General features: G+C 35.6%; 5 protein-coding genes and 3 pseudogenes across 5 annotated transcripts; 7 read left to right on the forward strand and 1 right to left on the reverse strand.

Moving 5' to 3' along the window:
* Positions 1-2,000: 2,000 nt before the first annotated feature.
* On the forward strand, positions 2,001-4,705 carry LOC114755467 (LEAF RUST 10 DISEASE-RESISTANCE LOCUS RECEPTOR-LIKE PROTEIN KINASE-like 2.3). Its single transcript, XM_028944349.1, has 3 exons — positions 2,001-2,784; positions 3,140-3,175; positions 3,549-4,705. The coding sequence occupies exons 1-3, from the start codon at positions 2,001-2,003 to the stop codon at positions 4,703-4,705; spliced, it is 1,977 nt and encodes a 658-aa protein (XP_028800182.1).
* Positions 4,706-8,930: 4,225 nt separating this feature from the next.
* Positions 8,931-21,846, forward strand: LOC114755468 (LEAF RUST 10 DISEASE-RESISTANCE LOCUS RECEPTOR-LIKE PROTEIN KINASE-like 2.1; annotated as a pseudogene).
* Positions 21,847-23,740: 1,894 nt separating this feature from the next.
* On the reverse strand, positions 23,741-25,416 carry LOC114755469 (purine permease 1-like). Its single transcript, XM_028944350.1, has 3 exons — positions 25,377-25,416; positions 24,184-24,887; positions 23,741-24,103 (listed from the first exon to the last, which is right to left on the reverse strand). Exons 1-3 carry the CDS (start codon positions 25,414-25,416, stop codon positions 23,741-23,743), a joined length of 1,107 nt encoding a protein of 368 aa, XP_028800183.1.
* A 2,703-nt stretch (positions 25,417-28,119) lies between these two features.
* On the forward strand, positions 28,120-30,805 carry LOC114755470 (LEAF RUST 10 DISEASE-RESISTANCE LOCUS RECEPTOR-LIKE PROTEIN KINASE-like 2.5). Its single transcript, XM_028944351.1, has 4 exons — positions 28,120-28,586; positions 28,873-28,899; positions 29,024-29,059; positions 29,643-30,805. Exons 1-4 carry the CDS (start codon positions 28,364-28,366, stop codon positions 30,803-30,805), a joined length of 1,449 nt encoding a protein of 482 aa, XP_028800184.1. The 5' UTR covers positions 28,120-28,363.
* A 1,058-nt stretch (positions 30,806-31,863) lies between these two features.
* Positions 31,864-34,921, forward strand: LOC114755471 (LEAF RUST 10 DISEASE-RESISTANCE LOCUS RECEPTOR-LIKE PROTEIN KINASE-like 2.1; annotated as a pseudogene).
* A 5,749-nt stretch (positions 34,922-40,670) lies between these two features.
* On the forward strand, positions 40,671-49,377 carry LOC114755472 (LEAF RUST 10 DISEASE-RESISTANCE LOCUS RECEPTOR-LIKE PROTEIN KINASE-like 2.4; annotated as a pseudogene).
* Positions 49,378-53,790: 4,413 nt separating this feature from the next.
* Positions 53,791-54,846, forward strand: LOC114755473 (uncharacterized). The gene has a single exon (XM_028944352.1). It carries the CDS (start codon positions 53,791-53,793, stop codon positions 54,844-54,846), a length of 1,056 nt encoding a protein of 351 aa, XP_028800185.1.
* Positions 54,847-67,927: 13,081 nt separating this feature from the next.
* Positions 67,928-69,010, forward strand: LOC114755474 (PR5-like receptor kinase). Its single transcript, XM_028944353.1, has one exon. The coding sequence runs from the start codon at positions 67,928-67,930 to the stop codon at positions 69,008-69,010; it is 1,083 nt and encodes a 360-aa protein (XP_028800186.1).
* Positions 69,011-117,079: the final 48,069 nt, after the last annotated feature.

Below are 117,079 nucleotides of genomic sequence, written 5' to 3' on the forward strand. Positions count from 1 at the left end.
CTAGTCACCGAAAAAGGTTCTCCGATTTGCAAGGGGATTTGTATGTAAGGGGATTTGCAAACTATTTTCAAGAAATATAAAGTTGCCTGATTTTCAAGTATTGTTAAATTATTTGCCCAGAATGTTACTACATGTATAACGAGATTTATAACTCACGAAGTGAATTTGACCACTTCTTTAAGGGGTTTGACAACCTGTTTTGAGGGGCAGGGCAACTTTTCTCTACAAAAATATAATTCCATGCTGAAATTTGACAAAACACATAGTAGGATTTACAACTTTCACAGTGAGTGTTACTACATTTTCAATGGGATTTGTAACCTTTAGTGAGGGGCTGGCCAATGTTTCTGTAAAAAATAAAACAATTCCACGCTGAATTTTACAAAACACATAATGGGAATAACAACTTTCACAATGAGATTTACTACTTTTTCAATGGGTTTTGCAACCTTTTGTGAGGGGGTGGGCAACTTTTCTGTAAAAAACAAAACAATTCCACGCTGAATTTTACAAAACACATAGTGAGAATAACAACTTTCACAGTGAGATTTACTACTTTTTCAATGGGTTTTGCAACCTTTTGTGAGGGGCTAGGCAACGTTTCTGTCAAAAACAAAACAATTCCACACTGAATTTTACAAAATACATATTGGGAATAACAACTTTCACAATGATATTTACTACTTCTTCAATGGGCTTAGCAACTTTTTGTGAGGGGCAGGGTAAATTCTCTATAAAAAACGATACAATTTCACGCTGAATTTTACAAAACACATAGTGGTATTTACAACTTTCATAGTGAGAGTTACTACTTTGTGTAATGTAATGCATCATTCACGAAACAATATTTGCCAAAAACCAGCAGCCATATAACAACAGATACATTACATATATTCAAATGACTGCACCTGAAGTACATTAAAGTAAACATTGAATCATTAATTTTCATACTAACTACATGTGTAATGGAATGTACCATTCACGTAACAGTATTTACCAAAAACCAGTAGCCATATGACAGCAGATACATTACATATATTCAAATGACTGCATTATACTCTTGCAACAGTTACCAATTTCACCAACAGCACTTTACTCCTGCAACGGCCGCAATGTGATTTCGGAGAACCTTTTTCGGTGACTGGAGGAACTTGGATTTAGTTTCGCCGAGTGGGAGGATTGGCTTCTCCAAGTAGGGGGATTCGATTTCACTAGCTGAGTGGAGGGATTGGTTTCGCCGAGTGGGGGATTTGGTTTCGCCAAGTGGGGGGATTGCTTTCGCTGGAAGGAGGTGATTTCTCCCTTTCTCCATCTCCTCAGTTTTCAAACATAATAAAGGCAATTCGGTCATTAGGCCAAAAATCAAAATTTCAAATTGGTACCTAATGTCTTATTTGTCATTTTGCTTATTCAGATGCTTTATTTGTCTTTTTGAAATATATATGGTATTTTACTGTCATTTTCCCCTTACAAATATGCCCATAATATTTGAGAATATCTATGACCACTAACAAACTACGCATTCTTGATGAGCCCCGGTTTTCACGTCAATGTTGTTTGGGTTCGCATAAATCCAAATAAGCAAATACATAAAGCATTTAAAAAAAAAAAAATCAGATGCACAATGCTGCTGACAAAGCGAGTGAACGAAAAAGCATATACGTCACTTTGTTGCAATGGTTACTTGCACAAGCACTTCGACTTCCACTCGATTGAAAAATCTGAATTCAGAGTATCTTCCTATCATCTATTACACGGCAGTGTATTTGTGCTCAACCTAAGATCAGTATATCGTCACCTGTTCAGCAATTTCTGTATCGTGTGAACATCAAGACTGGAAATAAACGAAGAAATTTCAAGGCTTTTTCCTCCTTTTCGAGATTATAAAGTCCATTGTCCCTCCACCAAGAAACTCAATTTTCTTTATATCGCACAAAATATCATAACCGTTTCACAAGACTCGAATTCGCCATCTTTTTGCCAAACTCAGAATCATCCTCATGTCATTCCAACAACAAGAGGAACACTTCCTGATGCTGAAACTCATCCGATGCTTTTTTCTTCCTCTGTTTTCCTTCTTCATCCATAATGCCTCTGCTAGTAATTCCACTTCGTCTTCCACAGTCTGTCGCCCCTACAGCTGTGCCGACGGTTTGCAAATCAGATACCCTTTCTGGCTATCACATGGTTCCCCTCCTGACCAGTACTGTGGTTATCAGGAATTTGGGCTCATCTGCTCCGATGGTGGCTACCCCATCTTCTCTCTGCCGCCTGGGTTATATTATCGTGTCGCGGGCATAGACTATGATAATCATATCATTCACCTTATTGACCTTGACACTTACAACCGAACATGTCCAAGGGCACTTCACAACGTTCCCCTGGGAAATTTGCCCCTTTCGCATTCCCCTTTGAATTTGAACCTTGGCTTTCACTACAATTGCAGTTCTTACCCATATAATGCTTCGCCCATAAGATGTTTGACGTCTGGTGCGAAGCAGTCCTTTGTGTTTGTGATGGGGAACGAGAGTACTAGGGATTTTGATTGGTCCAAGACTTGTGAACAGAGTGTTGTGGTGACGGTGATGAAGGATCATGTTACAAGTGAAGGGTTGATGAATGAGTATAAAGAGGCCATGAATGAAGGGTTTTTTCTTAATTGGCAAACTGCCAAGAGTTGTGAAGAGTGTGAAGCTTCTGATGGGATTTGCGGCTACAGTAATACCAGAAAGCAGTCCCTGTGCTTCTGCAAGGATGGCAGCGTACAAAGCAATAGCTGCTCAGGTATACTAGCACGCTGGATCATTTATTGATAGAATAGGTGCCGTTGCAATTTATTGCAACAGAACCTGTTGCTCTTTCTTTCTTGATTCCAATTTGAAATATGCTAGCACCTAGTTGGTGGCATACATACATCGCAAGAAACCTATATAGCAAATTGCAATTATGAATAATTTGACTATATATATTGTATTAGATGTATAGATAGATATTAATAAAAACATGCTTTGGTACTCTTTACAATATGCCTATATTAGTCAATAAGTACATGTTGACTTTAGATCTCTAACCCTTCTGAATGATAAGATTTCGTTGATTCGTGTTTCGTTAATAAAATAGATGCTTTGTTTGGTGACAGGAAGACGCAAAGGCCATTTGTCAAAGCTAACTATTGGTAAGATGTCTCTTGACACACACACACAAACACGTCCTTTCCTGCCATGCTCTTTTTTCGCATGATGGTAAAAGAATGGTCTTGTAATGATATATATGAATGTACGTATTTACAAAGACATACTAAAGATCAGGAAATGCTTGTATATGAGGCTTGTTAAGTAGAAAGTTAAATATTGCTCCTGAACATCTTTTTGTCTATAAAGATTAATGGAAGTTAAACAATATAAACTATCATTGTACAATGTGATCGGAAGCACAAGCTTTATATACCCATTTACAGCGGGTGAGGCCCTGATTCTCTAGTCTCTTGCATAAGGGGTTTCAAAATGAGTTCTCCATCACCTGAATTCTCTTCTATTTTCTGCTGATAGGTTTAATAGCTGCAGGAGCGGGGGCTCTGCTGATATGCATCATTATCTTCTTCTTGCGACGAAAAATATCATTAATTATCTCAGTAAATTCTTGGAAGGTGAAAAAGAACGATGAAGCCATTGAGGCCTTCATCAGAAATAATGGGCCTCTAACTATAACAAGATACACATTTTCAGAAGTCAAGAAAATGACCAACTCTTTTGAAGTCAAATTGGGAGAAGGAGGTTATGGCACTGTATTCAAAGGAAGCGCACTAGACAGCTGTCCTGTGGCTGTGAAGGTGTTGAATGCATCCAAAGGGAACGGTGAAGAATTTATCAATGAGGTCGTGAGCATTAGTAGGACTTCACATGTAAATATCGTCACCCTCCTTGGTTTTTGTGTTGAAGGCAGCAAAAAAGCACTTGTATACGAACTTATGCCCAATGGTTCACTTGAGAAGTTCATATGCAAGAGGGATTTAGAGCCAAATGATCCACCCTTGAGCTGGGAAAAATTACTCCAAATTGCAGAAGGGATAGCCAAAGGACTCGAGTATTTGCATAGAGGTTGCAGCACTCGAATCTTGCATTTTGACATAAAGCCTAACAATATCCTTTTGGATAAAAACTTGTGTCCAAAGATCTCAGATTTTGGACTGGCTAAACTCTGCTCTAAAACACGTAGTATTGTCTCAATGCTTGATGCAAGAGGAACTGTTGGGTACATTGCACCAGAAGTATGGAATAGAAACTTTGGAGGAGTCTCTCATAAGTCAGACGTGTATAGTTATGGAATGTTGATTTTGGAAATGGTTGGAGGAAGACAAAATATCAACAGAGACATGAATGATTCAAGTGATATATATTTTCCTCATTTGTTATACAATCAAATTGAGATAGACAAGAATATAACAGAACATGATGGTATGACCAGAGAGGAAAGTGAAATTGCGAAGAAGATGATCATGGTGGGATTATGGTGCGTACAGACAATGCCATCAGATAGGCCCCCTATGAATAGGGTGATTGAGATGTTGGAAGGGAGCTTGGATCAGCTTCCGGTACCACCAAAGCCTTTCATGTTTCCACCTATTATTCCAACAACCAGCCGAGAGGAAAGTTGTGCTACAAATGGTGTTCTTTCCTTTTCGGTTGATTATCAATGTGGTAGATAGAATTCCTCTTTAGCAAAAGTTACATCCTTCTATACTTATAAATAATGCATCATGGATACGAATTTTGTTTTTTTTTGTTGACATTTTATGAATTTTGTAGTTTGGATTTCAAGAATTATGTGCAGTCATCAAGTGAAAAGCATAGCATATGCCATTACTAAGATATTACATGCTAGCTTCTTTCATGGATAATTTGTCAAATTTATTCAAAATACGAAAGGTTGAAAATATTATAGACAAGGAACAAAATGATTACCAAAAGAAATTCAATCTAGTAGAAGGAATTAATTTATCATAATATGATAAATTAATATTTCAATCCTTACTGAAATATCTGATAATGCCTCATAATTACTTACAAGAATTATACATTTATTTTGTTGGACCAAAGTCTTTTTCTAGAAAAAATAAATGTGCCATGAATGAAATGGTCATGGAACAAATAATTTACATAATTTAGTAATCATACCTATAGAAAAAATAGCACTGAGATAGCGGAAATTTAATATTGTTTAAATTTCACACACACATATATATAACTATTAAATTACCTTTATCTTAGCCGTATTGAATTTCATGATTACTAGTTCTTTGTTTTTAAAGAGATCAAGCATGCCAAAAGCCCAAAATTAACGCGAAATTTTCCTATGTGCGATAAAGAAATTTATTGCTAAATTTCTTTTCTTTAACTTCTAAATCAATTGTTTTTAAAAATGTGGTAAAAATGTTTGAACACCTAAAATTGATGGCTAAAGTTGAATCTCTGGCAATTCCTTTTTTCTTTTTTTCTCTGCTTGACTTTTAAATATATTTTTTAAAAACTTGTACACAATCTCATCCGATCCCTTCTGAGGAAAAACAAAAAACAAAAAAAGTCGTCAGCGACGACAGCTCCGCAGCCAGAAAATTTCGCCGGCTGTGCCATTGCCCACTACGAAAGTAAAGGAAGGAGGAAGGAATTGTGTGTGTGAAATATTGTTTTGTGGGCATTTTGGTCAAGACACTTTTTTGCCGTTGAAAGGAACCTAGATTTTGTAGAACAACTTCAAAAAAAAAAATCCTAAAAAATACTCCTCCGGTCCTTAATATAAGACCCAATTGGTGAGTTGGTTTTGGTCCTAAATATAAGACCGATTTCTCATATTTATCAATTTTCTCTAAATTACTCCTATGGATATTCCTTCAATCATAATCAAGTAGAAGAGGAAAATGAGGTATTAAAAAAGATGATTATAGTATTTTAGGAAAAACGCGTCACATTTTTTATAATTAACTAACTTACCTAACTTCCTTAATCTAATCAAATTAGTTAAATGGGTCTTATATTAAGGACCGGAGGAGTAATTAAGTTTCTGCATCCCCCCAAAATGTTAGGCAACAAGTCGGTCGCGTACGGCAATTATTTTTGGTTGACCTAGGTGTCACGCTCCCTTATCTGTTCCATTAAAAAAATAGATGTTATATACACATGTTTACATTTAATATTAATTTTTTTAAAAAAAATAGTGTAAGCATTTTTAATTTTTAAAGGAAACTATATACTCACTCCGTTTCTTATTATAAAAGACGAGTAACCAAATTATGTTGATAAAAAAACAATTAAAATTAATTAAGAACAATTAATATGTAAAAAGTATATATATTTTCAAAAATACGCTTATTAATAAGGAGAGAGAGCATGAGAGAGAACAATTAAATTCTTAAAAGAAAGAGAAGTGGGAGGGAGGGAGAGCGTGAGTTGGAAACAAAATAAATATGGGTAAAATAGAAAATTAACACAAAAAAGTAGAGACAACTTTTAAGTGTCTCTTATATATAAAAACATGCCATAAGCATCAAATGTCTCTTATAATAAGAAACGGAGGGAGTACTTATTATATTTAAAGAAAAAATTGGCGAAACAGATATAATAAAAATGTATTTCATTAGATGTCAAGTTTCAATTTAAGCAGATTCGTAGCTGCATTATTTACTGCCTTTATAAGCTGCTCCCGGGATTTAGCTCCTATGGCGATCTTTATTTCGTGTTTAAAATTATGACTCAACTTCTTATAATTTATTGGGATTACTTTTATTGACTATCTTGGCTTAAATTAAAATCTATCATATCTCATTATCTCCATATATATAATTGCAAGATCCCACACGACTTGCATATTGACTTACATCCAAAGACCATTTCACATTGTTCAAATCAGTCCCCAGCATTTACATCTGCAATATAATTCCTTTCTGTTATGGCTGCCCTTTGTCCCCTGTTGCTGTGCAATCAATCCAACTATGCATAGCAATTAAGAATATTTTGTTCCATGTTAGTGCCACCAACAGCATTTTCCTTACATATATCCATGCAGTATGAAGAGTTTTGTCTTACACATGATTGAACCAAATTCTAGTATAGGAGTTAATTAAAAAATTGGGTTTGGTTTTAAACAAGATCTCATCTAGTTTATCTCCTCAATTTATAATTTTTTCCTCAAATATTTTTATTAATTGTAAGGGTTCATACCAAGAAATAGTTACAATGCATATCATTATATACTGAAATACTGAAGGTGGTATAAATCAAATCCAACCAAGTTAATTATTGCATGGTATGCAGTTTCTGAAATTGGAAAAATGAATCATATTAGTCAAGAGTAATGAATATCAAAGTTTGTTATTGATGTTTATACGCTATATTATGTTATATATATGGGTTAAGGTGAATTCAATATTCTGAAATATTTTTTCTAGTATACTTAGCACTCTACAATATTTTGTAACGTATTCAGTATTTTAAAATATTTTTTTAAGCACGTCCACAATCTTAAATTTTTTTTTTTTTTTTGCATATCTAGCATGTTAGAATTTTTTTTCCCAGCTGGGCCAGCACCTTAAAATATTTTTTAGTGCATCAAATATCAAGATATAAAAGACATTTCAGGATGCCGATACACTTAAAAAATAATTTAGAATATTAGATGTATTTGAAAAAGATATTTCGAGGTGATAATTGCATCATAACCCCGGATATACCTATATTTATCTTGATTTTTTTCTTGGTTCTCACAATGATAATTTCTCATAAAAAAATGAACAGCATGGCACATGCAGCCCTCGAGGTTGACTTTGGATAAAGACATGAGTGGGTTGGTAAAAGGAGCCAACTAGGTTCGATTTTCTTAGAAGTGGTGGTTGATTAGTTTCTGTCAGGTGGCAAAAGGAGAAAAAAGAAAAATCAAATCTGTTATAACCTGCCGCGTAAGCAACAACTTGAAGCACATGAGAACAAAAGAGGGCAATTTATTCAAGCTGTACAGCAGAAGAAGAATGCTTTGCATCCAAAACTTCTTCAATTCCAAGATTTAGATTTGCAGAAGGATATAAGTAAACCTGAAAAATGTAACAAGAGAGTTATGGCGACTTTTAAGAATTCATATTGAGCATATATGGCGCATTTTGGGTATGTAAAACCAGCTATTCTTTTCTTTCCCTGCCACGAAGACATGAAACTTGGGTTTGGATCACATGGTTCTTCTCATCCTCCTACATTTGTTCCTTCTTTTATGCTCTCTTTTGTTCTCTTCTAGCTTGGATGTTTCTTGTTGAGCCTTACGCGTTTCCGTAGAGATTTAACTTGCGCCTTATTTTGTTGAGTCTCTGGGTTGTTTCTGGCTTACTTTTCAAAGGAACCATTTTTTAACCCAGTAAGAGACAACAAACGAAGAGGCATCTTTAATATAATTTGATAAAAAGGTCTTGGAGGTCATTTCCGCGTCTTTCTTTTCTCCATAAATGCATCCTTTCCGTCCAATAAAAAGAATATTTTGTTGCTGTTCTTAAAAGTCAACTTCTGCTTTAGACTGTACTTTTGTTTTCACATGAATACATTTCCAAGTTCCAAGTGACTTCCATTTTGTCTTCCACACTTTCTGCCATTTAAAATTTTGAACTCAGCATATTCATCTTCGCCATTAATATCATCCCCCCGGGTTTGCACCAATGGATAATCATCCTATCCCTTTGCTTACATCCATACTCACCGTCACCTTCTTCTTCTCAGTAGCTTTGCCTCAATCCTACTCTCAGCAAAATGAAACATACTCTGTGTGCAGCCAACCATACAGTTGTGGATCTCTCACAAACATTTCCTACCCTTTCTGGGGACACAGTAGACCCAGTTTTTGTGGCAGAAATGGCTTCCAGCTCGCGTGCCTGAATGATCTGAACACTACAATTCAAGCTGGCTCACAAACCTTCAATGTACTGAAGATTAACCAGAGTGGTTTCACCATGCGACTTGTGCCACCAGAGCCAGCATATAATCTTTGTCCTCCCAATATTTCCAATATTTCTCTGAGTAGCAGTCCCTTCAGTTTCCTCTCTACAGTTCAGAACATCACTGTGTTATACGATTGTCCCTCCCAGATTTCTGGTGCAAACAACTTAACGTGCCAGAATAATCCTGGTAAACAAGCATTCTATGTGAATGAAACCCAGTTGCAGCGACTTTCAGGATTTGACAGATGCGGGTATCGTATTCAAGTGCCAGTTTCAGTGGATATTCCCCTGCGTTCTCTGAAGAATGCTCTGGATGAAGGGTTTGATGTGAAGTATGATGCATCGGAGTGTGAAGCATGCAAGACTTCTGGAGGAACATGTGGAGCGAATCAGAGTAATAGCTCTATGTTCTCATGTTACTGTCGTGATGGAACAGCCCACAATACAGCCTGTTCTACTAGCAGCAGTACGTTCTCTTTAATTTTTCTCCCCACAAATCTCTCTCTCTGTGTAGAGTGTGTTATATATTCGTCTTCAATTTTCATAGCGTCTAAGTGTTCTGTGTTTTGGTGGCAGGTAAAAGAAACAAAGCATTGAAGCTAGTTTTAGGTATGGCATCTCACTTCCAAGATTGTTTTGAGCATTTTAAACTGGAACTTCTACCTCAATGGCAGATAGATTTATTTTTTTTCTTTTTTCTGTTTTGGTGATGGTACCAGAACGGTCAAAGCTCGATTCTACAGCAGCATCATGAAATTTTTTGTTTATTTTTCGTAGGTTTTGTAGCTACTGGAGTTGGATTGCCTCTCATAGCTGTCACCATATGCAAAAATAAAGCTAAAATATGGCGGTTCATAACAAGCCGAGTTGGCAACAAGAAGAAGGATCGAGAAATTGAAGCCTTCCTTCGAAGTCAGGGGCCTCTGGCTCTGGAAAGATACAGCTTCTCGGGTTTGAAGAAAATGACGGACTCGTTCAAAGTCAAACTTGGAGAAGGAGGCTACGGTGCTGTTTACAAAGGCAAGCTACTTGATGGCTGTGCCGTAGCAGTAAAACTCCTGCACGAAGCCAATGAGGACAGCGAAGAATTCATCAACGAAGTCGCTAGCATCGGCAAAACCTCCCATGTTAATGTCGTCACCCTCCTGGGTTTTTGCTTAGAAGGACGTAGAAGAGCTCTGGTCTACGAGTTCATGTCCAATGGTTCTCTGGAAAAGTTCATTTCCAAGAAGAAACCAGATGATCAAGCTGTTCCATCACTGAGTTGGGAGACTTTATGTGAGATTGCCAAAGGAATAGCTCGAGGACTAGACTACCTTCACAAGGGATGCAACACCCGAATATTACATTTTGATATAAAGCCACATAATATCCTTCTGGATGAAAAATATCACCCAAAGATCTCAGACTTCGGGCTGGCCAAGCTGAACACCAAAGAAGAGAGCATTATCTCCATATCAAACGCGAGAGGGACGATCGGGTATGTGGCTCCAGAAGTGTGGAACAAAAGCATAGGAGGAGTTTCACATAAGTCCGACGTATACAGCTACGGAATGATGCTGCTGGAGATGGTTGGAGGACGGAAGAACACTAACGTTGTTGAATCCGAAGGAAGCAGCGGGTCGGGGAGCGAGTTGTATTCCCTCCATTGACGATGTACAAGAAGCTTGAAGCGGGAAGTGACGTGGGCGGTGTTAAAGGGATGACCAGCGATGAAGAGAATGAGATAGCGAAGAAGATGACAATGGTGGGACTGTGGTGCATTCAGACAATTCCTGCTCAAAGACCAACCATGAGCAGAGTCATTGAAATGTTGGAAGCTAGTACGGAATCTTTGGAAATGCCGCCGAAGCCTTTTATGTCTTCTCCTTCGACATCAACCTCTGAATGTTCCTTTACATTAGCTTCACTGCAGAGTGCTTGATGTTTATTTTAATCTTGTAAACTTATTAAATGCGAAAATAATGTAAATTAAAGTGCATGAAAGCATGTAAGAACATGTTTCTGTTGCGTGTCTCTTGTTCTGCCCTCTATATGCGTTTGCCATGTCGATGGCTCGATGCTTGGTCAGCCATTTGTTCTAAAAGTTTCATTAGCTAGCCAACTCAGCAATCAGACTCTTGTTAAGGGTTTGAAACTTGGAGGCCTAATTAACAGAGTAAAGGTGTTGAAGTGTAAATTTCACTTTTAAAAATCTGTTTGCTGCCAATCTACTTCCGGATCTATAGCATTATCACCTTCGTGTCCTCAGATGAAAATGAAATCCGTTTCATTGACATCGATCACGAGACTCTTGATATTACATGCACGGATTGACGGTGTCTATTTCAAGAGGCGATCCAAATGTGACCAATCGATACTTTAACAAATACAGTTATCAGCGCTTCTTTTACCTCCTTGCACTCGACATTAGAGTAAATTAAAAATTTAATTTAATTTTAAATATAAGATTTTGATACATTTTGTCTTTCATATTAATTTATGTTTTCCCAAAGTAGTTCTATAATGATTGCACATATTAAATACTACCTTCAGTCCTTAATATGAGAATTTATTTAACTTTTATTTTAGTCTTAGATATAAAACCTCAATCATTTTGTTTCTTATATTTATCCATTTTATCTCAAGATAGTTCTTGTAATAATAGTAGTTATAACTAATACACTTGATTAATAAGAATATTTTTGAAAAAAACAGCATCTATTTATTACAAATAACTAACTTAACTATTTTTTTTTGATCTACTCAAGTTAGTCGATTAGCTCTTATATTAAGGACCAGACGTGGTAGTTTCATTTATAATTTATATTACTAATAATGGTATTTTAGAACAGAAAATACTCATTTATTATAAATAACTAACTCAACTAATTTTTTAATATTTATAAATTAATTATGTATAGCTTTTATATTAAAGGCTGAAAATAATGTTTTATTAATTTTTTTACTCTAGTATCAATAATCACCATAATAAGATCTACAATCTGAGAACATCAGATTTCAAGCCATATATTGAGCCTGTTGTGATCCGTATTGGCAGCATAGCACCTATACATTAAAGTAACCAAGGAAAAAAAAAAAAAATCTCCGATGAATGCTGGCAATTCGTCATTAAACCAATTTCTGGATGAATAAATTCTAAGTACAGTAATATCAAATCAGGTTCTAAAGGCAATAGGCTATAAGGCTAGCTATAGGAGGAAATAAACCTTTAAATTAATTCTAAAAAAAACTTATAAGCCAGCAAATGAATGATAATTTCAAATACATTTGTATATACGTACTACATACACGCACAATATTTATGATTTCTCCTTCGACAGCAATTTTTGAATCTTCCTTCGTAGCGTTTGATGTTTACTTGTATAAATTTGTTGGATGTGAATAATGTTTCACATCCCGCACAGGCCTCACCTACCGCTGCATCTCTTGTATCCCCTTTTCTTTGATGGATGAATATTATTTTCAACATATAATTTTTTATTCTTAAAATTCATGTCTGTTTTGGTTTTAATCCATCAAATTTTAAACTCACAGTTTTAATTTATAAAATTTAATCTGTCTTAAAATATTAGTTTTCATAGATGTAACGATGTTAAATTCTAATAACATCATAAACAGTATTAAATTGGTTATGTTGACTCATTATATTCTCAAAACGCATTTGTTTGGCTCCAAGCTTTTCTTTCTTACTATTCGTCTCAAGAGTTCTTTACTACACTGTATTCTGTTATCCACACAAAATCTAGTTAAGTATTATTCAATAAGTTTATATCACTACTTTTAGTATTATGATGACACTTCAGTAAATTTTAATATTATTACACTTTCAGTTATTAATGTTTTAAAATAAACTAAATTTCAAGAACTAAAATTAGGTTTGAAATTTGAAAAACCAAAACTAAAATGGATTTAAATTTTAGGTATAAAAAGTTATATTAACCCTAATAACGTGATACAAATTTTGTTCTAGAATGGCAAGTACGTTTATGAATCACAGCTGTTCTTTTGTATTTTTTTCAAAGGACATAACCGCTTGAAGTGACAGTATAAGCATTATTTATGTTTTCCCGTCCCATTCCTCCTAAAATCGGGTTGTCATTACGTTTTGCATCATGCAAGCAAATCTAATCAAATCTAATCTAAGGGGCTAGTGGGGGCTCACCAATTTTTCTGGTACGAAAGGGGCTCACCAATTTTTTTCCCCTAAATTATAAACATTCTTCTATTAAAAATAATTCTATTTGAGACATTGTTTAATTTTAAATGTGGATACTTTTTTTAATAGGGATTTAAATTTTAATTTGTCACGTTATGAAATACTAATCTTTTCTGCTAGACCTAATCCCTGTTCATAGGACTCACCGATTTGATTTGAGGAGATACATGATAGCATCATGGGCTTTGTTATTTGGGCCTCGACCTTAATTAATAGATAGCCACTGACGGATCCAAAATGAATGGGAGTGAGAGTCAATCTGAACTCAAAACTCAGAAGTGCAGTAACAAGTCACAGGTTATCTTCCATATAACAACTAATAGCGGCATATTTTTTGTCCTAAACATAACATCTAATATACTTTGCATTGACTTCATTGCAGGGTGCTTGATGTTTAATAATCTTGTAAACTTTTTGCATGCAAAAATAAGTAAATTAAGGGTATGTGTGGTACGAGAAAAAATGAGAGGAGAGGAGTGAAGGAAAAATTTTAATAAGTTTGATTTAAAAAATTAAAAGAATAGGGTTAAAAGCTTTTTATTAATCATTATTATTTTAATTAAAATTTCAAAACCCTGCTTCTCTAATTTTTTAAGTAAAGCTTATTAATATTTTTTTCCTCTTTCCTTTCTCTCTATTTCACTAATACCAAACAGTATTTACAGCGCATGAAAGCATGTGAAAACATCTTTCTTTTTTAGTTTGCCTTGTAAACTTGTTTGTTTTTAGTTTCTGAATGTAGTCCTCAGTTTTTCATTAAAAAAAAAAAAATTTCTTTCCTTTGCTTCTCTGTCTGAAGGTGTCGTTTTACAGTGTGGAGCCATGCGTTTTATGGGTTCCGTCCTATGTGTTTGCCACGTGGATCGTTCGATACTTGGTCTGCGGTGTATTCTGACTTTCGTTAGCTAGCGAACTCAGAATCGTATTAACGGCTTTGAAGTACAGGATTGCATGCCTTAAATTTTAAAACACACGGACTGATTTCAAGATTAGTGAAAACCATAGGGATTAGAATAATAAGGCTTGTTTGATTTCTTATTTTGAAAACAATTTTTTATTTTAAATTTGTTTGGTATTTTGTTTTTAGTTGGTGCTTTTAAAAAATAAAAAAACAGCAATATGTTTTTAAAAATTAAAAAACCAAAACAAATGTCAGATTTTTTTTTTGTTTTTTATTTTGTAGTTTTTATTTTAAAAAATTAGAAAAATCTTCTCTTTTTGTTTCACTGATTATCCATCACGTATTATTGTCATGCCACAGCCCACAATTGTCATGTGATTTGCTATATTTTTTTTGTTTTAAATATGTTTTTTTAAAATAATTATCCAAACAGATTTTTTTATTTTTTTATTCTTAACATTAAAAAAATAATTTTATAGTATTGTTTCTGGAATAAGGGGGGGAAAAAGAACAAACAACCACGTAATTTCCCCTTTCAAAAATCTATCCGCTCCCAATCTACTCCCCGAATGTTTAAGGGCTTGTTTGAAGTTTTATTCAAAATGGATTTTTAAGTAAATTTATGTAATTCGAGATAAAACTCTCATCACATACTTATATCATATTCCATAAATCACGTTTGAAAAATTATTTATAAATCAATTCAAATAATCCTTAAAGCTATATGGCTTGTTGCTCGCCTTCTCTTTCATTTTGCTTTCCTTCTTTAGTTTCATACCAACAATGTCAGGACCACTTTTCCACTTTCAATTGCATCATCGAATGGTTGGAGCTCAGATGAAAATGATCGATCACGCGAGACTCTTGATATTACATGGATTTGAAAGTAGAGCAAACTTTTCACTCCATCATCACCAACAAGGTGTTTGAATTGAAACAAAATTATGATTTTAAAAGTGATTTTACGGTATACAAAATAACTATATGAAAGAATTTGTCTTAATTTATAAAAAAATATTTTTAAAAAGTACTTTTACAGCTTTCCAAACACCTCCCAAGTCTTAAGCTCTTTTTTTGCACAGTTACCCTTAAATCAACCGGGCACAGATCAAAATACTTTGAAGTAGCCCTTAAATCCGCAACTCCATTGTTTTCCTGAGGGTTTGAGGAAACACATGATTAGCATCATTGGCTTTGTTATCTGAGCTTGGATCTGAATTGAGAGATAGAAACTGACCCCACTAATAATCGGTACGGAACCTCTCTTATTCTTTTCCATCCTCTTAATTATTCTCTTCTTCAATCGTAATTTCATCTAAAGCTTAAAACCGACTCACTTATCATAGCCACGTCGTTTTGCGAAGTTTTTTTAAGACTTGGAAGCACCCGTGATTCAGATCTTCGCCTGTATTATGTATCAGTATTACAGCAAACACAGCCATGGCTTCCACCGTGATTAGACACTGGGCTTTCTAGCTTTGATTTTACAAGCTCACACAATCCTAGAGCAGTAGTGTCCATCTTTGATAAATTTTTCACAACGATTAAATAGAAACTGACCCTATTAATAATAGCTTGGTGTGTGAGGGGTGGTTATTGGGTGCTGCCGAATAGTATTTTAAAGAGAGAATTATAAAAAGATACCAAATAAAGAAAATAATTAAAAAACAAGTCATAAAAGTTGTCATTCTTACCGTCAGTTTATTATTATAGACTGTTGAGATTGTTATTGAAATTTTTTTGTAATTATTTTTTTCTGTCAAATTTAATTATAATTCCCTTTATTTTAAGTAGGGTTGTTTCCGATGAAAGAATGTGCCTGCTAAGAAGAAGCCTGGTGTTGTCATTTTGACGTCCTGGGTCGGTGTGCCCTCTCCGAGAAGGGGGTTTTGCTGTCTCTTGCCAAGTTTCATTCTTCTCTTTGCTGAAGGACGTCAATACTCTCCATCAATAGTCCTAACTCCTAGCCATAAATGCATGCCTCTTCTTCAAAGTTGGATTTGGATGAACTGACATGCTCTGTCAAGAAAAAAAAAAACTGAAAAATTAGGAAACATATTCCAAATCATTTATTTTTAAATCGCACACATCTGACAGTAGAAAAACTAAAAATAATACAATGTTTTATTCCATATTTAAAATATTTCTTATAAAAACTAACGCAAGCTAACATACCTCTTAAAGAAACAATAAAATACTATCTTCGATTTTAATTATAATATTTTTTTTTATAAACCGTAAAATCTTATAATAAAACAGGAGGCGGTAGTATTAAATTAATTTCTAGTATTGCTTAGTCAACGATTCCCTGCTGACTCAGTCTTCAAGGCGGCCACCCTTTTTGTGGAAGAGAGAAAAAAGAAAAGCAGCGCCGTGGCCCATTTTATAGCAGTCGTACAGGCGCATTTAATAGCCAACGGCCCTATTGCCGCCAGTCGAAGTCTCACAGAAATGTCTGGACTGCAGGCACATCCCAGTCATCCCAGCCACCGGCTCGGATGCTTTTGCAAAAACTCCCAAGGAGTAATCCATTACAACCTCTGCAGACAAGGTCAATTCTAGCAAAGTCCGATCCTTTGTTAAAGGCTCCATCAAAATTACTAGTAATTTTCAAAGGGACAGAGGGCTCTTTGACTGGTGTTATTTCCTCTTCTTCCTCCTCTCTTTTTAATGGTCACTAGCTAAGACTAAGCAGTTATTATTCCATTAGACGAGTGGATAATTTAATTCCTTCCTTTGAAAAAAATAGTGAGCGGCCACTTTTTTTGGGTTTCAGGCGGAAATGTCACGTGAGATATTTTATTATTATTATAACTAATTAGATATTTAATTAGAAAATTAATAAAATATTTTGAGTGTGACTCATAAATTGAGACCCACATCTAATTTTGGCCAATATGTTGCATTTTCTCGTGAGAAACACAATTAAATTTCTGATGAGTAAAAATTTTGAACGATACATTTAAGAGTAAAATATTCTGACTACCGTTCTAATTTACATCAATTACACATACTTTCTTTTTATTTTAAAAATATACAGTTTAATCTAATAAGTTAACACCGTTAGAATTATTCTAAAAAGGTTCTAAAAAGATTATTTTTAACTGAAATTTATATTAAAATAAATTTTACTTACTATTTTACTCTTCATTCTAATAAATTTAAATTATATTTTTACAGTTACATAACTCTTTAAGGCAAACACAAAGACTTGATTAAAGATTTAACTACTTTTCAATAAATATATATATACTTTGACTAAACATGTTTATAAATTTTCGTAACAAAGATGTCTTTAAAAATTTTGAATTATAAATTTAATAATTTATACAATATTTTAAACTTACATTATTTAAATTCTATGATAAACAAAAACTATATATTTGAAATATGTTTTTATAATTTAAAACAAATCAATATAAATAATTTCTATGAATGTAATAAAATATTAAAATTATAAAATTTTATGATTTAGATCAAAATTGATAAATTTTATAACATATTAGAAATTTTAAAAATATGCATATTAGAATTATTTTTGATTTTATAAAAAAATATTTTTTGAAAAATATAAATGTTTAAATAATTATTAAGTTAAAAAGGGCTATTTGATTAAAAAATAATTTAAAATAAAACTTAACGGTCAACTAATGGTTTGGGTGGATAGAAATTGAATATTAATTATGGAAGGGAGGTTTGTGTAATATACATTTTAATCATAAGAGAGGTTTATATATGTTTTCAAAATAGATGGGAGGTTTCTATAATTGAGATAACATAGAAGGGTGGTTGGTATATTTTACTCTACATTTAAAGAAAGGGTTTTATCTACTCTTTTATATTTTGTTTGGTACAAAGCATTGAAAATGAAGTATATAGAATAAGATTACAATTGAGAAAAATTATTAAAAAAAATATTAATATGAGTAATTACTTGTTATCCAGGATTGAGCAAACCTGTGGATGTAAGGTTAAGGAATAACAATTTCTTATGGTTTTTCTTAATCTTACATATATGAGCTTGTCTAATCTTATATAATGAATTATAATCTCATGAAACAAATAATCTCCCATATTGAATATCTTTTTAATAGATTTGTATAATTCTCTAATCGGTGACAACTATTCCCCGGCTGCCCTCGTTATACCCTTTTCCAGAAAGAGAAGAGATCTAAAGAATTATTTTTCTTCAGACTCTTTCTAATTGCGCTTCTCTTTTCTCATCTCAGATCCCGAGGTCCATTGAAAGTCAAAGTTATCATAATAGGTATTTATGAAGTCTCCCAGAGATCCATACTTGAGCCATCTGGTTTATTCACTTGTTTATACGAATATGTCTTGCCCGTAAAAAAAGAAACAATGAATGCGTAGGTGTTTTCTTCCTCCTTCTTCGATGTCTTTCCTCCCCATAATCATCCAAAACAACCTCTATTCAATCTTCTTCTTATCCTATTTGTTCACCAGAATCACCTTGTGTTCATCTCTCAACTCAAAACTTGAAGCTTGTCGCCCCACAATCTGCGGTAACCAAACAATAACCTACCCATTTTACATCGAAGGCCGACAACAATCCTTCTGTGGGTACCCTGGTTTCGGTCTTTCTTGCTCCGATAATGGCCTCCCAATCCTCAATATCTCCCACACTCAGTACATTATTCGTGAAATTTCCTACGTACTCCACTCAATTCGAGTGTCGGAGGCTGCCATCTCGTCGTCAAACGGCACATCGTGTGGGATTCCTCGTACTCACAACATCACCGTAGATGGAACCAGATTCACTTTCGCCCCAGAGCAGATTAACCTATTCTTGATGTTCGGATGCAACTTGAGGTCGCTGCCAAGTGATTTCATGAAGTACAGAGTTGGGTGTTCTCCAGAAAACGAGACGATGTCTGTTTTGGCAATGACAGAGGCAGGTGAAGATTTGAGATCTGCGTCTGAGAAATGTAACGGCGGGGTGGTGAAAACGAAAGTGGAAAATAATACTAAAGTTAATGGAGACGTCGTGAGAAGAGGGTTTGTGTTGAAGTGGACAGTGGCTCTCTGCAGTTTATGTCAGGAGAGCGGAGGGAAGTGTGGCTTCGACTTCAGCAAAAGTGTTTATAGTTTCAGATGCTATTGCCCAGATAGAGATCATGCTGTGAGATGTGATCCCGGAGCCGGTTAGTCGTTTCCTATTTCATGCCTCTTGATAGATGATAAGTTTTTTACAGTTCATATCCAATGATGATTTTTTCTTTTATTCCTCCATCTGCCCTAAATATAAAACTTTATTTATAATGAAATTTTGTATTTAGAATCAAATCATTGACGACGAAGCCTTCGTTTTACTATTAATTACTACTTTTGAACTTTAAGCTGCCATTTATTTCTTATAAAAAGACTTGAAGCTAGGAAGTAGTATTTGATTAAATTCTTCGTCTAGAAAATAATGAACCACATATGATTTTTTTGGTAGAAAACCTCATGTGATTTAAGCTGTCATTCGCCTTCTCCTTCTCCCTTTCCACTTTCCTTCAAAGAGGTCAACAAACTCTTCAAAAGAGGACACTAACCAAGGAGATAGCTTTATTTTAGTTTTCAAATGCTTGTACTCAAGTTCTATGATGCTCTTACACACATCTGTATGATATTTTATTGAAAGGAAAATTAATCTTGTGTTCCTTATAATTTTGACACATTTATAACTCAGTTCTTATATTTTGAATCGGTATAACTCAATTCTTATATTTTGACTTGATTGTAACTCAGTCTTTGAAGTTTAACTCGTTATCCATTTTATAATTTAGTCCTTGTATTTTTGAAAAATGAAATTATATAGAAGGGCTACACTATAAAATGGTTAAAAGTATACAGATCGAGTTGCAGCGAGTCAAATTTCAACGAATGAGCTACAATTGAGTCAAAACTATAGGGATTGAGTTGCGCCAAGTTAAAATATAAGGATTGAATTACAAATGAGTAAAAACTATAGAGACCAAGAGATTAATTTTCAGTTTATTGAATAATTTGGTAACAAACAATAAAAAAGAAGGGGAAATAAAAAGTTGCACAGTTTTATCTTAAAACCAACTGAGAATGTTTAGAATTCTTGAAAAGTGTATTATCAAGAAAAGAAAGCCAAATCGTCATAGTGACAGAGTTACATGATTGAGTTTATCACTTTTAGACAAGTGCTATGTCTAACTTAATTTCTCTTTGCTCATCCTAATTGCAGGCCGGAAAACAAACCTTATCATAGGTAATGAACCAAACTTCTTTTTGTTTCATATTGTTTCCTTATAATATTTACATATCTTTTGCACACTATCGGTTTTGATGCTGCTTCACCTGCGTGCTCCTCCCTGTATTTATATCCAAGCTAGAATAAGAGGAATCGTTTTGGTTCATATCAGAATGGATCTTAGTTGAAGCTTGTAAACGTACATATATAACTGAATAGCATCACCTATATATTCATTAGCATACATATAGATTAAAATATAGCCTGACAATAAAATCCGTTATTATAACACTATTTTTTCTCGTTTATTTCACAAGACTTAGCTTTAAAGCATCCCCTAACCATATTTTATCCTAGAAAATGAAGAATCTTTCATATTTTCTACTCAATAACTTGCATACTATATGTGACAGGTATAACGATTGCAGCCGTTGGAGCATTGCTAATACCTGTTATCTGTTTTTATTGTAAAATCAAGAAAACAGAGTTTTGGAAGACATCAAGGATTAACCAAAATATTGAAGTCTTCATTAAAAACCATGGACCATTGGCTCTAACAAGATATAAGTACGCAGAAGTCAAGAAAATGACCAATTCTTTTGAAGTAAAATTGGGACAAGGCGGTTATGGTGCAGTATACAAAGGAAAATTACTAGATGAACAGCTTGTTGCTGTAAAGTTATTGAAGTTATCCAAAGGGAATGGAGAATAATTCATTAATGAGGTTGCTAGCATCAGTAGAACTTCCCATGTCAATGTTGTTGCACTCCTTGGGTTTTGTTTGGAAGGCCATAAAAAGGCTCTCATATATGAGTTTATGTCCAATGGGTCTCTTGACAAGTTCATTCACAACAAGACAGATGAAGCTGATCCATCATTGACTTGGGAAAATTTGTACGAAATTGCAATTGGTACAGCCCGAGGTCTAGAATACTTGCATAAAGGATGTAACACTCGAATTCTACATTTTGACATAAAGCCTCATAATATCCTTTTGGATGAAAATTTTTGTCCCAAGATCTCAGATTTTGGACTCGCTAAGCTCTGTCCAAGGAAAGAAAGCATCATTTCAATTTCGGAAGCAAGAGGGACTGTAGGATATCTTGCTCCAGAAGTTTGGAATAGAAATATTGGTGGGGTTTCACATAAGTCAGACGTCTACAGTTATGGAATGATGCTATTGGACATGGTTGGAGGGCGAAAGAACATCAATGCTGACATTAACTGCACAACCGAGAACTATTTTCCAGATTGGATATATGATAAACTTGAGCAAGGCAGCAATTCGGGAAGTGATAGAGCGAACAACATGGAGGAAAATGATCTTGCAAAAAGAATGACCATTGTAGGTCTGTGGTGCATTCAGACATTTCCAACTCAAAGACCAACAATTAGGAGAGTGATTGAAATGTTAGAAGGAAGTTTAGATTCACTAGAAATGCCTCCAAAACCTGTCATATCTTCGCCTCCAAGAGTAGAATTAGAGTCCTCCTCCACTACCAATACCACCGCATAGATTATGGATTCTGAAAGGTCTTCCCGGATGCTGAAGAGAACAAGTGTTGGAGGGGCTGCGCAAGTATGGCATATGACCAAGAAAAAGATTGAAGCCGAAGCCCCTAAAACAAGTGGCTCTTCTGTGCTCTGCGTTCGGATATTTGTTTTCCACTTTGTTATTTCTTGATTCCGCACAATGACAATGTAGTGAATGGGCTTGTTATATTTACGTGTGTCATCAAATTATAAATCAATTTATAAGAGTAACAAATTAGTTTAAAGAAAAATAATAAATATAAATACTTTAAGGTAATTTATTAATTTACTTAATCTTCAAAATAAATCAACCAAATCTTATACGGAATTACTACTACCTCCGGTCCTAATTGTAAGAGCCAGTTGACTAATTTGAGGAGATTAAGGAAGTAAGTTGAGTTAGTTATTTGTCCTAAATAGGTGTTGTCTTTACTAAAATATTCTTGCTAATCAAGTGTATTACCTAGAACTATAATTATTAGAATGATTATCTTAGAAAAAATTAAATAAATATAAGAGACAAAGTGGATTGGGGTCTTATATTTAGGATCAAAATAAAAGTCAAACGGAATCTTATATTAAGGACCGGAGGTAGTATTATAAACCAAAGCAATAAATTATGAATAAATATTTCTGTCAATTCAATAGCGAATTCAATTTCACTCAAACAACAAATAACGAATTCAATGCTCTTTTTACCAACTGAGAGAAGCTAAGAGGCAGAAGAAACCACAATGTCCATGTACAGTTGTATATATGGACACACATTCCCGACATTTTTGTTATTTAATAATAATTCCAATAGACTCAGGGATTTTTTTTTATGGTGTTCGATTTATTTTGTCCTTTCAAACAAACAAAAAAAAACAGAGCGCACACAATTCATAATTATACGATGCACAGCCCTCATTTAAGCCATGCTGATTAATTTAATTTCGTGCCTTTTTACTCCCCCTAAAAATTGCAAGGTTGATTATAAATATTTATTTATAATAAAAGAAATAAATATTTGAATCTGAAGAAAAAAATGTATAGTAAAAAGGTAATGATTATCAATATCCCGTCAATTTCCTTCAAAATGTCTATATTTATTTTATATTTTGTAATTTATTTATTATACATGCATGCATATTTTTTCTTACTTATTTGTTCGTTTTCTTCTTTTTCCTATAATTACTTGATGTAAATATATTCAAATTGTACTCTATATGTATATGGATTAAAATAAAAAAAAACTAAAGAATGTATTTTGTGGGCCACAATGAGGTAAATTTACAAATTAAAGAGACAAATTATATTTTCTTTTCCCCTCTTCACATTATAGACTTTTCTTATCCCCAAATAGTTATCACATTTTTAAATACAGTACATATTATATTTAGATAAAAAAATAATAAAAGATACATTGAAAGTTGTCAAACTGAGGGAAACGGCTAGGTGTCAAATTTCATATGTTATACTGAAGATCAGTAACCTTTCAAATTTTCAAAACAATTACAAAGTTCAAAGCAGTTTGCTATTGATATATTTTAACTTTTAAGAAACTTTACAACATGCATGCTATAGCTAGTCCGACCAATTAACATTGCATGCTCGGAAGTCGAAAGCATGCAAAATGCTCAGAAATAATCGTTAAAGGCTCCGAAAAGAAGAAAGCAATGGGCGAAAATTAAGGCTCTTTTAAATGTGAAACGCTCCTTTTTGGCCAAACACGTGAAACGCTGTTTAAAAGAAATTGTAACTACTATCATACAACAGTTGCAATTCAGCACTAATCGAAACCCAAATTAATAATTCATTCCCAAAAAAAAAAAAAAAATCACAACACGCACAAACACACCTGATGATTCAAGGGAAAACAAAGAAAGTATATGAGTAGGAATACTAGATTAATTCTCAAAGACTATTGTTAGGAAGAGATGGAAGCAACTCAGATTCATGGGGGTTGGGATTATTTTGCTTCTTTTTCTGGAGCTGTTTATTATACTCTCCATAAAAGTAGGACACAAAGCCCCAAAGAGAGAGTACCAAACTAACTCCTTTCTCTGCCGTGAACTTCTCTCTGAAGAAAATCACGGCCAACACTTGAGTTACCGGCAGCAACACCGCAATCAGAATTCCTAACAGAAACGAAGAGGCACAAAAGATAACCCCTGCGGATCCCAGAAAGAATATCTGCCATGTGATCGCAGTGCACACCGCCACAACGTAGTACTTTGTCTCCCCCACCCCAAATTCTCTCGCTTCCCTTCCCATCACCTGCAAAATTATAATCAACACTTACTTTCTTAATATATATATATATATATATAGTTTGATCTTTAGAATGGAGAGATGACCTTGAAGTCGTTGTTGACGAGCATGCCGACGGTACAGAACAGAGTAGCAGTGAAGCTTATGACGAGCTGAACCTGGACGACCAGCGAGTAGGTCACAGGCTGCTTGCTCTTGCCGTACATGAGCTCCAATAATGGCATCAAAAAACTGTACAAGGCCGCCGCCGCTAGTGTCATCACGAATCCCAATACATATTGTTTGGGTGACACGCCAGCAGGACGATCTCCAGATGAATGAAGAGCCAAGACGCCGGCTCCGACGGTGAGCAAGACGATGGCGTTTATGGAGAAAGGGGTGAACTTTTGCCTGACAAGAAGGAAGGCGAAGACGGCTGTGAATGCCAGCTGGGTGGAGACGATGAGAGAGGAAGTGGAGGCCGGCAGGCGAGCTAAGCCGTAAGCGTAGAGGTAATCATCGACGCCCATGAATACACCGATGACGGCTGATGAAAGAAACAAGCGGGAGTCGAGGGAGAAGAAGGGCTTGCGGGTGCGGACGTAAGAGATAATTTGAGGAAGCAAGAGGACGGGGAAGCCGGCGGTTTGGAGCCAGCTGTAGAGCCAGACGCGGTGGCCGCCGTGGACGAAGTAGAGGCGAGTTATGAGAGGGCCGCCAGTGAGGCCTATGCAGACTAAGAGGCAGTTTATTAGCAAAAGGACTCTTTTGCTTCCCTTTTGTTTATCTGAGTCTTCTTGCATATTCTTGCCTGTTTCCATGACACACAATACAGGCTAATTGAAACTAATGACCATTGATTCAGCTCTTCGGTTAGCTCAATGATTCATATGCGCCCGCGCGCACGCATATATAAGCGGAATTTGGAAGCCATTTTCTAAAGTTCCTAAAACGACGCCGTCTCATAACCTGGTTATGCTCCTCCTAATTTACATGTTTTATTATAGGGTCTTAAAAAGTAGCCGAGGTCATAATACAATAGAATTTCTTAATTCTTAATCCGTGGTTAATATGTGAATTTACTGCGTCAAAAAAAGTGTGAATTTAGCATCTCCATCTTAGACATCATTTCCTCATCCAAAATGTTTTTTTTTTTAGAATATATAAGTATTCTCTTATTAGAGATAATCCTGATCGAGACCCTGTTAAACACTAAATGTGAATAATTTCTTCAGTAAAAATTTAAATTTTAATTCATCATATTGTGAAGCACTAGTTTCACACTTTCACTGGTACTTACCCATTGCTTCCTCATCCAAGTTACCTTTCCGGATACACATGGTAGTCCACTTAGATCCAAGCCCGGCAAACTTGAAGTTCCCTAGGCCATGTTTGTTGGGCTCACAAATTGATTCATCGAACCCGTTATATTGGTCTCGGGGCTCCTTCGTCAGGGTCCAACGCGTTTTCTTTTTCTTTTTCTATTTTTGAAGTAATAAGGTCAAATTCTGGGGCCTAGGCTAGAAAATGAGAATAATAAGAAAAAGCAGAACAAAGAGAAGTATGATATGGTAAGCCCATAATGAAAATAGAAATGGAAATAAGCTCACAAGAAGTTAATTTCTCACAACATGGTAAACCCCAAGTTTAAATCCTTAATGGAAGAGGTGTTTATATTTAGTGACTGAAATTATTTCAAACAGAATTGCTTCTAATAAGATAATACCTACGCCTTAGTTAAAAAAATAAAAATAAAAATAAACGTTTGCATGTTTGTATTATAGTATCCAACTCTCTGTTTATGGGTCTTATTATTATATTCCTTGTAATGATAATAATAATTATTTTAGGAAAAATTCATAGGTTCCAAAGTAAGAAAATTAAATACATATAGGCATGCTAAATTTCATTTAATACTAATAGATAGTAAGAAATTTAATATTTATAATTTTAATTAACTTGTAAATAATGCAAATCAACCTATAAATATGAACATTTAACTTATAAACATTAAATTTTGAAACTTGATTTGACAATGACTTATAAACATTAAATCCGCTGCGACCGATTAGTATTAAACAAAATTTGAAAAACCGTCATTCCTTCTTTATTCTTTTCTACTTGGCATAACTCTAGCGTTGGATATTTGTACAGCAACATATAATTTGCCCCAAGTTCTCGAGCTTTGGGCTTATTAAACTTTCAGAAACCGAGATCACTCCCATTAGCCACAGAGACTATAAGATTTTTTTTTCCTACTAAAAATGTTTTTTGGAATAGAAATATAGAAGTTTCGCATGAACGAGACGTTTGTAAAATGATGTCAGGCACGGTTGAAGCCTAGAGGAATATGACTACCGAATCCAAGCGTATAACTAGTCAGATTTATTTTTTCAAACTGAATTTATGATGACGACATATAAATTAAAACAAGGCAACGTTTTGGTGCTTAATGGGGAAAATTAAGCACATGGAGGAAATTGATATTTCAAAGAGAAGGACCAATGTGGGTTTTGTGGTATATTCAAACATTCTTATCTCATATGAGGTAATGAGGATATTTGATAAGCCTATTAGGCCTTGTTTGGTATAGGAAAATGGCATGGAAAAAAATAAGGAAAACAAAAAAAGTCAAAAAGCGCTGCGCTCCTTGGTTTGGCTCAATTGATAAAGGGCAGCAAAAGCACTACTACTAAAAAAAAAAAAACTACATCTGGTCCTTAGTATAAAAGTTAGATAACAAATTTTAAAATATTAAAAAAATTAATTAAGTTAGTTATTTTTTACTAATGTATATTAACCTCCATAAACTATCTTCTTTAACTCTGTATATTAGGTCATTTGAATTATCTCATAGTAAAAACTTCTTAGAATGAATAGGAATATTTAAAATGGATTACGATTTTATATTTAGGACCAAATTCAACCCAACTAGCTTTATTAAGTATGGGAGGTAGTATTAATGACCCCAACTTATCATTTACTCCGTAGCCCACTCATTTAATCAAAGCCATCCCAACTGCTTCACTACTTCTTCATCTTGCAATGATATTGTGCTTACTATTTCAAGAGGGCCTTTTCATCCGCTAAGACATTTGTTATCATTGCTACGTATATATATTGTGCATACTTTTTCTTACCCACCCTATTCCATTGAAAATCTCTAGTCTTTTCATTTGAATTATTCTTCGAATGATTGATATCTACATATACCTAACCCAAGGCATCATTTCTTTTCTTAAGTCCCTCAATCGGGGGTTTCAATATGTGGTACTGGTTATTACGTGACATGTGCAGATATTTTGTTTTTTGTTTTTTTAATTGTCCCCCATAATTTTAGCATTTATAACATATCCTTTGAAAAATATAGAAGATTCATTAGCTTTATTGTTAACGAACGATATCAAGCGGAACAAAATTATCAATTTGTTTCATATTTTCTTATAATTAGTCGACAATATAAGTTATGATGCTTTGACATAACTATATGTAAGTAAACATTGTTACCCAGAGACCTATTAGCAGTTACATACATGCGTACCTACGCGTATGTTTACGTATATCATTATTTGTTACGAGTCTGAAGCACGTTAGTGTGAATATAGATATTTGTGCCGTTCGTCTTCTTGGTCATAAAGCCGAGTGCCGTATCGATCAAGGCCTTGGACTTGTGTTACGTATTTGAACAATCACAGAGAAAAAAACCTTCAAGCAAGTCATTACTCGAAAATTAATTTGTGCTCCATGAGTGAGGATTTCAGAAGAATGGTTCCACCCTTTTTTGTTTTGATCATCATCTTCTTCTTGTTTTCTGATCAAGAGCTTTCCTTGTGTTCTGCTTCTGATCAGGAGGACTGCCCATCTACCTTTGACTGTGGAAGCCTCGGCAAGCTCGGCTTCCCTCTCACCACTAGGACACGCCTGGACTGTGGAATGTTGGCTATTCACGGTTGTGAAAACCCTAATCCCAACGCAACTAAAACTGTGCAATTCAACGGAGGAAAAGAGCTTCTAGTGACAGGTACAGACTACTCGATGATGGAAGTTTATCTTAGAGATGCAGATTTGCAAAAGAGTTTGGCAAATCGGAGCTGTGAAGTCTTCAACGCCAATATTTCTCTTCCTTCGCATAACTCAGCCTTGGGTTATTTTGTGTTGGATAATACTACTCCACTTATAACGCTGTATAAATGCAATCGTACGCTCAACAACATTAACTCTTCAACGGGATTTTTCAGCTATACAGGCTGTGTTGAGAGTAAAGGTGAGACGATCTACTTTGGAAATATGAATCTAGATGAACAAGACGCTCCAGCTTCTTTAGCAGCATGTCCAAGGACTAAGCTTCCGGCGAGTGACGATACTTTTGCGGCTGGAAGCCCGTTTGAATCCCTGGATTCTGCATATTCCATTCAAGCTCGACTTTCTAATGACTGTTCTCGATGTGTTTCTGATCGAGGCTTCTGCAGACTCGACGCCAAAGCACAGTTTTATTGTTCCAAATCCAAAGGTATATGCATTATATAATACTATGATCTATAAATATATGGAAATTTGTCAGGGATGACGAGTTTATTACTTCTTCCAATCCTAAACTAATAATTCATGAGGATAAAGTAGTTTTACTGATGAACATTCTTGAAGTGTGTATTATCCATTTATGAACACAGGAAACCCACATGATGCTGATGATCGATCGCAGTCTTCTCATAGTTGCACGATAGAGTTTAGAACTTTCAACGGCTATAAATGTAAATATATATATCCTAATATTGTTTTTCTTTATTTGCTTGCAGTTGCAGAAAATCCACCGCCGGTGGGAGGTAAGATAGGTAATGGATCAACCTCCCTAACTTTCTCGTATCAATAATATGTGGTGGGGCCATATGCAAATAAGTTGGACTATCTATTCATGATCATTTAATTTCTCTTTGCTTATAATTGCAGAAAATTCACGGTCTGGCAAGATGAGACTTATAATAGGTAATGTATCAACCTCTTTTTCAATTAGAATATGAATCAAAGTTAATTTGTATTGTTTATAACTTTTGAAGAATTTTTAGTTATGATATTTTATATTCATATACTGATTATATATATATATATATATATATATATAAATATGAAGATAGGAATGAAAGAAGAATAAGGATAACGTAATAAAGAGAGGGGAACAAAATTCAATGCAAATCACACCCTTTGTGACTCATGTCCATTGTAATTTATTAACCTTTTTATGTTTTAATTGATGATTATTTTTTCTTATAATGCTCATATCCGAGTTTGATGCTATTTCACCTGCATGCTACTCATTTTACGTACATTCGGGCAGGAAGATTGAATATGTGTGTGTGTGCGTGTAGCAGAAAATGAGTAGTATAATCTGAATCAGCATTACATGTAGATTTAAATATAGCCAGGCAAATTGATTCAAAGATCACAATTTTTTCTCACTTATTTTAGAATACTTTGTTGTCAAGCATCCTGACCACATTTAATGGTCGAAATTGGTTAACATGTCATATTCTCTGCTCAGTTACTTACCCACTGTTATATGTGACAACAGGTTTAACAAGTGGAGCAATTGGGACAGTGCTAATATGTATGATTATTTTTTGTTGTATAATCAAATCACTGAGGCAGAAAATAGAGTTCTTGAAGACATCTAGGGCTGACCAAAATATCGAGGCCTTCATTAGAAACCACGGACCTCTAGCTCTCACAAGATATAAATATGCGGAGGTGAAAAAAATGACCAAATCTTTCCAAGTTAAACTGGGACAAGGTGGTTATGGCGCTGTATACAAAGGAGAACTACTCAATGGTTGCCCTGTTGCCATCAAGTTACTGAAGTCATCCAAAGGGAATGGGGAAGAATTTATCAATGAGGTTGCTAGCATTAGTAAAACTTCTCATGTAAATGTTGTTACCCTCCTAGGGTTCTGCTTGGAAGGTCGAAAAAAGGCTCTTATATATGAGTTTATGCCAAATGGATCTCTTGATAAATTCATTCGTAATACTGCAGATAGAACTAGTCCATCCTTAACTTGGGAGTATTTGTACGAAATTGCAATTGGGACAGCTCGAGGACTTGAATACTTGTACAAGGGATGCAACACTCGAATTCTACATTTTGATATAAAGCCACATAACATCCTTTTGGATGAAAGCTTTTGTCCCAAGATCTCAGATTTTGGGCTTGCAAAGTTGTGTCCAAGGAAAGAAAGCATAGTTTCAATTTCAGAAGCTCGAGGAACTATAGGATATCTTGCTCCAGAAGTTTGGAATAGAAATATAGGAAGAGTTTCGCATAAGTCTGACATTTTTAGTTATGGAATGCTGTTGTTAGATATGGTTGGTGAGAGAAAGAATTTGAATCCTGAAGACTGTACAACCGAGACTTATTTTCCAGATTGGATTTATGATAAACTTGAGAAAGGAAGCAAGTTGGGACAGGATGATGGGGCGAACCCCATGGAGGAAAATGACATTGCAAAGAAATTGACCATTGTGGGTTTATGGTGTATTCAAACATTTCCGACTCAAAGACCAACAATTAGTAGAGTTATTGAAATGTTAGAGGGAAGTTTAGACTCTCTGGAAATGCCACCGAAGCCAGTCATGCTCTCCCCTCCAAGATTAGAACTAGAATCTTCTGCAACTTGCAATACCAAGTCAGAACAAGTTGATTCTGCAGAAAGCTCTTCCCAAAGGTTGGAGACCCACTAGATGATAAGTCTGGAATATTTTAGTTGCAAAACGAACCGATATAACGAATCTGTAAGTCTATAATTATAAATATATGATTATTTAGGCATTATTTGTGATTAGTGGAAGGTGTGACGTCTGCAAGAGTCTGAAAGTTGTGAATGGTACATGGTACTTTCGGTCTTTAGAGAAAGCTAGTCTTCAAATTTTAAAGCATGATCTCTGGTTTCTTTAATTCACAAATCACTGCTTATCAAAACTAATTTTTGAGATGTCATACAGTTTACACTCATAATGTAACATTACAGTACAATCTCCTACAATGACTTCACTCAATTTCCCCTCTCGTTCTGCTTCATTCGAGTGTGACACCACCTCGCACCTATGCTACGTTATATGTTCATCCACGTGTACCATAATGTGATTCGAATATGCTATTCATTTATTGTCTTTATTAGTAGCAAAACCCAGTATCGCTGTGAGTTGGTTGTCGCCAAGGGAAATGTCAAGACAAAATTTCATCTTTATATTTGTAGTCTATGAATAAAAATATAGTTATCCGTTTAATTATCGTTTAGACTATATAAATAATGACTAAACATCTTGACAACATAAAATCCTGAATAAAAATCCAAGGCGTCTCTCACTTTTATCGCCCAAAGTGCGCCCACGACCACGAGGAATGCTGATCTGTGGCCAAAGCCGGCATGCAATCACAAACCTTTGACTTACCTAGGAATGTCATTTTTGCAACCGGGCAGTGATTCCGCGGGTAGTACTGCCATTACAGAGAAACCCAAAAAACAGAAAGAAGAAAACTACATTGAAGCATGCTGAAATTACAGAGCATTGGTAATATTAAATTGTGGCAATCTATTGCTCTGTTTTCTTGCGTGGCGCATAAAGTGGTGGCCATGGAAACCCAAACAGTGCTCGGCACTCTAATTCTCTGACACAATGCATACCCGCTGTGGCGTACTTCTTTCACACACTCTCAGCAACTTCTTGTTGTTCTTCTTCTTCTATCTCTGCACCTTGCCACAATACCAGAGTCAAAAAGATGATCACAGATACATAACATGCAGCTGCACCTTCAATTGTGGAAACTTGGACCTGCCCTACCCTTTCTGGGGAGGAAACCGACCCGGATACTGTGGCAGGGATGGTTTCCAGGTCACGTGCCTGTCTACGACATGGCTTTAATTCACATCGGCTCTCAAACTTTCACCTCAATGAATATCAATCCAGTCACTTGGAAAGTAAACATGGTGCGAACAGACATCCCAAGCTACGATAACTGTTCTTTCCATTTCACCAGCACTTCTTTGGACCCCGCTCTGTTCTCCTTCGACCCAACTGTTATGAACATGACCCTGTTCTATGATTGTGTCCCTGGCTTCTCCATTGGCCATAACAACATCACTTGCAGGGATGACAGCCAAAAGCAGGCTTTCTTTGTAAATCAAACTGAGTTAGAACAATTTCCGGAGCTTTCTCGAAACTGCACAATTCAAATTCAGGTGCCGATGACATGGGGTGTCACAGTGGACCCTTTGGGTGGAATTGAATCGCTGAGGGCTGCTTTGGATAAGGGGTTTGATGTGCAGTATAACGCAGACTGGCGTCACCGCTCAAAATGCATGGAATCTGGAGGAACTTGTGGGAGCACCGATGATGGGTCTCTGTTTGATTGCTATTGCCGAGAAGGATCTTATGACCATGAGTGCCCTGTTCTCGCAAGTATGGCTTCTGTCTCTGTTCCTTCGATTTGGCGCTTCAGATGCTCTGCATTATGCGTATCAGTGTTCTGTTCTTGTCATACTTTTTTTAATTCTTTACATCGTATCTCACATGTTAGAAAACTTCTATGCAGACTCGATTTACTGCCAAAAATGCGTGGAATCTGGAGGAATCTGTGGGGGCGTTGACCATGGGCCTGCATTTTCTTGTTATTGCCGAGACGGATCTTATGAGTTGGAGTGTACAAGTATGGCTTCTTCCTCACTTCCTTCTATTAGGCCCTTCAGTTGCTCTACATTATCCATATCAGTTTCCCTGTTCTTGTCTTACTACTCCTTCGGTCCTTAATATATGACCTAATTCTTGAGTTGATTTTAGTCCTAAATACAAGATCTATTTCTCATATTTATCAATTTTCTCTAAATTACCTTTATAGATACTCCTTCAACCATAATCAAGTAGAAGAGGGAGATGAGGTATTAAGAAAAATGATTATGGTGTTTTAGGAAAAATATGTCACTTTTTTTTTTAATTAACTAACTTATCTAACTTTCTTAATCTAATCAAATTAGTTAAATGGGTCTTATATAAAAGGCCGAAAGAGTATTTTATTCGTTCAATAGTATATCATATTGCAGAAAACTTATCAGTAGTTTGGTTTGTCTAGTAGGATGAAGATAAAACTCGTTGCCTTGCTTGTTTCCTATTTAGGTTAACGCTTTGAGCAACTCTCTGTGCGTGTGTGTATATATGTACCTATGTGTATAACTCTCGTTTCTCTTTGCTCATGGTTACAGAAAATTCCAGCAATTTGAAGACGGAACTTATAATAGGTAATATGGGTCGATTGATCTTCTATGTCCATATGTTTCTTTTATTTACTTTACATACTATTTCTACTACTTCTTGTATTTGCTATAAGACTAGCTGATTAATTTGAAAAAATTGATGAAGTTACAAAATTATTTTAAACTATTTATGTTTATTATTTTTTTAAACTAATTTGTCTCAGTTGTAAATTAATATATAATTAAATGATCTATAAAAGTATTTTAAAGAGATTATATAACATATGCTATAATTAAGTAATTTGATAACTTTCTTAATCTCTTAAAATTAGTCAAAAAAAATCTTTTATTAAAAACCAATTGTAGTACAGTATAATTCAATATTTCATATCAGATGATATTTCTTACCATTTTCACACCTCCTTGTTAATTATGACTATTTTAGCTGGGTGGTTTTAATGAGCTTCTCATTTATTTCAGAAGACTAGTGTTGAATCTGTCATGTTTTCTATTTAGAGATTTATCTACTATGTGTCATAGGTTTTACAAGTGGAGCAACTGGAACACTTTTAATCTGTATTGCTATTTTCTGTTGCAAAATGAAATCATTGAGACAGAAGATAAGATTCTGGGAGACATCTATAGTTGACCAGCAAATTGAGGTTTTATTAAAAACCAAGAACCTTTGGCTCTCACAAGATATAGATTTGAAGATATAAAGAAATTCACCAAATCTTTTCGAGTTAGACTGGGAGAAGGTGGTTATGGCACTGTATACAAAGGTAAGCTACTCAATGGCAATCTTGTTGCTGTAAAGATTCTAAATCCCTTCAAAGGAAATGGGGAAGAATTTATTAATGAAGTTGCCAGTATCAGTAGAACTTCTCATGCTAACGTTGTTACCCTTCTTGGATTTTGTTTGGAAGGTAAGAAGAAGGCTCTTATATATGAATATATGTGCAATGGATCTCATGACAAACTAATTGACAACAAGGCAAATGAAATGAACTTGTTCTTGACTTGGAAAAAATTGTTTCAAATTGTAATTGGGACAGCTTGAGGACTTGAATACTTGCATATAGGATGCAACACTCGAATTCTACATTTTGATATAAAGCCACATAATATCCTTTTGGATGAAAGCTTTTGCTCTAAGATCACAGATTTTGGACTTGCTAAACTTTGTCCTAGGAAAAAAAGCATTATTTTGCTTTCAGAAGCTAGAGGGACTCTTGGATATCTTGCATCAGAAGTCTGGAATAGAAATATAGGTGGGGTTTCATATAAATCTGATGTTTATATTATGGAGCGATGTTATTAGACATAGTTGGAGTGTACTATGGAATCCTATTTCCTAACTGAGAATTATGTTCTTGACTCTATTTATGATAAACTGGAGCAAGGCAAAGATTTGGGACAAACTGGGGCAAACACCACTGAGGAAAACGATATTGTTAGAAAAATAACCATAGTAGGTTTGTGGTGCATCCAAACATTTCCAACACAAAGACCTACAATAAGTAGAGTGATTGAGATGTTAGAAGGAAGACTAAACTCATTGCAAATGCCACCAAAACTAGTTATGCCTTCCATTCAACAGGAGAAGTAGATTGGAAGAACGAGAAGTAAAGGCCTTATAAGAAAATTAGTACAAAATGAAGACTTATATAAAAGTTTGAGTAAATTAGTACAAAATGAAGACTTATATAAAAGTTTGAGTAATAAAATTTGAAGTTCAAGCATTATACATGTTCTCATTTTATATTAATTTTGTTAGATGGTATTTAATTATCATTCTCTTCAGATTTCCACAAGATCCGAGCTCTTATTAGAGTAATGTTGTGTCTATATTATCAAATCTTATATTTTAGACCTCAGAAATTCTTTCCTAGATTAGACTGTGATTCCTAAAGTTACTTGCTTAGCATCCCTTTTTCTTTCCTTCCAATATCAATAAAGTGAACCTTTAGCCAAGTTTTAAGTGACATATTTTAACTGCTTTTAGCATCATGTCATTAGAAGGTGGCATCAAACATATCTTAGCTTGGGCATCAACATATGAATATCATCTTGTCAAAATTTATTGATGAAAACAATATGGTAGCAGAATATTTATAACCAGTGAACTTCTTAAACAGTAAATCTATAGCATTCAATGAGATATATATGGAGAGATGTAATTTAAGAGTGCCTAATATCCTTTTAGCCAGATGAAAAGTATCAAAAGAAAAATATCAGACTCTGAGTTTCCCAAAGCCAAATGCGATATATGAACAATTAGACAGCTCTAGAAGTGTGTGAACTAGTAGTACTCCTAAGGAAACTTCCCATAAGTCTGATGCGCAGCTATATACATAGACATGGAATAATGTTACGGCGCTGGAAATTAAATGGCTCCAGAGCAAAAGAACTCCAATTTTGAAGCTGGCAGTGTGTTGACGACTGAGATAAACGCAACTTTTAGACAGGTCAATCTTTTATACTAGCCCCGATCGTTAACATAAGATCCTGTTTGACTTTTATTTTGATCTTAAATATAAGATCCCAATCCACTTTGTCTCTCATATTTATGCATTTTTTTTCCAAGATAGTCCTTCCAATAATGATGGTTTTAGCCAATATAATTGATTAGTAATGATATTTTAGGAAAGACAACACCTATTTATTACAAATAAGTAACTTATTTATTTTCTTAATCTCATCAAATTAGTCAATTAGGTCTTATAATTAGGACCGGGGGTAGTATATAATAATATGGAATCCATAAGAAATGAACAATTCATAAGCTATATATAAACCGTATGCTTGTTTCATATTTTGTGCAAAGCATGGACTTGTAATCTACTTCAAATTCATACATATTAACTCAGAAAAATTGGTTAGCAGGAACTTTACAATAAAAGAGCAGTTTATGTGAATGTGTTACCCAAATGGGTTCTTAAATTTCAAACTTTTGAAAGTTGAAATCGTGAGATTTGGATCCCATCCGTGGAGTAGGCCTGGCCACCAGTGCAAGGAGGCCAGACGACAAGCGTTTACAAGATCAAAACGCGTTTTGGAGCCAAAAGGCGAAGGCTGGCGTCGCAATCAGGCGGTCGTACGGTAATAATCAATTAATCATCCCCAATGTATAGTCTCTTTTGCCCCCCGGGGGGGTTTTCCCCCCAAATCCCCTCTATTGTCTACCCACATGAAATGTGACAAAATTTGGGTTCCTTAAATAATTAGGAAAAAGCTAGCTTTTTAATTTTGTTATATTTATTCTATAGTCATATATTTATTTTAAATATTTTTACATTTTTTAATTTAATTAAAAATACATTGGTTTGTAAATATTAAAACTATAATTTAAACTATAGTTATTATTAGAATTATACATGCGGTAAAATATAAAACCAATGCTTATATTTTATATTATTTGTGAATGATTACAGAAGCAATTAGCACATAGAAACCCAAGATTAACACATACTACTTCAACTTTTAATATAAGAGTTAGTTGACTAATTTGAGTAGATTAAAAAATTAACTAAGTTAGTTATATGTAATAAATAGGCATTATTTTTCTTTAAATACCCTTTTTAATCATATGTATTGGCCAAAATTATTATTTGATGAAATATTTAACATGTACAACTCCTATAAGAACTATCTTAAAAAATAAATAAATAAATATGAGAAACAAGATAAATTAGTATTTTATATTTAGAATTAAATTGAATGTCAAATTAACTTTTATATTAACAAACAGAGGTAGTATTTAAGATTACAGACTAAACAATCTATACATGTAAATAAGCTATTGGCCAAAACACTTTGCTGGGGGTTTTTTGTTGTGGAAAACATGATCACAAGGAAAGCAATGTAAACAAATATGGATCTAAGTTGAAACACATCTATTAATTTTATGCATAAATAAGCTAATTCTATAGTTAAATTGTCGCATGTTATGGTTTAGTAGATTTTTGTATATTTGCTCAAATATAATAATATATTCTTATAGTTTCATTGCTGTAAGAGAATTCTCTTCATCAATATAGTGTGAAGCAGAATAAAAATATCAGATTATTTTATGTTTTTATAACTTTCGGCAATATCATTTATTCCTAAGTATTTGTTTGATGCTTCAAATAAATTAATTTTATTTATTTAACGTTATTGATAATTACTAAAGGACCTAACTCATATCAATTTGATATAAACTACAGCCAAAAATTAAATTTGTGACAAAAGTTTTTAAAAAATTATTGCAAATTGATTTGGTAAATGGTAATGAGGGCATCAAATGTTATGCTTTTGCACACAAATAAAAAACATTGGGAAACTCCATTTCCAATTAGACGTTTTTATTTGGGGCCGTCTGGAATACGTATTTGGGAAGCGGGGAAGAAGAGAGGATTTTTAGGATTGAGGCGTTTTGTTCCTGAAAAATCAGAAAAATGAATGTGATAGAGGATGGTAGCCTCCAGCCTCCCATTGTGAAGTCAAAGTCTGCCTTGACCCAAAAGCTGTGACTGATAAATGCTGAGCTAGCCCAGCCTGCGTGCTGTCATAAATCAACCAGGGAGTTAACAATGGAGGCCTATGTGGATCCAGATCCTCTCAGTAGCGATTTTCTCAGCATCTCTCAGTATCTTAACATCCTGTCCGTTCAGATCATCCAAGGGCTCACAGTGCACCACATCATCAGGCCCATTCTCCTAACTGGTCCAAGCCATTCAACGACGAAAACGCGAGAAGCTCCATGGTCATTCCTCCCGAAACACACAGATTAGCTGAGTGCGACTAACATTGCGTCTTCAACCTTCACCTGCTCCCTCTTCCGACTCCCAACCATTGAGGCGAACTAAACATCTCCGACTGTGAAAAGATTATTCGCAATTTAAGATATAAAAGGGTCAGCTGACCTTAATGATGAATGAAGCCAAAATTATATATACCAATACATTAAATTAATCAAAGAAAAGGGTGAAACTCTATAACGAAAACGGAGCTCTCTGGGGTGGATATGCAAATGAGGAGAAACTTTGGTAGCTGACTTATTTATTTCTTGTCGTGGAAAGAATATGGCTAAGATAAATTGAAGAATGACGAGAGGATGAAAAAGGAAGGGAAAGAAATTGGAGGAAGAAGAGTCATTTGGATACCTGGACGGTGAAGCTATTCTTGACTTTGAGCCCGACAGTGCTCAATACTGGAATGACCATGCAGCTCTGTGCATGACGTCGTCGAATTAATGGCTTGGACCAAGAAGGAAGAATGGGCCTGGTGATGTGGTGCATTGTGAGCCTTTGGATGATCTGAATGGACAGGATGTTAAGATACTGAGAGACGCTGAGAAAAACGCTACTGAGAGGATCTGAACCCGGCCTATGTGCAGTTCCTCACCTTCTCCTTCTTCCTTTCCTCTTTCCCACTTTCCCTTTCTCAACCGGACAAGGAATACTGGGAGTGCGGACCATCCCCTTGTGGAAAACTTGGACATATCGATTACCCCTTCTGGTCAGACAAAAGTTATTGTGGCAGATCTGAGTTCCACCTAGATTGTCCCCAAGGTGAAGATAACTTCCCTTCCATTCACATCGATTCACAGACTTTCAATGTCACACAGGTCGAGCCATCTACTTATTCACAGACTTTCAATGTCACACAGGTCGAGCCATCCACTTACAGGATGACACTGGTGCGAACAGACTTTGTCTATGATGATTGTTCTTCTTTTCCGACAAACACTTCTGTGAGCACCCCTTTCAATCCCTTCCATTATGATCAGACATATGTGGAGAACGTGACCCTATTCTACAACTGCTCAAGCGACTTGCCTGGGGAAATCCAATTTCCATGCCACCCTCGGACAAGCTCTGATTCTCTTTCTCGCAACTATGCTTTCTTGTCGGAAGATGTCTATCCTGACATGCTCTCACCCCGGTACAGTCTTAACACTTGTAAGCACCGTATTCAGGTGCCGCTTTCAATAGAATCTGATGAGTATCATCAAGTTAAAATCGAAGCCCTTCGAGCACGTTTGGGTGGAGGGTTTCGTGTGCAGTATAATGTCGATGGGTCTTGTGGAAAATGCCGGGAGTCTCATGGAAGATGTGGTTTGAATCATACGTCTCCGTTTATCTGCTACTGCCTCGATGGGCATCATCCTCTTAACTGTCCTGTTTCTTCCGGTCCTTCAGATCGTTCCAGTTCTTCCGGTAAGCGCCTCTCCACTTCTCCCCTTTTTTATCCTCTCAGAGTTTTCGCTCATTACTTGCCACGCCAAATTTATGCTTAGCTATATGCTGCGCTTGCGCTGCGATTATTGCATTTTATTAGTTTCGACTTTAGAGACGCCTTTATTCAATTTGACTGCCTTCAGTAAGATAAAAGGGATAAACGCCCCAACGGCTTGTTTCCACTTCGAGTGAAACTCAATTAATTGGTAAGTAGACAGCTGAATCACAGCTGGAACCTATCTTCTGACCTGGTACGATGAACCCATCTTCTCTTGCGAGGGTGTGATTATTGCATATTATGAGTATAGAGGTGCCTTTATTCTATTTGATTGCCTTCAGCAGGATAAAGGGGATAGACGCCTAAACGGCTTGTCTCCGGTAAAACTCAATTAATTGGTAATTAGACAACCAGAGCCCGTCTTCCTACTTGGGACGATGAACCCATCTTCTCTTCTGATTGGCGCTTTTACTTTTCTTGGCATCATGAAGTTTGATATTTACGGCATCCTTTGATCTCGTTGAGGTCCTCCAGTAATCCTCCATTGCTCCTTTTCTTTCCTCCGAATTGGATTGCACCTGAGCTTGGTTTTCACTACTGTGTTAAAAGCTGCGGACGCTGTGGTTTTGATAAACATAAACTCTGCTGCTTCTGTAGCTAGGGATAAAACTGATCTCAAAGTTAGTGGTCATGTTAATGCATTTATCTGCATTTCATAATTTCCCATTGCTAAGTTGGATAACTTTTCATACCCGTATCCTTTGTTTTGTTCTTTCTTCATATACAGGTTCTAATACGTCTCTAACCCCACTTTGTTTTCTCTGCGTATAGTGACTAGCACAGGTGGACGTGCATTAATAAATAAACTTATTATAGGTGATAGATCTTCTTTTAGTTCTTTTCTTAGCTTTATAGTAGTTTCTTTTGACAAGTATATTAACTGAAACCCATCACCACTCTGCATTTCAGCTGGTGTTACCGCTGTAGTCGTTAGTGGAGCAATAGGACTGCTGCTTTCTTGTAAAATCAAATCACGGAGGCGAATAATTGGATTGCATAAGACATCTAAGGATGACCAAAATATTGAGGCCTTCATTAGAAATCATGGTCCTCTAGCTCTCACAAGATATAAGTTCGCTGAGGTCAAGAAAATGACCAACTCTTTTAAAGATAAATTGGGACAAGGTGGTTATGGTTCTGTATATAAAACTACTCAATGGCCACCCTGTTGCTGTAAAGTTATTGAAGGCATCAAAAGAGAATGGGGAAGACTTTATCAACGAGGTTGCCAGCATCAGTAGGACATCCCATGTAAATGTTGTTACACTTCTTGGGTTTTGTTTTGAAGGCAAACAAAAGGCTCTCATATATGAATTTATGTCCAATGGATTTCTCGACAAATTCATTTACAACAATGCAGATGAGAATAGTCTATGCTTGACTCAGGAAAATTTGTACCAAATTGCAATTGGGATAGCTTGAGGACTTGAGTATTTGCATAGGGGATGCAACACTCGAATTCTACATTTTGATATAAAGCCACATAACATGCTTTTAGATGAAAACTTTTGTCCCAAGATCTCAGATTTTGGCCTTGCTAAGCTTTGTCCTAAAAAAAAAAGCATCATTTCAATTTCAGAAGCCAGAGGAACAATAGGATATCTTGCTCCGGAAGTTTGGAATAGAAACATAGGTGGAGTTTCACATAAGTCTGATGTTTATAGCTATGGGATGATGCTATTAGATATGGCTGGAGGAAGAAAGAACATGAATGTTGAAACCAATTGTTTGACTGAGGAATACTTCCCAGATTATATTTATGTTCAACTTGAGCAAGACAGCAGTTTGGGATGTAATAGGGCCAATAACACGGGAGAAAATGATATTGCAAAGAGAATGACCATTGTGGGTTTGTGGTGCATCCAAACACTTCCAAGTCAAAGACCTACAATGAGTAGAGTGATTGAAATGTTAGAAAGAAGACCTGACTTGTTGGAAATGCCACCAAAACATGTCATGCCTTCCCTTCCTAGATTAGAACCAGAATCTTCCACCACTGCTACTACCACAACAGAAATTTTGGGTTTTCAACGCCCTTCCCACATGTTACTAGAGGAACACTAGGGTTCAGAAATGTGGAAGAAGTGAAGGTGGGACCTCATAGTACGGTAGGTACAGTTATCAAATGTTGGTACTAATTTGTTTCCTTTTCCGTTTGGTTTTCTTCTTTTTTTTTTTTGGGGGGGGGGGGGGGAAGCAAGGGCTATGAAGCTGTGAGGGTTCTAAGACCAGTGAGTTATTCTTAGCATGTTATATTTTTAGGTTTGCCGATGAGTCTGAGTTAATCATGATTTGAGCTTATCCCTTTCTCAGATTTCCACCAGATCTGAGCTCTTATTAGAGTAATGTTGTGTCTAGATTATCAGATCCCATGTTTTAGGCCTCAGAAGTTCTTTCCTAGATTATTATGACTGTGATTCCTAAAGTTAGTTGCTTAGCATCTTTGTTTTTTTTCCTTCCAATATCAATAAAGTTAGCCTTTAGCCAAGTTTCAAGTGACATATTTTAACTGCTTTTAGCGTCATGTCATCAGAAGCTGGCGTCAAACATCTCTTAGCCTGGGCATCAACATGTTATACTTATGAATATCATCTTGTCCAAAGTTATTGATGAAAACGATATGGTATCAAAATATTTATGACTACTGAACTTCTTAAATCGTAAATCTATAGTATTCAATGAGGTATGTATGGAGAGATGTAATGTAAAGCTACTTAATATCCTTTTAGCTAGATGAAAAGTATCGAAAGAAAAATATCAAACTTTGAGTTTTTCAACGCCAAATGCGATATATGAACAATTAGACAGCTCTAGAAGCGTGTGAACTAGTAGTACTCCTCAGGAAACTTCCCAGAAGTCAGATGCCTAGCTATATACGTAGTCATGGAATAATGTTACTACTGCGCTGGAAATTAACTGGCTCCAGAGCAAAAGAACTCCGATTTTGAAGCTGGCAGTGTGCTGACGACTGAGATAAACGCAACTTTTAGACAGATCAATCTTTTACATAGAATAATATAGAATCTATAAGAAATGAACAACTCATAAGCTATATATAAGCAGTATGCGTGCTTCATATTTTGTGCAAAGCATGGACTTGTAATCTACTTCAAATTCATACATATTAACTCAGAAAAATTGGTTAGCAGGAACTTTACAATAAAAGAGCAGTTTATGTGAATGTGTTTCCTTTCGTTCCCCGAAGATTAAAACCCGTAAACATAATGGTTCTTAAATTTCAAACTTTTGAAAGTTGAAATCGTGAGATTTGGATACCATGTACGGAGTAGGCCCGCCCACCAGTGCAAGGAGGCCAGACGACAAGCTTTTACAAGATCAAAACGCGTTTTGGATCCAAAAGGCGAAAGCTGGGTTCGCAATTAGTCGGTCGGATGGGATACGGTACTAGTCAATTAATCATCACCCATCTACGGTCTCCCCCCCCCCCCCCCCAATATCCCCTCTATTGTCCATCCACATGAAATGTGACAAAATTTGGGTTCCTTAAATAATTAGGAAAAACTAGCTTTTTTAATGTTGTTATATCTATTCTATAGTCACATATTTGTTTTAAATATTTTTACATTTTTGAATTTTAATAAAAATATATTGGTTTGTAAATATTAAAACTATAATTTAAACTACAGTTATTAGTAGAATTATACATGTGGTAAAATACAAAACCAATGCTTATATCTTATATTATTGGTGAATGATTATAGCAGCAATTAGCGTGTAGAAACCCAAGGTTGACACATATAATTCCAATCTTGATATAAAAATTAGTTGATTAATTTGAATAGATTAAAAAAAAGAGTTAATATAATTTTTGGTTCTTCAAGCTTGTTCTCAGTTTAGTTTTAGTCCCTCAAGTTTTAAATCATAGGTTTTCGTCCCTCAAGGGATAAAATGATCCAATTTTTTATCGTATTATAAGGACCAATATTATAAATGAAAAAAAACTTGAGGAACTAAAACTTATGGTTTGAAACTTGAGAGACCAAAACCAAAATGAAGATAAATTTGAGGAATCAAAATTTGTATTAACCCCTTAACAAATAGTTAAGTTAGTTATTTATAATAAATAGATATTATTTTTTCTAAAATACTCTTATTAATTATCTGTAATAACCAGAACTATCGTTTAATGAAACCTTTAACATGTGCAACTACTACAAAGACTATTTTTAAAAAAAATTGAATAAATAGGAGAGACAAGGTAAATTAGAATCCTATATTTAGAACGAAATTGAATATTAAAGTGGCTCTTATATTAAGAATTAGAAGTAATATTTAAGATTCCAGATCTAAACAATCTGTACATGTAAGCAAGCTCAGCCTTAGCCAAATCACTTTGTTGGGGTTTTTTGTTGTGGAAAACATGATCACAAGGAAATCAGCGTAAACAAATATGGATATAAATTGAGACATATCTATTAATTTTATGCACAAGTAAGCTAATTCTACAGTTAATTGTCGCGTGATATGGTTTAGAAGATTTTTGTATATTTGCTCAAATGTACTAATGTATTCTTATAGTTTCCTTGCTATAAGAGAATTCTCTTCATCAAGATAGTGTTAAGCAGAACAAAAATATCATATTATTTTTTGTTTTTATGACTTTCGGCCATATCATTTATTCCTAAGTATTTGTTTGATGCTTGAAATAAATTAATTTGATTTATTTAACGTTATTGATACCTACAAAAGGACCTAACTCATTTCAATTAGATATAAACTACAGCCAAAAATAAAATTTGTGACAAAAGTTTTTTAAAAAAAGTTATTGCAAATTGATTTGGTGAATGGTAACGAGGGCATCAAATGCTATGCTTTTGCAGGGATAAAAAAAATTAGGAGACCCCATTAGGTCCTGCCTCTTCTCCTCTTCCTCTGTTTTTGGACCCAGTCACAGTAAGTGGTCACGGAAAAACACCACTTGACACTCTCATTCTCCAGCACAATGAATCTCCATAGTCCCATGCTTCCATACACACCCTGCAACTCCTTCTTCTTCTACCTCTTGTTGTTAACAACGACTCTGGCACAATCCCGAGTCAAAAAGATGGTCATAAGTACGTAACATGCAGCCGCGCTTTTAAGTCATATCCTATCCTTTCTGGGGAGGAAACCGACTACATTACGGTGGCAGAGATGGTTTCGAAGTATCGTGCCTGTCTCCTGACATGGCTTCCATTCAAATCGCCCTCAAAACTTCACCTTGATCGATTTCGATCCCTCTCGTTTTAATTGTCAGCAAACAGACATCCAAGTTACGACAATTGTTCTTTCCGTTTCACCAACACTTCTTTGGACCGCACTCTGTTTTCTTTCGACCCAACCGTTGTGAACATGACCATATTCCATGACTGTGTCCCTGGGTTTTTGATCGGCCGGAACAACATCACGTGCAGGGATGACAGAGAAAAGCAAGCTTTCTTTTTGGATCAATTTCTTGCTTCAATTCCCAGAACTAGTTCAACTTCAGGTGCCAGTTACGTGGGTTGTCACTGTGAATTCTTTTGGTGGAATTGAAATCGCTGATGGTTACTTTGGATAAAGGATTTAATATGCAGTATATTGCAGACGAGGGTCACTGTGAAAAATGCTTGGAATCTGGAGGAGCCTGTGGGATGAAAGATGATAGGTCTCAATTTTCATGTTATTGTACAGATGGACCTCGTGACTTGGCGTGTCCTACTTTTGCAAGTATGGTTTCTTTCCCTGTTCCTTCTATTTGGCCCTTCAATTGCTCTGCGACTTGCAAATCAGTGTTCTGTTATTGTCATAGGCTTTTTTGATTCGCTACATCTTTAGAGATCACTTGGAAAAACTTCTTGCTAATCAAATCAATACCCCATCCAACATGATGGTACGGGGTAAGTAAACCAAGCGCTTGGCAACCCTGTTTGCTCCTATGATTGGGCTACTGAAGTACCCAACTTAGTTGTCAGAGGGGTTTTGATTTACCAGTAATCCAATTCTTCTCGGTTATAGTGCGGTCAAATTAGATTTTGATGACGTCGATTTTTAATTACCAATTACCAATTAGACGCTTTTATTTGGGGCCGTCTGGAATACGCATTGAATAGTCAACACCCACTTTATATTTGTGGAATGGGGAAGAAGAGAGGACTTGAAGTCGTAGTCTGCCTTGACCCAAAACCAAAAAGACTGATAAATGCTGAGGCAGCATGCTGTCATAAAGCAGGGAGTTAACAATGGAGGCCTATATGCTGTTCCTCACCTTCTCCTTCTTCCTTTCCTCTTTCCCGCTTTCCTGCTCCCAACCAAACAAGGAGTGCCGCCCAACACCTTGTGGAGCAGTAGGAAAAATCGATTACCCCTTCTGGTCAGACATAATTCGACCCGACTATTGTGGCAAAGATGGGTTCAAGCTCAATTGTCCCCAAGATGAAGGTGACTACCCTTCCATTCAAATCGGTTCACAGACTTTCAATGTCACATGGATTAATCTAGACTCTCACAAGATGAAGCTGGTGCAAACGGACTTTGTCTATGATAATTGTTCCTCACCGTCCAACACTTCTGTGAGTACCCCGCTCAATTCCTTCCATTACGACGAGCCATCTATGAAGAACGTGACCCTATTGTACGACTGCCAAGTCTCTTCGTCTGATGTACTCAAATTCGCATGCCAGCCTGGGACAAGCTCCAATCCCCGTTCTATCAATTATGCTTTCTTAACGGAAGATGTCGCGATTGACCCCTACCTTGTTAACTATTGTAAGCATCATATTCAGGTGCCGGTTTCAATAGAAATCTATTACCACGACCCTCTACAAGCTTTAGGTCAAGGGTTTCTTGTGCAGTACAACCTAAATGATTCTCCCGGTATGCGCCTCTTCACCTCCTTCTCTCCTTTTTTATGATCTCAGTGTGCATTCGTTACTTGCCAAATCCATACTACTTAGCTACGCTGTACTTGAGGCTGTGATTATTGCGTATTAATCATTAGTATAGAGATGCCTTTATTCAAATTGATTGCCTTCAATTGGATACAAGGGGATAGATGCCTAAACGGCTTGTTTCTAGTCAAACTCAATAAATTGGTAATTAGACAACCAGAACCGTCTTCTCACTTGGGACGATGGAGCCATCTTCTCTTGTGATTGACGCTTTTACTTTCCTTGGCACCATGAAGTTTGAATTTTACGGCATCCTTTGTTCTCGTTGAGGTCTTCAAGTAATCCACAATCGCTCCTTTTCTTTCCTCCAGAGCATGGCCGTACTTTTAAAATGATCAAAGATAAAAGAGAATATATGAGGGACAAAATCGAAAAGAAAAATTCATTAAATGCTCAGACAAAAGTAAATGTTATTTTATAAAACAAAACCCATCTAACAAAATTTATCCTATATTTTGAATTGGATGGAGTATAACTTTTTGGAAGAAGTGAAAATTAATAATTTTTTAGATATAATAAAAGTACTGAATACTTTTAATTTTTAAAAAATGCATAATAATTTCTAAAGATGTTCATTAAAATTTTATAATTTGTCAACATTAAATTTATTTTTAATAAAATTATAACTTTAAAAATATTTTTTAAATAATTATCTTTCCATATAAATCCTAAAACTCATAATTATCGAAAGTTTATTTCATAAAGAGTGTTATTTTGCATTTCCATTGATAAATCATGGGACGCCACATATTAATTTGCATGGCGAAGCTCGAGTCTGAAAAGGCTTTGTGTTTGCAGACCGATAAGCACCCAAATTTAATTTGGGTGATTCAAATTTAAAATTTTCAATTAATTATTTTAAAATAAAAAATCATTTTTTTTTGGGGGAAAAAAGTAGCATGAAAGCGTCAACGACAAGAAAATGACTTTACCAGGCAAGATTACTGAATGAGGGCAATTATTGGTCTGGAAGTGGAAACTACTTAATCTTGAGGGTATTTTGGAGATTTTAGATGTCAACGAAGTAGTTGCATTGACTCGCAAGTCGCAAGTCATCCATTTTCATGTTTCCAGTCTAGCGCCTCTTCCTCATAGCCAACTTGTTAACTTAACTGGGAGGTTGGGGCCATCAAAAGAAACAATACAGAGGATGATGGTGGTGTCACTTCTACTGTTTCTTTTCTGTATAATCTAAATACAACCGCATCAGATGGAGCCTTACAACTGAAATTTTAAAGATGGGCGTTTCCTTTGAATTGGATTGCACCTGAACTTGGTTTTCATTACTGTGTAAAAAGTGGCGGATACTGCGGTTTTGATAAATATAAACTCTGCTGCTTCTATAAGGACAAAACTCATCTCAAAAGTTAGTGGTAATGTTAATCCAATCATCTGCATTTCATAATTTCCCATTGCTGAGTTGGATAACTTTTTATATCCGTTTCTTTTGTTTTGTTCTTTCTTCATATACGGGTTCTAATACGTCTGTAACCCCCCCTTTGTCTTCTCTGCGTATAATAGCCAGAACAGGGGGACGTGCATTAAGAAATAAAACAGGCGGACGTGCATTGAGAAATAAACTCATTATAGGTGATAGATCTTCTCTTAGTTCTTTTCTTAACTTACTTTATACTTTATAGTAGTTTCTTTTGACAAGTATATTAACTGAAAGCCATTACCACTCTGCATTTCAGTTGGTGTTACTGCTGTAGTCATTAGCGGAGCAATAGGACTGCTGCTTTCTCGTAAAATCAAATCACGGAGGCGAATAATTGGATTATGCAAGACATCTAAGGATGACCAAAATATTGAGGCCTTCATTAGAAATCATGGTTCTCCGGCTCTCACAAGATATAAATTTGCAGATGTCAAGAAAATGACCAACTCTTTCAAAGATAAATTGGGACAGGGTGGTTATGGTTTTGTATACAAAGGAAAACTCCTCAACGGCCGCCCTGTTGCTGTAAAGTTATTGAAGGCATCAAAAGAGAATGGAGAAGACTTTATCAATGAGGTTGCCAGCATCAGTAGGACTTCCCATGTAAATGTTGTTACCCTTCTTGGGTTTTGTTTTGAAGGCAAACAAAAGGTTCTCATATATGAATTTATGTCCAATGGATCTCTTGACAAGTTCATTCACAACAATGCAAATAAGAATAGTCTATGCTTGACTTGGGAAAATTTGTATCAAATTGCAATTGGGATAGCTCGAGGACTTGAGTATTTGCATAGAGGATGCAACACTCGAATTCTACATTTGGATATAAAGCCACATAACATCCTTTTAGATGAAATTTTTTGTCCCAAGATCTCAGATTTTGGTCTTGCTAAGCTTTGTCCTAAAAAAGAAAGCATCATTTCAATTTCAGAAGCCAGAGGAACAATAGGATATCTTGCTCCAGAAGTTTGGAATAGAAACATAGGCGGAGTTTCACATAAGTCTGATGTTTATAGCTACGGGATGATGCTATTAGATATGGTTGGAGGGAGAAAGAACATGAATTTTGAGATCAATTGTTCAACTGAGAAATATTTCCCAGATTATATTTATGTTCAACTTGAACAAGATAGTAGTTTGGGATGTAATAGGGCTGATAACATAGGGGAAAATAATATTGCAAAGAGAATGACCATTGTGGCTTTGTGGTGCATCCAAACATTTCCAAGTCAAAGACCTACAATGAGTAGGGTGATTGAAATGTTAGAAAGAAGATCTGACCTGTTGGAAATGCCACCAAAACCTGTCATGCCTTCACCTCCCAGAGTAGAACTAGAATCTTCCACCACTGCTACTATCACAACAGAAATTTTAGGTTTTCAAAGCCCTTCCCACATGTTGCCAGAGGAACACTAGGGTTGAGAAATGTGGAAGAAGTGCAGGTAGGGTCTCATAGTACGGTATGTATGGTTATCAAATGTTGTTGCTAAATTGTTTCTTTTTCGGTTTGGCTTTTTTTTTTGGGTTGGGGGGGGGGGACAAGGGCTGTGAAGCTAAGGGCTCTAAGACCAGTGAGCTATTCTTAGCATGTTATATTTTTAGACTTGCTGATAAGTCTGAGTTAATCATGACTTGAGCTTATCCTTTTGTCAAAGGATATTTTGATTGTTCATTAATTTCTCAAAGCTATGCAACTTCTTTGCCATCATAGAAGTTAGACAAATAGATAGGCCAGGCTGTGTAAGGAGTCAAAGTGGACTTGTTACTTTAAAAAATTGACAAGTAGCGCCCGAAATTGTTTGATTATTGAAATCCTATCCTTGTTTAACCACTGAAATCTCATCCTAGCAAGACTTCTCTAAATTTTAACCCCACACATGTGTAAGTTTAATTTGTTAAACACATTGGATGAACGTACCACCCTTACTTTCTGCATTGGCCGTACTTGATCAATCCATACAAGCATAGTGCCGTCAGCAACCTCATACTCCACGTGGTCCTTAAAAAATTGCTCATCAAGCAGGCCCCAGGAACATTGTCATCGATTTCATTTTAAAAAGAAAAAGATTTAGGGAGAGATAGAGATATGAGTTCACAAAAAGTGAGTGTCGGGCAAAGGAAAAAAACAGAAATAGAAAAGGTAATATTTGGAGCATGAATGTGAGACCCAAGATATCATCAGATTAGCCAATTAGCCCATCGGATAAGCCGGCATTATTCATCAAGTCGGCACAATGGTCGATGCAACTATTTTTTTGAGAGGAGCCGTGTAGAAGCTTATGACATCATCAGCTGAAATGGGAAGAATTATTATAGGAGCTGATGTGATCATCAACTTAAGTGGGAAGATTCATTATAATGTTATTAATTATGTCATAATTTTAGTGTTCTTCATGTTTTATATTTCCAACATTAAAAAAAAAAAGAATAGGGTGGCTGCTATTTGTTAAGAAAGAATTTAAATGAGCATAATAATACTTTTTTAAATTAAAAATATAATTAAATCAATTTACTGACATGGTAAAGCACAATTGAGGCATTTATTAAAAACCAATAACCTTTGGCTCTCATAAGATATAGATTTGCAGATATCAAAAAAATCACCAAATATTTTTGAGTTAAATTGGGAGAAGATGGTTATGGTATTGTACATAAAAGTAAGCTACTCAATGGCTGTCCTGTTGCTATAAAGATTTTAATTCCGTCCAAAGGAAATGGGGAAGAATTTATCAATAAAGTTACTGGTATTAGTAGAACTTCTCATGTTAATGTTGTTACCCTTCTTGGATTTTGTTTGGAAGGTGAAAAGAAGGCTCCCATATATGAATACATGTGCAATGGATCTCTTGATAAATTGATTTAGAATAAGGCAAATAAAACTAACTTGCCCTTGACTTGGAAAAATTTGTTTCAAATGGTAATTGGAACAGCTTGAGGGCTTGAATACTTGCATAGAGGATGCAATACTCGAATTCTACATTTTGACGTAAAGCCACATAATATCCTTTTGGATGAAAGCTTTTGCCCTAAGGTCACAGATTTTGGACTTGCTAAACCTTGTCCTAGGAAAAAAAGCATTATTTCGCTTTTAGAAGTTAGCAGGACTCTTGGGTATCTTGCACCAGAAGTTTGGAATAGAAATATAGGTGGGGTTTCATATAAATCTGATGTTTATTTATGAAGTGATGTTATTAGACATAGCATGTTGAAAGATGTGACTATGTAATCTTATTTCCTAACTGAGAATTATGTTCTTGATTCTATTTATGATAAACTAGAGCAAGGCAAAGATTTGGGACAAAGTAGGGCACACAACATTGACAAAAACGATATTGTTAGAAAAATAACCATCATGGGTCTGTGGTATATGCAAACATTTCTAACTCAGAGACCTACAATGAATAGAGTGATTGAAATGTTAGAAGGAAGCCTAGACTCACTGCAAATGCCACCAAAGCTAGTTAGCCTTCTATTCAAAAGGAGAAGTAGAAGTTTGGAAGAATGACAAATAAAGACCTTATAAGAAAATTAGTGTAAAATGAAACTTGTAAATTATAAATAAAAGTTTAGCCATGTTCTCATTTCACGTTAATTTTGTTGGATGATCTTTAACTGTCATCCTCTTTAGAATTTCCACGACGGCTCTTATTAGAGCAATGTATGTGTCTATTATCAAATCCCATATATCGAGGCGTTGGAAGCTCTCCCCTAAATTCTGACTGTGATTCCTAAAAGTGAATTGCTTAGCATCCTTTTTCTTCTTCCAATATTAGTAAAATAATCTTTAGCCAGATTCCAAGTGACATATAATGTCTTTAGAAAGCTAGGATCAACATCTCTCGGGCAAGCATCATTATACCAGTGATGGATATCATCTTGGCAAAAGTTGTTAATGAGAAATGGGTCAAAACATTTATAACTGAACTTCTTAAAGCATAAATTTATTGTTATACTTTTCTGGTCTTTAAAATAAAACCTATTTTATAGCGCAACTTACATTACAAAATAAGTCTTATATTTAAAACCGAATAAGTATTCATATATACAAATTAGCCATGGAAATGGAATAATATGACTAAATTAAAGGGCTCCTGAGAAAAAGAAGATCTTTGTACATTTGATTTTGGTTAAATGTAATAATGCATTTATATTTATTATTTTGAATATTCTTACTTTCAAAAGTAATTCAGATATTGAAGTGGTATATTCTGTTACTTTATGGAATTTTTTTTTTTGGGGGCCCGATGCAAGTCAAGTCTGTGAGGGAGGACTATTTTGTGGCCGTGTGGAACGCGCAATTAACAGTCAACAATACACCTCCTGCATCAACTTAGACAAACCAATGAATTAATTCCTTTTTAACATTTAGTATACTTTTTTCCCCCTTAAAATTGGGGGAAATACCCATTAAAATTTTATTGATGAAAAAAATCTGATAAGTTTTTATACATAAAAAGTATTGTTATGAATATTGCATGAGTGGATGTCCATAACCCCTAACCCTTAGAATTCTCATAGGATTCCTTACCTTCAAGTGTCATAAACTACATAACCTCCATAATGAATGTTTTTGGGAGGAGTTTCTTATTGTTAATGCTATTATGATGTTCTTTATTCCTTTGTAACCTTAGTATAGGACTTCAATGCTTGGAGGCCTATAAATAGAGGGCATACATGAGGCATTTGTACCTTGAACCAAAGTGAATGAGAAAAGGCCATTGTCTTCTCTATCTCTTGCTTTCTTTTCTATTCTTCATTCTCCTTATTTCTTGTAGTTTTACATCACGTTATCAGCACGGCCTTGCTCTGAAAATTTGAGGTATAAACCCTTCGTAAGATGATGCACTCTTCTCATCGTCTAATTATCTCCTTACTCAATCATCACAATATATATCTATGTATTGACTACATATTAACTTTATATTATCTCCTTTCTTAATTATCATGTTTTATATTATATAATGTTACTCTATTGTTCTTTTCTTTACATTTTAATTTTTTTTCATTATGTTATATATATTTATTTTATGTTAACATTCTGTTTTATTTTAAGTCATTTTATTTTTGTTGTCACATTGTAAAATATTATGTTTGTTTCAAATAATTGATGTAATTTATGTATCATCTCCATTTGGTATCTATGGTATTTTACATTATTTTATCTGTGTTGTACTAACTCTCATATACATATAATTTACAGTGTCCCATGTTGTTTTATCTATATTGTACTAACCCTTATATACATATATACATATATATATAATTTACTGTTGTTTTATCTATATTGTACTAACTCTCATATATATATAATTTACACTGTTTATATTTTTTTTTCCTATCATTCTATTTGTTTGTATTTATTTATGTTGTTTATATATGTTGTTTATATAATTTATTTATAATAAGGCCTAATAATTTATATGTTGTTTATTCATTATTTATCAATTTATATTTATTTCGTTTATCTCACTGTAGCATTATTTTTATTTTTATTTTTGGTTTAATTTTTATTATATATTAGTTAGTCTATTGTAATATTTATATATTTATTTATATTACCGCATTTACATTACCGCTTTCCCCTATATATATTTATATATACATTGTCTCTATATTATTATTGTAACTAATTATTTGTGTTGTTTATTATTTTTTTCCTCATATATGTTTATTTGTCATTGTTTATTTATTCATTTATTTTGTTTATAATTTTAAAGAATAATTTATTTATGGGTGACTTTTGAATCCTAATATTTTATTTATTGTGTTTCAGTGTGCATCAATTTTATTATAATTCTAATTTTTGTTATTATCATTTTAGTTTGATCCATGGCCAATCTTACCAAACTCGAGTTTACGGCTCTTGATATCACTGGAAAAAACTATTTGTCTTGGGTCTTAGATGCTGAAATCCACCTAGATGCCAAAGGTCTAGGAAGTACTATTTTACCTGGAAATGAAGCAACTAGCCAAGACAAGGCTAAGGCTATGATTTTCCTACGCCACCATTTGCATGAAGGGTTGAAAGCTGAATACCTGACGGTAAAAGACCCGTTAGAATTGTGGAATAATTTAAAAGAAAGGTATGATCATCAAAAAACGGTAATTTTGCCTAAAGCTCGTTATGAATGGATGCATTTGAGGCTCCAAGATTTTAAATCTGTGACTGAATATAATTCAGCAGTTTTCAAAATAAGTTCTCAATTGAAATTATGTGGTGAGAAAATAACAGATGAGGACTTATTAGAAAAAACATTTTCAACTTTTCATGCTTCAAATGTGCTCCTGCAGCAGCAATATCGTGAAAAGGGTTTTAAGAAATATTCTGAATTGATCTCATGTCTTCTTGTGGCTGAACAAAATAACGAGCTATTAATGAAAAATCATGAGATCCGTCCCACTGGATCAGCTCCATTCCCTGAAGCGAATGTGACTGTACGCAATAATCATCATACACGTGGACGCGGTCGTGGTCGTGGTCGTGGCCGAGACCGTGGTCGTGGTAGGGGACGCACAAATTACCGTCATTATGGTGGGGGAAGCAACAATTATAACCCAAATACCCACCAAAAGAAGAAACTTGGGGATGGGCAGAAAAAAGATAAGAATGGCCCTTCAAGAGTTGTTGAAAATCAATGTTACCGGTGTGGCATGAAAGGACATTGGTCACGTACCTGTCGTACGCCTGAGCATCTAGCAAAACTTTATCAGGCCTCTATAAAAAGAAGTTCAAATAATGTGGAAGCAAATTTGACTTTTCAAAGTGATGATGTGGAGGCAAATTTTGCATACAAAAATGATAATATCAATGAGCTAGATGATGTTAATGGCCTTGATGCTATGGCACATTTGGATGTGGCTGATTTCTTTGAGAATCATGATTAGAAGAATTTGGATAATTTTAGTTTGCTTTATTTATGCTTTTTAATTTAGTTTATGTTTATTTATTTCTCTTTTTTTTAAGAGTATTATTAATCATGATGTACTTCGAATTTATATTAATGAATGTTTTTTTTTCGGTGAAGAATATGGATGTTTCTCTTCCTTTTGTTGGGCACAAGAATGAAGATATATGCCTGATAGATAGTGCTACAACACACACCATACTCAAAGATAGAAAATATTTTTCTCATCTTACGATAAATAGTGCAAGCGTCAATACTATAGCGGGTAATACAAAACTAATTGAAGGCTCCGGAAGAGCAATTATAATATTACCCAGAGGAACAAAATTTGTTATTAATGATGCTTTATATTCCTCGAAGTCTCAAAGAAATTTATTAAGTTTTAAAGATATTCGCCAAAATGGATATCATGTTGAGACTATAAATGAGAAGAACATTGAATATTTGCATGTTACAATGGTAAGAAATGGAGAAAAATATGTCATGGAAGAATTACCGACATTATCTTCTGGTTTGTACTATACAAATATTAGTACAATTGAAACAAATGCTACGGTAAACCAGAAGTTTACTGATAAAGATACGTTTATTGTTTGGCATGATCGGTTAGGCCATCCCGGATCAACTATGATGCGAAGAATTATTGAAAATTCACATGGACACCCATTGAAGAGCCAGAAGATTCTTCAATTTAAAGAATTTTCATGTGCTGCTTGTTCTCAAGGCAAATTAATTATAAGGCCTTCATTGACAAAAATAGGAGTTGAATCTCCTGCATTTCTAGAGCGTATCCAAGGAGATATATGTGGACCTATCCATCCACCATGTGGACCATTCAAATATTTTATGGTTTTAATAGATGCATCTACAAGATGGTCCCATGTGTGTTTGTTATCAACACGTAATTTAGCATTTGCTAGATTACTTGCTCAAATAATTCGATTAAGAGCACAATTTCCAGACCATGCAATTAAGACAATTCGTCTTGATAACGCTAGTGAGTTTTCATCTCAAGTTTTTAATGATTATTGCATGGCAACTGGAATAACAGTAGAAAAATCTGTTGCTTATGTCCACACTCAAAATGGCCTAGCAGAGTCATTTATTAAACGCCTCCAATTGATTGCTAGACCAATGCTCTTGAGAACAAAACTTCCTATTTCAGCTTGGGGACATGCAATTCTGCATGCAGCAGCAATTATACTCATCAGGCCAACAAGTTATCATGAATTCTCCCCGTTACAATTGACTTTTGGTCGAGAGCCAAATATTTCCCATCTTAGAATTTTTGGATGTGCGGTATTTGTCCCTATTGCTCCACCACAACGCACAAAGATGGGACCTCAAAGAAGGTTAGGGATATATGTTGGCTATGAATCTCCTTCTATAATTAAGTATTTAGAACCATTAACAGGAGATTTGTTTACAGCACGTTTTGACGATTGTCATTTTGATGAGACAATTTTTCCAATATTAGGGGGAGATAATAAGCAGCTGGATAAAGAAATCATATGGAAAGCATTATCATTATCTCATCTAGATCCTCGTACACAACAATGTGAACTTGAAGTTCAAAGAATAATTCATTTGCAAAATATTGCAAATCAACTGCCAAATGCATTCACTGATCCTAAGAGAATTACTAAATCTCACATTCCAGCTGAAAATGCTCCAATTAGAATTGATGTCCCAGCAGGACAACTAGAAAGCGCAAGTGAAACCAAACCACGCCTGAAGCGGGGTAGACCAATCGGTTCCAAAGATAAAACTCCTAGAAAGAAAAAAGGAGCAAATAATCATGATGGTCATGATAGTCAAATTGAGGAGGCAAGTCCTATAGGAGAGGACCGAAACATAACTAATCAAAAGACCTCAGAGGAGGCTCAGGTACCTGAAAATAATGAAGAGATCTCAATAAGTTATGTTACTACAGGAAAAAGATGGAACCGAGAGAACACAGTTGTTGACAATATTTTTTCATATAATGTTGCTGTTGAAATAATTAATCAACATGAGGATCTTGAACCTACATCAGTTGAAGAATGTAGACATAGAGATGATTGGCCAAAATGGAAAGATGCAATTCAAGCAGAGTTAAATTCACTTTCAAAGCGTGAAGTTTTTGGACCTGTAGTCCATATACCAAATGGTGTGAAACCAGTTGGATACAGATGGGTCTTCGTGCGCAAACGAAATGAGAAAAATGAGATTGTTAGATATAAAGCACGGCTTGTAGCACAAGGATTTTCACAAAGACCTGGTATTGATTATGAAGAGACATATTCTCCTGTGGTGGATGCAATCACTTTAAGATATATAATTAGTTTGGCAGTCCATAGAAAACTTGAAATGCGTTTAATGGATGTTGTTACGGCATATTTATATGGTTCTTTAGATACTGAGATTTATATGAAAATCCCTGAAGGATTTAAATTGCCAGAGGCATGTAAGAATTCTCGAGAAAATTATGCAATTCGTTTGCATAAATCCTTATATGGATTAAAACAATCTGGAAGAATGTGGTATAACCGACTTAGTGAATATTTGTTGAGAGAAGGTTATAAAAATGATCCAATTTGCCCATGTGTTTTTATAAAAAGAAATGGATCAGAGTTTGTTATAATTGCTGTCTATGTGGATGATTTAAATATAATTGGAACTCCTGAAGAGCTTCAAAAAGCAGTTGATTGTTTAAAGAAAGAATTTGAAATGAAAGATCTTGGAAGAACAAAGTTTTGCCTTGGCTTGCAAATTGAGCACTTGGCAAATGGAATTTTCCTCCATCAATCAACTTATATTGAAAAAGTATTAAAGCGATTTTACATGGATAAGGCACATCCGTTATCTACTCCTATGGTTGTAAGATCACTGGATAAGGATAAAGATCCTTTTCGTCCTCAAGAAGATGAGGAAGAACTTCTTGGTCCTGAAGTACCATATCTCAGTGCCATAGGTGCATTAATGTATCTTGCTAATTCAACACGACCTGATATTGCATTTGCTGTTAGTTTATTGGCAAGATTTAGTTCTTTCCCAACAAGAAGGCATTGGAATGGAATTAAGCATATATTTCGATATCTTCGAGGGACAATTGATATGGGATTATTTTACTCTAATGAATCAGAATCACAATTAATTGGCTATGCAGATGCAGGATTTCTATCAGATCCACATAAAGGCAAGTCTCAAACAGGATATTTATTTATTTGTGGAGGTACAGCGATCTCATGGCGTTCAACAAAACAAACTTTATCAGCTACCTCATCAAATCATGCGGAAATAATTGCAATTCATGAGGCAAGTCGAGAATGCGTTTGGCTGAGGTCAGTGACTCAACATATTCAAAAAATGTGTGGTTTTTCCCTTGAACAGAAGATTCCAACAGTATTATATGAAGACAATACAGCATGCATAGCTCAATTAAATGGAGGATATATCAAAGGAGACAGAACAAAACATATTTCTCCAAAGTTCTTTTTCACTCATGATCTTTTGAAAAGTGGTGATATAGATGTTCAACAAATTCGCTCATGTGACAACCTTGCTGATTTGTTTACCAAGACACTGCCGACTAGAACATTTGAGAAGTTAGTGTATGGTATTGGAATGCGCAGACTTAAAGACTTAAAATGATGTTATCATTAGGGGGAGTAAATATTGTGTACTCTTTTTCCTTCACTGGGTTTTTGTCCCAATGGGTTTTTCCTAGTAAGGTTTTAATGAGGCACAATACTCATTATGGACATCCAAGGGGGAGTGTTATGAATATTGCATGAGTGGATGTCCATAACCCCTAACCCTTAGAATTCTCATAGGATTCCTTACCTTCAAGTGTCATAAACTACATAACCTCCATAATGAATGTTTTTGGGAGGAGTTTCTTATTGTTAATGCTATTATGATGTTCTTTATTCCTTTGTAACCTTAGTATAGGACTTCAATGCTTGGAGGCCTATAAATAGAGGGCATACATGAGGCATTTGTACCTTGAACCAAAGTGAATGAGAAAAGGCCATTGTCTTCTCTATCTCTTGCTTTCTTTTCTACTCTTCATTCTCCTTATTTCTTGTAGTTTTACATCACGTTATCAGCACGGCCTTGCTCTGAAAATTTGAGGTATAAACCCTTCGTAAGATGATGCACTCTTCTCATCGTCTAATTATCTCCTTACTCAATCATCACAATATATATCTATGTATTGACTACATATTAACTTTATATTATCTCCTTTCTTAATTATCATGTTTTATATTATATAATGTTACTCTATTGTTCTTTTCTTTACATTTTAATTTTTTTTCATTATGTTATATATATTTATTTTATGTTAACATTCTGTTTTATTTTAAGTCATTTTATTTTTGTACATACAGATAGATGTACTTTGATTTATATCTTTTTTACTAGAAATTTTTTTAATTTTCTCAATTTTTCTTTGTTTTTCTGCTTGTTTTAGGCCTCTCGTTCCCACTATCCCTTTAAGTAAACTTTGGGAGACTACTTATAGCCCGTAGTTTTCTGTAGTCTGCTGAAGTGCTATTATAGCAATTCCATGGGGAGTTTGGATTTGAATCATCAATCAGTTCTTGGTTGTGGCACGCAACATGAATTAAGGCTCTGTTTGGATAGCACCCCAAACCATGGTTTGGGGACCCAAACCATGGTTTGGGGAAAATGCTACCCAAACAGCCTCTCCAAAAACCAAAACCATGGTTTTGGAAAAAGCAAAATTTTTTTGCTTTTGGAGAAAAAAGGGAGAGTGTGAAAGCCTATATGATATGTATCTTGTTATTTTTTTATAAACATATTTTTTTATAAATATATTTAATCTTATATTTTATAAATATATATAGAGATTAATTATTTATTAATTATATTATCTTATGTATTATTAATTATGTTGGTAAAAAACATATTATTAACAATTTTATTTCTTCAAATTAAAATATATCATAAAATCTATTTTTTCTGTAATTATCATATTAACTTATGTCTTTTTTTTAGTAATTTGTATATATAAAAAGTGCTTCTGATAACAACTATCCAAACACTCTCACTTCTCAGAATCACTTTTTTACAAAATCTATTCTTTACAGAATCTATTTTTTCCAGAATCTATTCCCAGAATCACTTTTCCAAACCACGATTTGGTTTCATCCAAACACACCCTAAATCTGCCATTTGTATTTACATGGAATGAAAGGTAAATCATTAATTAGGACATTTATTCTGACATGGTTTGGTCTGTAAAGAATCTGGTAATTGAACATGTCTTCAAGGACATTTTTGTGATAATAATATCCTTACCTTTAATATTTTATAATAGGATATTTCTTATTTGCATGCTAGCATGAACTAGAAACACTAGCCTGCATGGTTTCTTTCTCTGTTCCTTCTATTTGACCCTTCCATTGCTCTGCTACATGCAAATAAGTGTTCTGTTCTTGTCATAGACTTTTTTGGTTTGTTACAACAATGTAGCAGTTCAGACTTTAGAGATCACTTAGAAAAACTCCTTGCTAATCAAATAAATGCCCAATCCACGATGGTACGAGGAAAGTAAACCAAAACGCTTGGTAACCCTATTTGGTCCTATATGATTGGTCTGCTGAAGTACCCAACTTTAGTTGTGGGCTTTTTTCCCCCCTACCGCATAGGTATCTTTTTATTGGAGGCAATCCTATTTGAGGTACTATTAAGCACTAAATGTGGGTACCTCTTCCAGTGAGGATTCAAACCAGGAGGGTTTTGATTTACCAGTAATCCATCTTTTCTCAGTTATATAGTCCGGCCCAATTACATTTTAATGATGTCGATTTTTAATTACCAATTACCAATTTGAATTGTTATCATATTTAATACTAAAATAGAATGTATAGTCAATCTTATAAATCCGTGAACAGGTAAAATGAATGAGTAAGCATGCAATAGCAAAAATGAAAATATAAAAAGCACAGATTTAGAAAGTCAATAGTTAATGCTCAATTATATTGGGGAATTTTCCTGATGTGATTTACTTAAATAGTGACTCCTTAAATTATAAAATAGTTAATAATATATAGTGTTTGTATGCATAATTTATAAGACATAATGGTGTCAATTAAGTAGTGAGATTGATGTTAACATGAATTATTAAGGTTAACAAGTGGGGCCATTTTTACTAAATACAGATATTTTTTATTGAAAACAATCTTATTCGAAGTACCATGGAGAGTTTGAATCTTATTTCGTGGGGAGTTCGAATCTTATATCATTAGTCCATTGCGATAAATCTAACCTTGTGCTTAGAAGGAATGTCTTTATTTGTTGTGCCATTCGGAATACGCAATGAATATGGTCAACACCAACTTTCATTTATTGTGAAATGTGAAAGAAGGGAGGATTTTCATTTTAGGACAGAGGTTTTTGAAGGGAATTGAAAGACGACGCGCAGCGGAAAAACAACTCGAAATTTTAAAACTTTCATTCCCTTTCCCGGATCTACCGATCGCGTTTAAGTCAGGTAGTAAGAAGCATTACCTTTAGGCGTTTGATTTCCTGGTGACTCGCTGATTCAGCTGTTCAGGATGCTTCTGCTCGCCTCCTTTATCGTTCGAAGTCGACAACTCCGATCGGCTTCCTCTACTGGTATCCACACGAGTAGCCCTTGTAAAGCCCTCTTGTAAAACCCTTTTTGCTTAAACATCAATACTGTTCATAAGACCACTACTATGGTAGAAAAGGAAATTTGTTAATACGAGCTACCATAGTAGAAGAAAATTTCATATTTTTAGAAATTGACTTTCAAACTCGGGTCAACCCGATAGACGTTGCATGCAACTAAAATAATCCATTCATATTCACTGGGCCTCCGAGCCTCCGGCCCGGGTAACACATACATCAAAATCAGCCCATCAAAATAGTTTTTCCACCAAGTAAAACATATTCCATAAAGCAATAGCAATGGCCTCCGGCCAACCAAAATAGGGAGATACATTCTATTCAGTTTACAACAAGGCCGGGAAATCAAAGATACCAAAAAGCGGTCCTAAATGTGGCAATATAACTACTACTCATACATATACAAATGCTAGAGGCCTAAAGCTAACCCAGCTCAAGCCTCTGCGTCTCTTCCCGAAGGTGCTCGCCTAGAACCTTCTCCTGAAAACATTGTAAACCACGGGGTGAGACAAAGTCCCAGTAACCAACCTTTCCAATACTAGGTACTACTAAATAGGTGCTCGTGAGGTGTCAAGTGGGGCAGTTCACAAATAATACATAATGATAGCCACAACAATTTATGCAAGTGAAATGATGCAATCCCATCAACCAAATCCCTCACTTTGGGGGATTTTCAGGAGCCGAACCCGGCCTATCCCTCACTATGGGGGACGTAAGGAGCCATAAAGGCCTATCGCTCACTCTGGGGGACATAATGAGCCCGAAGGCCTATCCCTCACTATGGGGGACGTAAAGAGCCAACCATCATGCATTAATGGAGGCCTTACCACGTGGTAGTATCAGACAAAACTCTCACCAATTTCCCAATTAATGCATCATGCTCAAATCATAATCAAGAGCAATAATCATTTCACAATTAACTTCATTCAGTGGCATATCTTTCACAATTCCACAAATTCATTCATCATAAATCCAAACCCCACAAGACGGTTTTCCATTTTTATATACAACATATAGTTCGAACACAATTACTATTTGGAGCACAAAACACAAATCTACTCACAATACCACAGAAGCAAGTACTAAGGATTGGAAAGTGGTTACCTCTCGCCTGAGCAAGGAATAACAATCAACAAAGTGGCCCCGCGCACCACCAAGACTCACAACCGGTCTACACAAGCACACAAACATACAACCAACATATATTAGCTTTCAAACTAATAATGTGGCCAAAACAACACTTGGGGACACAAAATTCCTATCTCCCATCAAAACTCTACCCAACTCAAAGGGTATAACTATCAAAACAACACTCCAAAGTCCTCAAAGTCTATTAAAACATCAAGTCTCCTTCCAAGCATCAACTAGAGTTCAAACCTCAAGGACCCACTATAGGAATTCAACCTCCAACAACCCATTTGAGCAATTAAGGTTCCAACAACAAATCTAAACCGATTAAACATCCAATTTAACCCTCCTTAACATAACCCAATTCACAAAACTCAAAATCAATCTCTACATTATCATCCTCAATCCCAAATCATCCAATTCCATAAACCCTAACTCCAAAATTCAAGATTCTTTAAATCCAAGGAAACTACACCGATTAAATACTTAAACTAACCCAATGCAATCAATTAAACTCAAAACAATCGGTCAAAAACCTCAATTCCATCACAACCTAGAAAAACCTAGAGTTCCACCAAAAATCCTCATAAATTCCATGGAATTTCTAGAAAGAAAGAAGATTAGAGGTTAAAATCACTTACTTGAGGTAATGGATCCTTAGAAATGCCTTTCTCAAGCCTCCTCCACGAAACCCTAGCAGAGCTTCTCTCTCCTCCTTCAGATTTTCCAATTTTCGCACATCTGAACCCTCCAGCGATTATATAGAATCGCGACCTTTCGCCGCGGCGAACTAATCCCGAGAGGGATTACTCGCCTGAAAAACCGACTTCGCCGCGGCGAAAGCTTCCCGAGAGGAAACTCTCACTCGCCCAGAAGAACTTCGCCGCGGCGTGCCCTTACCTTCGCCGCGGTGAAACCTTCCCGAAAGGGAAGCCTCGCTCACCAGAACAACTTTGCCGCGGCGTCCCCAAGACTTCGCCGCGGCCAAACCTGCCCGAAAGACATAGCCTACTAGGAACTCCCGGTTCGCCGCGGCGAAGTAAACTTCGCCGCGGCGAACATACCCTGAGAGGGGTACGTTCACCTATGCCTCCAACCAACCTCAAATCCAACCCCAAACACCAAGATCAAGATTAAATCACTAATCTATCCTCAAAATCAACCCAAAAGAGGCTATTAAAACCCGATAAAACTTAGGATGTTACAGCCCTCAACCTCGAACGGCGTGCTAGCGCCTGTGTCCGTCTAGGGTTTTAGGAATCCGTCCTCTCTCCTCTCTTAGGCCGTCTCTTATCTGTCAGTTCACTCACACCTTAAACCCTAGCTCCTCATATCAAATATATAGGATGCTATATAGGTTTAATTAATAATATTTAATTTCGAAATTAACTCTAAATTAATTCCGAAATTAATACAATATCAAATATTGCCTAATCAGATAAGAGAACAATTAAATAAATATGGTTTAAATTAAATCCGTCTCACAGATTTAATTCACCTATTTATTTAATAAAGAGATGACGGAATTAATTTATATATATTTAATTTATCCTTATAAATTAAATCTAACAATTAATATCTCTTATATTTATATATATATACGAATTTATATATATATATACACGTCCACCCTATATTATTCATTGAATCTGGACATCATAACTCGTGTCGGGCTATTTTGTGTGCGACCCTATAGGCCCATATGAAGTTGGCAGTGGGCCATTAACTATAATGACTCACAAGTCGTAAGCGGTCTCTAGCAAGACATCACGACTACCCAAATCATATGAGGATCATTGAACGATGCAACCTTTCATACAACCATATCACGTCCCTTTTGTCTCACGACATTTTGGTCATGGATGAGGCATGGAGAACGTCATCCTCCTGTCCATGACCGTTACTTTCTCGATCCCTGAGTAGTCTGAGTACAGAAATGGAACTACCTTTCCATTATAGTATGGCCATACATTTCTCAGACTCACTCATCGAGGGGCCCAGTAATGTCTCTCTACGAATGTGAGGGACAAATTCCATCTTGACCATTCACATTCCTTCGCATGAAAAACCACTAAGCCTGAACATAGTCTTTATGATCACTCGGTCAAAAGTGACTTTTCACTAGGTCAAAGCTAAGCGTTTCTCATGTATGAATCCATGATGATCTCAGGTCAAAGGGCACAGTGACATGGTTTGTATATGAGAGAAGCTTATGACTTAACCCATGCAGCTCTCTCATAGCGGGTCGGTCCAACACCTTGTACTCTTACATGTGCCTATGACTTTAATTTATATCTCTATATATCTTTAAAGTCATACTGGTCTTATTTCATCTTTGCTCCCACATAGATGACCGACCAGGGACATTTAGGATAAACCATGAGTTATCCAAGGATAGTTATCACAGTAAACATGCAAATAATATGATAACGTAATTAATAAATTCATAAATTAACAATGTTCAAAACATAATGATTGGCCCCTAGGGCACAATTTCCAACAGTTTTTTGTCCCTGAAAAATCAAGAATCAAGAAATGAGTAACGAAGGATTCCGACCTCTCATTGTGAAGTCAAAAGTCTGCTCTGACCCAAAAGCTGTGACTGATAAATGTTGAGCTAGCTAGCCACTAGCTAGCATGCTGCCATAACAATGGAGGCCTACATGCAATTCCTCACCTTCTTCTTCCTTTCCTCTTTCCCACTTTCGCGCACTCAACCAAATAAGGAATACAGAGAGTGCCAACCATCCCTTTGCAGAAAACTTGGAAATATCGATTACCCCTTGTGGTCGGAGATCGGTCGACCCCATTATTGTGGCAGACCTGAGTTCCAGCTAAATTGTTCCCAAAATGAAGATAACTTCCCTTCCATTCAAATCGATTCACAGACTTTCAATATCACACAGATTGACCCATCCACTCACAAGATGAAACTGGTGCGAACTGACTTTGTATACGATAATTGTTCTTCACATTTGACCAACACTTCTGTGAGTACCCTGCTCAACCTCTTCCATTATGACGAGCCACATGGGAACGTGACCGTATTCTATGATTGCCCCAAAGACTCTTCAATTGGGGGAATCAAATTCGCATGCCAGCCTCGGACAAGCTCTAATCCGAATTCTAACAATCATGTTTTGTATTCGGAATATGTCGAGAAAGATCTGGGATTCCCCGAGCCTATTAAGAATTGCAAGCATCATGTTCAGGTGCCAGTTTCAAACGAAACTGATGGAGATAGTTCCCAAGCCCTTCTAGATGCTTTTGGTAAAGGGTTTCGTGTGCAGTATGTCGTAGATGAGTCTTGTGGAAAATGCTTGGATTCTCATGGAAGACGTGGGTCGAATGAGACGTCTCCGTTTATCTGCTATTGCCTCAATGGACATCATCCTCTTAACTGTTCTGTTTCTTCCGATTCTTCCGACCATTCCGATTCTTCCGATCGTTCCAATTCTTCCGATATGCACCTCTTCACTTCCTTCTTCTCCCATTTTTTATCCCCTCATAGTTTTCGTTCATCACTTGCCATGCCAAATTTATACTATGTCCTAATTTTAATATAAGAACCTGTTTAGTTTTTATTCTGATATTAAATATAAGATTTTAATTTATTTTATCTTTCATATTTATTCACTTTTTTTAAAATAGTCATTGTAATAATAATAGTTTTACCTAATATACTTGATTAATAAGAATATTTTTAGCAAGGATATTTTAGAAAAGATAATACCTATTTATTACAAATAACTAATTTAACTAATTTTTTTAATCTACTTAAATTAATAAACTAATTCTTATATTAAATATTCGATGCTCTACTAATGATAGCTCTTATTCTTGCATATTTGTTTAGAGATGGTTTTTTCAATGTGATTACGTAACTGGCTTGTTTACGGTAGAATTCAACATATTGGGAGTGCTAGCTAGCTATTCCCTTCCCCCCCTGGTAAAACTCCCAAATTTTGTTTGATTTGTATTTTTTATTTTAATCAATTCCATAGAATTTTTTTAGAATAAATTTTGAAAAAAATTATAAAAAATCTGTTTAAATTATTATTTTAAAAAAATATTTAAAATAGTAAAATGAATGTTGAAAAACTAGTTTGCTATTCCTTGACCAAACCCGGGCTAACCTAATCAAACATAAAAGTAAGCCGTAGAAGAAAATAGGAACAGGTTCAACCCAAGGATGGTGTAATATCGGATTTTAGACTTTTTAAGCCTTTAATGCCAATTTCTACAAATTTATTGAAAAAGAACAAAAATTAAGATAATAAAATTTAGTCTATTTCAGGCTTCACCCAACTTAGCTGGTCATATGCTAGGCTCCAAACCCAACTTCAAGTCGGTTAAACTCTTCATAGACTGAAGATCAACCAAGGAAAGAAAAGATTCTAGTATTTTAAATATTTATTAATAAGTTCTCTAACGTGCATGAAAAACCTAGTTATCATACTTTTACTGAATAATTTATCATAACGAACATTTACAATGAGGGGAAAAAATTGTCAGTTAATGAGAATACTATGGACTTCTGACTGAAAATGCTTGAGGCGTGCTTATCAAGAAAAGGACCTAAATGTAAATGCCCACAATCATATAGCTGTATGACTGAGTTCGGTGCTTTAGACGGCTGTATATGCAATTTTTTTTCCCTTGTTTATGTATGCATGCCTCAATTTGATTTGTCTTTGGCCATGGCCGCAGGACATTCTTCGAAGCCCAAATTTATAATAGGTAATGGATCAAACCTCCTTTTCTCCATATTTTTGTTTGCAATTTTGCCTATTATTTTTCATGTTTCAATTGAATATTCCATATTAAGTGGATATTTTTTACCGATCTCCATTCTATTCTGTTTCAATGCTGCATTACCAGTGTGCTTCTTTTTTTAAAGACGTCCGCGCTAAAAGGAGCTAGGTGATCATTAGACTCATGTCACAATTGAACTCAGTCGAATCTGTACACGTAAATATATTAATTGATAGCCTATAATGCTAAATTACTACACACAGATTTATACTACTAGACTTTTAGAAGATTTTTTATTCTAAGACCATAAACATCTTTTCTCATTCATTTTATAACACTTTGTTTTCAAGCATCATCTGTCACCACATATTGTACTGCAGAAACTGATGACTTTCATAATCATTACTACCCGGTGATTTACCTATTTACTCTATGTGAAAGGTGTTAGCGGAGCGATTGGACTGCTGCTTTTTGGTGTTACTATTTGTTGTTGTAAAAACAAATCATGGAGGCGAAGAATGGGATTATGCAAGGCATCTAAGGTTGACCAAAATATTGAGGCCTTCATTAGAAATCATGGTCCCTTAGCTCTCACAAGATATAAATTTGCAGGTGTCAAGAAAATGACCAACTCTTTCAAAGATAAATTGGGACAAGGTGGTTATGATTCTGTATACAAAGGAAAACTACCCAATGGCTATCCAGTTGCTGTAAAGTTATTGAAGGCATCAAAAGAGAATGGAGAAGACTTTATCAATGACGTTGCCAGCATCAGTAGGACTTCCCATGTAAATGTTGTTACCCTTCTTGGGTTTTGTTTTGAAGGCAAACAAAAGGTTCTCATATATGAATTTATGTCCAATGGATCTCTTGACAAGTTTATTCACAACAATGCAAATAAGAATAGTCTATGCTTGACTTGGGAAAATTTGTATCAAATTGCAATTGGGATAGCTCGAGGACTTGAGTATTTGCATAGAGGATGCAACACTCGAATTCTACATTTGGATATAAAGCCACATAACATCCTTTTAGATGAAATTTTTTGTCCCAAGATCTTAGATTTTGGTCTTGCTAAGCTTTGTCCAAAAAATGAAAGCATCGTTTCAATTTCAAAAGCGAGAGGAACTATAGGTTATCTTGCTTTGGAGGTTTGGAATAGAAACATAGGTGGAGTTTCGCATAAGTCTGATGTTTATAGTTATGGGATGATGCTCTTAGATATGGTTGGAGGGAAAAAGAACATGAATTTTGAGATCAATTGTTCAACTGATAAATATTTTCCAGATTATATTTATGTTCAATTTGAGCAAGGGAGCAGTTGGGGATGTAATGGAGACAATAATGTGGAGGAAAATGATATTGCAAAGATAATGACCATTGTGGGTTTGTGGTCTATACAAACATTTCCAAGTCAAAGACCTACAATGAGTAGAATGATCGAAATGTTAGAAAGAAGGCTTGAGCTGTTGGAAATGCCACCAAAACCTGTCATGCCTTCCCCACTAAGATTAGAACTAGAATCTTCCACCACTGCTACTTCGACAATAGAGATTTTGGGTTTTCAAAGCTCTCCCCACAAGCTGCTAGAGGAACACTAGGATTCAGAAATGTGGAAAAGAAGTTCAGGAGAGGTCTCACGACATGGTATCATTAGCATTTATGGTTATCAAATGTCGCTGCCAAGTTTTTTGTTTTGTTTTGTTTTTTTTTCCTTTTGGTTGGGGGAAAGGGGGGGTTATGAAGCTGAGGCCTCCAAGACCATTGAGATATACTTACCATATTGGATTTTAAAAGTTTCCGTAAGTCTGACTTAATGATGATTTGGGCTTATTCATTTGTTAAAGGATGTTTTGATTCCTCATAAATTTGTCAAAGCTATACAGCTTCTTCGTCATTATGGAGGTACACATTGACAGTATAAATTTATAGACTTCGCTAAGATTGCATGCATGGTCTGTGCTAATGCTTTCATTTAAGGTATTAGCTAAGTTACATAAACGAGGGGAGCAATGACAAAAGGAAAGAAAAGAAAAGAAGAGACACTTCACAATCACAAATGTTATGGCCTAAAAGAACAAGAGAATTAAAAAAAAAAAAAACTTCATAATTCATCCGTAGCTCTTCACAGCGGAGCATATTGACATTCTCATGTTTTCTCACCTTCCAAGGCCTTTGACCACTTTCTGAGCCCCTTATGTTCATCCTCAGCCAATAATTCCTCTTGCCCCTTTGCACTGAAGATTGATAAAGGGGTGCTCTCCCTCTAGTGGCTTGTAATCTGTTTCTGTTTTTAAAGGAAGTTTAGATTCATTGGAAATGCCATCACAACCTGTCATGTCTTTCCTTGAGATTAGAACCTGAATGACTAGATGACTGTATGAGATAATTCCATAAAACCAGATTTGTTGGCACTATTTCATCAAGCCAAAAACAGTGAAGAATGATATTGTAAAGAGAAAAGCTAAAGTAAATACGATGCATTCGCATAGCATCATGATGCAGGTTCTCCAGAGTACTGAAACCCAGATGCAGGTTTTGGACTTGTTTGTTTTTGTTCTTTGTTTTCTTATTCTCAAAACAATTTTATAAAATTGTTTTTAAGAACAAGTTTTGGAAACAAAAAACAAAAAAATTTGTTTGGAAAATAATTTATAAAAAATCACATTTAAAAAAATATATAAAAAATTACACTTTGACAAATGGTAATTATCACCAGTAGTGATAAGTAGTAAGTAATAGAAGAGAAGAGAAGAAGATTTCTTCAATTTTTCAAAGCAAAAAAATAAATAACACAAAAACAAAAACAAAAAAAATGTAAAAGTTGTTTTAATTTTTCAGTTTTTAAAAACATATTATTGTTTTTTTTAAAACAGTCTGTTAGGATTATGGTTTTGATGATAACAAAGTTAGATTAAATTGGTTAAGTGTGTTGATCGATCATCTGATCGATCAAATGATTATCGATAAGCTGTCAGATAACTCTTCAGTATAAATCAGTTTAATGTTAAGTATTTTAATTGATGAGCTGTTCGATAATTCAGTGATCGATAAAATGATCGATTATCGCTAACGTAAAAGTCATATAAGGTAACTGTCGATTATCGATAGATTGATCGATAATCCAAGATGATCGAACAGGTGGCAGATAAAAAGAAGTGAATCTGAACTGATTTTATCGATCAAGTGATCGATAAATAAGTTATCGATAACGAGATCGATAAATGGTAAGACACTCTACCTATTTTGTTTATTGATTCTGTCATTGTTTATCAATCACATTGTTGATCATTTGTTTATCGATAATATGATCGAACATTGAGCTCTAACCTTCTGAAATGCAGGTACTGATTATAGACTATTGATCGATAACTTTATCAATCACCAAGTTATCGATAATTTGATCGATAATTTATGTTCCAGTTGCTTCTACTTAGTTTTTCCTAGAACTAAATTATCGATAACTTTATCGATAATTAAGCTCACTTACATAACACTTTTTCAGATAACATGATCGATAAACAACTTTAGAACAAATTCTTCACTTCACTGTTTATCGATAATTTGATCGAACATGTATTGATCGATCACCTATTCGATAATTCTTGGTATCCTTTTTTCTCACTAAATGTTTTACACTTGACTTTTATCGATAACATTATCGATCATAATTTTATCGATAATGTGTTCGATCAACATGCATTAAAGCTTCATTTCTGTAACACTTGAATTATCGATAAATTGATCGATCAACCTTTACTCGATAAACTGATCAATCATTGACTTCTGTTAGTTTAATTTCAGCGAGCTATAACATCTCTCTTACTCACTTGTCTACTTACTTCCAAACTGTTTTAGCTTGCATAATCTTCATGACTTCTTTACTAAAAATTTTGTATTAAAAAGAACTCTGGTTTACATATTAGCTTAAGATTTCCTGTTGCATTTTATCGATCACCTGATCGATAAACCATTGTTCCATCATCTGATCGATAAACCTCTTCAACTGATCCAAAAATTCTCACTCTGTTTTTTCGATAAACTAATCTATTAACCAGTGATCGATCACCACTTCAATCAACCATGTCCAGAATTTCTTTCTGCACTTTTGACGGATAATTCATTTCATCTAGAATCATTGAGTAATCAATTAGTCATTCTTCCTGTGTCATGATTAAAGCTTACACTGCAAGACTCTTACTTGTTTAAGTTTAAAATATGGATGCAGATTACTAAGAGAAATCACAACAGCTCTTCAACAGGATTACGTAGCCTGTAACCTACAGTGTTAGAAGCTCAGACGCATTAATGGCAGAACCGTTGGAACTGGAGAAACACGCAAACAGAGTCACAATGGCTAGAAGCTCTTCCGTCTAACGGTTACTTAACGATCTCAACTATAAAAGGCACGAAGAAGCATTAATGAGAGAATTGAATACCGGAACTACCATCTGTGATTATTAAGTCTAGCATTCAATACTCTGTTCCTTCAATACTACTGAGCGTCAGTGTTCATCATTAAAATTCACTCTGTAAGAGAGTCGATATCTATCCTTTATTAATCACTACTGAGTGATACTCAAGAGTGTGGACTCTTGAGTGGGTTTGTATCCTTACGGGAGTAAGGGGGAGTGATTGAGTGATTCAATTACTGTACTGAGGCACCAAGAGCCCGATCAATCTTAGAAGATAATGAAATACTCAGAGGTGTTCTGAGGACTGGACGTAGGTCAAGTGGTTAAGATCGAACTAGTATAAATCCTGTGTCTTCCCCTCTGCGGTGAAATCCCTCTTAACTCTAACTCTCTGTTTCTGATATTGTCTGGTTTTAATTTCGCAAATTTTTTTTACTCACCCAATTCACCCCCCTCTTGGGTGAGATTGCTACTAACACAGTCAACTAAAAACAAAATTCCAAACAAAGTTTTTTGTTTTTCTGTTTTTAAAAACAAAAAATTGTTTTAAAACAAGAAACTAAACAAACCTTTTATTTTTGTTCTGCTTTTTCATTTTGTTTTTGCTTTTGGCTAATAGGTGTTTAATGTTTGGTGCTGGTAATAGATTTAGATGTTCGATAATTCAGTAGGAACATGAACATAGGGATCATTTTCATTTATATAATCATGCTTTTAAAAAGAAAGAGTTAATACAATCTTTGGTTTCTTAAATTTACCCTTATTTTGGTTTTAGTCCCTCAAATTTAAACCATAGATTTTAATCCATCAAAGGGCAAAATGGTCCAAGTTCTTATTGGATTATAGGGACCAATGTTTTAAATAAAAAAAAACTTAAGAGACCAATACTTATGGTTTGAAATTTAAGGGACTAAAACTAAAATAAGGGTAAACTTCAACGACCAAAGCTTGTATTAACCTAAAAAGAAAATTGACACTGTTTATTTAAAAAAAAAAAAGAAAGAGTAACACTGGAAATCAATTATGCATAAAGTTTATATATTATTTTCATCCATTTTCTTTATTTTTTTTTGTTATGTACATTGGTTTTTATAAATGTAAAGCATCAAACGTCCCCTGAGCATCAATATACAACTAGTGGATGTTATTTTTGCAAAGATTGTGGATAACATATAGCGTCAAAACATTAACAAGTTACAAGCGATATCCTCAATCTGTAATTTTTAAAAAAAAAAAAAATTCGAGGAACATATACTAATGTCCTAATGTTACAGGTAGGACTAAACTCCTAACTTCTCATTTATAAAAAAAATTGTGGTTACAAAGTTTTCCGTCACATAAGAGAGCTTACATTGATGTCCAATGCGAATTGAATAATTGGGTGCTCTCAAAATGAGTGGTATATATATGATTGGGTAATGTTTAGCCAGTCCAAAATCACGTTTGCAATGTGACTTTCTATGAAGCAAACAATGGAGTTGAAGAGTGATGTGTGTGTGTGTGTAATATATTCCCTGAACTGTTATAATTACAGGCGTAGATATTCACTGAATCATAATTACAATCTTCTATCAAATGAACCTTGAACCGGATATTCTGAAGTTTAATTTATTCTTCTGGTATTTAATGTATAATCTAATTTGAGAGTTGATGTTGGTCATATATATATAAGATTATTTCACAGGTTTATCATTTTTAAATTGACCCTATTAATATTTCTTCAATGGAAAATTTTAATTTAACTAACGTTCTTAATCTATTCAAATTAGTTAATTAAATTTTACGTTATGTGGAGGAGTAATTGCTTTTCTCTTCTGGGTGAAGTAGAACTTGCCAGCTTATCTCACAGTTTAAAATATTTGCTAGACACAATCCTTTTTATTGAGTATACAAGATGTGAAAATAATGAAAGAGATCTCAAATATTTTCTATTTTTAACATAGAAATTTTAAGAATATTATATTAGAAAAATTACTGAAAATCCCCTATTGCAAAGTTACTTTTTAAAAGTATCTAAAATTTGTTTACAAAATTATTGCAACTTATTTTTTTAAAAAAATGCCTTTTTTTTAAACGGTATGCAACATACACGCAGTGGATAAAAATTTGTAACTATGCTTTTGATTTGTCTAGAACTCTCTAATCCTTCTATATTTAATATTGCCTCCGTACTTAATATAAAAACTAATTAAAATTTTAATATAAAATTTTTAATTTATTTTGTTTTTTATATTTATTTATTTCATCTCTTAATTAATTGTCACGGTAATTGCAAGAATTATATAGTTTTCAATAAACATAATTAATAAAAATATATTTAAAAAATAATATTTGTTTATTATAATAATTGACTTAATTAATTTTTTAATATTAATAGACTAGTCATGCAAATATGGAGGAGTTGAGATAATTTAATTCTGATAACTACAAAAAGATTACTTTTAAAGTCCGCCCAGCATCTTGAAGTATTTTTTGGGATGCACCTAGTGTCCTAAAATTATTTGTGGCGCAATTTTACCCCTAAAGTATTTAAAATGGTGTGCCTGTATCCATTCCTAACAAACTATTTATTTGACCATTAAAATGCTGAATCAGTTCTATTTTGACCAAAACAATCCTATGTGGCATATGAGATAAGGAGCTGACGTGTTAATTTTCTTCTTTTCTCTACTGTTCCTTCTTCCTCAGGTCTTTCGTTTCTAAATCCTTCTCTCTCTTTTAGATCTCCCTCCTACTCTCTTTGATGGCCGCTCTTGGATTCACTCTGGGTTTTTTATTCTTCTGCTCCTCCTCCTCTCAGATCTCGGCTTCTTCGCCCTCCATCCATCACAACTGTCTCTAAGTTATTGTCATAGTTCTTAACCACTCACTTTGCCTCCTCCTGGCTTTGCCCTCAAGAACCGCTCATTGTAGTGGGCGTGCCATGCGCAAGGCTCACACTACTAGAAAAAAGACCTTTAACGTCGCAAACTAACGGCGGTTCAGCAGAAAAACGAAGTGGAAAAAAACGCGGTGGCATTTTTGTAAATAAGTTGAAAGGTTTATTATTTTCCACGGCGGTTTTGAATAAAACCGCCGTGGAAAGTATTTTCCACGGCGGTTCTTTAAAGAACCGCCGTGGAAAATATTTTTAACGGCGGTTCTTTAAAGAACCGCCGTTAAAAACACTTTCCACGGCGGTTTTATTCAAAACCGCCGTGGAAAGTGTGTTCTTCTATCGCCGAAACCCGCTCGACTCCTCCACTTTCTTTCTCATTTCTTCAGTGCGCCGTGGTCCCCCTCTGCCCCACCACCGTGAAACTGCCATTACCGGCCATTCCCGCCTCTAGCCCACCGTTTAAACTCCTCCATTGAGCCCTTGGAGCCTTGCCGCCGTGCGCCGCACTCCGCCGTGGTCGACCGCGCCTCCCAATTCCGTCCGCCGCCGTCCGCCACTGAAATCCGGTCATACCCTCCACTATCTAACCGAAGACCGGTCCGTTGCCGCCGTCCGCCGCCGTCCGCCGCCGCCTCACTTCGCGTTTGAAGCTTCTCTGCTCTGTGAGTATCCTCTTCTTTCATTCTTTTCAATTTTTCTTGGTTTGTTGAATGTTTTAGCCATGAAAATCTGTTATATATGAAATGGGTTGTTAGATTTACATTGTGGTTAGCTTCTATTGTTCATTTTGCATTTTTATGTGGTTGAACCGTTGATTGGTGTTAATTGGTAGGCATTAGATGTGAGAAAACCTTAATTCCTTTTTACATACTGTATTAGAAATATGTTAAAATGTTGGAGTTGATTAATTGTGAAGTTTTTAATTTTTTTTATAATTTTTTGATATTTATTTCGAATTTTTGATAATTTTTTGTAATAAATATAAGAATTTAGTGATAAATAATCTGTTAGTTATTTTGTGTTTTTTTCCTTCGTTATGAATTTTGATTGATAGTAAAGTATTGTTTAAATAATCTGTAGAACAATGGATCGTAGTTGGATGAAAGCTAGGAGAATTAGCAAGGAATATGAGGATGGGGTTGAAAAATTTCTTGAGTTTGCTCAGAGAAATGCCCCTAGTAAAGGAGATGGATTGTACTATTGTCCTTGTGTCAAATGTTTAAACAATAGTCGACGGAGTATTTCTGAGATAAAAGAGCATCTTATCTGTAATGGGATAAATTTGAGGTATACAAATTGGATATGGCATGGAGAAATTAGAAAGACTACACTGTCTGCAAATGAGAAGGTTGTTAATGAAGACTTTGGTGATAGAATTTCGGATATGTTTCGTGATATAAGGTCTGAATCCTCTACACAGTTTTCTTCCACCTTTGAAACTTTGTGTAGTGATGCAGAGACACCTTTATACCCGGGGTGCAAAGATGATTACACAAGATTGACAACCGTATTGAAACTGATGAATTTGAAGGCAAGAAATGGTTGGACCGATGCTAGTTTTACGGAATTGCTTGAATTGCTGAGTGATATTCTTCCCAAAGGGAATTCACTTCCGAAACGAATGTATGAGGCAAAAAAGATTTTGTGTCCGATGGGTTTGGAATATGAGAAGATACATGCGTGTCCTAATGACTGCATATTATTCAGAAATGATTATGAAGAGTTGAATAAGTGCCCTAAATGTGGGACTTCAAGATACAAAATGAAGAAAGATGATGGTGATTATAATGAGATGACCAAAGGTTCTCCTTTAAAGGTTCTGTGGTATCTTCCAATAATACCACGATTTAAGCGTCTATTTGCTAATGCCACAGATGCAAAGAACTTGAGATGGCATTTTGATGAGAAAATATGTGATGGAAAGCTTCGTCACCCAGCAGATTCTCTTCAATGGAAAACAATAGATCAAAAATTTCCTCAATTTGGTAGCGAGCCAAGAAACCTTCGGCTAGGGCTTTGTACGGATGGAATTAACCCATATGGTAATCTTAGTAGCACACACAGTGCTTGGCCAGTGCTCCTCGTAATTTACAACTTGCCTCCTTGGTTATGTATGAAAAGAAAGTATATCATGCTATCTTTGATGATCTCGGGGCCAAAACAACCGGGAAACGATATTGATGTGTATTTGGCACCTTTGATTGAGGATCTGAAGAAATTATGGGAGGAAGGTGTTGATGTGTTTGATGCATATAAACAAGAGACCTTCAATTTACGTGCCATGATCTTCACCACGATAAATGACTTTCCAGCATATGGAAATTTGTCTGGATACAGTGTTAAGGGGCATAAAGCATGCCCGATATGTGAAGAAGGCACCCACTATATGCAACTTAAACATGGCAGGAAGACAGTATATCTTGGTCACAGAAGGTTTCTTAGTCGGTATCACCCTTACCGTAGATTGAAAAAGGCATTTAATGGCTCACAAGAATATGAAATGGCTCCAAGACCATTAACTGGAGAAGAAGTTTATCAGCGGGTGGAGGGAATTAATGTGGTCTTCGGTAAGAAGAAGAAGAAGAAGACTGCCAGTGAGAGAAATATATGGAAAAAAAGATCTGTCTTTTTTGATCTTCCATATTGGCGAAGTCTTGATGTGAGGCATAGTCTAGACGTGATGCATGTGGAGAAGAATGTATGTGAGAGTCTTGTTGGTACACTTTTGCATATAAGTGGAAAGACTAAAGATGGAATCAATACAAGACGAGACTTAGTCGAAATTGGAATAAGAAATGTTCTTCACCCACAAGAAAGAGATGGTAAGAGGGCTTATTTACATCCAGCTGCGCACACATTATCAAAAGAAGAGAAAAGAAGTTTCTGTGGTTTTGTCAATACTATTAAGGTGCCACAAGGTTATTCTTCTAATTTAAGCAAACTTGTTTCAATGCAAGATTTGAAGATAACGGGAATGAAGTCTCATGATTGTCATGTGTTGATGCAACAATTACTTCCACTTGCTATTCGAGGCATTATGAAAACCGATGTGAGAAATACTATTACAAGACTTTGTATGTTTTTTAGTGCCATTTGCAGCAAAGTCATTGATCCTGCTGAGTTGGATGAATTAGAAAATGAAGGTTATGTGATCCTCTCTCAATTGGAAATGCATTTTCCTCCATCATTTTTTGATATTATGGTCCACTTGATAGCTCATCTTGTGCGAGAGATAAGACTTTGTGGCCCTGTGTGTTTAAGATGGATGTACCCTTTTGAGAGATACATGAAAATCCTAAAAGGGTACTCTAAGAATCCTTATCGGCCTGAGGCATCAATTGTTGAGAGATATGTAGCTGAGGAGGCAGTTGAGTTTTGTAACGCATATCTTGACAGGGTAAAGGCAGTTGGTCTTCCTCAATCTCGACATGATCAAGGGAGAAGAAGCAAGGGAACACGGGGTGTCATAGTGAGGTCTATGTCAAGAGAAGTTGTAATGCAGGCACATCTATACATTTTAAACAACACGGATGAAGTTTTGCCGTACTTAAATGCTCACAAGAATATGCTGAGGAACTTGAATCCAAGAAAGAGTGACATGCAACTAGCTAATGAACATAATAAGTCATTTGCAGAGTGGTTCAAGCGAGAAGTGTTAAAAGATGGCAATCCTTCTGAGACAATACAGAGGCTAGCTGCAGGGCCTTCTTTTGAGGTTTTGTGTTGGGGTGGATATGATATAAATGGTTATTCTTTTTACACAAAAACCCAAGACGATAAGAGTACTATGCAGAATAGTGGGGTGATGGTAGTAGCGGAAGCCATGCATTTTGCTAGTTCTAAAGACAGAAACCCAATGTTGGCGGCAATGTCCTATTATGGAATAATAGAAGAGATATGGGAGGTTAGTTATACCAAGTTTAAAGTTCCCGTCTTCAAATGTAAGTGGGTTAATAGTAATGCTGTGCAAGTGGATGAAGAATTTGGATTTGTTTCGGTCGATCTTGAGAGGTTTGGATACGGAGACGAGCCATTTATTTTGGCAAGTCAAGCAAAACAAGTGTTCTTCGTTCCCGATCTAGCAAAAAAGAAATTGTCTATCGTGCTTCAAGGTAAAAGGCAAGGAGTTGGTGGAGATGATGGTGACTTAGAGCTTAATCTTGATGAAACCCCGCCTTTCACAGCTACTCGACCTAAAGCAGTTGAATTAGATTTGGTAGATGATGACTATGCTGTTAGAGATGATCATTGTGAAGGAATTTGGGAGGATAATCGTTGTAAGCCTCAAATGAATTTTTTGATTTTTTTTTGCTAAATATACTTAATAATATAGTGTTTTATATTAACTTGATATTTTTTATTCTTACATTTATTAATTCCTTATTCTTTAAACAGGAAATGGACGGATCCGGTCAACAGGGTTCTGGTGATGACAACTCTTTTACTAGCCGGAGAAAGGGTAGAGGGCCAACCCATATGAGGCATTTAGCTTTACGTGATGAGAGCACACAGCCTACGAGGATTACAGTGGAATTTGATGATGATCTGAAGCCTATAGGAAAGGATGGGGCTCAATTTACTAGTTATGTGGGTTATCTCGCACGCAGTAAAATTAGCATTGACATTCCTAACTGGAAGAAAGTGGACAAAGATTTGAAGAAAAAACTTTGGGAGGATATATTGGTATATTGTGCATTGTTTTCTCTACTTGTTTCAATTATAGTTGTTTATTTACTTTATAACTCTATGCTATTATTGTATTGCATGCAGCTGACATTTGATATTCCTGCCACTAAACAAATGAGAGACCGTCTGTTGAAGCAAATTGCTGAACGGTGGAGGGATTTTAAGTCCATGCTTACAACACATATATTAATGGAAAAAGAAAGGGTGTGCATCCTAAGGAACGATACCAGTTTATTAGCGATGAGGCATGGGAGAATTTTGTGAAGCAACGTGAAGACCCCGCATTTCAGGTTTGGTTTCTTCAAACTTAATTTTTAATCAGGTCATATTTTATTTACCTAAACTAATTTTGTCGATTTGGTTTCATTGTCATAGGCATTGAGTCAGAAGAACAAACAAATATCTGAGCAGAATGTATACCCACATACCATGTCTCGTGCAGGGTATGGTGGGTTGGAAAGAAGTATGATGGAGGAACGACTGAAGAATGCACAGATGGCTGCTGTTTCAGATCCTACTGGCTACATGCCATCCATTGAGCGTCCTTCTCGCCAAGAAAAATGGAAGGCGGCGAGGATTAAAAAGGGTCAATACATTACTCCACAGTCTGCTACTGTTGCTGAGAGGATTGTAAGTAATATTTAAGAATTATGCTTCATTGATTGTTTTTTTCAATTATCTTAAATTGAATTTGTTGTTTTAATGATATAGGATACACTTGAGGAGCAACTATCTCAAGGTACATTCATCCCTCAAGGACGGATGGATATCTTGGCCACTGCTATTGGAAAGGCTGACCATCCCGGAAGAGTCCGAGGGGCCCCTAAAGGGATTGGTATTAAAGAATTTTTTGGCTCTGCTTCACGAAGAAGCACCAGATCATCCTCCGCTAACATGGTATCTAAAGAGGAGCTCGACCAACGACTACAAGAAGAAACAGAGAGAGTTCGAGCTGAACTAAGTCAACAACACATGGCAGAGATGCAAAAGATACGTGATGAATTCGATGCCAAGTTTCAACAGACTTTGATGATGATGGGTACGAGCGGATTCCAGATGCCTCGAGTATCTGAACCTTCCCAGGTAATAATCACACATCTTTTTAAATCTTCTAAAGATTCATTTGATCCATTTAAACTTATTTAATGTTTCTTAACTAATTTCATATTATGTTTCAGGGTTCACCTGTGATAAAAAAGCGGAAAGGGCAGTAATAATCAGACTGTGCCACTGACAGTGTCTGACCCTGACCCTAGCCCTGACCCTGTCGAAGACAATGGGATGCCGTGTTCTCTCTATGTAGATTATGAAAATTCACCTGTTCATGTTGCTAATGGTCGAGCATTCATGGGCACAACGATTCACGGCAACAAAATTCCGAGCAATCAAGCAAGGGTGACAGTGGAGAGGATTGTTCGTGGTCAGGGGGGTACACCAGTGCCTAATCCTACTGATGAGGTTCGACTCTTGGCCCAAGCTAAAGGACATTTCATTTTGTGGCCAAAGAGACTTATTACAAAGCCAATAGTGAAGAAGGCGGCAGCAAAGAAGGCCACAACGAGCGCATCATCTGATCCTGTACTCTTGCCTCTTCCTAGTGATGTTGCGCTTATGTATTCCAGTTTGGAGGTTCTTCATTCCATAGTGCCAAACATGGATAAGCCTGTGACTTTCAAGATGCCGTTGGGGGTTGTGGGTTCAGATATAACATACGACTTCACCATTGACAAGAGGGACCTCGTTCAGTTCCTCAACTTTGAGGAGCTTGATATAGCCTTCATGCAGCTTGCTATTTTGTAAGTTACAATATCATTTTCTTATTACATATTATACTTCATGCATGTCCTAATGTTTTTTACTTGAACAACAGGCATTTTAATCAAATCTGTCGAAACGGAGGACTTGAAAGAACATATGGCTTTATGTGTCCTCAAAGGGTGCAGAAAGAATTTAATACTGTGGAAGCAAGGTCAATCTACATTATGACCGTAATGAGTCAGACCAAAAAGCAAATATATTTTGCACCTTACGTGGAAGGTAAGTGTATTATTGTATTTGAGATATACAAGTTGTATGTGTCGGGTTATAATTAACATGGTTTGCCTTTTGCAGTTATCATTGGACTTAATTGTTTGTGCCCCTTTTGACAACAAAGTTTACTGGTTCGATTCACTCTGTGGAAGTCCATCCGAAGAAACCAAAGATGTCATCGACACGTTAGTTTTTATTTATATATTTATTACTTGTGAAGTTTATACAAGCATGCTCTAATATCATTTTCTCTTATAATGTTGATAGGGCTTTTCATAGTTTTAATGTCGTGGCGATTAAACAAAATAGACAAGCACCAACATGGATTCTTCCACAGGTATATGTTGTTTTGAACTAACTTTTAAACATTTTTTGATGAATTAAAGTTAATGTTTATAATCAATAATGTCTAATATTCAATTTTATATCTTATTTTTTAAGTATCGTTGTCAACAAGGACATGTTGAGTGTGGATATTATGTCATCCGCTACATGAATGACATAATTGAGACAGGAACGACTGAGAAATTAAACGAGGTAAAGATGAGTTACGTTGCATGATGTTCTTCAATTTATTTCTCATTTTTGACTAAGTTTACTATGTTATTTTTGATTAACAGATATTTCAAAATACTACGCCATATCTCATGGATGACATCAACTTGATGAGGGACACTTTGTCAACAACATTGGTAGAAAAAATTGAAATTTAGCTTTCTCTCGGTTCCCTCTTATATTGTTCATGATTTCCATTGTACAAAGAAGTAGTTACTTCTATTTCAGAATTGTTGGACCTAGCTAGCCAATACGTGTTCCTTGGTTACCACTTAGTTCTATTATGTTGGCCGGTTTCCCTATTTTGGAATTGTGTAAAAAAAAATTTCATTGCTGTATATTAACTAGCTAATTGATCTTGTTCTGCGTGATCTGCACTGCCTACATTTGTTTGGAGCTGTAAACTGCAGGGTGGTAAACACGAAAATTTCGCAGAATTTTAAAAAAAAAAAAAAATTTTAACGGCGGTTATACATATAACCGCCGTTAAAACGCTTTTCCACGGCGGTTCTATAGATAACCGCCGTGGAAAGTATACTTTCCACGGCGGTTCTATAATTAACCGCCGTGGAAAGTGGACTTTCCACGGCGGTCAACTATAGAACCGCCGTGGAAAGTGGACTTTCCACGGCGGTTATCTATAGAACCGCCGTGGAAAGTCCACTTTCCACGGCGGTTCAAAACCGCCGTGTTTTCCTTGCCTTTCAACGTCGCCTTCAACAACTACGCCTTCAAAACCGCCGTTAAAAGCCACTTTTAACCGCCGTTAAAAGCTTTTTTTCTGGTAGTGTCAAGACACCGCTTTTGGGTGTGTTTGGATTAGTGGTGGAGAAGTAACTTTTTTTTCAATTTGACTTTTACAGAAGTCAGATTGAGTAAAAGTCAGATAGGGTAATGCGATTTATGTTTGGATTGGGTTTTAGAAAAAAGCCAGTTTAAGAAGCTGAAACTTGTTTGGATGATAAATGTAAAAGTAAGTTTGGATGTAAAATGACTTAAAAGGATATGAATTCTATTAAATAGCACATATCTAATATTAGATATATATATATAAATATATATATAATGTGACTATTTTTTAAGAAGTAAGAAAAATAAAAATTATTAAAAGTAAAGAAATTTAATTTATTATTAGAAAGAAATTATATATATAATGTGACTATTTTAAATAAAATGACAATAAAATTATTAAAAATAAGGAAATTTAATTTATTGTTATAAAGAAATTATATATATAATGTGACCATTTTAAAAGAAGTATTGAAAATAAAATTATTAAAAATAAAAAAATTTAAGTTATTATTAGAAGGAAATTGAAAAATAATAAAATACTTAATTAAATATATGTAATGGATAAATATAACATTTAGAGGTCATACATATGTAGCATTTTAAAACTAAATACATCAAATAACTAATTGGATGCCATGCTCAATACAATTTGGTCTCTGATTGTGTCACGCACATGATTCATTTGTCTTGATCTAGGTAAATTTGAAGAGGATGTCTTACCAGCTTCATCATCATTGTTTTCGTCAATTGTACTTTCAGATTGAGCTTGTATGAAATCTCTATCAGTTTCAGAATTTCTTCGGAGGAAATTATGTATAGCCATTGTAGCACAAACTACTTGGACTTGAGTTTTATACTTGTAACTTGGTATCTTCTCTAAGATGCAAAACTTATACTTCCACACCCCAAAAGTCCTTTCTATAGTGCACCTCAAATTTGAATGGTAATAATTGAAGACTTCGTTATAATTTTCAAATCCTGGTTGTCGCCTGAAGTCTGGAAGGTGATAGTGCTCACATCTGTACGGACCAAGATATCCTGGTGGAGTTGGATAGCCAGCGTCGACCAAATAATACTTCCCTAATAAATCATGAAATTATGTTGACATTGTGAAATTAATGAAAATATAAAATGAATTTGATATAATTAAAATTGAAGCTAATGAAAATATACTTGGAGGTGGATGAGGGAAATCCAAGGCTGGAGTTGAGACAGTAGTGTTAAACACACGAGCATCATGTGCAGTACCTTCCCATCCCACCAACACAAAAGTGAAGCACATGTCCCAGTCACATACAGCCATGACATTATGTGTCGGATATCCCTTTCTCCTGATATATTTGTCTTGCTTCGAAAGGCTCACCACACATCGTACATGAGTGCCATCAATTGCTCCTATTGCATCATTGAAATATGACGAATATCGTTTATCGTTTTTTATTTTTGGGTGAGTTACAGAAAACGTAGGATTGAGTGGTTTAATATATTCCCTGGATAGACTAAGGCAAGCTTGTAATACTCTATGAAAATGCCTGCTTACAGTTTCTCCTGAATGTTGAAACCTTTCTTGAATCATCCTCTTACATTGTCCATGACCAACCGTGTTCAAAAACATACCAACAATTTCTTCCACTCCCAGATACTTAGAATTTTGTAAACCATGTTCGACCAATTTAGAGCATAATCGCATGAACATTTCTTTTTCCATTTGAAACATGTCATAACACCGAACTTCATGATCTCACAAAATTTCTTGCACCCATAAATTACCTGTTTGCTGACTAGTTCTTCGTGGCTCTTTGCACACATAAGGCATCACATATTGACTCACCAATACAGCTACCTCTTCATACTGTGTTATCTCTTCATCTAAAAAGGAAATCAATTGAGATTGTTCATCTTCCTCCGACTCCTCTTCAGACTGTTAATCTTCCTCCATCCACTCAAACGTAAATTGATTGTTCCAATTTGCCATAGATAATGTCACTTGTGAGCTTGGTTAAATTCAACTATAAGAATTTTTTTAAGCGACAAATAAATATTTTAGGTATGTGCAAATAAATATTTTTTTTGCTGTTAAACATGCAAACACATAAAAATTAGTCTAAAAACATTCATAAGCTGCAATTACCACTATAAATAACACATGTAACTTAGAAACATTCAAAACATTCATAATCAGTCAACAAGTTACATAATTTCATAGTTCCACAAACATTAACTTAAAAACATATAATAACAACTCTGGTCGAAGTTATACAAAATAAAGTCATAACATGCGTCCTAAAATATAGTTCAAGCAGGCGGGGGTTTCAGCCATGATGGTGGATTGTATGCCATATCCTATAGCCATGCAACCAAGTATTCCGGCTGTCCTTTTAGTGAAACAACCATTTCCCGAACACTCTTGTGCAACAGAAGTCTTAAGCACTGGTTTTGGAAATCAGAGTTACTTCTAATTTCCTCAAGGCAGAGCACTTCAGCTGTAACGTCAGAAATTGATACCTCTTTTATTTTGTTTAGAACTGCCGTTCTAGCCTTAGATGCAGTAGTTATTTCACTAACTGAATCTGCTATTTGTCTTAAGGCTGGAATTTTTTGCTTTTTTTGCCTGCTAGACCCTTCACCTCTCTTCCTCTTCCCATGGCTTCCTGAACCACTAGGTGCAGTATTTGCTGTCAAGTTTACACCTGCCATCTCATCTGTAACTCCTACACTAGCACCTCCAAGATCTTCTTCGCTATCCCCCGATCCTTCAAGGAGATTTGTATCAACTCTATACACATTCTCTTCGTCATCCTCTTGTGTCTGAGGTTGGGTTAAAGACGGTGCCAACATATCCTCTCCAGATGCTATCACACCCTTGAATATCGTATTTAATTCATGAGCAAACTTTAACCCCTGGTACCTAAACTTTTCATACTGGGGATTCTCCTGCAAGAATACAATCAACAAAAATAAAAAGCCTATAACAAGTAATAACACAGTTCATAACTCAAGATTAACAATTATATACCAGTTTTTTCTTTTCTCACCACTCATTTGTTGCCACCACTGTATTGTTTATAGGGTCCCAACCTACACCAGTCTCTTTGGTTAAATCAACCCATGTCCTCCAATCCTTCCTCAAGCTATCGAGCCCATTTTTCAATTGCTTCCTCTCATATGATTTTCCTGTTTTTGCATTGAATGCAGAGTGAATGTTGTTCCACCCAAGCTTTGAAAATGATGTTCCTTGACGATTTTTCTAGTAGATTTGCTCCGTGCATTCTTTAAGTAACACCTCTGTGGTGCTTGTATCCCATGTTGCCTTACCTTTTTCTTTGTTCATAATTCTATTAAAAAATGTCAATCAAGAATGCAAAAGGGAGTTACAGTGAACCAGAGCACTTTTCTTCCAACAATGCAGAAATATTATGTTTCTTTTATAAATAAATATGAGAGGAAATATCTAATATATATAATATTTATAAATTATAATCTCACAATCAGATATATTTAGGTTTGTAAAACATACTTATCAACAATACGCATCATTGATGAATATATACACCACTTTTTAGAAACACCGATCTTCAGATTTTCAAACTAAAAAACACACACTTTTCGAAGTTTGTGGCAAATAATTAACAGGAAAGGGGTAGTTAGTTCGCCAGAATCACAAATCATAAATAGAAACACAGATCTTCAAATTTTCAAACTAAAATGCGCCAACGAGTTTGAGCTTGTCGCAAATAAATAACAGGAAAGACAAACTAAACACACAGAGCTAAAAAACCCCATTAATCGATACTACCAAGTCAGTTCTTCCTACTACGCTACTACCAAGTTCGACAGCTAGGCCACATTAATCGAAAGAACATCAGATCAAGAGCAAGAACATCATATCAATACTCCTAAATCAATAACAGCTATGGGTTCGACGGCAACCAAGAACAAGAATCAAAGACAAGCAGATTTGGGACCAAAAACATGTATCTCTTACTAGGTGAACAAACGAGACTCTAACCAGTGTGGATCAGGAGCAGACGCGATCCGGCGGCGGTGAAAACAGACGACAACGCTTGCAACTGAACAGAGGAAGAAGATGAATGAAAATGATATTTGAAGGATTTGAATGAACGACCACAGTCCAACCACTCCCACACAACAACCAGAACTGATGAGACAGTGGAACACGGCCGAGACACGGTGGGAGACAGTGACGACAACGGATGGCGACGCTAGAAGAACTGAACGAACAGAGGAAAGAACTAATGAGACGGTGGAAGAACTGAACGAACGACCACGGTCCACCCACTCCCACACAAGAACCCGAACTGTTGAGACAGTGGAACGCGGCAGAGACACGGTGGGAGACGGCAGGCGCATGGCGGGGATATGGCAGCAGACGTCGCGAGGAGTTTAGCTTTAGAGCGTCTTCCAAAATGAGTGCATGTGTGTCCTTTTTTTGTCTTTGGGCTGAAGTGAGAGAAAAAGAATGCAGGAGGGTCAGTTAGGTAAAAAAATTAACACCCTAATAAAATACTCCAACGGTTTTCTCAACGCAGCTGCGCATCCGAAAAAAAGTGTAATATCCTAAGTTTTATTTAGGCCAAAAAAAATGAAAAAAAATTCAAAAAAAATTGAAATATAATATAATATAATATAATATAATAATATTTTATTATAATATTTTTAAAATAAAAAAGGAGAAATATATATATATATATATATATAAAAGTCAACTTTCCACCGAATTCAATGGAAAGTTAACGGTGGGGCTGGAATTTTGGAGGGGGTTGCGGTAGAATTCAACCCCCTCAATAAATATTTAGGGTTGTTAAATACCCCCTCCCCCAAATTCATTTCTCGCATCAGACGCAAGAAGGAAAGAGGGATAGAGTGGGTGAGGAACGAGAGACAGAGAGATAGAGTGGAAGGAGCAGACCGGTAAAGGAGAGGGCAAGTTTTGAAGATATTTTAGGTACATAAAATTACTTCTTTTTATCAAACTTTCTTTATAAATATTTTTTGTATATTTTAAGCTTCCTATTTACGTTAGTACTATAGTGATTAGAGAAAATTTTGAGACTTATATATGATATAAGTATTGAGTTTTGATAAAAGATGACAATTGAAATTTAGAAGTTAATGAGTTGTTAATTTTAATTGGTTTAGATTTGTCTATTTATTAGTGTTAGTATTTAAATTAATTTATTTAGTTGAAAATCTGTCATGTATGGGATATACCATATTTTTACCGATTAAATTTAAGTTAAATAATTTATTTGGATTGTTTGATATATTATTGAGATTTTAATCAGTTTACTTTTATTTATTGGGTGACTGGAGGTTTTAAAATAATTATTGTAGCTAAAAATTTTATTATTTATGGAAATATATACCATTAAAGTTTTGATTATATTATTTAGTTATAAATATTTAAAGTATTATTAAATTTTTAAGAGTTTGATTTTGAGGTTTAAACTGAAAATGAGAGTTTTTAGAATTTAGAATATAGTAATTTTTTATTTGGAAATTGTGGAAAATCCTTTTTATTAAGGTAAATAATTTGGAGGTGGTAAATAATTAATTTGGGTTGTTAGAAATTTTAATTGTTTCTAAAATACTTCATAATTTTTGGGTTATGAGAGTTGCGGGAATTTAGAATAAAAATTTACTTAAATTAGAAAATTTAACTAATATAGATAAGTTTAATTAATTAATTAATTAGTTTATATTAATATGTGGTTATATTAATTGTGTGGATTAATTATTGGTTGAGCAAAGGATTGACCTTGTGGTAATCCTTAATATTGCTTTGGCGAGAGGTAACCACTTTTCACTTGTTATATGTGCTAATATGTTGTTTGTGAGTATTTTGCTGTTTTAGAATAATATTTGTTATTTGGAACTCGAGACAATATGTTATATCTTTTGAGTTATGAAAATTGTCTTGTGGGATTTTTTGGAATTGTGATTGAGAAGTTTGGAAAAGATATATGATTTATATTTTATGGATTATACTGAGAAAAGATTGAGACATTTGTATTATATTGTGAATGATTGGTTGTTATTTGGAGTTTGGATTGAGTGTTATCCTACCACGTGGTAAGGCCGCCATTGGTGCACATTGGTTGGCTTCTTCTTTCGTCCCCCATAGTGAGGGATAGGCCTTTGTGGCTTCTTATTCGTCCCCCAGAGTGAGGGATAGGCCCATATGTTTGATTGATCCCTCAGAGTGAGAGATAGACTTATGTAGCTTGTGTGTTGACCCCCATAGTGAGGGTTTGGATGATTGAAATTATATTTTTGGATATATCTATGTTTCTCGAGAATTAATAACTGTCCCACTTGACACCTCACAAGCACATGTCAGTATGTATGATGAGTTGGAAAGTTGGTTACTGAGGCATTTGTCTCACCCCGTGGTTTAACATTTTCAGGTGATAGTTCAGGGGGTGGCCCACCAGGGAAGGCTCCGGAGGCATAGTATGTTGTTATAGCTTGTATAGCCTCTCTGCTTTTGTTCTATGTGTTGACTTGTTATAATTGTCACATAGGGCTCATCTACTATCATGATGTAAAATAATACTTTTAATTACTACTATTTGGTATGATAGGACCGCGAGGAGGCCCCGAAACATCTTAGACTCTGCATGTAATGCTCCTTTGAAAGTGTTGACTTTTGACTAATGAGCTCTATAGTTCATATTAAACTGATTTATCAGTTCGTATGGTTGAAAATATAAGTTTGGTTTGGGCTAATGGTTGAATGATATTTCTGGACTTTGGAAGTTCAACGCCCAAGGTAACGATCGATGTTACTCTTATTATAAGTTTATTTCTTTTAACCATGATAGCGATTTTAAAATTTTAAGGTTTCTTCTTTTCTATCATGGTTAATCATTCAAATAAATTGTTGGATTTAATCTAAAATGGTTCTGAAAGAGCGGTTGTCACAAAAAGCACCCAAAATAAGCTTCTCCCAGAAGCCCGTTTGAGCCTCACAAGTCAGATAGCCCCATCGCAGATCCAAATATGTAAAACCACAGTCACATTAAAAGCTAGATTGGGACGCACATTTGGGGGCCCAAACGTGGTCCCAAACAAACCCTTTAAAGGTCTGTTTTTACTTATTATATATAGATTCTGTTTTGATTAAGTAAAAGGTTCGAGCTTTTTTTTCGTGGGGTTGATTTTATTTATTGTAGCTTCTTTCAATCTGAAAGATGCCAATTGATAATCCACTCATCTTCAAGGAAATCACTCACCAAAATCTTGGATCCATTTTGCGCACTAAAAATAATTCACTGCTATTTTGTGTCACTAATTTTTTGAGGAAATTTTTTGGTCCAAAATAGTTTTTTTTAGGGAGTTTAAGGTTTACCTGTAACTTCACTCAACTCCTTGTTGCCTTTTTCTTTTTAGTTTAGGGCTCTAGACCGTAGAAGTTGGAAAGCACAATTTATTTATTTTGTTTTTAATTTTATATTATACCTTTTTCATATTAGACGAGACTCATGAGAGACAAAGCACAATGTTACCTATCTTCTTTATATTGATGCAAAGAAAAAAATATGCAGATCGAAAGTTGCTTCTCGTTGAGGAATTGGACACCCTACAATGTGATGAAAGAATCATGGCAAACTTGGAAAAGGGCAGATTTTGTCAATGGCAGGAGGTTGACAAAAGGGCGAGCCCAGCAAATGAGAGAGAGAAAGAGACCTGAGGAAAAGGAATTGTAAAAAGAAGAAGAAGAAACAAATTTACACGTCAGCTCCTTATCTCATATGCCACATAGGATTGTTTTGGTCAAAATAGAGCTAACTCAACATCTTAACGGTCAAACAAACTGTTTTGTTAAGAATGAATATAGACGCACCATTTTAAATGCTTCAAGGGTGAAATTGCACTCAAATAACTTTAGAACACTGGGTATATCCGAAAAAATACTTTGAGATGCTAAGCGTATCTTAACCCCCAGAAATACCCTTATTTTATAACATGGCGAAATTGATCCCTATCTTGGCCATCAGAGTATTTATCAAAACTACCATCATCATCGACAGAGACGACGGACGGTGAGAGTTTGGCCTTTGGCGACACCCAAACCGGTCTTCTCTTTACTCTGCCGCTACTGGTGGTGGAGATGATCGAAGTCGAATTTTAGTTTTTCCACTTTCATGTTTCTGATTCTATAGTTAAAAACCTCAACAAAAAAATATCCGGCTGTAAAAAATCCAAAAATATAGGCGCACGCTATTTTTGTCAATAATTGGAATGGCAGAGGATATTCCAAACTCGACAATTGAAAAAGTTGCACAGGAAAAAAGGTCTAAGAAAATGAGAGTGAGAGATGTTGAATGTGATTGAAGTGAAAATCTAGCCCACGGCGATGGGAATTATGATTTATTTTCCATATACAATAAATAAAAATTGTGACAACAAATTTTAGGCAACGGGTTTGCTGGGAAAAGGAAGACCTTCCTTTTTTTTTTGGCCCCTTGTCCCGCATTTCTACTTTTCTCAGCCATCGGAATAACCCCCCTCGCTATCTTCCAAATGCCAAAACCGTGACCCAACTCGATGGATGTTCGAAACTTTGAGATCAGGCACGCAGAAATTTCCTTGAAGTTTACCATGCATGATCCTGGAAAGTCATACCAGCAGACCGTACTTGAACATTCAACGACGCGGATTTTTGTTGAAATATTAATATCTTTAATCGTTAATTGTACCTCATAAAACTTAAGATAAATGATGTCGTCGTCATGAAATGCTTCATTCTGTGGGGTCTTTTGTTCCTGTCTATTATATAATGTTTTCATATTCACAAAAAGATCCACCGTTCGATACTTTCTATAGGAAGAAAACCATTAGGATGATACATAAATAAACCATTTAATTTTCGCATTTTTCAGACACTCGGAGCTCATCATGTCAAAACCCCTGAACTTCATTGCCGCTCTCTCCTTCTTCTGCCTCACGCACAGTATTGCGGAAGTATCTTCTTCAATATGTTCCCCTTCTGCCGGTTGTGGCAATGGAGTTCCCATTTGGTATCCTTTCTGGGTGAACAACAATTCCTCCCAAGAAAACTGCGGTTACCCTGATTTTGGTCTCAAATGCTCCGATCATGGCCGACCCATCATCAGTCTTCTAAGCGACCCATACTATGTCACAGATATAAACTACCATAATTATACAGTAACACTTGTGGACATGGATGTGGTGGACCAACCCTGCCCCAGAGCACGCCGCAATGTTAGCTTAGGAAACCTCCCACTGAGTGTTGATGATCAGCTGAATGTGAACCTGAGTTTCTACTTCAATTGCAGCGTATCTGATAAAGTCAATAATCTTCCTTTCAACCCCATAGGGTGCATGAAAAATGGGGGATCGAAGCAGTCATATATCGAGACGACACGGTGGGATACATATGGGCTGAATATAGAATGTGGGGAGAAGGTGGTAGTAGCGGTGAAGCGGGAAGAGATCAGTAGTGATAACTTGGTAACTGGGTTTGGTGGAGCTATGAACAAGGGCTTTGTGGTTGATTGGCGGAGAGCCATGGATTGCTCTGAGTGTGAGATATCTGGAGGATTTTGTGGCCACAATCCAACCAATCATTAGACGCTATGCTTTTGCAGGGATGGCAGTATCGCAACCAAAAGCTGCAGCAAAGGTACCTTCTCTTTCTTGTAATTGATCCCATCTGGATCTCATGTCTCTCTCTCTCTCTCTGTCGAATTTCTTGTTAGTCTCTTTGCACATAAATAAAGTGCGAGGCTTAAATTTCACATCTCGTAAGCAATTTATAGCAGTTTACTGCAGTCTGTTGTTGGAGTGCTATTACAGCAATTTCATAGAGAGCTTAGACTGTCATATCCTCAGTCTTTGATTTGAATAATCTCTCTCTCTCTCTCTCTCTCTCTCTCTCTCTCTCTCTCGTTGTTGTTGTTGCATGCATGAATGAAATCTGCCATTAATTTGTATGCACATGGAATGAAAGGTCAATTATTACTACATTTATTCTGACATGGTTTGCCCTGTGAAGACTGTGGTAGTAGTTATGTGTAGATGATGAAGCGGTTTTGATGAAACTCTGCCTTAACGTATAGGAAGCTCAAACTTCAAACTGACCGGTACTTTCGCAAGATTGAGCTTTCTAATTAGGACCGTTTTGTGGCTGAGTTGTGTAACTGTAGTTCTTGATCCGTCGCAGCAGATATATTCTTTGACATGTGGAGCCCAATTATCGACCTAATACATGTGAAAGCCCAAAATATCTGAGGCCTAAATAGAAATGACATAGCCCAATCCAGAGCCTTATTGGAAAGAAACCAAAAAAAAAAAAGCAAGAACTTGTTGGTGAGAAAAGAACCAGATTTTGATATTTTTAAAAAGACGACTAATAGAGAAATAGGCAATTAGATGCCTTGACTTTTGACCATATGACTAATAAATAAGGAATATATAATGGTCAGCTATAATTGGAAATACGGGCTAGTCCGTCACAACTCGCAGGTTATGCGGTGTGGGCTGGAAAAATCCCAACCCTAACCCGCCATAGCAGGTTGGCAGGCCAACCCGCCAATCCACCATCTTTTTTTTTTAAATCTTATTTTTATTTAATTTTTTAAATTAATAAATGGTGATCTAAAATTTTAAAAGCAATCACAAGTATAAATTATGTTTAATCACATTTAAAATAGTCAATACAAATATAAAACAATACATTACAAATATTTTACATGATTAACATTTAACATCAACTCATCAAGTGATAAGTTTTATAATTTTTTTCATACAAATGCCATGTTTGATACAAAATATTATCTCTTAATAAATTAGAAGTGTATTTATCTAATTTTTTTTTTTAAAGTTCATTCACCATGTTTTTCTAAAACACTTTTTTTCCATAATAAATTGTCTTATATTTGATTGTAGTTATTAAATTTTTGCTATAAATATAGTATGCCTATTTTTTAAAAAATATTTTTTGTTTACATATGTATTATGTAACATGAAAATTGAAATATAAATAAGAGAAGAAAATTTTCAAATATAATAACATTATTTATGTGAATTTTTTTTTAAAAAAAGGTGGCGGGTTAGGTGGGCCAACCCGCCAACTCGTGGACTAGCCCGGCACAGCCCCTGGGTTATGCGTGCGACCTAGAGCAGCTTGCACTTTGGCGGGTTGGCAAAATACCAACCGTAACCGGCTCTTTTATGGGAGGGTGGCGGGCTAGCTCGCAGGCCCCAACCCATATTCCCTACTCTATGGTTAGCCTTTTGAAATGACATTTGATGGACCGTTTGTATATAAAACTCGTTTTGTTTAATATCTACCTACAAATGATATAGTATTTTACATGGGAAATAATTGTTTCAAAATAATTAGCAACAGAGAGAAACCTTCATCTCTTCCATCAACCTTCGTTTTAAAATCACCCCTCATGCTCTTTTATTATTATTATTATTTGGTCATACTCCATAATGTTATATAAGAGTCCAGTCTTATATATGGAATGGTCTTAGGCTTCACATTTTCTGTGTCATTCATAATATTCGTATTAATCCAAGCCAGTAGGTGTGAAGCTAATGAATATATGAGCCCTCTCCAACTCGTGTGCCCTTCCAGGAGTCAAAGCGATCTCGATTTAGCCTCATTAGGCCAATTAAATAAAGGGTTTATAGTTGACTTCGATTTAGAAGTTAATACAATGTTTGGTCCTTCTAGTTTAGCATTATTTTGGTTTTGGTCCTTGAAATTTAGAACCCGTGATTTTGGTCCCTCAAATTTATTTCCATTTAAAATATTAGTTCTTGAAAAGACTTTGAGCAGCAATTAAAGACGTTAATTTGACATTTGTGGCACTAACTCCGTTGTGTTTGCTTACATGGTGTGCTGACTGGGCAATATGATGCGGAGAAAATGTTCTAAGGAGCTGTGGCATGGGTATCTTATTTTTTAAGAGAAAGAAAACAAAAACAGATCCTAACCTATCGGCTAGAATCTGGTCACCACTGTTCATCAGAGAGCTTTCATTTAGATTTGTCGTTCATTGCTAATCCCCAACTCTCGTCTCTACTTTTCATCTCTGAGATCAGCTTTGTTGTATTGATTCTTCATTCCTCATCTGTGTTTCTAGATGGCAAAGCTTCTCTCTCTCCTCTCTCTCTCTCTTCCAATGCCATTCATCATCGTTTTTTCTGGTTTGGAAAGCTTGTCCTCTATTTTTCTCAATCACCTTGCTTTTATCTCATCAACCACCATCCTCTGATAGTTTGGTCATAGTTCTCTAACATAAATTCTCATCCCTTCTCTTGTCCTGTCTTCTCCTCCACTCATCAATTTTTCAGCTACAGGCCCATATCATATACAGAATTTCCTGTATGGTAAACATAATGAAGTTATAAGTAGAAAGCATCCTACTTTTGTTAAATAAATTAGCATGAGTATCAATACAAATAAAACAATCTGTGCCTTGGAATGCTTGAATTTTTGCAAACCCTTTACGCAAATTTATGATGTTGTCTGAAAGAACAAATATTGATTTATCTAGTTCATATTGGTCACCCTGCCCCTCCTTCCTAAATTTCCAAGTTGAGAGACTCGCTACTTTATTCCTGTTTTAATTTGAATGTAAATTTTACTTTACTCCATTTTGGACCATAAAATTTTCGTTATTATTGTTTAATACACCGTTCTCAATGCATAAAAATGGGTATTGCCATTCTATGGCTTGGAATATTTATCTCTTGTGGCAGCAACAATTATTATGAATATTATTAACATTAATAATAACAACATTATATAAATTAAACAATGCATTTGGACTTGGAAAATAGCTGGGAGAGAAAAGCACGTGATGTGAATCCTACCAGCTTGCAGTACCTTCAATTTGATAGTTCTTTTGCTACTCCTCACCACTTGGTGGATAACTTCTATACCATTTTAATGCCATTTGTAAAGGACTCCAATATATTTATTGGCATTCAGTTCTAGCTTCGTGATTATTGGTAGCACGTTTTTCTGTGATATTACGATGGTTGTGGTCTTGTTGGGTTTAGTTGTTTTCTCTCACAAGAGTAGTAATAAACACATATCTCTTTGACTCATGTGAGAGAAATCTATGTAACTTCTTGGTTTCTATTCTTCTGTTTGTTTTAAATCGAGAACTGTGATTTCTACCTAGAAATAGAAAAATTTTATTCCTTGAAAGTCATCGCTGGCTTCCAAGCTTTCTCAACCAACTCGGGCTTCGAAGAGGATGACTCTACCTCCATCGGCAAAACTCAAGCGGCCAGTAGTAAGTTCTCGACTCACTTGATTGAGACGTTTGAAAATGAGCTGGCCATCTCAATTGTGGCACCACAAGAACTTTGTCCATCAGCATCAATCCACAATGATGAAGGGAATCGAAAGAAAGAGAGGGAAGAGAGAGAAGCTTTCTCAGCTAGAAACATGGATGACAAGATGAGGAATGAAGAATCAATCTGACAAAGCTAATCTCAGATAAAAAGTAGAGGTGAGAGTTGGGGATTGGCAATGAATGACGAGATCCAAACGAAAGCTCTCTGATAACCAGTGATGACCGGATTTTAGCCGATAAGTTAGAATCTGTTTTTGTTTTCTTTTTCTTGAAAAAGTAAAATATCCAACCACAGCTCATTCAAACATTTTCTCCGCATCATATTGCCCAGTTAGCGCACCACGTAAGCAAACAAAACGGAGTTAGTGCCACATATGTCAAATTAACGCCGTTAATTACTACTCTAAGTCCTCTTCAAACTGTAAAGATTAATGTTTCAAATGAAAATAAACTTGAGTGATCAAAACTACGGGTTCCACACTTCAAAAACCAAAACCAAAACCAAAACCAAAACCAAGCTAAACTAGAGGGACCAAATGATGTATTAACCCTTGATTTAATTATATTCCCGTCATCACTATTGGCGATTTCAAGCACAGAGCTTCGTTGCAATCATACTGTACATGGGTCGTCTTAATTGTGTTCTTCCCTCTCAACTTCTCCTCTTCAAGGCCTTCCTTTTCTTCATTCTCTTGCTCCCAGAATATTACGCCATTACTGATGAACGGTTCTCAGCTTGCGAGCCGTTTAACTATGGGAACTTCACCGATCTTAGTTATCCATTCTGGTTCGATTCACGGCCTGAGTATTGTGGGCATCCAAGCTTCAAGCTGGATTGTGAAGGAGACAATATTACCATGAACACCGGTCCCAAAATTTTCATGTCATCGATGTCAATTCAACCACCAGAACTCTTAAAATAACAAGAATGGATTTGTGGGGTACCGATTGTCCGAACGATTCAACAACATCACTTTGGGTTATGCTTTCGTCAACTACACTTCCAATAATGTAAACTCTACCATATTATATGACTCTGAATATTTAGACCATACGCCTCCTCCTGTGAATCTATCAACTAATATGACGTTTGATAGCCCTGTGGTAATCCTCGCAAAGCATAGTTTATGTTGATCAGCGACAGATGGTTCAACTGGAGCGCTCTGGGATGCAGAATTAGTATCACAGTTCCTGTTCTTGGGGAGGCAGCGAGAAGTTTCATGGAGGATCCTGTAGCTCCTAGGCATATTATAGGTCAAGGTTTTGAGGTTAAATGGGAACTGACAGAAGAAGGGCAGTGTGAAGATTGCAGAATTTCAGGTGGGAGATGTGGGTACAATGTAAGTTTTGGTAGATTCACATGTTTATGTCCTAATCAAAGTTATGAACAATGTGGGTTTTGTTTTCCTGATGACCTAGTAGGGGCACCAACACCAGAACCATTGTTGACTGCAACAGAGTATGTTTTCTTCTCAGCTTGACAAAATGATGATCCTAATTTTTTTTGGATGGTGGCGTTTGATTTTCTTAAACAAGTTAGGTAGCTTTCCCCTTTCATAGATTAATTGAATTGGTTGGTTTAGCATATTATAATATGCAGAATAGGACATTTAGGAAAAATAAATTAAGAAAGAAGAGGCAGCTATGTGTTAAATAATTATTGGGCATCACGTTCTAGGAAGCACCAAAATATGAACCTTGTATCTTCACCATGTTGTTGTTATTGTGTTTTTATTAGCAGAGTTGCTAATTCAAATTTGATCTCATGGCATAGCTCATTTAAGCTTGCTAAATTTTAGGAATAAGATTGAATAAATAAATATTTTGGAAAATGACAAATAAAGACCTTTGAATTACCAAAATTACAAGGAGGTCACCTAAATAAGCTAAATTACTAAGAAGGACCCAGTCTCAAATTGTAATTATGAAATCAGGCTAAAAAGACAAAAATGCCCTTCTTCTCTTTCTTCCATCACTCGATCTCTTTCTCTTTCCCTCTTCTCTTTCTCTTCGTCTCCGTCCTTCTCTCCCTCTTCATCTCCCTCTCTCTCTCTTCTTCCTTCTATTCCTCTCCCTCTCAAAAATATTCATCTCCTGCCTGTGCATTTATCAATATGATTAAGGTTGTTGCCATTCCCATCAATCTCTATTACAAAAAAGATGGTGACCCATCGTTAATGCTAGTTGGCAGAGGTAATCAGATTCAAGTTGATAGCAATAGTGTTCTGGAGATGGTATACAGAATCATTGTTAGAGAGGATGAGATTCAAGCTACCCAAGACACTACATGTATATATACTTCATGATTGGCATGGCATCATCTTGGTGGGTTGCAGTGTGGTCATTTGGTTATACGGTAGAAGAGAATGAAACGTGAAGTTAATGATGGAAAATGTTAGTTGAAGGATGTTGTAGTTAGTTTGAGATACACTTGTCACTGAATCTTGCAGAAACTGGTTGCTGTCCAAACACCTCTGGTTTTTAATTATTTGACTTACTATTGTTGTAATTTTACTTAGTAGTGTTGTAACTACAGATTGGTTAGTTTGATCACAGCAACATGTCATGACAATTTGAAAATGTTAGTATTTTGTTTATGGGCAGAGCAATGTTAACATTTAGTATTTATAGTTGTTAATGGTATCAATGTAGATCCATTTAATATTATGAATTCATGACAAATCTCCTCACAGACTTATAATTTCACTTACCACAGTTGTTATTTGGCTTTCCACTCTTGTCAATTGATTTTCATAACTTGTCATTCGTCTTAATCAACTTGTCATAAATTACTTTTCATTACTAGTCATCTACTAAAGAAATCTGAAAATTCTATCATTTGAAAAGAGAAAATTAAATTTTTATGAATTGCTTATCAGAAGTTGTTATTCGCTTTACTAAATTTGTCATTCGTCTTATTGAACTTGTCATTCGCCAAGAATGTTTAGCAAGGTGTATGATAACTTCTGATAAGCAACTCAGGAATTTAAGATTCTACGTTAAAATGACAATTTGCACAATTCCTTGGCGAATGACAATTTTAGTTTTATTTAGCAAATGACAAGTTTTGATAAGCGATTTATGATAAGTTTAGTTAGGCAAACAACAATTTTAGTAAAGCAAATGACAACTTCTGATAAGCATTTCATACAAATTTAATTTTCTCTGTTCAAATGACAGAATTTTCAGATTTTTTTAGTAGATGACAAGTTCAGTAAGGCAAATGATAGAATTTTTGTGTTTCTGTCGCTGCATTTCTATCACCATGTTTCTAATTAAGTGGACAATATTAAATAGCTCTACATCATTACAATATAAAACTAATTAACAAAAAATGTTAACATTCCTCTACACAATATAAAAAGACCATCATTATCATATTGTCATGTGTTTTTATCACTGCATTGTTGTCATAATGTTAAAAGTCTGCATTAACAATACTAGCAAGCAAAATTACTACAATGGTGATCATTACACTCCCTCCAATATATCTAACTCCTCCTTCATCACTTGCTTCAAAATGTCCACCAACATGGACGTAACGTAACAAATTCTGTGTTGCTATCACTGCATTTCTATCATCACAAGATGATTGTTTTTTACTTTAGAAAATCACAACTTAAGTATAATATATGACAAGTTAAGTATATCAAATTATAACTTCATTTATTTCCAGATTTTTTTAGCTAATGACAAGTTGAGTAAGACGAATGACAAGTTTAGTAAGGTGAATGACAACTTCTGATAAGCAATTCATAAAAATTTAATTTTCTCTTTTCAAATGACAGAATTTTCAGATTTCTTTAGCAGATAACAAGTTTTGATAAGTAATTTATGACAAGTTGAGGAAGGCGAATGACAAGTTATGAAAATCAATTGACAAGAGTAGAAAACCAAATAACAACTATGGCAAGTGAAATTATAAGTCTGTGAGGGGTTTGTCATGAATTTCAGAACATTGAATGGATCTACATCGAAATCATTTACAACTATAAATACTAAATGTTAACATTGCTCTACCATAAACAAAATACCAACATTTTTATATTGTCATGCCATGCTACTATGATCAAACTAACCAATCTGTAGTTACAACACTACTAAGTAAAATTACAATAATAGCAAGTCAAATAACAAAAAACCAGAGGTGTTTTGACAGCAACCAGTTTCTGAATCTTGTAGAAACTGGTGTATGACAACTTCTGATAAGCAACTCATAGGAATTTAAGATTCTGGATTAAAATGACAATTTGGACAATTCCTTGGCGAATGACAATTTTAGTTTTATTTAGCAGATGACAAGTTCTGATAAACAATTTATGACAAGTTCAGTAAGACGAATGATAAGTTTAGTAAGGTGAATGACAACTTCTGATAAGCAATTCATAAAAATTTAATTTTCTCTTTTCAAATGACAGAATTTTCAGATTTCTTTAGCAGATGACCAGTTCTAATAAGTAATATATGACAAGTTGATTAAGGCGAATGACAAGTTATGAAAATCAATTGACAAGAGTGGAAAGCCAAATAACAACTGTGGTAAGTGAAATTATAAGTCTGTGAGGAGATTTGTCATGAATTCAGAATATTAAATGGATCTACATTGATACCATTAACAACTATAAATACTAGATGTTAACATTGCTCTGCCCATAAACAAAATACTAACATTTTCAGATTGTCATGTCATGTTACTGTGATCAAACTAACCAATCTATAGTTACAACACTACTAAGTAAAATTACAACAATAGTAAGTCAAATAACAAAAAACCAGAGGTGTTTGGACAGCAACCAGTTTCTGCAAGATTCAGTGATAAGTGTATCTCAAACTAACTACAACATCCTCCAACTAACATTTTCCATCATTAACTTCATGTTTCATTCTCTTCCACTGTATAACCCAATGACCACACTGCAACCCACCAAGATGATGCCATGCTAATGATGAAGTATATATACATGTAGTGTCTTGGGTAGCTTGAATCTCATCCTCTCTAACAATGATTCTGTATACCATCTCCAAAACACTATTGCTATCAACTTGAATCTGATTACCTCTGCCAATTAGCATTAACAATGGGTCACTGTTTTTTTTTTGTAATAGAGATTGATGGGAATGGCCACAACCTTAATCGTATTGATAAATGCATAGGCAGGAGATGAATATTTTTGAGAGGGAGAGGAATAGAAGGAAGAACAGAGAGAGGGAGATGAAGAGGGAGAGAAGGATGGAGACAAAGAGAAAGAGATGGGGTGATGGAAGAAAGAGAAGAAGGGCACTTTTGTCTTTTTAGCCTAATTTCATAATTACAATTTGAGACCGGGTCCTTCTTGGTAATTTAGCTTATTCAAGTGACCTCCTTGTAATTTTAGTAATTCAAGAGTCTTTATTTGTCATTTTCCCTAAATATTTTAGTCTTATCGAGCTAGTTTTGTTATAGGAAGAGTAGTGTGTTCGTGTTATGATGAAAATGATGAAAGACATGAGATTCAATATGGTTTAATATTTTGGTATGGGTTTAGCATAATGTATTATGCAGAGTAGGACGTACATCTTGGAAAAAGCTAAATTAAGCAACCAAGTTACAAGGCATTGAAAATAGAAAAAAAAGAGAGTAGGAAATTCCATTAGATTTGGAAGAGTTTAGATGCTCATCTTAAAGAAGAGTATTTAAAGCTTATCTTAACTATTCGTCTAGATAAGATTTAGATGGTCCAGGTTTTTTTTTCCTTTTTATTTTAAAATTATTTATTTTAATTCCATTAGGTTCTGTCTCTTCTCCTCATCCTCTGTTTTCTTTTAACTGTCACAATAAGTGCTTATCGAAAGCACCACATGACACTCTTATTCTCTAACGTAAGGAATCCCCATAACTCCATGCACACTCTTCAACTCCTCCTTCTTCTACCTCTTGTTAACACCGACTCTGCCACAATCCTCGAGTTCAAAAGATGATCACAGATATCATACCATTACTGTAGGAGAGATGGTTTCGAAATCATGTGCGTGTCTCTTAACATCGCTTCCATTCATATTGGCTCTCAAGACTTCAGCTTGGTCGATTTCGATCCCTCTCGTTTTATCGTCAAATGGTGTGAATAGACACCCCAAACTATGACAATTGTTCTTTCCCTTTCAGCAACACTTCTTTGGACCCCACTTTGTTTCCTTTCGACCCAACCGTTGTGAACATGACCATATTCTATGACCGTGACCCTAGGTGCTCCATCGGCCGGAACACATCACATGCAGAGATGATAAAGAAAAGCAAGATTTCTTTTTGGATCAATTTCTGTTGCATCGATTTCCAGAACTAGTTCCACACTGTGGGGTTCACCTTCACGTGTTTCATTTTTATGGCTTCTTTGTCTGCTCCTTCTATTAGGCCCTTTGGTTGCTCTGCGACATGCAAATCAGTGTTCTATTCTTGTCATAGAATTTTGTTGGTTTGTTACATCTTTAGAGATCACTTAGAAAAACTCAGTACCCTCCATGAACAAGAGCTGATGATGTCACTAAGGAGACTCTGAGGCACTCATGATTCATTCTTGGGAAGTTAGATTTTTGTGTATTTTATATTTTTATTTCAGTTCATTCACTTTCACATTGTTAATAAGCCTTTAGCTTGTTCATTAGGAATATTTGATAGTTGAAGTCTTAACAAAATTGAAAGTTATTTGTCAAATAAAGTACCCAATCCCCGGTGAAGCTTGGTCACCCTGTTTGCTCCTATATGATTTATCTACTATAGTGCCCAGCTCGTTTTTAAAAAAATTATTTCTATTTAAATTTAACCGTACTTGAATTTCTTGGTCAAATAGCTATATTAAAAAAAGGGAAAATTACACTCAGGTCCCACAGAGCACAATTAATATCAAAAAGGTCCCTCGAAATCGCGAAATGATTCTGAAGTTCCAAGGGACCTGTGTGTAATTAATTCTAATTGTGAAATTACCTACTTACCCCTGTTAATTTTATTGCAACAATTCGTTTACAATCTCAACAGTGGCTGTTAACAACCCGAGAAGACGTGATTGACAACCTCGGCAGTGCTCATGACAACTCACTCTGTGGAATGCCAGGGGCATTGTTGAGGTTGTTAACCACCTTTTCTCGAGTTGTTAACAGCTACCGTTAAGGTTGTAAATAGGTTTTAATTTTATTGCAGCAATTCGTTTACAATCTCAACAGTGGCTGTTAACAACTCGAGAAGACGTGATTGACAACCTCGGCAGTGCTCATGACAACTCACTCTGTGGAATGCCAGGGGCGTTGTTGAGGTTGTTAACCACCTCTTCTCGGGTTGTTAACAGTCACTGTTGAGGTTGTAAATAGGTTCAAATTAACAGGGGGTAACTACGTAATTTCACAATTAGAATTAATTACACACAGGTCCCTGAGGACTTCAGAATCATTTCGCGATTTCAAGGGACCTTTTTTATATTAATTGTACTCTGTGGGACCTGAGTGTAATTTTCCCTTAAAAAAAGGGGTTTAAGCTGTAATTTTAACAACAAAATTTACCTCAAAGAGCATTATATATGATAAGGTTCATTTGAGTGTAAAAATATACATGAAGTTGTTAAAATGGGGCATTTGGCATCTCACCATTAACGTCTATTAGTTTACCATTAATAGGGCCTATGAAGTTAGTTTTAAGATACATTTTTAACAACGAAATTTACATCAAGGGGCATTGGGCACTATAAAGTTTACTTAGATAAAAAAAAATATACATGAATTTTCTTAAAAAAAAAAAATTATCAACTCTGATAAAACGTCCGTTAACTTTATATATTCTTTTGGGTCTCACCAAGTGCCATATTTTTCTCTATCAATTTCTACTTCCAAATCAATCCCTATTTTTCTCATCGTAGTTTTTTTTTTGGACCAGGTTTTCATCGTAGTTAGCACACACCTCCCTATCATATTATTTTCTCAGCCTCCAAACTTTTATATGTATTTACTCAAGATGTCATCTTTTCGTTCTAAAATACAAAGTTCATTGCTTGCACCCAAGTACTATTATTGGTTCTTCATATAGGATGTAGTTGGCTAATTTAAAGATATTAAAGAAATTAAATAAATTACTTTAAAGTATTATATTTATCATTTTTCTTTGAATTAATTTCCTTGGCTTATATATTACTACCTCTGGTCCTATTTATAAGAGCTAGTTGACTAATTTGAGGAGATTAAGGAAAGAAGTTAAGTTAGTTATTTGTAATAAATAAGTATTTTTTTCCTAAAATATTCTTACTAATCAAGTATATTAGCTAGAACTATTATTTTTAGAAGGACTATCTTGGAAAAAATATATAAATATGAAAGACAAAGTGGATTGGGGTCTTATATTAGGACTAAAGTAAAAGTCAAATAAGGTCTTATATAAGGACCGGAGGTAGTAATATATAATATAATAATACATACAAATATTTTAAAATGATCATATAATATATGCTATGATTAAATAATTATTTTATTTCTTTAATTTTTTCAAATTAGTCTATTATACTAAGAAAAGAAGGAAGTAGGAATGTATGGAGAGAAATTTGATATTTAGTGGAACTTAAAAGAATAAAGTCAACTATGATTATTATGGAAGTTAATGAATTTTGTTATTTTTTCCTATTTTAAAAAATTCATGTATATTGTGCACTCAGGTAAACTTTATAGTGCCTAGTGCCTCTTAATATAAATTTTGTTATTAAAAATGCACTTAAAATTGATTTAATTGGTCTCACTAGCTGTGTACTAATGGACATGAATGGCGTGGTACTAGATGCTTCCTTTTTTAACAACTTCATGTATATTTTTGTACACAGGTAAACTTTATGGTGTCTAATATTTCTTAAAATAAACTGTGTTGTTAAAATTGTACATTAACCTAAAAAAAGCTTGCGCAATACAAGTGCTGCGAACCTGGTATCATGATCTACTATTATGGTTTGTTATGCTTTCTGGATGATAATCCTCCGCTCTGCGCATGATCTCTAAGCATATATTTATATTGGTGTGGTTAAGGGTGGCTTGGTATGAAGGGGAGAAGGGAGGAAGAAAAGTTTTAGTGGGCTCAATTTCAAAAATTGAAGAAGTAAGGTAAAGTTTTTATTTTTAATTTTTATTATTATTTTATCTTACATTTTTTTATTAAAATTTTAATACCCCACTTCTCTAATTAACTCATTGAAATTTTTGCTCTACTCCATTTCTCTTATACCAAACACCAGGTAAGTGACTCCTCGAAGGCTTACTCTTTTGATTTTATTTATAAGGGCATTTTTAATAGACTAAGAAAAATCTTAAATACATTAATTTTTTAAAAAATATAATAACATGATAACTTTACCTCTATTTAATATATATAGTTTTGAAAAATAACTATTTACATTTATTTTTGTTAAAGTTTAATGAAGCGAACAATAAAAAATCTTGTCCTACTGCCATAAATAACACCAGAGGAATAAAACGTAAAGGATGGATAGGAAGTAACAAACCGCAATCGTTTGGAAATTTCAACTTCTACATAAATATATTATTTAGTGTTATCAATAAATGCATAACCAAAGCACGTATATAACTTAGGGAGAATTTCACTGAAGGACCGCAGAACACAATTAATGTCAAAGAGCCCCCAAAACTTTCTGAAACCTCACTGTAGGACCAAGGGGCCAATCTGATATTAATTTCACAAACGAAATGATGCCACTGCCCCTAGTAAAAACTTATTTCCCTCCGAAAATGAGACATATTATCAGCGGGTGTAAAAGACAGAAGAAAGACGGAAAGGGGGGGAGATGGCGTTATTTCCTGCCTCTCCCATGCAGTGCGCTGGTGCGAAAGGGAGATAGCTGACAACCATGAGCTGAGAAAACACAGTGGCGGAGCTTCACTTTTGAGGTCCGTCCCTCCGCCGTCTTTCGGACTCCAAGCTAGAGTTGGTGCAAGAGAGAGAAATCGCAAGTGTGCCCTACAGTGTTGCGTCTTCTCTGGAAGTAGCGTCAAGTTGGCATGGGAGGTAAGATTTTGTTGTGAAAATTTTGGTTTTGTTGGTGTGATTTGGTTAGCACAGGTGGGTTGTGATGGGTGAATGAGGAGAAGAAATGAGTATTTAAGTGCATGGTATGTAGGTTGGGAGTGAGTTGCAAATCTGACGGTTGTTATGGTTTAAGAAATTCATGCTCATGTTGTTTTAAGTTGTTAAAGATGTGGTGTTTGTGATGTTTTGAAAAGTGGGTGCATATTGAGTATAATGCGCTGCTGAAGGAACTTAGGTAGGCAAAATGAAAGGGAAATGGGTGTGTGTGGGTTGGAATGGGTTATATGACAGGTAGATACGCGCAGAGGAATGGTGAAAATATATAGTACGATGGTAAATTTGCTAATTCTAGTTGTGTGCGAGAAAAGCAATATAATGTTGCGAAAATACTAATTCTTGTTGTCAATTGTCAAATTGCTGATGTAAACGTACACTGTGTCATACTTGAATGATGTGTAGCAGCAGAGGATAAATGGCTAGAGTAGTGAGAAACAAGTATTTTGCATCTTTCATATGGAGGGCACTTTGTAAAGACCTCAGAAGGGAAATTCATTTATGAAGGGGGCATCATTAGTGGAAGATTGATTAGAGAAGGGATGACATATGAAGAACTACAATGCATGGTAGCTCATGATGTGTGGCCAGGGACTTGTGAATATAAAATGAAGTACACAGTTAGCTTTGACCGGGACACATTCTTGGATCTTGTTGACGATATTGGTGTTGGACAAGTAATTGAGTACAACAATAGTAGTGGCCATGTTTATGTTTGTGAGAATGAGAAAGACTTCACACAAGTGTCACAGCTGGACAGTGTACAAGAGTAAGTTGTTTTCAACTGGTTTTATTAAGATTGTGTGTAGGATAAGAAATCTGTCCAATTTTGATAAATTGAACTGTAATACTCAATAGCTGTATTTGTTTATGCAGGTTAGATGATTTGGTTGGCCCTTGTGGAATGTCAGTATCTCCAATTGAATTGGATCTAGACACAGACAACATAAACATATCTCCCGTACAAGATGTGCCAACACTGATAGGAAGTGTAGGTATGGAAATGTTGCCAACCCCAATAGCGGTGATGAATTCATCAAAGTGGGCAGATTTGTTGATGTCAAAGGGCAAACCTTGTTAGTGCTGAACATTTTAGAGAGGCATTATATAAGTATAGCCTTACACACAAGTTTGGTTACCGGTATGTAAAGAATGATAGGCATAAGATGATTGTGAAGTGCTGTGTAGATGGTTGTCCCTGGGAAATTTCAGCATATGGTGTAGGTGAGAAGAATGGATTCCTAGTTGTGAGAAGATTTAACCGTGAACACTTGCATTATGCACAAGACAACTTAGTTGTCCCTCAGAGAAAGAGGTGCAAACTTGCTTCAGTAGTCATAATAGATGAGTTGATTTCTTGCATGCACAAAGCTCCAAATGACATTAGACGGGATTTGGAAAGAGAGTATGGGTTGAGCCTCAACTACCAACAAGCATATAGGGCGAAAGAGAAAGCATTGGCAAAAATTCATGGTTGTCCGCAGGAGTCTTATATGCTAATCCCTTGGATATGTGAAAGGCTAAAGGAAAGTGATCCAGAAACGGTAGCAAAGTGGGTTGCATCATCAGATAATAGATTTCAAGCTGTATTTATTGCATATGGTGCTGTGTAGAAGGGTTTTGAAAGGTGGTAGACCTATATTATATGTGGATGGATGCCACTTGAGTGGTCCGTACAAAGGTACGTTATTGGAGCACAAGTGTATGACGCGGATAATGAATTATTCCCACTTGCATATGTGATTGTTGGAGGTGAGACGCTTGATGACTGGGCATGGTTTCTTGGTAACATAAAGGATATTACGGGATCATTAGAAGTGACAATAGTATCAGATAGACACAACTCAATAAAAGGTGCAGTGCAAGCCGTGTTTGGAGGAGATCGACATGCTTTTTGCTACCGTCATGTGAAGGAGAATTACAGTGCTGAGTTTTTGAAGATAACCAGGGAAAAGAGAGGACCAGCGGATAGACAAAGGAAATTGCACTAAAATTACTTGATTCTATTGCATACGCAAGACTTGATAGAGACTTTGATCGCAGTATGGAAAAGCTAATGGCATTTTGTCCAGAATTGGGACAATGGCTTCAAACAAATGGAGACATTGAGCGTTGGGCACAAAGCAAATTTCCTTACAAGAGGTGGGACAATATCACAACAAATCTAGCTGAATCCTTTAATGCTTGGCTTGTTGGTGAGAGGAAGCACAACATAGCTGTCTTGATACATGAGCACAGGGAAAAATTGGCAAACAAGATGTACCACAGCAAAGAAGCCATGAGGAATTGGACCAGTGGTGTGGGACCTAATATAGAGGAAAAGTTGATGGATCATGTGGCCAGATCAGAAAGAATGGATGTGCAAATTATGGAATGAACAATTTCAGGGTCAGATGGGGAAACCTAGATGTGCGGATAAATCTTGTGTTATGAATGCACCTGTAAAGGTTGGCAAATGTCAGGACTACCTTGCCCACATGCATGTGCTGCAATCAAGAAGGTATATGGTAATATATATGCATATGTCGAGGATTGCTTTTTACTCTCAGCCCAAAAGAAAATTTATGGCAGACTCATGATTCCAGTTAAGACCCATGACATCCCTAGGCCAGATTCCCTTCGATATGAAGATTACTCGTCCACCATCTTCCTACAACCACCATTGACAACTCGTCGTGTTGGAAGACCTAGAGTTAGGAGGATTGAATCACAATTCCAGCAGAAGAAACTGTATCATTGCTCAGGATGTGGTGAAGCTGGTCACACTAGAAAGATTTGCAGTAACCCGAACCCTGGGTGACTTTGTTGCTGAAAATAGTCTTTTATTTTTTTGGTTCAATACACAGCTACTTTTGTACATAAATGAGCCCCACTATGTAGTTGTTGAGTTGTTGGGGAAGTAGCTATGACAACCCATTTTGATTTTTTGGTGGTGGGTTCGATTATATTTTGTATAGGGCTATCAATAGTTGAAAAATTTCATGACAGTAGGTGACTATACTGTCCCAGGTTATGTTAGGCTGTAATCTGTCCACATGCAATGGACTATTTTTAGTTGTAAATATATGTAATATGTTGCAAATTGTGTAATGTCACTTGCAAACAGGCTTTCCCCTACCTGTCCACTGACGGACAGCTTCTTCAGGTGAAGGTCGTCATATGTAAATGGACTGATTACAGTTGTGAATATATATATGTATGTTGCCAATTGTCTAATGTCACTTGCAAATGGTATATGGAACCACACTTGGACACCTTCTCCAGGTGAATCAGTCCACATGCAAATGGACTATTTTTAGTTGTAAATATATGTAGATGTGTTGTGAATTGTGTAATGTCACTTGCAAAGGGGCTCTCCCCTACCTCTCCACTGACGAATAGCTTTTCAAGTGAGAGTCGTCACATGTAAATGGACTGATTACAGTTGTGAATATATGTATGTGTGTTGCCAATTGTCTAATGTCACTTGCAAATGGTATATGAAACCACACTTGGACACCTTCTCCAGGTGAATCAGTCCACATGCAAATGGATTATTTTTAGTTGTAACTATATGTACCTCTGTTGCAAATTGTCTAATCTCATTTGCAAATGGGCCTTCGCACACCTGTTCACTCAAGGACACCTCCTTCAGTACGAGTAGGTCACATGCAAATGGACTATTTATAGTTGTGAAAATATGCATGTATGGTGCGAATTGTCTAGTCCCACTTGCAAATGGGCTCTCCCACACTTAAGTCGGACACATGCATCAGGTGAATCAGTCCCCATGTGAAGCCAAGTATGTGTCTTGCAAATTAGCTAGTCCCTCTTGCAAATGTGAACAGACTGATTCCACATGTGAATATAGGTATGTCTTTTGCAAATTGGCTAGTTCCCTTTGCAAATGCGCTCTCCCCCACTTGTTTCCTCACGGACACATGCTTCATTTGAACTAGTCCACATGTGCATGGACTGATTCCACGTGTGAATATAGGTATGTCTTTCAAATTGGCTAGTTACCCTTGCAAATGTGCTCTCCCCCACCTGTTTCCTCATGGACACATGCTTCAGTGAACCAGTCCACATGTGAACGGACTGATTCCACGTGTGAATATAGGTATGTCTTTTGCAAATTGGTTAGTTCCCCTTGCAAATGCACTCTCCCCCACTTGTTCCCTCATGGACACATGCTTCAGTTGAACCAGTCCACATGTGAATGGACTGATTCCACGTGTGAATATAGGTATGTCTTTTGCAAATTGGCTAGTTCTCCTTGCAAATGCGCTCTCCCCACTTGTTCCTCACGACACATGCTTTAGCTGAACCAGTCCATATGTGAATGGACTGATTCCACATGTGAAGGCAATCATGTGTCTTGCAAATTGGCTAGTCCCCTTGCAAATGGGCACCCTGTTCAGGTCAAGGACGGCACATGTAAATGGACTGATTCCGGTTGTGAATATATGTATCGGAGTTGCAAATTCCCTAGTTCCACATGGAAATGGACACCTTATTCAGGTGAAGGAGGCACTTGCATATTTAAGAGGACACGTTGTTCAGCTGATGAACGACACTTGTGAATGGTCTAATTATTGTTGTTAACTTATTTGTCTCTCTTGCAAATTGTCTAATCGTTCGTGCAAAGGTCTAATCCTTAATGTAGGTTGTTCAGTTGGAAATGGACGAACATTTGGTGTTAATTCCTGTTTTGTTGTTGCAAATTCCCTAATTTCTGTTGTCAACCGTACATCTAATGAAAGTAAACAAGTAGTGATAATGTGAATCCATCAAAACAGACTTTATTAACATCTTTTGTATGCACAACATTTAAGTCTGCATAAAGTGTTCACAACAACAATTACAGTGCTTATAAGCAAAAACTACAAGGTAGGAATTTGATCAGTCATCGCTTTCTCTTGCGTTGTCTGTTAATGTGGTCAAGGTGTTTGGCAACAGCATCTGACTTGATGTTTCTTTTATGAGTCACGAGCCACCACAACAGCTCACACCGTATAGATGTGTATTGATCCTATGGGACAACAATAACTGTTCTCAGTAAGTTGACACAAATGCATGATGTCATTAACATATAATTCAACACCTACCGCTGTATAATAAGGCATGGTAAATAGAACTCCATCCTTCTCTTGTGGGTCGGGCCACTCTCTTAGATTTGTGATGACATGAACCCCACAACCATCACTGAAAAAATAAACACATCACTATGTTGGCTTATCTTGTCGATTATAATTTATGACAAATAACTTTCAGTGAACAAAAGACTCACGTATTGTCTTGAACATGAATCGTGGAATACAAGATGTCATTGTTTGAATCTGGGTTAGCCAAAGCCTCCAACTCAGGCTTCACTCTCCTTAGTATTTCAATGAAGTGTGCCCTTTACACAATTACAAATGATTATCACACAGGGGATACTATGGTTGTCCGCAAAAGTAGCAGAATAATTACAACACTTACAAAAGTTTACGCCATCATTTGCTGCCCCTTTAATGCTGGATTAGACTTATTCTTCTTCTTTTGGTGCTTCATTGTATCCTCACCACCACGCAGAGAGTCCAGCACATAAAACTTTAGTGTGCTCGGTTCAAACACAAAGCAAAACCAATACAGTGCAAACACAACAGGTGCAAATATGTATTCACATTCAGCCAAATTGTATCCTAGTTGTTAGGGGAGTAGTTCTTTCAGATGTTTGTCCACTTGCCATGCTGTGTGTTGTTGCACCATCCTTGCCTATCACAACAGCAAATTGCACAGCAATGCAAATTGTCAGTGAAGAAACTGTACCGATAACTTGATTGCACAATTTAAAGCATTGATCTGTTAACAAGGGATAGCACTAATCGTGAAATCTGCATCAAATATATGTCTTTTAACCGCAGAGGCACTTTCCTATTGGTCAGTGTTCAAGGTGTGGGCAATCAGAGTCATGATCTGCAGAATAAAGGAGCAGGAAAATTAAATTAAAAATGTGGCACATTCCATATATGGCCACTTTGATGTAAATTGAACAAGTGATGTACCCTGTTGCTTATCCACCTTCTGGGACCTAGTGCTTGTAGGTCTGCTCGTGTTGCCAAATGCCCAAACATATCTACCATGACGCTACAACAAATATGAAAGTGAAAATAAGTAGTTAGTGTTGCATAGTAGTATTATTCACAGGTTGTCTTTTTCATAATAACTGACTATACTTACTCTTAAGCCTCATCTGGTTGACACCACTCAGTACACAGTATAAAATGCATCCCTGTCACTCATTTTCACCTTTCTGCCATAAGTAGACATATAAGGAGATTTAACTATTGGGACTTTACGTCTACTTGACCTCCTTATGGGTAGCTGCACTACTTTACCCACTATTTTCCCTTCTTTGTTTCCTTCTTCAGTTTGAGTTGCCTGTGCATCTTCAGTATCCTTTTCTACAGCTTCATCTTCTCTCACATTGTCATTCTCGTCTTCATCTTCCTCTTCTTCTTCTTACTGTTCATCATCATGCGATTTGTCACCACTTTCATGTGTTTCTCCGCCCTCTACAGTCATAACTTCATCATGTTGTGGCCGCTCATTTTCATCCTCCTTAGTGTGGTGTTCTTTTCCTTCTTCTTCATTGCCTGCCCAGTTAAGAATTTTGTTTTCCAGCTTAACTAATTCATCACAAACAAAGTTTTGAATCTTGGCCATCTCATTATTCAATGTGTTGTTGAAATTGACCCAAAACTCCTTAATGTCCTGCACATTGTAAATGTATGTCATCAAACAGATATTAAGTCTGACCAACAGACATTACCACATTGGTATTACTCACCAGATGATGGAAACTTCTGCTGCTCCCCGGTTGTGTTGACTCATTCACTTTAGCAACGAGTGGACTGTAGAAAATGCCATGTCGACTCTCCTTTTTCGCGTAAATTCTGCTCTTCACAGCCTTATCATCCCAATGTCTGATGGTGTCTTTGTCTTTTGGTTCACCTCCCTGCAGAGGAAACCTGTGCAGGAAGTACAACTACAGAGAAAGAGAAAACATGACTCAAAAATCAAATTACATAATACATCAACAGTTTAATAGTCAAACCATATCCAACAGGGTATATTTTGCAAGGAAATATGCAAGTACCGATAAAAAGTAGATGCACCCTCTGACAACTCTGGTACTCTCGGTCTGTCCTTCCTTACTGCTCCTATTGTACCGTTTAATTTCCTTACTGACCTCGTCAAGCACAAAGGAAGCCTAGTCAAATTTTTGCCAGTTATTTTCTGTGCAGGCCATTACTTTTAGTACCTTGTCACTCATACTTATACTTCCCGTGGGACAAAGAAGAGTGCCCACTGTGAAAAGCACAAAATAGAATTCAAAGTTTCCATCTTCTTCATCACTCTTTATCTTCTTCGCAATTTGAGAATATGTCAGTGGAGTATAGTCCTTCTTCAGCTCATTTACTTCATCCTTGAAGCCATCCAACTTCACTTTGGAGCCTTTATCTGGTAACCCAAAAACCCTCCTAACATCTGTACTAGTTACCTTCTTTGTCTTCCCCTTTATGGTGATTTGTTTACTTGGGGGGTCATATGCATGAATCAACTCCAGACATAAATCTCTAGTCAGCTTATTCAAAGTAATACCAAGAAGATGACCAAACCCCATTTCTTTTACCTTGCGCTTTAAATTTTCTTTGCCATTTATAAAGTTTGCCACTTCCTTGAATTTTGTGGGGGAGCACCGAGTAGAAAATAAGGACACATATTTCTCCTTCTTCTTCTTCTCCTCTATCAACTGTTCCTCCTTCTTCCTGTACGGCTCCCTGTCAGCATCACTCATCTCCGTCCAAATTGCTGAAGCCGCATCTGTGATTGATCCCATATTTCCATGCATCTCCTGCTTCTTTTGCTCCTAATATTCTCCCTTGAATACTTTCCAGCCGGTAACTTATGCATCCTTTTTTCCCATCTTCTTCCTTTATCCAATAATCACAAAGTCATTAGTTAGTACATTAAACAACACTTCAAAATTCATACCATCCAACATTTCTTGTTACATAAACCCGAAAATTGTATACACACTAATTATTATTGTTAAATCCTTAACTTTACTTGTCATATGACAGGACATCAAATTGTTACATGCAGGTTAACTGGATAATGACACCATTCTTCATGTAAATTAGCTCACATTCATTGTCAGGCCACAAAAGATCAGATTCCAATTAGCATGAAATTATGCAACAAAGGTGGTTAATTAATTACTTTTTCATGTCAATTTCCTAACTTTCACACTCCAACACAGATCAAACAATTACACCAGAGAACAGTGGAAATTTAGCTAATTGCTCATATCAATTGCCTAATTTTCCCTATGAGGCCACTGCAAACTAGATTCCACAAACATGCAATTATGCAACAGAGGTGGTTAATTAACTATTTGTTGAGGCAAATTTCCTAACTTTCAGAGTCCAACACGCATCAAACAGTTACACATAAGCTAAGTGGAAATCCAGTTCATTGGTGGTGTCAATGGCCTAATTTTCCCTGTGAGGCAACTGCATACCAAACTCCCACAAACTTAGTGGGTAATTTACTGATTCTCCATGTAAATTGCCTAACTTGACAGATTCAACGAAATATGAAACCGTTACACAGGAGGTAGGTAGATAATCCCCTAAATCCTCGTGTCAATTGACTAATTTCTCCTGTGAGGCCCACTACGGATCACATGCCAACAAACATGAAATTTTGAATTGCAAGTTGTTACTTTACTGATTGTTCATGTAAATTTTCTAACTTCCAGAGTCCAACACACATCAACTAATTACACAGAAGCGAAGTGGAAATTCACCTAATTGCTCGTGTCAATTGCCTAATTTTCCCTCTGAGGCCGCTGCAAAACAGATTCCCAAAAACATGCAATTATACAACATAGGTGGTTAATTAACTAATTGTTAAGGTAAATTTCCTAACTTTCAGAGTCCAACACGCATCAAACAGTTACACATAAGCTAAGTGGAAATCCAGCTCACTGGTGGTGTCAATAGCCTAATTTTCCCTGTGAGGCAACTGCACACCAAATTCCCACAAACTTAGTGGGTAATTTACTGATTCTCCATGTAAATTGCCTAACTTGACAGATTCCACGAAATATGAAACCGTTAGACAGGAGCTAAGCAGATAATCCCCTAAATCCTCGTGTCAATTGACTAATTTCTCTTGTGAGGCCCACTATGGATCACATGCCAACAAACATGAAATTTTGAATTGCAAGTTGTTACTTTACTGATTGTTCATGTAAATTTCCTCACTTCCAGAGTCCAACACACATCAACCAGTTACACAGAAGCTAAGTGGAAATTCAGCTAATTACTCGTGTCAATTGTCTAATTTTCCCTCTGAGGCCACTGCAAACCAGATTCCCACAAACATAGTGGGTAATTTACTAATTCTCCATGTAAATTGCCTAACTTGACAGATTCCCGGAAACATGAAACCGTTTGACAGAAGCTAACTGGATAAACCCCTAATTCCTCGTGTCAATTGCCTAATTTTCCTTGTGAGGCCACTACAGCTCAGATTCCAACAAACATAGCTGGTAATTTACTGATTCTTCATGTAAATTGCCTAAGTTGACAGATATATGCAAACATGAGGTTGTCACATGCAACTGGTTAGTCAACTAATTCTTCACGTCAATTGACTAACTCCCATTGTTAGCCCACAAAATCTCACATTCCAACAATCAACGGGATAAACCAAACAAAACAAACTCATTTGCATAATCCATACGACAACATTTGCCCCTCCCAATTCTTTTCTTAATTCCTGCAAAATGCCTACAAACACTATAGAAATACAGTTAATTACCAACACTAATTTTTCCCTAAATAATTAATAACTTTCTTACTTAGCCCCTACACAAACTCTTCATGCTACACTCACAAGCCTTCGGTCACTAAATCAGGAGCATTTGCTAAAGGGCAGTAGGGGTGACGGCCGAACACTATGTGACACATTGGTAATCATTCCTGGGTTAGAACCTAAATGTCATTACCAAACACACTCACCTTTCAGTGGGTCATTCCTCCTTAACCTACCATGAAAACAAAATCGAAGAAATCTACTGCATTTAACAAGGACCGCGAAGCTTACCAAAGGAAATCAGTGACTTCTTCTCGCCTTGCTTCTTCCTTCTTTGTCGATAGCCTTGCAAGTTTCCTCCTTTGTTGGCCTCTTCTTATTCTCCTTCCGCTTCTAGTGACTACCACGAACCCGCAGATTAAAGCTAATGGAATTTTTGGGGGCCGCCTTAGGGTTCGTTTGGATCAGCGATTGGAAAAGTAGCTTATTGAAAAAGTAGCTTATAGAGAAGTGAAATTAGATAAAAGCTAAATTGGATAAGCTAAATTGTGTTTGGATTAGAGTTCAGAAAAGCTATATTGCAAAAGTGAGATTAGTAAAAGGTTGTTTGGATTATGATTGAGTAAAAGTAAGTTTGGTTGTAAAATGACTAAAATAGATATGAGTTTTAATAAATAATGAAACATGATTAAAAAAATAATTTCACATAATACAATGAAATTAAAATAATTTAATATGAAGAAGTCATAAAAAATATTTTAAATATAAAGTGAAACATGAAAAAAAAAAGTATATTTTTAGGAGCATATTTAAAAATAAAAATATATTTCTAACTTATTCATTACTTTCAACTAATTTTAATTGATTTTTTATTATCTACAAATTAGTTATTTGAGGCTTATAATAAGAACCAAAAGAGGTAATAAATTTCTTAACTTTTTCTCTCTCCATATTTCAAAAGCCATAAGCCATAAGCTATAAGTCATAAGCTGTTAATTTTA

The sequence above is a fragment of the Neltuma alba genome, unplaced genomic scaffold (assembly GCF_004799145.2).
Source record: "Neltuma alba isolate B1F8T4 unplaced genomic scaffold, ASM479914v2 tig00010270_pilon, whole genome shotgun sequence".
Classification (NCBI taxonomy): domain Eukaryota; kingdom Viridiplantae; phylum Streptophyta; class Magnoliopsida; order Fabales; family Fabaceae; genus Neltuma; species Neltuma alba.

Excerpts from the sequence above, each read along its gene's own strand:
- LOC114755473 (XM_028944352.1), top strand. The coding sequence starts at position 53,791 with ATGGCCAATCTTACCAAACTCGAGTTTACGGCTCTTGATATCACTGGA.
- LOC114755470 (XM_028944351.1), top strand. The coding sequence starts at position 28,364 with ATGAATCTAGATGAACAAGACGCTCCAGCTTCTTTAGCAGCATGTCCA. Across the intron at positions 28,587-28,872 it reads TTATTGTTCCAAATCCAAAG|TTGCAGAAAATCCACCGCCG; the intron begins GTATATGCATTA and ends ATTTGCTTGCAG. Across the intron at positions 29,060-29,642 it reads CAAGATGAGACTTATAATAG|GTTTAACAAGTGGAGCAATT; the intron begins GTAATGTATCAA and ends ATGTGACAACAG.
- LOC114755469 (XM_028944350.1), bottom strand. The coding sequence starts at position 25,416 with ATGTGTATCCGGAAAGGTAACTTGGATGAGGAAGCAATGG. Across the intron at positions 24,888-25,376 it reads CTTGGATGAGGAAGCAATGG|GCAAGAATATGCAAGAAGAC; the intron begins GTAAGTACCAGT and ends TCATGGAAACAG. Across the intron at positions 24,104-24,183 it reads TCGTCAACAACGACTTCAAG|GTGATGGGAAGGGAAGCGAG; the intron begins GTCATCTCTCCA and ends ATAATTTTGCAG.
- LOC114755467 (XM_028944349.1), top strand. The coding sequence starts at position 2,001 with ATGTCATTCCAACAACAAGAGGAACACTTCCTGATGCTGAAACTCATC. Across the intron at positions 2,785-3,139 it reads ACAAAGCAATAGCTGCTCAG|GAAGACGCAAAGGCCATTTG; the intron begins GTATACTAGCAC and ends GTTTGGTGACAG. Across the intron at positions 3,176-3,548 it reads TTTGTCAAAGCTAACTATTG|GTTTAATAGCTGCAGGAGCG; the intron begins GTAAGATGTCTC and ends TTCTGCTGATAG.
- LOC114755474 (XM_028944353.1), top strand. The coding sequence starts at position 67,928 with ATGGGATTATGCAAGGCATCTAAGGTTGACCAAAATATTGAGGCCTTC.